The sequence below is a fragment of the Ascaphus truei genome, chromosome 4, assembly GCF_040206685.1.
Source record: "Ascaphus truei isolate aAscTru1 chromosome 4, aAscTru1.hap1, whole genome shotgun sequence".
NCBI lineage: Eukaryota > Metazoa > Chordata > Amphibia > Anura > Ascaphidae > Ascaphus > Ascaphus truei.
This window is the reverse complement of record NC_134486.1, coordinates 57257010-57401188: the sequence shown is the minus strand read 5'-3', so window position 1 is coordinate 57401188 and position 144179 is coordinate 57257010. Positions and strand designations below refer to the sequence as shown.

The window sequence follows — 144179 nt, the reverse complement described above, 5'->3', positions numbered from 1 at the left end:
TGCAGGAGAGAGCTGGTGAGGAGACAGGACTGAAAGTGCTGAAGAGATTACTGCTGTAAGGTCTGTGGTGCAAACTACACGTGTGATGAACTGTCTGTCTCCTGCATACTAAAGAGAAGCTATTTTGTTCTGTCTGCTAAAAAGAAGCTATTTTGTTTTGTCTGCTGAAGAAGAAGCTATTTTCTTTTGTTTGCTGATGAGAAGCTATTTGTTGTGCTGTATGTTTTAAGGCTCAAATAAATAAGCCTTATCCAAAGAACCCGCGTGTGTGGTTGCATGTACCCTGCAACAAGCTCCCAAATACTGTAGAACCTTCAGTGAGAGACAGTATAGTCTGGGAAGTGGAGATCACAGAGTCCAAGGCAGCGTGTAAAGTTCTAGAGACAATAGGGAGAGAAACCCCATACTTAAAGTCATTCTGGGGAACTTCAGGGACCACAGAACGGTCCGTGAAAAGAAACTGCCCTCCCGCACCAGGGATTTGGAGCGTGGCAAGAGTTACTTCAGATATGGCACCAGAGTCCGGGGAAGGTATACAGGTCCTTGCAGAGATTTGAACAACCGCATGAGGCGGACTACGTACTGCAACGAACTCCAAGGGCATCATACTTGTCATAGGAGTGGGAGTAGGAATAGGCTCTGGAGCATTAATATCTGGAACTTGACAATCAGGCAGTGCAGGGGCAATGGAGGGAGGGGAGCTTGTGTCTGGAGCTGGAGGCTCAGAATCTGTAACAGGGACACCTGGCACTGCAGGGACATTGGTAGGGGGAGAACTAGTGTCTGGAGCTGGTGCCTGGGAATCAGTGACAGGAACTGGGGGAGTTAGAGAGTCAATAAGTGGTAAATTGGAACCGGGGAAACTCCTAATAGCAGAAACCTTAGAAGAAAAAGAGTTTTATCCAAAACTGCAAGGGCCCTAACAACAGGGGTACTTGTCATGACAAAATCAGAAATAGGTATGTTTACTAGTGCGAAAATTCTGATAACGGAACTGCTAACTAGTGATGTGGGTGTCTGGGTTTCACTAATGAGAAAATCAGATACAGTGATAAGTGACTTAGAATCAATCACGGAAGTTCTAGGTTTGCAGGATATGTGTGAGAAGGTACCCTTTAACACAGGGGTTTTAATCTTAGCCCTGAATAACCCAACAGTTACTGGAGCACATTTAGATGCAGTGCTAAAGGACTGAGGTTTAGCAAGGGAAGGAAGACAAAATAGCTCAGATTTAAACACCTGAATTTGTAATGTAGGCAGGGTGGTCTCTGACTGTACTAAAGGGGTGACAACAGATATGCTGATCTCTGGAGGGGTTGCTTGGGAAGGAGTGTCTGGGAAATCAGAAAAGACTACAGATTCCATGGCAAGGGGAATATGCGCTGAAGCAGGGATCTCAGCACTCTGAGTGACAGACTGGGTCAGCGAAATACCTGGGAGTGGGGATTCTGTGAACAGGCTTAGAGAAAAACCCGGTTCTGAATATCTTTAACAGGAACCAGTATTTTAGCAGAAGTGTCCGGGGACACAGCAGCGGAAATTTGAGCTGAAGCAGGGGGATTATAGCAAAGAATATCCAAGCACTCCGCAACCTTAAAGGAGTCATTCAGTGCAACCTCTGCTGTCAGACTTGGGGATTCATTCTCTGATGCTAGAAAGGATGCATTAGCCTGGGAGCAGCAAGGATTAACAAGGCTTAATGCTAATTGTACTTGAGAGTCAAAAAGAGGGATATTTGCCTCTGAAATTGAGGACACAAGGAGTTCCTCCTCTGGAGCCAAGGACACTGCCTTAGCCGGCGAACAACAGGGAATCACCAAAGGAGACTCATAGGGCTGACCCGCAGGGGTTAATACAGGAATGAGCGCGGGAACAGAGCTTAGGGATTCTAACTTAGAAAGTGGAAGTAGAAGGGGTTCCTTCTCTGATGTGGGGAGCACGCTGAGCTGCCTAGCAGGGGTTAAAGCAGAAAAAACCTCAAGGACAGGAGTTATGGATTCTGAGTTAGAAAGTGAGGGTAGAAGGGGTTCATTCTCAGACACTAGGGCCGTAGCTTTGGAAATACAAGTATACTCCACGGGACCCTCATTGACCTTACTGGCAGGGGTTAACGCAAACATATCCTTGGGGTCTAAGCAATGGGAGGTGCAATCAGGGCTAGAAATTGTGGCAGCTTCTACCTTAGGGGGCAGTGATAGTGGGGTGGTTTGCACATTTTTAGGAGAGGGAGGTACCCCCACAGGTTTAGCAACAGGGCTGACAGAAAAGGGTTTGTGAATAGTCCATGCGTAAGCAGCAAGGAGAGGTTCACGCTCACTTATGTTCCTGTCAAATTCCAGGAATAATTTAAGGGTGGTGTCTATGGCCAGAGCCGGTACCCCAAAATTCACAGTATGCAGACCCGGAGAAGACATAAGAAGGAGTAGTTGAGAATACTGGGCTTGTAACATCTTCTTTACCTCTCACCATTCCTGAGACTTAGTAAGTATTTCTTTACGAGTCAGTCTTTCTGCAGGGATTAACCCTTCATACATACAAGCAAGATTAGGCGGAGGCAGTTTTTCAAACAGATACTGTTCTTCAAACAGGGACTGGTCCACAGCCTGGGACATAGGTTCAGTTACATATTTACCAACCCTCGCCATTGCGAGGTCCGGTTTTATGGTGCCGAGCATACTGTCACGGTTGTGCTTGCCACAAACCGGGGCCGGACCGCGTGGCTGAGGCTGCGTTATGAAATCACCGACCTTAGACCACGCAAACTGGTCCGGAGTGCGAAGTTCATAGTAAAACAGGCCGGGTTCAGGACTGGAGAGAACAGCGTAGTTGTTGGACGAGTAAACACACAAATAATCACTAGGTTTTTATATAGCCCCCTAATACTGCACTCAAGGTCGGTGACAAATTAGGTACAATGTCACACCGTAAGAGGCCACAAAATAACCTAATCCCACAGTAGGGTAACCGCCAAAGGTCGCATACAAGAAAAATAATAAATGCTTTAATCATATATATTAAAAACGACGAAACACAATAAAAATGCACATCAGTGCATGGATAAAATCCCCAAATGTGAGGAGTCACGGAGCAAAATCAGTGTGGTTCTGAAAAACACACAGCTGAAAGTCTAACAAGAAGCTGTGCGCAGCCGCAATGTCCCATGCAGTATTGAGGCTATAAACCAAAAAAGGCAAGGTGAATGAATAGGGGGACAATGTAGGATAGTTGTGAAAATGCCCACACTATGTTCACATATAGCCTAACATGCAGTTTCCTGCGTCTAGTATAGCAGCCGCTGGTGCCGTCGCAAAACGTCTAGAGCTGAAACAGATGCGTACGGGTGTAAACCTGCTTAGCAGTCTCCTGTGTTTAGTGTAGCCCCGTAAGTAATCTGGAGCCCACCGCAGAGTATATGCACATAACCCGATAACAAAATCCTGCATCCGAATGTAACAACAGCTGGAGCCCCATAAAATGCTCTGGAGCTAGCCTAATGCGTAGAGTATACAACCTGATCCGCAATCTCCTTCGTCTAAGGATAGCGGTAGTGTAAGCCCCCGTAAAGAGTCTGGGGCTTGCCGTGTCTCCTTCCACAAGCCGCGTGTACGTCAGCGTAATGACGTCACGCGTTCCCCGACGTACGTTTCACGCGTCAACCGCGCGCTTTCTCAAGGGGGAGGAGTGTTAGAACATCGTGTGGTCAGACCTTATAAACCTCCCTGGAGGGGAGGGGCGGATGACGTATGTCAGTAAATCATAAAGAGGACATACTAGGGAACAAATAACCCTAACAGAAACATAAATGAATCAACCGGGGGGGGGGGGAGAGAAACAAAAGATGGTATGTCAAGGGACAGCACTATGCAGGCAGGCATGAGCCAAACCACCAAAAGATAACACACTACAGTATATACTAAAGTGGTATTGGCAAATAATGATAGAAGTGTAAGGCAAAGGACAGAAAATGACACACATCAGATGGCAGTATGGCCTCAGAATATAGATGGTGTAGGAGTGTGCTATGCTGACGAAGCCGCCTAAAAAGTCAAAACGGCTCTTACTAAGCTGATATTAATAAATCCTATATACCTGGATCCCTCTAGCCCAAATCAAAGGAATGAGGAGAAAAGGAACCCCTCATTCAGGCCTGCTGGTGCCAGTGTGTTTAAACGGTATATCCATCGACATTCGCATTGGTGCAGTTTTTTATCCCAGTCACCCTTGCGTGGGCCCCAGGGTACATGAGCTATGCCAATGAAACTGAGGTTGGAGGAATCGCCATGATGTGTGTCATTTATGTGTCTTGCTACTGGAGTGTCAAGTTTATTTCTGACCGACCCAAGGTGTTCTAAAATACGCACCTTAAAGGCTCTATGTGTTTCGCCAACATACTGTTTGCCACAGGCGCATTGGATCAAATAGATCACCCCTGTGGTGAGACAGTTAATAAAGTCCCTGATGGTAAATGTATGTTGTAAAGTAGAGTCGGCGAAAGTTTTTGTAACCTTAACCGAGGGGCAGGCCTTGCAACGACCACATGTATACGTGCTGTTTGGTTTGTTGCCCAGCCAAGTTCGAATAGGTTTGTTCTGGAAGTGACTTTTAACCAGATAGTCGCGTAAATTACGCGCTCTGCGGCTAACCATATTGGGCGTGGATTGCGATGTGTTTGCCAGATCCTTATCCTGTAGCAAAATATGCCAGTGTTTGGTCAGGATCTGGCGAATGGACTGCCATTGGTTGCAATAGGTGCCAATAAAGCGTATGGTCTGGGTCTTGTCATCATTGGTTCCTAAATTATCAATCAAAAGACCTGGTCTAGGTGTATGTAATGATCTGTTGTAGGCCTTTTTCACAGTGGTTTTGGAATATCCTCTATCAAGAAAGCGTTGCGTTAGATCTTTAGCCTGTATCTTAAATTCAGGCAAAGTAGTGCAGTTCCTCTTGAGGCGTAGGAACTGCCCTGTAGGGATGTTGTTAATAAGTTGTCTTGGGTGGTGGCTGTCTGCTGCAAGGAGACTATTAGTTGCCGTGGGTTTACGGTATATTGTAGTCTGTAATTTGCCATTCTGCTGTTTTGAGATTGTGATGTCGAGAAAGTTGATACTCGTGTGTTGTACTTCGAAGGTAAGTCTCAAATTGTGTGCATTATCGTTGAGCTTATTAATAAATTCAACCAAAAGTTCTTTTGTGCCATTCCATAGCAGGAGCACATCATCGATGTACCATGACCAAAGATCGATGTGGTCAGTGTATGAGGAATAATCCTCCATGAACACCACGGTTTCTTCCAACCAGCCCAGATAGAGATTGGCATAGGTGGAAGCACACGTGGTACCCATGGCGGTACCCTGCACCTGATGATATATCTTTTGATTGAAAAGGAAGAAATTTTTGGTCAACACAAAATTGAGTAAGTCAAGAACGAAATCGTTATGGACCCTTGAGTTGGTGTCCCTAGCTCGTAAGAAATGTTTGACAGCTTGTAACCCGAAGGAGTGCGGTATACTTGTGTACAAGCTCTCAACATCAATCCCCACTAAAAGAGTGTTAGTGTCCACAGTGATATCCTCTAATCTTAGCAGGGCTGCTTTGGTATCTTTAAGATATGAGGGAAGGGTTTCGACAAAAGGGCGTAAAAATGTATCCAAATAGATGCTGGCGTTGGAGGTGAGATTACCCACGCTAGACACTATTGGCCTTCCTGGTGGAGGGTAGATGCCCTTGTGTACCTTAGGAAGGTGGTAAAAAGTGGACAGGGGGGGATGTTTGATGAAAATAAATTCAATTTCAGTTTTTGTAATCACCTTGTTGTCTAGACCTGAATGCAAGATTGGCAAAAGTTCAGTCAGAAAAATGTCCGTGGGGTCTTGTGGTAAGATCTTATAACAGTGTTGGTCGGACAGTAAGAATAGAACAATGGTGCTCAAAGTGCTGTATGTGTGCTTCTGAAGGGAGGGAGACACTGGGTATTAAGGTATTGTGCATTGGTATACTCAGTCCATAATGATGGGGGTGGGGGCACCAGGAAGCCCTGAAGATTAGGGAAGTTGTCCTAGGACACCCTCCTTCACCTCATTGGGATAGCCCCTTAAGAGTACTCACAGTCTGTTCACCTCCAGAGTCTCCCTTCCAATGCGTGCTGCTATGTAAACGAATTCCAGAGATGTAGGTGTGTAGCGCACAGCATCCAGCAGAGAACAGGTCTGGCAAAAACTTTCTTTATTGGCAAGGCATTAAGAAGAGGGGCGCAACCCTTCAACGCGTTTCGTGCAAAGCACTTGACAAAGTGCTTTGCACGAAACGCGTTGAAGGGTTGAGCCCCTCTTCTTAATGCCTTGCCAATAAAGAAAGTTTTTGCCAGACCTGTTCTCTGCTGGATGCTGTGCGCTACACACCTACATCTTTGGTCGGACAGTAACCTAATACATTCTTTGACATAAGTAGATGTATCTAGAATAACTACATTACCACCTTTATCAGATGGTTTAATTGTGATTTTATCGTTATTCTCTAGATCCTTAAGTGCTTTGTATTCTTCAAAATTCAAGTTAAAATTTTTGGAATTATTTGTCATCTTAAGGAAATCGTTGGTCACTAACTGGGTAAAGACATCTACATTTGTGCAACTCTGTAAAGGTGGCGTAAATCGTGATTTATTTCTCAACTTTGTAAAAGGTCCCTCACCAGGGTTCTTAGTACTTTCTTCCTCTAAATTGTGTAACATCTCTAAGAAAGCAAAATCTTTTGTATCAAAATTCTCAGACGGTGTGTTAATACTAAACAATCTTTGTCTACGTTTGAAGAAAACGTATATAGTGAGATCAAATATATGAAAAATAAAAACAAACACAAAACATAGCGTAATACTGTAACAGAAAAACTAACTATAATTATCAAACAGTACACAATACAATGAACTATCAAGATTTACAATACTAATGGAAGCTGACAGGTGAATAGCACAAATGAGTGACATTTATTAAAACACAAATTTAAAATTATATATAAAATATCCATTAGTGAAATGTCCCATAGAGACCACAGCTGCTGTAGGTGGAATACCCACTTACCAGATGGAAAGTGGTAATGCGCAGTGGATATATTGGAGAGTATCCCCTCTCATCTGTAATGCTGTAGACCTCCTGGGTAGTTGCTAGACCCCCAGGTGTAGCTGAGAAAACATCCAAGTTGATGATTCACGACCATGCAGTGATGCACGAGGGCCAGCTTCAGAACGCTTCCTGTTAAGGGAACGAGAGTGTGATCAAGCCTCTCGCTTCCACACGGCCAGTAATAATTAGAATAGATACAGTACTAATTATTTTTGGAACATGACAATAAACTTTTGAATTATAAAGATTGTATCTGTGCACCATTTTATGGATAGCTGATGTTCGTGCCCCTTTACACCAGTCATAAATACTTTAAATAATGTTTTCCTACATTGTGTGAAGGACTACACAATTTGTTATCGTCTAAATTTCATGTATTCATGAAACTTCAACAGGAGTAATTGTATGAAGCATTCAAAGAGAGGTACCTGTAGGCAGGGAGCTCTCCATGTCAGTCCAGGGTCTGTGACATGTGGCATGTTCCAGGGACTGGTATTCAGTGTTCCTTGGGACAGAGAGTCTCTCTTCCCCTGTGATCTCTGTAGTAGCAGAGACTATTCCTGTGCTAGAGATTCTACAGGTACCTCTCTTTGGACTGGGATCCAAAGATCATCACTATTAGTGAATCAGGATAAGAGTCGATTTAGTGAGAAGGTTAACCATTGGTCGTCATACTGCACCTAAATTCAACATTTACATTACCTCATTTTATAAGGTGCACAAGGAGAGTTGGTTTTACAAGCAAGTCTCGTTGCCAACATGCATTGAGTACTCCCCCTGATGTGATCAGCAGGAAGAGGCGGTTTCTTCCAAGACCCACCCTTAGTGACGTAATTCCGGTCCAGGAGTGAGGGACAGCGTTCAGAGCAGTTCCTGGAGATCTTGCATGAACCAGGCGCCATTGGAGTTACCATCATACCTCCTAATCACTGCGCGTTTAATACGAACATTTTGTGAGTAGGATTCCGGTTTTTCCAAACCGGATTAGTCATCTGCCAGTGTTCTTTATTGTTATTTAAAATTATATGTTTATTAAATTAACTCTTTGTATTTTCTCTCAGCCTTGCTTGTGTTTGTCTATTGTTTGTCTTGTTTTGTCTGTCCTGTATTGTCTTGTTACCATTATACAACTAGCAGTTTTGCACTATGATGTTTTCTTCTGCTTTTTTCACATATGCCACATAACATCTTGCTGTGGAATCTGGAAGTACAAGATTGAACATACTTGTTCTTGCATTTCCATCCAATTGGACTTTAAACAGACCCATTCTGGACTTTTTAGGCGCCGGTTTGTATTGGTTGTTTTTTGTAGTTCACTGACTGTGTCTTGGGTCAGTTATTCTCGGCAGCCTTGCCTTATTAATTTTAAGGTTTTAGTGTGAATTGTTGCAAATTTGTATATCTTGTTTACTCGTTTCGTTTATTATTTTAGCTTGTAGCGCTAAATACACCATTTTTTCCTTCTACACATTGCAGGGGGGAAAAATAATTTAGAGAAGAACAAATGTGTTAAACACTTACATACCGTTTTCACGTGAACTTCTGTTAATTCAGTCGAAAATGTGCATTCCAATTCAGAGAGCAGGAACCTATGATTAGATACACACAATAAAATGTGACAGACATCACGATATGAGTATAGATTATCTTCTATGTAAATGAAAATCTTACATGTTAAATAATTTTCGATTACAGTCCGGCGGGTCTCCACCCCACTGGCTGTATGCTCCCTAACCTCTGCAGAAGGCACGGGAGGATCCTAAACAAGATCCTCCCGAATGTTACCTTGAAGATTGTGACATAGAGCAATGTTGTGCAGAATGCAACAAGAAATTACTATGTCAGCAACCTTATATGGCGAATACTGTAGGGCCCCACCAGATCTGTCAAGACATCTGAATCGACTTTTCAACAGTCTAAATGTCCTCTCAATCACAGAGCGGGTGGAGACGTGGGCCGCATTATAACGTTCTTCTGCAGGGGTTTGAGTATTACCCAGTGGGGTCAGAAGCTAGGGCCGGCTTCCATATCCTGAGTCGCCTATAAGACAGTTAAAACACAAATGTTGATATAATACGTAATAAATATTCAAAACATTGCCTATTGACTTGTCCTAGTACCTGAAACTGATTTAAAAATGTTCCACACATGACATGAAATACAATATTCATAATTTTATAGCTTTGACATAGTGTCACAAGGACATCTCTTGAACATTCTAAACATGACACCTCTGATGGCTATTGTATGAATACTGCAATATGTAAGCAATTACTGTTTTGGTCACTAATTCCCTATTCTTGTGTGATTAGTAATTTATGAACATTTTAAGCTGCCTAACATGGATTATATTTTTTGTATTTAAAAAAAAACTCATAAAATGATTTTTTGTTACATTATATATTATCAAAACAGAATTAAACATTAACCTGTACATGAACTTTAGATATAAGTGCAGTTTGTATTGCATTGACTGACCCTATAGCCAACAGTCCTTGTATTCCCCCACTTCAAATGCATAGAATACTAAAGCATTCTGCAGGATATGGGAATCGTGGCAGGCACCTGGGAATAGGGCTACCACACTCAGAATTTTCATGTTTGCGTCACATACAACTTACACATTCAGCGAGTGGTAATGTTTCCTGTTACGGAAACTCCTCTCAATTGCACGTAGGGGGGGTAAACGCAAGATGTATGCAATCTATAGCACCCATCACATTGGGTAGCCCTGCTACATTATAAAATGCAGTCTTCAGTGCCTGCCACTCTGTCTGCTCACTAGGAAAATGTATATAATACCTAGCGCGTCTAGTCAGTGCACATAGAAACTGGCAAAGGACCCGCGAGAATGTTGTCTGCGAGACCCCGCCTACTATGCCCACAGTTGTCTGAAAAGACGCAGAAGCAAGAAAATGTAATGAGCTCAGCAATTTAACATGGCCAGGCACTGTGTGACTCCTGTCTGTTGTTGCCTCTAAATCTTCTCTTAACTCTCCAAAGAGTTCCAAGATAGCCGCTGAGCTCAAGCGATAGCGGCTGATCACCTCGGCCTCACTTAACCCTTCTAGGGAGCATCTTGTTCTGAAGTTACGTGGCTCAATGTATGTCTTACTTGTAATTGCCTCTCCCTCCTCTCCCTCCATTGCAAAAGAATCTCTCTCCTCCTCCTCAATACGAACTCCATCACCGCATAATTGCCTATGACCTCCATTTCACCTTCCAAGGTAAGAGTTTCCATGTATCCTTTAAATAGGCAGACAAATCAACTACATTAGTGTTAACGAGACCACATGTGTTGTATAGTATCTATAACGTGTATTGTATTAATCCAAGCAGTCATTATAGTTTGAATGAGATATTTTGCACACATAATATAAAATGATGTAATCAGAAAATAAACACCATTCATTAATACACAGTGAAATTGATGATGTGAACCAATATTACTAATTGTTGTTAATAATCACCCAATCATGACATTTGGATGCAACATGTTCAGTCATGAAGGTGTTAAATCACAAGAAGACATTTTTATTTCTAGAGAGGTGTGGCAGAAGCCTTGATTATTGTCAGGTTGTTTTATGATCACAGGAGTATTGCCCTTTATATTAACCCCATCCTAATGCTTGCGGTTAGACTTGAAGTTATGAAGATGGATGTCATGCAATTGTACTATATGTGATTCAATAACGGGTTCTCCATCGATTAAATTAATGTGAATGATCTCCATGTACCCCAGGGGACACAGAAATATTCATGACAACACACTGTGACCTCCAGACATCCATAAGGGCCACCCGAGGACCCCCAGAAACCCATGGGCACCCCCCGTTGTGTGTATTGTTTTAATTGTGGGTAGCAGGGTGGGTGAAGGGAGTATTGTCCCCAAGTATGGGTGTTTAGGCCTCCCATGTGGGTAGTGGGGGAGGGTGGGTTTACCCCTTAAGTACAATAGCAGTTACTAACCGCTAAAGTGATTAAGGGATTAGGGGACACTAGATTGTATTTTTTTATTCTTCTGTATTGTTTGTAGCACCTGAGAGCATGGACGGGACGAGGATGAGGACGGCCTTCATCGTAGCAGCCTGGCAGGGGTGAGTGCAAGATTTATTTACTTTATTTATGCTGATTATTGTTGTATTTAAAATTGTCAAATGCACTATTATCTATATCTGGATAATAGTAATTTTGCCCATTATTGTACTGTATGTCTTAGGGGGGGGGGGTGTATTTATTTTAAGTATTTTTTTAAGGGTGGGGAACACTATTGGTACCACAGGCAAGTGGCGACCCCCGGACTCCCGTGGGGATCACCTGGGGACCCCTGCGAGGATCACCCTGGGACACCCGCCGGTCTGTTGTATGGATGGTGTGCCTGAAAAAAGGTAAACAAAGAAATTTTTCTAAGTCCAGCTTCTTTTGCGTCTGCCTTTAGCTGACGCATTTTTCCGGTGCGTTTTTAAAGCACGATTCATTTAGCGCTGTTTAGAGAATTCCGCAGACTGGAAGAAATCAGCGAGTTTGCCTTTTTTTTCCTGATCGAGCGGGTTTTGCACGCAGGCCAGAAAAAATGCCTTTTAAGGCCGATAAAGCGCTGTTATCACTGCTTAGTGAATCTCGCAGCAGCCTATATCGGCTTTAAAAGCCACTTTGCACTCTTAAAACGATTTATCAGAGCTTACTGCATAGCCCCCTGTATATTGATCTGGTTACTTTAAAGCCAGGGTATAATTGAAGAGAGTAATTTGGTGGGGATGAAGGGGGGTAGGAAGGAAGGAGTTGGGGTAATAGGGTTTCCAAAGATGTTTGGGGATGGTTGGAGGTATTTGTGATTTTGGCAAGTGTGATTGGGGAGAGATATCCCCAGTATTGATCACATTTATTTAAGTATGTGGATACAATTTAGTCAGAATGAAAGGCAGTGGGAGGTGTGGTTTTGTGGGAGTATGACAAGGGTTTTCGGCCGAAGTTAGCAATACATAGGCATATGACATAGGATAAGGACCTGGATTTATGGATGTCTTTATTAGTGGCGCAAAGAGGTATGCCCTTTCAGGGGGGTTTGCTGTGAGCCAGCACTCGGGCAGCTGGCGGGTGTCCCGAAGGGTGTATGTTGGGTATTTAATGAGGGACGATATGATTGGGAGGAGGGGTATAAATTTAGGCACCAATGTTGGGTGTGTGGTGGAGGACATACGGCAGCAAGGTGTTTTAGGAAGGATAGAGGAATGGGTTGAAGAGGTTACAGTAGACAGAAAAGGGAAGACGCTGGTGGTTGGTAAAATGGAAAAGGGAAGACGCTGGTGGTTTTAGGTAAAATGGAAGAATGGCTAGACCATTACACTAATAAGGGGACAGAAGTTTTCTTGGGGAAAGGTTTGAAAGAGGGTTTTTTGATTCCCTTTTTAGGAGAAGGAAAGCCGGGAATGTTGGATGAATTTATTATCGGTTTATCAGCACTTAGAAGTGGCTAGGCAGAAATTAGGGAAGGAGGTATGTATATATCTATGTAAAACAAAGAACAATTGCGCTCCTACCATTTGGACTCAAATCTATTAGTGACATTTTTATATTTAGAACCTATGTCTGTGTAACAAAGGAGTCATCTGGTTGCATTTTTGATCAAAACATAATGATTCAAGCCAGCCAACCTCGTCAAGATAAACTTTGTTTAGCAGGTACCTACATTGAACATATGAAACTTCTCATTGTCCTATGGACTAAGCGTTGTGAAGTGTGTGAATGTGCCCTGAAGGGGTTAAATAAAGAATATGCTTATTTGTGATTTGGTGCAGTTAAAATCTGGCCAAAGCCAGTAACAAAGTTCCCTTATTATTATTTTTTTTTTATAACTTGTATTTTATTGTGAACAAATGCATGGTATACAGAGTGAACATTATATGCATGCACAATATAAAATAGCACATGTAATGTGGGCTTTGGATCACATATATGAGAATCGCACAACTTTTCGAGCCCTACTCGGTCGTGCGAGTGCAGGTGAACAAATAATAAATAATAATAATGAAAAAAAAAAAAAGGGAGGGAAGGGTTGGGGGGGGTAGAAGGGAAAGGGGAGGAGGTAAAGGTGGTTGGTAGGGAAGGATATAACAAGGCTAGTTTTTCTTGAAGCATAGATGGCCCATGAGTTGTAAGGCTATAACTAGGGCTTTATTCAGCTTTAAGTAGTTGATCCCATTGTGTGTGTGGGGGTAGTTATTTTACTCTCCTGTAGGAGAACGCATTTCTTACTATTAAAGCCAAATTGTGTCACGCTCTACCCCAGGTATGTCTGTCTGTGCTAACCAAGGGGTCCAGACTTTTAGAAAGTTATCGCCAGTATCATTAACTAAACTTGTTAATTTTTCCATCTGGCAGATAAACCAAATACGATTCCGAATCTTTGGGATAATTGGAATATCGGGGCGTTTCCATAGTGCTGCAATCTCACACCGTGTGGCTATTGCAAAATGAGCAATTAATTTGTTATGTGACTTTGATAGATCCTTTAAAGGTCTGTTTAATAGAAACAGCCAAGGGTCAGAGGGAATAGAGAGGTCAAAAATCTTCTGAATCCAATTTCTAATTTTTTCCCAGATTTGGGTTATCAACGGGCAAGACCACAGCATATGTAACAGATCAGCTGTTCCTCCACATTGTTTGGGGCACAATGGGGAGGACCCTGGTATGTATTTCGATAATTTTAGTGGGGTGAGGTACCATCTCATAAGAACTTTATATGCGTTCTCCTTCAGTGTGGTGCATATGGAACTTTTGGCAGTGGCTAGAAATATGGAGTCCCAATCCTCATCATCTAGGGATTCCCCTAAATCTATCTCCCATTGGTTCTGGAATGAAGGTGTTTGCTGTTTAGATCTAGCAGATTCGACTACCTCTCCATAGATCGTAGATATAAGTCCCTTAGTGTCGGTTTCTGCCCGGCAGAGCTTTTCGAATTTCGTCAGGGGAGGGTACGGGGCAAATTTGTTATAGAATGCTCTAATCTGGAGGTATTTATAGAATTCTGAGTGGGGTAAATCTTTTTCTAATCTGATATGGTCGAATGTTTTAATTTTCAGATTATATCCTTCCATATCCTTGATTCTATTGTATCCTTTTAGTTTCCAGATTGAACTATTTGTACCAATTAGGCCAGGTGCAAAACATGGGTTATTCCAAATGGGGGACATCAGAGAACGTCCTGATGTGAGTGAGTTTTTTATGTTTGTTGCTTCCCAAACCGATATGGAGTTGGTCAATGAGGTGAGCGGTAGGGCAGCGGTTTTCCTCGCTTTTTTAGGTAGCCAAATCAGGTTGCTAAGCTCTAATGGAGAGCAAGCAGAACTTTCCAATTCCACCCATCTTTTCAATTTAGGGTCTGAATGCCATTGTATAATTTGACTTAATTGAGCCGCTTTGTAATATGATAACAGGCAGGGTACCGCTAAGCCACCTGCTAAGGTAGGTCTTTTCATATTTAGTTTATTAACTCTCGGTTTTTTTCCTCCCCAGATAAAGTTAGATATTGCAGACTGAAGTGAGAGTATATCCTTCAGTTTGAGTGGCACAGGCAATGTCTGGAAGAGGTATAGGATACGGGGAAGTAGATTCATTTTAACGCTATGTATCCTACCTATCCAAGAAATCTTCTTGGAAGACCATCTGATAAGGTCTTGTTTTAATGTCCAAATCAGGTTGGGATAGTTTGCATTATAGATGCTTTTTGCATCTTTGGTGATGTGGATCCCTAAGTATTTTATAGATTTCATTTGCCAATTAAATTTAAAATTTAGTTTCAGTAGTTTCTCCGTATGTCTAGGGAGATTGATATTCAAAGCTTCGGATTTGGATTGGTTTATTTTGAACCCAGAGACCTTAGAAAATTTGTCTAGTAGGTCAAATAGGTTAGGTAGTGAAGTGAGGGGTTTTGAAATGATTAGTAGGATATCGTCTGCGTACAGGGCCGCTTTATGTGATTGGGAATAAGCGTTTAACCCTGAGATGTCTGAATTATCTCTAATGCGTGCCGCCAGGGGTTCTATACATAGGGCGAACAGGAGGGGAGATAATGGGCATCCCTGTCTTGTGCCACTTTGAATTTGGAATGGGAGTGAGGGGAAGCCCTGATGTATAACCCTGGCGGTTGGGCCCGAGTACAGCGACATAATCGCTCCACTCAACCGATCCCCAAAGCCAAATGCTGCTAGCGTCTCTTGAAGATATGGCCAGTCTATCCTATCAAAAGCTTTTTCTGCGTCCAGACTTAATAACATGGTTTGAGCATTATTTTTGTTTGCCAATTCTAGCAGATCAATAAATCGTCGAGTGTTATCCGCTGCCTGCCTCCCTTTGATGAAGCCGACCTGATCTGGATGTATTAGTCTGGGTAGGATTAGACTTAATCTGTTGGCCAACAATTTAGCATATATCTTTATATCGGTATTGATTAAGGAAATTGGCCTGTAGCTTTTACAGTTCAGCGGATCCTTGCCAGGTTTATATATTAATGATATAGACGCCCGCAGCATATCTCCGGGGATAGGTGCTCCTGCTAATATAGCATTGAACATGTGGAGCAGCCGAGGGGCAAGTAAGATAGAGAACTTCTTATAATATAGCCCCGAGAAACCATCTGGTCCTGGCGCTTTTGATGGTTTAAGTTCTTTAATGGCTTGTGACACCTCTTCTAATGTGAAGTCGGCGCCCAGAGCCTTTCTGTCCTGCTCTGTCAATCTCTCCAGTTTTGAGCTAGCTAAGAAATCTCTTAAAGCTTTGCTCGTATTGTTATTATGTGCCACTTTCCTTCCGTCATATAAGGAACCATAAAATGAACCGAATTCTTCTACTATCTTTTTGGGATTGGCTGTTTGTATGCCCGATTTTAAGCGTATAGCTTGGATGTTAAACTTAGATTGCCTATCTTTTAGCGCTCGAGCTAGCATCGTATCCGGCCTGTTAGCTTTTTCGTAAAACTTCCTCTTGGACCAACTTAGGGAATTATCTGCCCTGGAAGTCAATAACATATTCAATTCTATATTTGTATCTTTTAGATCCCTTGTTGTTTGTGGATCAGGGTTGGTTTTGTGGTTTGAGAGAAGAGAATGTAGTTTGGTTTGGAGTGTTTTGATTTTGGAATCTCTTTCTCGTTTTCTCTTAGCTGTGATATTGATTAATATGCCCCTTAAGGTTGCTTTATGAGCCTCCCAGAGAATCATATGGGATTCCACAGAGCCTGTGTTTATCTCAAAAAATTGAGCTATTTCTTGATCTATAACATCACAAATTTCAGGTATCTTAAGAATAGATTCGTTAAGTTTCCAGTTTGCACCTGGTCGATTGGCCCGGATATTGTTGCACCTTAGCTCTATTGGTGCATGGTCGGACCATGAAATATCATGGATCTCTGAATGAGTGACCATAGGAACCAGATGGCACGAGATAAAGAGGTAATCAATTCTACTATATGAGGTATGCGGGTGGGAATAAAAAGTATAATCTCTGGTAGATGGGTGGAGTTCTCTCCATATATCCACTAACTGGGTATCTTTTAGGCCTTTGTGAAGGGCGAATTGCGTCTTTTTATTGTCAGAGACTCCTCCTCCTGATCTATCTAATGCCGAATGCATTGTAATATTACAATCTCCTGCTACTATGATGCATCCTTTAGCTACTGAGTTTAGTATTTTGAAAAACTTTTCAAAGAAAATTGCATCTTGTATGCAGGGGGCGTATAGTGAAGCCAATGTGATAGGCTGTTCATGGATCGTTCCAATTACAATAATAAAGCGGCCTTCAGCGTCTTTTTTAATTGTCTGGGCGATAAATGGGACACTGTTACTGAATAGGATGGCTACTCCTCTTTTTTTGGCTGAGGCTGAGGCGGTGAAATATTGGGAGAAGCTCTTATCTAAGAATTTAGGTGGATTTTTGTTACTGAAGTGTGTCTCTTGTAGGAGCAACACATCCGCCTGTTTTCTCTTATAGTCCGTAAAAGCTCATTTTCTTTTGATTGGACTATTAAAGCCTTTTACATTGTGAGATATTAGTGTTAGCGCCATGTGTTGTAGTAAAAGAGGTAACTAGTGTAACAACTCATATACTCACTTTTAGCTATATCATCGGTGAATCTGTCTGTTGTGTTTGTAGTTCTCATGCCATATAGACCTGTCTGCAGGGCTCCAAATGTCCTTAGGAGGGGAGGGAAGGGGAAGGAGAGGGGATAGGGAGACAGAACAGGGGAAGAGACAGGAGGGATATCACAGGGAAGGGAAAAAAAAGTAAAAAGTAAACAGAAAACAAGAGCATACCTCGGGAGCCCCCGAAGATAGCCCCTGCGCCCAGAGGATAGGTCTTTTGGCTCCACCAAATGGGTGGGCCAAACTCCTGTATTGGAGACAGACCTCTCTGGGTCTTGTGGTCGGTCCACAACAATTGGGGACCGAAAAAAGGAACACATGCGCGTCGCCGGGGATACTCCCTCCGGCACAATTTCCATATATTTATTATCTTGTTAATTGCGACAGATAAAACTGGGTGTTATAAATGTCAAATAGAAATAGAAACCTTAAAATAAACAGGAACCATAGAACAGAGAATCGTTACAGCTGTAACTTTAGCTGTATGTAATAACAACTTTTGTGATGAATAATAGACTGACCTAAATAACTTCTAAGAACTGCCTGACAAGTGGGACAGGGAAGACATATGATATGATATGACAAACAAGACATATGATCTACAAGACAAATAAGCTATATGAGACAGATATATAGGGCATATAATATAGGTATGGTGCTAACGTTTCTGTGATTTAAATAAACGTGTCTAAATCCCTTACTATGTACAGAGAATTAAATATATTAGCTGTGAAATTGATCATCTAAAGTTTATATGAGACATAACAAAATTACTTATCTCTTGAGTAATGTTTGGGGTGTAATAACTATATAGATATTACGCCAAAAACTGAAAGCCTCTAAATCCTAATAGTATATCAGCTTAACCAACTGTCTTTTAACTAAACCTTCCCTAACGTAGGTATATTGATGGTAGGGATAGAACTGCTACTCATACTGGTAAAGGAAAATAGGAGATAATAGTACACAGTATATATAGCCCCCATATACATATACATATATGCTGTCTTCATCATGTAGTACAAAGTACGGCGCATATTAGTACAACGCATAGTATATGTAGTCCCTATGGTACATAATATATAGTATATACTGTGTAAGATACATAGAACATAGTGCATAGCTTACAGTATATGACAGTATATATAAAGCGCTTAATACGCGATGTAATATATATTTCAGTATATCCCATGTATATATCAACCATATATCAACCATATATATATATATCAATGTAACATATGCATGCAGCATGCAACAATGCAACATATATGTAATAATATAATATCACACATACCACATACACACATCACACAACACACCTACATATATATACAACATAACATGCAATATGTTTATACTATTATTATTATTATTATCCTTACATTATTATATATGTATAATGCAACAACGCAATAGTGCAACAATGCAATATATACATATAATGCAATACAAATATGCAACACATGCATCATGCAACACATACATGCAATACATACATGCAATACATGCAACACTTACACATATACACACAACATAACATGTAATATGTTTATATTATTATTATTATTATTATTATCATTATTACATCACTGCATATGTACAATGCAATACCGCAATACACATATGCAATAAAACTAAACATATGAACTTACATGTATACAGATGCCTACAGAAGCTTTTAGGAACATATATACAACAGTACCTACATATATAGTATACAGCACCTTGGCCATAGTGTACAATGTATGTATGTTTTTATTAACTGTGTGCTGGTTTATGAGACTTTATTTATTTATTTTACCCAAGGTGTAAGGTGAATGGGAACGAGTCAAGTATGGGACTAAAGGGATAATATGGGACACTGGATGGAACTAATTAAATGTTGTTCATTAAGTCTATTGTAAGTCTCCGGAGGTGCTGCATCTCAGAGTGTGCAGCCTCCTGTGATGTGTCCCGTCTGTGCCAGAAATACCCGCACTTCAGGAAGTAAACCAGATCTCGCGAGAGGGAGGTGCCCGGCGATGACGTCAGATCACTCGCGCGGGAAAAAGCCATTCTGTTTCCCGCTCGGCTTGGAGAAGGATCGTGAGAAGATGGCTGCCGTTCTGAAGTTGTCGACAGAGCTGCTCCGCGATCCCGTCCCTCTCCCTTGGTCTTGGTAGGTCGTCCTCGTGTCAGATGGAGTGTGAGATGTGTGTTTGAGTCTTAGAAGGTTTAAGGGAGGTTTCATATGGAACACAGCTGCCTGGGACGGACTCAGTCAGTGTCTGGAGTCGCAGGTGCCTCTGCGCCATTCTTGGAACGGGTTGAGCCAGCTTTGTTCCTGGTGGGAGCGGGGCCATTCGGGTTAGTTGGCGGGGGGTGAGACGGATTTTGGTGAGATCTTGGAACGCCGATTTTTGCTAGGAAGCTCTCCTCGTCTTCTGGACTCCTCAGAGTATGTGCCACGCCATTTTTAATAGAAAGTAAAGCGCAGGGGAATAACCACCTGTATTTAATGTTATTGTCTCTGAGTATTTTTGTGACGTGAGCCAGAGCCTTTCTTTTAGTAAGGGTAGCAGGGGCAAGGTCCTGGTAGACCTGGAGTTTGACTCCTTCGAACTCCAGAGACCTTGCTTCTCTGGCAATCCTGCACACCTCTTCTTTGGTGCGATAGTGATGAAAACGGGCCACAATATCTCTGGGGGGATCGCTTTGTTGAGGCTTCCTTCGTAAAGCCCTGTGGCACCTGTCTAAACGTATTTCATATTCTGGTTTGTCAGGGAAGAGATTTTCTAGCCAGTTATTCGTGAAGTCTTCTGGGTCCAGGACGCTTTCAGGGACCCCCCGCAGTCTAATATTACACCGTCTGTCACGGTTTTCTGCATCTTCTGCTTTATCTTCAAGCAGTTTAATCCGATCATTTAGTATGGAAACTTGATCTTGTGTTTGCGATATGGCCGCTGATGTTTCTTCCGTGGTTGTTTCTAGGGTGGCCGTTCGCTCACCCAATGCGTCTACATCCTTCCTGATGGCCCAGAGTTCTGTTTTAAAGAATGTTTGCATTTTGGAGCAAAACTCTTTTAAATCTTTGCGTCGGACCATCTCTTCGTCTCTGTCCTCCTCAGCAGTTGGATCGATTTCGGGATCCATGTTATTAGCCCGCGCGGGAGATTCCGGCTTGTCCGGTGGGGTCACCCCCTTTCTCTTGAAATATGTGGAGACCGGCTGGCTCCTGGTCCGCGCTGCTTTGCTGGATGCCATCTGTGGGTGTTAATGTTTATTATGCTGTGTGCTGAGCCTTGATATATTCGTTTCTGCCGCTTTTATTTAAATTATAAGTGCCGGTGGGAGCGGAGCTCAAGAGTTAGTACTCCATTCTCCTCCACGTCGCGCATGCGTCCAAAGTTCCCTTATTATAAAGGTAAACTCGTGTGAAATATTACTACTTACACAGGTCTCTTCTTTCTGTCAGCCATAAACTCTCACCTACTCTTCAGTGGAGGGCGAAGTGTAGACTGACAATGAGGTGTATAATTCCTTTATTCTAATTGGAGAATTGGTAAGGAGCCCTATCTACAAGGGAGGAGACATACACCTCCAAGGAACTGCTTAGTAAAACAGAAACCAGGTAAACCAAAACCTCTACCTAACCCTATGACAGAATGTTTCACACATGGATATTGAATGTTTAATCATTTGTGGATAAATAAATGTTGAAAAAGTATCACGTTTGTGTGTCCTTCATTTGTCGCGGTTATCTCTATCTATTATTTGGACTTAGATTAAGATCTAAAAACATTTTAGGTTTGAAATATGTGAAATATTTTAAAATCCTAAAGGGTTCACAAACTTATTCTCACCACTGAGCTACAGTAAATTGCTTTTTTTCTAATCACTAGGAGCACCCCCAGTTCAGTAGCGAATATTTATGTTCCCCTCCTTTATTGACAACAATGATGCTGGTGGCAGACATTTTTCTTTCTCAGAGAACTGGGACTTTGCTGCTGAATTTGTCCTTAAACCGAGGGCTGCCGGCCGGTGATAAGAAGTCAGTAGTTCTGTTACCGGACAGGGTATTTCCACTTTAATGCGAGAGATCAATGACATAGTGAAGAGAATAACCGTGCTTTGGTGCATTTCACATTAAATTAGTCCATATGTATAAACCTACGTATTGAGAATAGTTATTTGATGTGATGAATCTCTGTTTAGAGAGCATATTATTAAAGGAAATGGCAGATGATATTCATGTGATGTAAAGGTAAATTATCAGTTTTAGAACATGTGATATCTCTGCCCTGGACACAGAGTTAACAAAATCAGTGCATGAACATTTCAGAGTTCTTGACTCAATAAAAGCAGCTTACCAGTTAATACGAATAATTTGTATTTATATGGAAATGTTTAAGATCTTTAGCCTTGAAGCATAACACACTGCAAGATTTATTCACAAACTGGACACCTCTATTTTATTCACATGCAGAATAATAGAGTTTTCGGGGGTCAGTGCTACTGGCAGTGCAGCTGATTCAAGGAACTTGGGCCTGCAACCCTAAAGAATCTACCAGCATGCACAAGGGCTTGAGAGGGCAAGAAGCTGTAAATAAAATGCAAAATGCCAGAATGCTCAATTTTCTAATCTGTTAGGGTATCATGGGGGGTAGCAATGTTCCTTCCCTGTGTTCCTCCCCTTACCAGACACGCAGCCGGGTGGCAGTGATCTAGCAATCACCGCCATGGTCTGCAATTTTGCACACCACAGTGCTATGCGGGGAAGGAGCAGGAGCCGCAATGACAGAAGCATTCCTGTTGCATGAGGCTTTCCACTTTCAGGGCTAAAGACGTTCTCCCACTCTGTGTTTGTGAGGCACCACTATTCCTTCACACACTCAGACCAGTGTCTACTGTCTGCAGTAGCCACGCAACTCCCCTGTTTGCTGCCTGGCAACAAGTGAGTAGATATCTACTGTATATAGATTTACACACACAATACATATGTGTTATATACACATATTAATCATACACAGATTGCCCCGGGGGTATCTCCATCAGTTGGTTTCAATGTTCCTGATGGAATGGAGAAAGCATCCATTACAATCAACAGAATTTTATGATACTTATGATTTAATATTCTTTACATTAGATATATTTTTTTAAGTGAATAGGTTGAACTGCCACTTTAATAACAAGCAGCAACCATCTCGTAGAGCACAGCTTCTTCCTAGTTTCATCCATGAAAACTCCCCTACATCATTGCGAGGTATCCTCTCTGAGTTAAACAAAAAGTGAATCCCTGTGCTTCTCCCTTTGGGATAGCAGTCAATGGGGAATATATATATATGTATGGTGTAAATACCTATGAGAAAAAAGGAGACTTTTGGTATACATCCTTTGATCAAATAATGCCAAAAAATAGGGGAGCCCCTGCTGCCACAGTGTTAGTAATGGTGAGCGGTGCTATTGGGTAATGATTAGTAGGATATGGGTAGAAAAGGAACCCAAGTGTAGCACTCAAGCTCACCCTCTGGTGATTAATGTAATAGTTAAAACGTAATCTTTATTAATCAGCAACCAAGATAAAATATAGGGTATTAAAACTGAAGGTATACATTGGATCCAAATACTGATAGCCGTGTTGGCTCAGGATCCTAAATAGTAGTGTGTAAATAGGATAATACTAATACCACACTAGACAACAGTCGTTGTTGAGGTTCTGTAAGTGAATGGAATCGTACAGGGAATTCCCGTGAGTAAGATTGCATCAACTGTAAATCACTAAAGCAAATAACTAAATAAACCAAGATGTAACAATAGAGATGGTTGAATTTACAGTGGCCGGTAGATACTTATGTGTCCATTTTATAATATATTGGGTGTACCATAATACAACCAGCAAGTCGAATATGATCAGATCTCAGCTGAATCCTCCCTATGTGACTGTAAGTAGTGGTGCATATGAATCTGCACCCTTACTGTGGCTGACTTGACCTCAAGTGACCTCAAGAAAGTCTGCAGCGATGATCTGAGTAAGTATATATATTCACAAGATCAGCTATGCTAAGTGAGGCTGCTAAGATAAGTAATATGGACCGGTAGTGATGTATGAGGTCCTTATGAATACAGACCCCTTTAGTGCAAAGCAAGTGTATGGCTAGCTGTGCAGCCAGAGCCAGTACTATTTGACCTCAAGTTACCTTGGGGTTAAACTTATATAAGAGAGTGTGCTATGTTTACCCTGTGGGGCTTGAGGTTTACACTTGTGGGTTCTGAGGTATCAACACTAAAACATCAGAGGTTCGTCAAATAAAAGAATACGTCACAAATGAGGCAGCTGTTACTGATCCCATATAATGTACTGATAAGTAGCCCGCAGACACTGCTGTTTGAGAAAACTCTAGTACTGCGGTGTGTGTGTGTATATATATATATATATATATATATATATATATATATATATATATATATATATATATATATATATATATATACAGTGTTCAACAAACTTATACATTTGCTCGCCCCGGGCGAGTGGATTTAACCCCCGGGCGAGTAAATATTGGCCAAAGCAGCATACGTTTGGTACTAGGTGGCGAGTAGATTTTTTTGTGTGGCGAGTAGATTTTTTGGTGATTTGTCAACCACTATATATATATATATATATATATATATATATATATATATATATATATATATATATATATATATATATATATATATATATATATACACACACAGTGATATTCAGCACAACGGGATAGTCTGGTACAATGTATATAAAACTTATCGTAGATACATAAATCTTAGTGAGAATAATATCCCTGTTACTGGAAGGGAGGTTTAATGTGTCCGTCGGGGCACTTAAAAAACCTATGTATGTTGCACGAACAGAGAGCCGCACCAGCTCGCAGTGCGAGATAGTCAGGTGCGGTGGCGATCAGACTCTGCACGTGCACGTCTGAAGACAGAGCCGACGCGCGCGTTTCGCGAGAGACGCTTTCTCAAGGCGAATAGGTAAGTAATCGGAAGTGTACCCTGCAGGCTGGCAGGTATATATAGGTCCTCCAGGGAGATGACATCATGTGTTAACCCTTGCTGTGCCAATGCATGTGAGGAGTTCTGTGCTTTTATGCACAGTTATTTAGCCCTTTGTATATGTACATGCCTGCACAGAGAAGGTGATAAGTATCTGGCTAAGACTTAAGTAGGGCAAGTTTGTGCTGAATGTCTAGTATAGCATTAGAGTCAGATTTAACAAAGGAGAATGAATTGATTAATTCCCTTTGATCCTCAAGGGAAGTGTAAATAATGTTGCAAAATAATAATGATGGTTACATTGTGTAAGTATGAATTCAATGATGAATTCTCATTGAAATAGGGTCCAGAGATGCCCTTAAATAGATCACTTCCAAACTGGAATAAAAGTATATTGTCAAAGAGTATGGTAAATCCCTGCTTCAAAAATGGCAGAAGGTATGGGGAAGAAAGATAAAGAATTGAGGATGATGATAACACATCCCACTTATTGAGAGGAGATTGCTCTTCTTGAAGTAGAGGGGGTTATATAAATGGGGTAAACACGTACCCCTCATTCAGACCCCTCGGAGCTAGCATTCCGAGTGTATAGATCCACTTGGATTCTTTTTGAAGGAGGACTTTGTCCCAGTCCCCCTTCCTTTGTCCTCTGATAAAATGGTAAATTCCACAAAATTTAACAGCTTCAATATCCCCTTCATGACACAGATTGACGTGTCTGGACAGAGGTTTATCAGCTTTATTTATTATTGTGCCGATGTGTTCCAGCACTCTCTGTTTAAGGCACCGTCTGGTTTTCCCAACATAGATTTTTCCACAGGTACAAATGCCTTGGTAAATAACACCTGTACTTAGGCAGTTTATGAAGCTACGAATCTGGTATATCTTGGTGTTATTCCAGTTGGTAAACTGTTTCGTAGTCTTCATATGTTGACATGCTTTACATCTCTGGCAGGTGTATGATCCTGTGGGTTTGGGTGGAAGTCAGGTCCTTGGTGTCTTTTCAGTGAAATGACTATGAACCCGTAGGTCACGTAGATTCTGGGCTCGTCTACTGGTCATGGATGGGTATTCCTTGGTAACCCCTGTTAGTAGTTCATCTGCCCTTAAGGTATGCCAGTGCTTTTGGAGAATGGCTCGTGCCTGGGGCCATTCTCTATTGAACGTGCCTATAAAGCGTATCACTTTGTCTTGATGGTTGGATGGTTTATCCATTATAAGTGATCTACGAGTAGTGTATTTTGCCCTTTTGTAGGCCTTCTTAATGCTCTTTTTACTGTACCCTCTGTTCAGAAATCATTGGGTCATGTTCTGGGATTGTACTTCGAATTCATGGTCAGTATTACAGTTGCGCCGTATCCGCAGGAATTGACCAGTCGGTATACCATTCACCTGTGCTCTTGGGTGATGGCTGCTGGCTTCCAGGAGGTTGTTTGTAGCCGTGGCTTTTCTGTATACAGTGGTGTTGAGAATACCATCAGTGCCCCTTGAAATGCGTAAATCTAGGAAACATATAACATTTCTGTCATGTTCCAGGGTTAGATGGAGGTTATACGCATTGGTATTCAGTATTCCAATGAATTCTTTTAGAGCCCTCTCCGGGCCTCGCCACAGCACGAGCACATCATCGATGTAGCGGACCCAGAGGTCAATGTGCTCTGTGTATTCCTCCATCTCTTCAGTGAAGACTACCTGGGATTCCCACCATCCCAGGTAGAGATTCGCATATGTAGGGGCACATTTGGTTCCCATTGCGGTGCCCCTAAGCTGATGGAATAGCTTATTATTGAAGAGGAAATAGTTCCTTGTTAGCACAAATTTGAGCAAATCCGTAATAAAAATGTTATGTGTCACATGCCATCCGCCTCGTGTGTTCAGGAAGTGGGAGATTGCTCTTAAACCATATTCATGGTCTATGCTTGTGTATAGTCCCTCCACGTCCAGACTCACAAGGATAGTATCTTCACTGATGTAGAGATCCTCTAACCTTTTGAGGACGTCCTTTGTATCTTTGAGAAAAGGAGGGTAGGGTCTGAGTACCTTGTCAATGTAAGAGCTTGCCCATTCAGTAAGGTTCCCTATCCCCGACACAATAGGTCTACCTGGGAGGGGGGGGGGGGGGGAATCTTGTTCTTATGTAGCTTTGGCAAGCTGTAAAATGTGGCAATCTTAGGGGTTTTTACCCAGATGTAATCGTATTCATTTTTGTTGATAACCTTCTCTAAGAGTCCTCTCTGAAGGATGATGTTAGGTTTGTTATTATAAGCCATGGTTGGATCCCCTTCCAGTATTTCATAGCAGATGGGGTCCGCCAATAATCTCAGATTTTCTTTTTTGTAATCACAGCTGCGTAGAATGACTAGGTTTCCCCCTTTGTCTGAGGGTTTGATAATTATGTCTTCATTTGTTTCCAGTTCTTTGAGAGCTTTCCTTTCAAGAGTTGATAGATTGTCTGGTATTCGGCCAAGAGTTAAGTGTTCCAGGTCTCTTGTGATCAAATAATGCCAAGCCTGCTAACCACGTCAAGGTAAGTCTCATTATAGCAGGTCCCTACACTAACCTGTCTGCAGACATGTGAGTATCTGTACTGGTATATACCAGTTTTTAACTGCACTAGGTTAAATAAGCATATGCTTTGATATTTTAACCCCTTCTGGGCTTATTTCACATAACACTAGTATGCATTTAGTGTAGGGACCTGCTATAATGAGACTTACCCGATCGTTGTTGCAATGAACTTATTGGAGTTTATTGAATAGACCCAAATGTGTTCAGCACAAATAACAAGAAGAAAAGGAAATATACCGGAGAACTCATTCTTAAAGCAACCCAGAGGAATAATTTAAATCCTGCAGAATCCACCGAGTATATTGCTAAACACTGTCTATAAATATGGTAGATATCTGAACTCTGTGAAGTATATGGGAGTCTGCCGACTAGGAAATACAAAAGGAACTGTACTTTACATGAGATATTGAATTAAGCATTTGGGGGGGGTTGGTGGGAATCTAGATCTCAGGTTCCAGAGTGTCTCTAGTTTTGTCACGTTCACACATTGTAAAAAATTTACTTTTTCACTAGCGTTAAATACTTTTTGTTCAATAAACAATACTTTTCACCTTGGTTATGTTTTGCCTTGGAGAAGAAATCTGCTCCCCTTTGCAGTCCCTTGCAAACTTCACAGAATTGTATATGTGCTGTATATGCAGAGGTTGAAGTGTATTAGGGGACACAGACCTATAGATCGTACCACCTACTTTTTCATTTATAAATCCAGAGTTGTTTTTTTTCGTGTGTGTTTTATTTGGCTCTACAGTATTTTAAAATGGACAAAAAATCAGGAGTGATACAGTGTGTGCTCATTTGCATGTCATTACCCAGAATCCCTGGCTGCAAGGGAAGCACTGTATGCTACTGTAGGACAGAGGTGTGCAAACTGGAGGGCGTGGGATTTGTTTTGGGGGTCACAACGGTTGCAGAGGCCCTGCGCTCTTACCCAAGGCATTTCAATTAAATGCCGGGGGACGGCGTGAGGCCTATGTACCTCACTTACCGGGATTCAGCTGATTTGGTGTGACGAGTCTCCATGACAACACCACGGGGTAATTTGACGCCCGTCGCCATGGCAACGTGGCGTCAAATGACGTCACAGGGTCACGTGACATCACATGACCCTGCGGCGTCATTTGACACCAGAAACAAAGGTAAGGGGGGCGCAAGAACTGGGGGAGCAGACAGGGGGGCACAGCTCCAAAAGTTTGCGCACCCCTATGCTAGGAGATAAGGTTGCAGACCTGTCTGAGACATGGGAATGTGCTCACAGGTAGTGTTTCTATTTGCTGTGCACTGTACAGTCAAGGTTTTTTTTCTCCACTTTTTTACCCACCATACTGTAACTTGTTTTGTGTCTGAATATAAATTAAAAGTATCTTTCCCTTTATATTTTAGAGCATAAATATTGAATGAGCTAAAATGAGGACCCCAGAGTTTTGCTCTTCTGGCACAATACTGCTACTGCTTGACGGTATTGGTATAGATAGAATAAGTTGTTTTAATGTATTGATAAATCTAAAATGAAAGAATTTTAAATACTTTTAGAAATATATTCTTGTGGACATGAACTTATACTGTAGGAGAATTTAAATAGATAAGGAGCACTCACGCTAAATCAGTACGGTATACTGCCGGGGGTACATGTTAGTGCTGAAGAGTCTCAGGTAACTCAAATGCAGGTTACAAAAACAACACTCTCATGATCTTCAATAAATTAGGGGGCTTATGCAGAGAGGATCGTGATGTACTGGGAAAACGGCAATAAAATAGCCAAAGAATTGGCATAAATTATGGCCGTATGCTGAAAGCGCCTTTACCTTGTTTTAGCAGATGTAAGTCAAATTTCCAAGTTTTTCTGGCGACCTGGAACACGCCATATTATAGGGCAGAATGGCGCGTTCCAGCGCTTCGGTCCTTCTGGAATCGCACGCTATAATAGTATGGCGAGTTCCAGGTTCTCGCCACCTGTTTGGCGACTTTTACTCTGCTGAAAACTTTTCAGCCGGTTTTTAAAAAACGCGCCATTTTCTCCCGAGTTAAAGGTTTTCTGGCGAGTTTTTTGGCCAGAAGATGGCGCAATTCCCTTTTAGATCCTCTCTGCATAAGCCCCTAGGTGTTTATTTTCAAGTGATCAGTTTTTCGATCCTGAATTGTGGACCTCTCTCTTGATTCTGATTCAATTCAGGACCGAAAACGTCAATCACTTGAAAATAGCACCCAATTTACTGAAGGCCACAAGAGTGTTTTTTTTGTAATCTGCATATACTGTATGAGAGTTTAACATATCAAAGTGGACATAGGAGTTTTATATAAAATACTCTTGGGGGGAATCAATAAAATAAGTTAATTGATGCACTACATTTTTTGTTAGATCTTCAGTTTACTTAGATATATTCTGATAATGAAATAGTATTTATATGTTTTTAGCATTTGCTAATGTATTTTGATTTCTTCTTTACTTCTCAAAACGATGAGGTGCATAATGCAGGTATATTGTCTATATAAGACAATTACTGAAGCCAGGCCTTTATTGTAGTGGACAGGAATCTGTGAAAATTAAAAGCTTTTGCACGTACCCGTGTTTTCACAAGACCTACTGACAGGGCCACCGACGGGGAGGGAAGTAAAGGGTGACAGGGGAGTGTATGAGGTGGGTGAGGGAGGAGGTGTGTGAAAATGGGGGGGGGGGGGGTTCTTGCAAAGCCGCCGACATGTAGGTGGGGGCCCCGGTGGAAACGTTCGTCCTGTGCCCTGCGTAAGCTGTCTGCGGTCCTGCCTACTGAGTTGGTAAAACGTTACTTCACTCCTTCGCTTGTAACAATGCATTACAAGAAAGGGGTTACATTACATCCAGAAATGCCTTCTTACTAAGTTGGAAAAGTAGTACTTTGCCAGTCATTCAGAAAACAGTTATTGCCAGAAATCAGTTGATAGCTACTGGTAGATATGCATCACTGTCCCCTCCCAAGTGAATAACCAGACAACACCTCCATTGAATGTCCTATGCATTTTATCAAATGTTAATGAATCTCTCTGACTGAATTGTTACAATATCTCCCCATTTCTAACCTTGTATGACTATATTTCCAAATGGAAGTATGTTGTTTCTGTATCTTTCAGCAGGGAAGTGATCATCTGCTACCTCATTCTACGCATTCAGCCTGTGTTGAAGTAGGCATGCAGCATTTAATAACATTCAGGGTGGCTTGAACTTGGAAATGTTCTGTTTTCTGCTGCATGCATGTGTAACACCCCTACCCCCCCCCCCTCCCGACCCAAGGGATAGGGTGTACAGTGAAAATGAGGTAGTTGAACAGTCTTTGTGCATTGACAGGGTTTATACCTGCTCAAAAAGGGTATTAGCTCAGCGGTTGCCTGTGCATCTCAGGGTTCACATGGTGGATTCATGCCGACTTGTAGTAAGGAGTTAATAACAGGAGAGGTTGTCAGGAACTTTATAACTTGGACTTTAGTAATACAAAAATAACAGATCAACAGAACAGGTTTTTCATCAGTCTTGGAACTCTGGATGTCAGTGTTCTATATACCACGGCAGGTGATGCTCACTCTCCTTAGAGCTCTTGCGTACCCAGGACCAACCAGGGGGTTTAACCCCGGCCCTCCTGGCATAGACCCCTGAAGTAAACTATATAGGGAACCACCCCTTCAAAAGCATAGACTTCCACATTTCCTCATTCATAAGGGCCTCCCTAATTCTGGGAACTTGCCCTAACTGGAAAAAACAATTAAAGGGTTGTGTTTCCTTCCTTACCCCACAAGTCAGCATGGCCTGGACACCTCCCTGATAATATCTGGAGTTGGGGTCTATTAGTTGAGGAATCCCTGGCATCTAGGGACTCATAGAAGTCTTGGGGTACCCTGATGGTATGCAGGTCCCTGGAGGTTTTCCCTGACAAGGAAGGGATCCTCTCTAGGTCTGAGAAATAAATGATGGGTGTCCACTTGTTATATCTAGAGTATGGCCAACAGCCTGCCCCCAATAGCTGGGCAGAATAGATGTTGCCACTTGGTAACTCCACTGAGCATGTGACCGTCTAGCAACTTCTAGAGATCACAAGGCCAAACATGTGCCTGGAAGGGAAACATAATAGAATTATTATAGTAGTAACTACTACTGCCTCACATGCCTAGCCTTGTGAGAGTGTTAACCCTGGCACACACAGCCTGCAGTTACCAGGGCTGACATGCAGGGCAAGGGGAAATGTTAGCAGGGTGCTACAAGTTATCCGCAGTCTAATTGGAGAATGAGTAAAAGACATGATGAATGAAAGAGCATACTGCTGGTCAGGATTTCCTGCAAGCACAGCATGGCTAACTCATTTATCCACTGTACTTGTTCTTGCCATTGATGTGAATCTATCAGCTGCATCACAGCCTCGGGCGTAGGTGACAAGGTGCCTGACACATTGCACTTTTGACAGGCACAATAACGTCAGCACAGATTGGCTATGGGCGAGTGGAGCAGTATAAATAGAGATAACCTTTACCGATGTCACCAGTAACTTGAAATCTGAAGCTGCACAGCCCATCTGTGTTTCTCTACCAATTTTCATTATTCATTATTCACCCAGAGCTATGGAGAACCAGTCAACCATGGAAGACATGAATGGAAGCTACGTCAATGGAGAAACCAATGGTACATATTTAAGCAGCTACAACAGTGTTACAACTGACATGAAGAAGGCTTTAAAGCAGCAAAAGCTAAACCAATACAAGAAGGACTTACGTGAACAGGAGAAGCTGCCAGTTTTGGAGATGGCATACACCACTATCCTCAGAGAGCTAGGAGAGAATCCAGACAGAGAAGGGCTGCTCAAGACCCCAAGCAGAGCTGCAAAAGCCATGCAGTTCTTCACCAAAGGAAATCAAGAAACCATCTATGGTGAGTCTTTGCAGCAGTTTATTTCAGATGTGAATGTTTGCTGACCATGCACATGTGGTTTAAATATCTATTGGGGTAACTTTGTTGAAGACATCCCTTATCTAACATACCGGCACTAGAATCACTCGATTGCACATTTAAATCAACCTAGTGTTTCTTTATGATGCACTTGAACTGCACATGCACATGTAGGATGCAACAAGTGAACAGCAAGTGACATGAATTTCAGATAAATGGCCTGTAGTTTGTAGATTTTAATAGTTACCTGTTTTTAAGTGTGAGCTCTGAATTAATATATAAGGCCCCTGGAGTGGGCAGAGGATTAAACAGGGCCCTGGGATGGCAGCGTAAAACCCCAAAACAGTTTTGGTAAAATGTTAGCGTCATCATTTTGGAAATGTAACCATCTTCCAATTTTCATGGAAAATACTAGAAAGAGCTTTCTTTCAATGTGTACAGAAACAGTTATATAAAAAAAAACACAGCAACATAACACATCTACTACATTTCTAACAGTTCTTTTATCATTTAATAACAGCATTTTTGTTTTAGAAAATTGCATTGACCAATATTTTATTTGCCCCCAAATAAAATAGCTTTACATTAATATTTCCCCAAACAGAAAACTATCGAATCCACTAAAATATTTCATCCTTTTGTATTCATACCCAGATCATGGTTGATGGCACTGAATGGTGCAGCTGAGAGAAGCTTGCAAACCAGACTCTGTCACTTTGTGGTTAGCAAAAAAAAGAGGATGCCAAGCTTACCAACAAATATACTGCAGCTGGAAAGGCAGGATCCAAATACTTTAGGCAGAATAGAAACATTATTCGCTGCAGTAAAACAGACAGAAAAACGTATCCTCTCCTTAGTTGGGCAATTTTTTTTTTCAATTTAAATGTGTGTTAAGATATTTCTTATACTGTACAGTATTTCACAAAATTCTCTTCTTTTTCACCATTTCTTTTAAGCTACAGTATACCTTAGTGCAACAGTGCGCAAACTGGGGGGCACTAGATTTTCTGGGGGGATGGAGGGGGCACGGCAGCTATAGAGGTCCCGCGCTCTTCCCTCAGGCATTTAAATAAAATACCGGGGGACCGCGCGAGGCCTTTATAATACACTTCCCTTCCAGCAACGCGTCGTCCTGGTAACACGGCGTCAAATGACGGCGCGGGGTCATGTTACCATGGCGACGTGATGTCAAATGACCCCGCACGTTATATGATGCCGGTGTCGAGCGGGGGTGTTGGGAGGGGGTGGGGGACGAGGGGCCGAGAAGAGCAGGCAGGGGTGCGCACAGGGAAAAATTTGCGCACCCCTGCCTTAGTGCAAGGTCCAGAAGAAATGTAGTACATCACTTAGAAAGAAAGTCTATGAGGTTTTGAATGCTCAGTACACTAAATGTAATGTATGAAGAACTGTAATGTTGGTCACCTAAAATGTACCACAACCAACAATACATCTAGTGCAGGGGTAGCCAACTCCACTCTTCAATAGCTGCCAACAGGTCAGGTTTTCAGGATATCCCCGCTTCAGCATAGGTGGCTCAATCAGTGGACTGCTCCACTTGTGCTGAAGCAGGGATATCCTGAAAACCTGATCTGGTAGCCCTTGATGACTGGAGTTTGCCACCACTGATAGTATATTGTATCTAAACATTCTACAAAATCATTTTCAACCCAGTTTGTTATACTTGATTTTCATTTATTGCCAGGCATGAAGACTCCGGTAGATATTAGGGTCATTTAACCTTTTCACTGCCAGAGGGGGCTTTTAAGCATTGATCGTTATAGCTATACAGAACCATATTTTATTATATGTGGGACAACATAGCTTTCAGATCTTCTGAGATCATTACACTGTAAAAAGCATTTCTGAATTCCATATTTTGTCTATCAGATTAATTTTGTGAACACAAATACTAGGTTATAACCAATAAAATACCAGTAACTAGAGATGTGTGAATGTTTCACTGACAGTCACGAACAAGGTCAAATTTACCCCTTTTTCCCCCCCACTAACAATTTGACATAAATTGTAAACATTTCCCCCCCCCCAAAAAAAAATATTCCTCAAGCATTAATTGTCATTTGCAGGTCGCATGACCCTTTATAGATGCTGGCTTTTTGTAAAATTGTGAGCAATGTGGCCATTCGCAAAACTTTGTGAAAATGCAAAAATTACGAGAAATTCATCAAAAGTTTTAGGAGGCACAATGCAGAGTATATGAGTACTTCAGCATTAGGTGATACCTCTTTTAATTGGACTAACAATTGATATTATAAGACAAGCTTTCGAGAGTTCTCTCTCTTCCTCAGGTCAGCAATTCTGATTTACACAGATGTCAAAAAACAAAACAAGATAATTTAAGAAGGGAGATGTGGATAATTAATTGCAAAGGCACACTGGAATACATTCACACAACTCTAGCAATAACTATGAAATAATGTTTGTAATTGCAGTACAATTTTGGATTTTCTAATGATTTACACTATTGCCTTGTGCACCATTTACAATACATGTCACACACACAAATATACAATAGTATTTAAGTAGCCCTAATGTATAAGAAATCATATTTACTTAAACTTTCTGCTGCACAGGTGTGTATAGTACATTATACATTTACATTAACTGCATCCATATGTCTCCCACCATGCCAAGATGCACACTCTTTAACTTCATGAATTTCCCTTCACTCAGTGCATATTTACCCTGTGTTCTTGTTATGCAGAAGTATTAGTATGGTCAGAGCTGCCAGCCTGAGCCCATGGTCAGCAAAAGGGTACATCTGTCACTGAGTGCGGGGTTAATGCTTGTTGCTCTGTGTTTTGGTGTCTTCCCAATATATATTTGGCATTGAAAGAGGCCACCAAGGAAGTGTTACTTCATTGTGATGAATAAACTGTGCCTTTCTTTTAGATATACTCAACAATGCAATATTTGATGAAAACCACGATGAAATCGTGATTGTAAAGGATATTGACATGTTTTCCCTATGTGAACATCACCTGGTACCCTTTTTTGGCAAGGTATGTGGAAACATTAAAAAAAAAAAAAAAAAAAAAAAAAGAGAGAGAGAGAGAGAGAGAGAACACAATGTAATTGGTGCTCAGCTAAAGAGAAAATACAGTACAGGGCATTATAATACACAATAAGTGCAACAAACAAAATCAGACAATAGGAAAGGAAATATCTGCCCTGAGAACTTAGATTGTAAGTGGTATGTTGTGGGACTTACAGAGAGCGCAGTTGTGGGAATATGTGCAGTAGACGGCAATGCTTGGCCATAATGGTTGGTAGGAGCGACTGTGGGTGTGAGACAGTAGCCATGAGTTCAGGCTATTGGAATACTTAATTTAAGAGGTGAGTGTGAAAGTTTGACGTAAAGATGGGCAGAGAAGGTTCTTGGATTATACAGAGTGTGAGGGTGTTCCACAGGTAAGGGTCAGTGAGGGGAAAAAGGTTTAAGGCGAAAGAGCAGTAGAGGTGAAAGAGGTGGAAAGGAGACAATAATGAATAGAGCGCAGGAGATGAGCAGGGGACATAAAGATATTTAGGGAGAAGCAGATGAGTGGAGAGCCTTGAGGGTAAGGAGGAGAATTTGTAGGTGATCCTAAATTAGATGGGAAGCCAGGAGAGTAATTTAAGGAGATGAGCAGAGAGTATTTTGGGATAAATATAAATTATTCGAGCAGCAGAATTTTGTATAGATTGCATAAAAGAAAGTTGTGAGGCAGGGAGGCCTGTTAGCAGTAAATTCCAATAATCTAGACAGGAGAGGATAAGGGCATGGATTACAATTTTAGCAGTAGATTGACAGAGTAAAGGGTGGATCTTGGCAATAATATAGAGGAAGAAGCAACAATTTTAGCCATGCCGTGAATGTGAATGGAGAAGGAAAGGGAGGAGTCAAATGTCACTCCTAGGCAATGTGCTTTGGTGACAGGATGGATGGTAGTACCGTTTACCGTGTTGAAAAAAGGGGATAGGGTTAGGTGGAAATATGAGTCCAGTTTTAGACATATGGCGGCAGAGCACCATCCACGGGGATATAGCCAGGAGGCAATCAGAGACCTGGGACTGGATTGCTGGTGTGAGGGTAGGGGTGGATAGATGTATCTGCGTATCATCTGCATAGAAATGATACCCAAGGCCAAAATAGTTGATGAGGTCACAAAGTGATAGTGTGTAGAGAGAGAGAGAAAATGAGAGGCCCCAGAACAGAGCCCTGGGGTCAGACCAACAGACAGATCAACAGGAGACAAAAATATGTTAGCAACAGGGACCGAACATGTGCAATGCCAGAGGTATGATAAGCATCAGGATAGAGCTTTGTTGTGGATACCAAGACAGTTTATAATATAAAGAGAGTGATCAGGAGTATCGAAGGCAGCAGAAACCGAGTAGGAAAAGTAGGGAAAATGACCATGGGATTTTGCTTCATATTGATCATTCGCTACTTTAATGAGAACAGTTTCTGTTAAGTGAGCTGAATGAAAGCTAGATTGTAAAGGTTCCAGGAGGGCATGGGAATTAAGAAAGTTGATCATACGGGAGAACACGAGATGTTCTTACAGTTTGGAAGCAAGACAGGAGGCATACAGAGTGCTAGCTAGTAAAATACATACGGTCTAGTGTTTTTGTGAATAGGTGTAACCACTGCATGCTTAAAGGAGATGGGGTAGGTGCCAGGGGATAGGGAGGAATTTAAGATATGGATGAGTGGGGACTAAGACAGGAGTAATAGTTCTGGTAAGGTGGGAAGAAATGGGATCAAGAGAGCATGTGGTAGAGGGAGAAGAGAAAATCGGCTTAGAAATGTTCAACTCTGTAACAGGAGAAAAGGAGTTGAATGGAAGAAGGGTTAGGTAGAAGCAGAGAGGATGGGGATGGGACAGAAGGAATTTCATTGTGGATAGCAGCCACCTTGTCTTTAAAGTGGTCGGAAAAGGCTTATGGAGAAGTGAAGGAAGCATGGGAAGTGGCAGGAGAAGGTTGGAGAGGGAGTGAAAAACAGAGAAAAGATGGCGTGGATATATAGATAGATATACATATACTGTACATATGTAATTAGTAACTGTGTGTATATGTCTATCATTGTTTCTTTATACTTACAGGTACACATTGGCTATTTACCAAACAAGAAAGTTGTTGGATTGAGCAAGCTGGCCAGGTGAGAAAAGTTGACTTGTATTGAACACAACGCCACAGTGGGAACATTCTTGTATTGTACAGTGTAAGATGGGCGAGGAGGGAGTAAAATATGATTATATTTCACCTTTAACTTTTGGAATTCAACCATAATAGAATCCACTCCCTTAATACTATAAACTTGCTCTGGATTTCTGCTTCATATTATCAATCATTATTTGTATATTCTCTGGGCAGAAGTATATTTGATTTAATTTGAAGCCTATCATTGAACCTATTACTTGACAACCTTTAAGCCTACTAGATAAAGACGCAAAGGACCCTTTTCCTTAAGTTTATAACCCATAAATCATTTTGAAAAGTCAATATGTAATAGCATTGTTTTTGAATGGACATATGTTAATATTAAGACAGTTTATTTTGTGGCTTTTGAATGGAAAAAAAATCAACAATCAACAGATTAACAGGAAGGCCATGATGTACTAAACGTGCTACGCTCTAGTGCAACTAACAGTATGCTAACACCTTCCTCCATTTAGATAATGTGAACCATAAGGTTTGAAACTCAAATAACAGGTATCAAAACTGGATATGGGCTTTAACTGCCATTGACTAGAATGGCAGTCAATGCCAATCAAGCCCCGATACCAGTTATTGGAGATTTGTAACCCCCCCGCATAGTTTCCTAGATAAAACCATATAAATATCACAATTATCATATTATTATAGGTAGATGGATAGATAAATAGAGACCTTGATATATTTTGTTAGCAAGATATCTCACTGTAACATTTCTTTCAGAATTGTTGAAATCTTCAGTCGAAGGTTACAAGGTATGTATGGCCAATTAAATATACAATGTTGTGAATAGTCTACATGATAAATATACGGTCAAATGCACAATTCTGTAGTATATATATACTACAATATATATATAAAACACAAATGTTCAGGGCACTCAAATGGGTAAAGGTAGGACAAATAACTTATCTTGTTAATCAGGGTGCTTGCAGTGCAGCCAGGATCACCATCCAGCGACAAAAATAGATAGAACAGAAATCCAAGAAATCCGCAGAACTCGCTCGTGGTTGTCAAAAATAGAAAAGTTTTAATACATCAAAGCCATGTTTCTTGTATTTACCCCTGATGCTTGTTTGATGTGTACACACACACACACACACACACACACACACACACACACACACACACACACACACACACACACACACACACACACACACACACACACACACACACACACACACACACGTATATATATAGCTATATATTGTTGCCATAGACTCATGTTTGTAGAATGTCCGATATGAGGCTAGTTCTATATACCAGATCACTCTATGTCTTCTCCATACTCAAGTAAGCTCTAAATTACCATTTCAGGGGTTATGTGGAAACTGGGTCCAAAACGCTCAAAAAGTCTACAAAGCTGTTTCGGGAATAGAAAAAAAATATTTTTAAGAAATTATTTACACAGATTCCCAACAAGCTCTGAGAAACCCCAACCATTACCACATAATATATATATATATATATATATGCATATAAGTGTAAAAAAGAGTGCTAGTGGGCGTGGCTAAATGTATACAACAAAAAACAAAAATGCCCAAAGCTACTTCCAATGTGACAAAAATACACAGTGCAATACCTATATATAGGGTCATTTAGTTTAACCCTTTGACCAAAGCAACTTAAGCCTGCTGCCACTTACCAAGCATGACCGTAGCAGGTCCTAACACTCACCTGGGTAGTGCCCCCCCCCCCCCAAGGTTTAAGCTTGCCCCACCCCACTTTCCAAGTTGGCAGGTCAGTTTCATTTTGCCAGGTTACGACAGATCCAATGTGATAATTCTACCTGTAATTATACAGGTAAATAAGAATTTTTAACCCAGGTGAGTGTTAGGTCCTGCTACAGTCATGCCTTTTAAGTGGCAGCAGGCTTAAGACGCTTTGGCCAAAGGGTTAAACTAAATTACCCTTTTTACAAGAGATATATAGGTATTTGACTGTGTATTTTTGTCACATTGGAAGTAGCTTTGGGCATCTTTGTTTTTTGTTGTAAGAAATTATTTAGAAATATTTGTTTATATTTTTTTTGTCCAAAGAAAGTCACAAACAACAAAAAGAAACCGTAACCTACCTTTATAAATGTTTATATTTTGTTGAGTTCTGCAGTTTTCTTCTGAAGTCAGAGAAATACGAATGCAGTTTATTTTGGGGGATGAGGGGGGAGTCCCATCATTGTGACTTTATAAATACTGCATGCTCAGAGTCACAGGTGCATTCTTTCCAGTTAGGTACCAGCTGTGAGTCCATAATAAAAGCTGGATATAACATAGATTGTACAATATTTCTTGCTCTGCAGTTGGAGTTAGGTCAAGAAACTTTTAACAAAAAGTACAAAACAAAATCGTAAAATGTATCCAATGAGCCTTTGGCCCATATTTACTGGTTTCCATAAGACACTTGCATTAGATATCTTTAGAATAGCACTGCTTAGTGAATAGGGCCTTTATTTTTGGTAAATTTGGTAAATATAATAGAATTTGATAACAATATCATTGTTTATTCCTAACGGATACCAAAATAATAAACCATGATGTTATAAGTTAAAATAATGAAAATATGTGTGTGTCAAGGGCGTAGCTATAGCACGGGGCCCGTGCTCTTGGGGAGCCCGCCCAGGGTTGCTGACGGGGGGGAGCCGAGAAATTTGGCCCAGCAGTCTAGACATCCAGAGAAGTTAGGGCCCACTTCCTCCTACAGTCCCCTTAGGCAGGATCGGGAGCTGCAAGGGGGGAGGAGGGGGGTTTGCAGAGAGAGCAGGCAGCAGAGGCTGGGGGCGGAACTGAGGCAGAGAACTGCAGAGCTCTACCCGCTCCTGCTCTCTGTGACATCAGGGGGAGGAGTTATGTGCTGCTGTGGGAAGCTATGCTGTGTGTTTGTGCCAGTTTGCTGTGTGTTTGTTTCAGTCTGTCAGTGTGCTTCAATATGCTATGTTTGTGTGTAAATTTGTCATTTACAGTTAGCACACTGAGAGCTATTTGTGCCTCTGTGTCTGTCAGTAAAATAGTTTGTGTCATTCTTCACACAATTTTCTATAGTTAACTGTATTATAAGAAGAAGTTACTGTACCCCAGTGTTTCTCAACCACTTGTGTGGGTGGTGAAGATTATTATAGTGTGCGTGTAGGTGGTTATTCTAATTTGTGTATGGAGGTGGGGGGTACGGTATTGTAGAGGGGGAATTGTATGTGTGTGGCCAGGGGTTGGAGGGTAGGATTGAGGGAGCTGGATTGAGTGTGGAGTGGGTGTGTGGTTACTGAGTGATAGCCGGTTTTGCGAAGTGTGAGAGGATAAAAGGGGGTAGGGAGGGGGAGAGAAATATATGAGGAGAGAGGGATGAATAGAGCAGAGTGAGGAGGTGTAAAAGTAGGGGGGGGCTCGCAGGGCCGCCAACACATGGGGGGGAGGGGGCGGAAGGCCGAAGGGAACTCCTGAATCTACAAAATATGTTCACTCATAATGGCGCCCTGAATTTTTTTTACCCGGGTATGTCTAGCTACCCCACTGATGTGTGCATAAAAATTTACAATATTTTTCATATGCAGTGTAAAAAAAAAAAAACAGACACACCAAATGGTACAATAAATGTCTTTACTAACACAACGTTTCAAGGCTCCATTGGGAAGCCGAAATGTTGAGCTAGTAGACACATTTATTGTACCATTTGGAGTGCCTGCTTGATTTTCCCTTCTACATAGTACAGTTTAGTACGTTAGCAGTAGCACCCGCTCCAATCTTTAGGATCATTGCGACTCCATAATTTATATATATATATATATATATATATATATATATATATATATATATATATATATATATATATAAAACCCCATGAAAATTGTCCATTTAAAAACAACAACATTGTAATGAGTAATCCAAATGTTCATTTGCAGTTCAAGAACGGCTCACTAAACAGATTGCATTAGGAATTGCCGAGGCTCTGCAACCAATGGGAGTAGCTGTTGTCATAGAAGCTTCGTAAGTAACCTATTATAGTGCTTTAAGTTGGCGATAACATTTTGCATCATTAAAACATATTAAAGCACAATATTTTTATGGAATTATATACACAATGAACTTTTAATTCTGCCCCATTTGCATTCTAGCGATTTGTGATTATACGAAATTCACAGTAGTTATTATCGTAATTTCCTCCATTATCGTTAAACACCTGCATGCAGATAGCCAGCTTTGCTAGCATAGTTGGTAATGAAATAATAATAAATCATTACACTATCCTCTAGCAGCAAAGTGATTTAAGCCCTTTGATACCAGACAGGCTATCAATACATTGGAAATGAATAACATGAAGGCCCTAAAGGCACCAAAGGGGTTAACGTGAAACATAACCTCCCAACACTAAACACAACATATTAAAAATAATATTTTGCAATATTAAATCCTTAGATGACCTTGCCCAGCTTGCCTGTGGGGGGCTATCAATGTATAATATAATAATAAAAAAATGACATATATATTTTATCACAATCCAAGTTGCCTAGTGTAATCCATTATGTATAAAGTGGCCATTATACACCAAATTAACATAGGCCTAATGCCAGCCTGGGGTAGGTAATAAAAATCTGTGGTATGTTTTGGCCAACATGGCAGGGTGTCAGAGTTTAGTGGATAAAATGTGAATAAGTAATTGTGCGATCATTAGCATGCTCATCACCATGTGCTGTGTTAAAAATCTCACCCACATATTGCTGCAGTATAAAGCCTTTTCTCAGTTTTACCACTGGCAAGATGCCTTTAGTGAACAGGTTGATACACTGAAAAAATGCCAATAACCCGTTATTGACCATTAATTAAAATACCAACCTTTAGTGAATCTTTCCCAAAGAGAAATAGTAATGGTCGTATCTAAAGGTGATCAAAAAACAAGTTCTCCAATGTGTCAGCTTCTCGTGTTTAACAAGTATCGTACAAAAATACTTCAAATACTTATACTCTAAGTGCCTATTTTTTGTTATAAAATGTGTCAATCCTCCCGATTTAACTTGTCCCAGTGAGTAGAAAAAGTTAAACAAAAATAATGCACAGTGTCATCATTTAACATAACGAAACTGCTCCTGTACCTGCAATAATGCAATTCTGTTGAGTTTACCCTCCATGGCTTGGCTATTCTGATATTTAACTTACATGAGCAAAGCAAGAATTTAGTGCCATCTTTTAAGGACCTATTCTTATGACAGGTTTTGTGTGAGCTCTTTAAGAAATAGTGTCAGAGCCTGTGATTTGTGTTATCATATAACACTAGTAGTAACAAAGGAGGGAGAAGGAGTAGGTGGTATGATACCTTTTATTGGACAAACAAGTAGGGTCCTTCATCGGGTAACGAGGTTCGAAAGCTGGTAACATATCAACTACTGGCTGGTCCAATAAACGGTATCATACCACCTACTCCCCTCATCTTATACATGGAAGAAAAGGACCAACACGGCTACCCACCCTTCTTTGCTTGCCATATAACACTAGGTAGCAGTGCATGATATCTTACAGTAAAACAGGTGTAAGGATGTGTGTTCATTTGGTGTTTGACTCTGTTCAGTGAGAGGCCTGTGTAGTGTCTGCAACAGTGTTGCAGTGTGTCAGAGCAGAGTGAGACAGGCAGTGGCTGATGTAATAGCTGTGTGTCTGTGCAGATTAAGGCAGAGAGGCTCCATGGAGAAAATACAACTCCCATGAGCTCCTGGGCAGTCACCTGATGTAAAGAACCAATCAGAAGGCTAGGAGAACGGGAGCAGGAAAGGGAAGCGTGGGGGAGAGACCACGCTAGTCAGAGGAGATCTGGACAGAGCTGAAGGAGGTAGTGTGAGTGCAGGGGGTCAGTGACCCGCTTGCATAGGCCAGCTATCCCCTCAGGCCCATAGGAGCATCTCCTGAGTCACAGTAGGCTGCTGTACTGCAGGGACGCCCTGTAGTGGAAGTGATTTTCACCCTACTATACATTAGTTAGGGACAAAGCACAGAGTTGCGGCCGGTTGCAGTCATCTGGGACCAGACGGCTGGACACCGCGACGTCTGGAGGTCAAGGGCCGGAGGCATCGGATCCTTTGTGAAGAGGTACCAGTCACCGCCGTGACCGGAAGGTATATTGTAACAAGTGCACCAACATCGGTCATCAGGCGCTGATCCCGCCTTAGGCTAAACTCTTTAGGGACACTAGCGAGTGGCTAGAGGACTGAGCCTATACCACATAATACAATACAAGGACAATACTCTATAAGAGCGTGGCTGAGCCACTATTGTACAGGACAATATTCCCTAGAGGTATGGCCGAGCCACTATAGTATAAGGACCGTAGCAGTTATAACGGTGTTAGGTATTGCTGCCAAGACTAGCATTATAGTATAAGAATATGTTATGTGTGATGTCATATAGAGTATAAGGTATGATTGCATAGTAAAACTTGGTTGCACGCACTGTGGTGGTATGTTTCTTGCCCAGGGGAATCTTGCATAACGGGGATCCTGGGCAAGTGGAGGTGCTGCGCTAGAATAGTTATCCCAGGCTCCCAGCTAGCGGAGGCTCAGATCTCCTGGAGCCGCAGGTTGTGTACAGTGACCAGTAGTCCCTTTGGGAGGCGTCAGAAAAAGGGCTACATTTGGAGGCGCTGCTGAGAGCTTAGACCTTGGGTGCCCCATATATTTTTCTCAATTGTGCAACAAGTTTTTTTTCATCATGTTTGTGCCCTCGCAGCCCGAGGTGCGCAAGTGGGCCCAGCGGCATGAAATTCCCCTGACACGTGCTTTTGGCCTGGGACATGTTCCCGCCATCCTCTCCCTAGGCACCGTGACTGACCATGTCAGGAAACTCCCGCTCATGGACACTGCCCGAGTGCAAAATCACTATTACGACCGGGAACAGATTTGGCGCAAAATACTATATGTCACTGAACAGGACATATGCCCCAAAGCCCTGCCCTTAGTACTATTGCTACCCGAGGCTCCCGGCATACACTGTCCAATAGTGCAAGTGGATTCCACCGAGCTACTGGCTGCGTCCACACCCCACAGGGGATATCCCGGCTCGTTAGGCGCCGTCACTAGCAGCTCTGAACGCACCCCTGAGAACAGTTTGAACCCTCGATGGCCTGCAGCAATGGGCCTAGGCACTTCGTTCACCCCCTCCGCCATGAGGCCCGCATTAAGTAGAATCAGTATGTCAAGACTAGACGCCTACTCTCCAGCAGGGGGTAGCCTGCTGGATAATGCCTCTATCCCTGTGCTTGCAGAAGCCATCCACCACTCCACACAGGCCCACCAATACCGGAAGTTAAAGGCATTTTCAGGTGACAAACCCACGCCCCTGGGAGAAGTTGGATTTGAAGAGTGGCTGGATCACACGGAACAGGTACTTCCTGAATGGTCCTGCACCGATGCCATCCGGAGGCAGCGTATCATTGAATGTCTGCGACCCCCAGCGTCCCACATGGTGCACTACTATCGGGACGACCACCCGGATGCTGATGCGGCGGGCCTCATTTACTGCCTTACCAAGACCTATGGGGTCCCTGTGGATGCCTATGCCCTGATGGCCAAGTTACATGCTCTGGTTCAGAAAGAGGGAGAAATGGTGTCCGACTTCCTTAGACGTCTGCATCTGGATCTGTGGACTATGGTGAGAAAGGGGGTGGTGCCGAAGGTGGATGCCGACGGACTGCGCACCACCCAGCTACTGAGGGGGCTCCTGCCACTGCATCCGGTGTCCGTACGTGTCAGCGGCTGCCTCGTACCCGGACAAGCCTTGGCGTTTAATGACCTAACGGACCGGGTCCAAGCACATGAGACTGTGCTGCTGGGGCGTGACTTAACCCCAGGGAAGAAGGCGTCGAGTGGGAACAAGGACACCAAAAGGTCGGAAGCTAAAGCCGAGACGTCCGAGAGTGGGGACCCCGACAAGGAGGACTCGGAGGCGCCGACAGCTGCCCGGGAGCGCTCTGTGTCGGGACGAAACTCGCCACCCATGCGAGATGCTGCCTACCTCAGTCAACTCCGGTGTTATGCTTGTGGAAAGATGGGGCATCTTCGGGCACGCTGCCCCTCCCTACGGAAAACGGCATCTCGACCGGCCAAGTCCATGCTGTGTACTCCACAGGACGGCGGAGCCGTGGCCCAGCCTTCGACGAGTAATCGGATCGGACCAGCCGCCATCGTCCGGGTAGTGATTGAAGGCATCTATGCTTCTGCGTTGATGGATACGGGGTCTCAGGTGACCATAGTGTATCTGCCCTTCTAGGATCAACACTTACACCGGCTGCCGCTGTTATCTGCTGACTCTTTACGGTTGAGAGGGTTGAGTCAGGAAGATTACCCCATCGATGGAGTGGTGAAGGTACATCTGGACATTCCCCAGCTGAACACCGGTAAGCACCACCCCATGGAAGTGGAAGCCTTAGTGTTTCCAGACCCACAAGACCACCCCAGTGCCCCGATAATCATGGGAACCAACACCGACATTGTGCAATCGGTGATCCGCATGTACTTACAAGAAGCGGGCGAAGCCCCGTTGCTGGCTCTCGCTACGTGTCCGGCTCTACAAGAGGCTTGCGGTAAAATCGCGACTGAAGAGGAGCATGGAATGCTGTACAGTCAAGATTGGGGCGTGACCCAGATCCCTCCCGGGGAAGGGAGAATGATGATCGCGGCCTGCCACTATCCGGATAGACGTCCGGAGGATCAGCTATTCTCATTGGAGAGCAGGACACGGGATGATCAGCGGCTTGGCTACGAAATATTAGCTTCAGTGAAGAAATGGCCAGGGAAAATTCCGAATAGAACCTGGGTATATGTGCAGAACATCTCCCCGTACCCCATGTGCATTGATCGTCGGCAGCCTCTGGGTAGAATCTATCCCGTGATACCCGAAAAGAAGGCCGTAGAGGAACTCCCCTGCAGTAACTCCCCTGTTGGCATTTGACTTCGGCGATTCGCCGCTAATGGAGGACTGGAGAAAAAGACTGCAGACCAAGCTAGAAGAACGACGAGAGGTGTTCTCCACGAGTGATATGGATGTGGGGTGCGGTCGCAGCGCCCGCCACACCATTCGGATGAACGACACCGCCCCGTTCCGGGAGCGTTCCCGCCGCATAGCTCCCCGAGACGTGGAAGAGGTACGGAGATTACTAGCCGAAATGGAGAAAGCTGGAATCGTTCAAGGATCACGCAGTCCGTACCCATCGTGGTGGTCCGCAAGAAGAATGGGACGGTACGTCTATGCGTAGACTATAGGACACTGAACAATCGTACGGTACCTGATCAGTATACCCTCCCACGCATTGAGGACCTTCTGAACGCCTTGACGGGAAGTAAATGGTTCAGTGTACTAGATTTGAAGTAGGGATACTATCAAGTGCCCATGGATCTGGAAGACCAGGAGAGAACAGCCTTCATCTGTCTGCTAGGGTTCTACCAGTTCACCCGCATGCCACAAGGGATCTGCGGGGCCCCTGCCACCTTTCAGAGGTTAATGGAACAGACCCTGGGAGACATGAACCCGCAAGAATACTTAGTGTACTTGGATGACATTATAGTGTTCGGGAAAACGTTGGAGGAGCACGAGGAGCGGCTAATGAAGGTGTTGGATCGACTTCAGAAGGAGGGACTCAAACTGTCCCTGGATAAATGTAAATTTTGCCGCACGTCCGTGACTTACGTAGGCCACATTGTATCAGCTGAAGGGATATCCACAGACCCAGGGAAGATAGAGGCCGTAGTGAATTGGCCCAGGCCCAGTAATGTCCAAGAACTCCGATCCTTCCTGGGGTTCTGTGGCTACTACCGGCGTTTCGTGGAGGGTTACTCAAGCAAAGCTAAGTTCCTGAATAACCTTTTAAAGATCTATCCTGAGGATACGGGCAGGAAAAACATCATGGCGCAAACGCCCTTTGGAGAGAAATTGACCCCTGCTTGTGAGCAAGCATTCTTGAAACTGAAAGCCAGTCTAACGCAGGCCCCAGTACTGGCCTATGCTGATCCTGACCGCGAATAGGTGCTACACGTGGATGCCAGTTTTAGTGGACTGGGAGCAGTGTTGCACCAGAAACATGACACAGGGCTCCGCCCCGTGGCGTATGCGAGTCGAAGCTTGACCCCAAGTGAACAGAACTATCCTGTCCACAAGCTGGAGTTCCTAGCCCTCAAATGGGCAGTAGTGGACAAGTTACACAATTACTTGTATGGGGTACAGTTTGAAGTCCGGACAGACAGTAATCCAATGACATACATTAACACGTCCGCCAAATTAGATGCGACAGGTCATCGGTGGTTGGCGGCGCTGGCCAACTACCGTTTCAACCTCAAGTATAAACCAGGGCCCACCAAAGTAGGGGCCGATGCTTTGTCACGAAGACCGGGGCTCCAGCCTGTCCTGGATGAGGAGGTGTGGGAAGAAATTCCGGGGCCTGGTATACATGCTCTATGCTCCATAGCCGCAGAAGTCGACGATCAGGTCGCATTCTCGGAGCTAAGAGTAGCCGACTCATTAGGGTGTCAATCCCGTGCTGTCCCTCGGGCCTACCGAGGCTTGGAGGGAATGAACCTTACAGAAGACAAAATTATCTCCTGAAACGAGCTAATGCAGCATCAAATTCAAGACCCAGTGGTAGAATTAGCTCGCCAAACCCTGCAGCAAGGAAACCCCTCTATTCTTAAGCAAGCCCCCAGAGAATTGGTGAAACTCTTGTTGAACGAGTTTGGGAAATTCGAACTGGACAATTGCCTCCTGTATCGGGTCATACCCTACCATAATCATCCCGACCGGCGACAGCTATTCCTGCCCAAGATTCTGCGGAATATGGTCCTCAGGGCCATCTGGGTGTCGACAAAACATTCGGGTTACTTCAGGACCGATTCTACTGGCCGAAGATGAGAGAATCCGTGGAATTGCATTGCCGACAGTGTACCCGCTGCATACAGAGGAAGACTCTCCCCACTCGGGCTGCCCCCATGGCTCATTTGAAAAGCTACGGCCCCATGGATTTGGTGTGCATGGACTGCTTATGCATCGAGCCAGACTCCCGGGGCATCGGTAATGTACTAGTGATTACGGACCACTACACAAGATACGCCCAAGCATTCCCCACCAAAGATCAACGAGCGGTGACTGTGGCTAGAGTATTATGGGAAAAATACTTCATTCATTATGGATTACCGAACCGGCTACATTCGGATCAAGGCCGAGATTTCGAGACCACTCACATTAGAGAACTGCAGAAGTTGCTAAATATAGCTAAGTCACGAACGACCCCGTACCACCCAGAAGGAGATGCTATGCCTGAACGGTTCAACCGCACGCTACTTGCCATGCTGGGAACACTAACAGGCTCTCAGAAGACGGAGTGGAGCAAGCATGTGGAGACACTGGTGCATGCATATAACTGTACTCGCCACGAGTCTACCGGGTATACTCCATACTTCTTGATGTTTGGAAAGGAAGCTAGACTGCCCGTGGATGTGCGACTGCGGATATCTACCGATGGGGTATCCAACAGGACGCATTTCCGATGTACAAAGACTACAAGACAGTCTACAGCAGGCCTATAAATTGGCGGAAAAGACGGCAGCGCAGTTAAATGCAAGCAACAAAAGACGCTATGACCACAAGGTGAGGCATAAAGAGATTCGCCCGGGGGATGCTGTTCTTCTTCGTAATTTAGGCATTCCTGGGAAGCACAAATTGGCTGATCGGTGGAGAAATGGGGTGTATGAGGTAGAATCACAGATGCCTGGCCTCCCGGTGTACCGCATCAAGGATTCAGAATTGTATTCTGTCTTAGTCACACAACTCCTAGTTTGCAGATCATAGAAGTGCTGACATTTTCTTAAACCTATCAATGCATTTAAATGAATACTTCAATAACCTGGTTATGACACGGATTAGACCAATTACCTTACATGTGATTTAAAAAAAAATTAAATATTCTGTGTGGCTTTCACGGCCTCACATAGTCCATCCACACCTTATTGACAACTTTTTCGCATGTGAACATCTGCTGTCTTGAAGAAAGTGCTGCCACATTTTTTGCATGGGTGCAATCCCACGCAAGTCGAGAAAAAAATTAAACAATTTAATCTGCGTATTTGGCTTCCTTTGAATTACTCAATGGCCGAAACGGCGATACTTGCCATTCAAGTCCATGACAGATATCGCCGATTCGAACGTACAGTAGTAGCGCAGATCACATTAGTTGACTCCAGGACAGTGGCTTTTTTTTTAATATAAAGTGTGACATTAAATCGCACAGAAAGCCCTTTTGGATTTAATATGGATTTCAGTGCTGTATAGAATAAGCAATAAGGGACAAATCACTGCAGAAGTAAAACTTTTATTTTTGTGTATTTTGAAAAAATTATATTTTCCATGAATCATCTGATATTTATTACTTTTTTTTCTATTCAGGTTCATCCGTTTGGCTAATGGTGACATTTAAAAATAAAGCAAGCAATTTATTTGATCACTAATAAAATTTAGATAGATGATTGTAAAAATGAGTTAACCATGGAAACAATAACATTTAACAACATATTTCAAACATGCTTCTGGCATTAGTTTTCTTTGTTCCCAAGAGTCACTGCTCTGTTCTTATTGCAACAATAAGGAACACCTTTGGTTTCAGATCTAATGCATCATCATCCTTCCATTGCTTTTCATACAACAGGAAAATGCAGCAAACACCAACATTATCTTGTCTTGCATTAGCTTCAGGAGTCAATAATCTCATTACTAAAGCAAATTACATTGACTACACACTTTATATAATGAATGGCGCTTTTTTGTTTTTTAATTCATATATGTTTTACTATCTAAGCAACCAAACAAACATTATATCTTTTTTCACAGGCACATGTGCATGGTTATGAGGGGAGTGCAGAAGATGAACAGTCGAACTGTTACCAGTACAATGCATGGCATTTTCAGAGATGATCCTAAAACCAGGGAAGAATTTCTCTCACTGATCAAGAGCTAGAAGAGTACTTTGGGGTAAATAAAAAAAAACCATGCATAAAAAAAATTAAAATTCAATGTTATATTGTACTGCACTCCGTGAATCTGTAAATAATACAAATTTGCAAACAATGGTGCTGAAAATTGTTAAAAATTTAATTTTTTCCCTTGTTTTACTATGTACGGCAAAAACTATTTCCAATATGAAGTGAAAATGTAATAAAAAAATGAGCCATACAATAAATGTATACAGTAATTGTCTTTAATGCATGTAAATGGAAAGATTATGCAAAATAAACAATTTTTAAGCAAATAAAAATACAATTTTTGAGCACCTTCACATGCCTCAGACAGGTCCACAAACCTGTCTTTCACAATTATCTCTGAGCATACAATGCTTCCACTGCAGCCAGGGATTCTGGGTAATGACATGCAAATGACCAATACCCTATTTCCTCGATTCTAAGACGCACCCTTGATTTAATAAAAAAAATTGGGGGGGGAAAAACCCACTATATTAAATGTGCAGATTTATTTATTTTTTAACAATAGCATACATTTATCTACACTAGAGAGAGGCAGACACAGAATGAGGTGTGAGACAGTCTCGGATGAGCGGAGAGAGGATGGATGGGGAGGAAAGGAGAGAATGGAGGGAAGAGGGGTGAGGGAAGGGGGGGGAGGGAGAGAATGAAGGGAAGGGGGGGAGGGAGAGAATGGAGGGAAGGGGGGAGTGAATGGAGGGACACAGACACAAACCTCCCTCTGCACCTCCTGCAGTTCACAGAGACTTGACAGGGGGGAGGTCCAAAAACACAGACAGACACACACTTCTACCGCCCCTCCGGACAGCCGATAGTCGCGCACAGGGAGGAATGGGAGATGCAGTCAGCGGCACTTCTGCAGCTGCACCGCCCAGCTGACGGTCGCCCAGGGAGAGGGGGGGTAGTCAGCCGGCACTTCTATTGCCGCACCGCCCAGCTGATAGTCGCGGCAGGGGGGGGGGCGCAATGGGAGGGGCAGCCCAGCTGCACCACCGGGCAGCTGACAGTCATGCTGGGTGGTGCGGCTTAAACATCGATTCTAAGACACATCCCAATTTCTCACATGTGTAAAAGGGGGGGTGGGGGGGGGGGGAAGTACGTGTTAGAATCGGGGAAATACGGTATTCTTCTTAGGAATCTGTGTCCATTCAATTAGTATTACATTATCAGCAACAAATAAAACAAACACTTTAAGAAGAACCATCTTCAGTTATATTGTTTAGCAAAGATCCCCCATGAGCATTTAAAACAGTTTGGTCAACCCTATTCGGATGTCATGTAATGTCATATTAAACTATTTGGAAGATGAAACCAAGACGCAATTGTAGCGGGTTTTTATAATTTTAGTCATTGGTGTTGGCACCAATCAATTACATTACCAATCTACCTTCTCCCTGGGCGAAGCGAGGGATGTGAGCGACCCGAGCTCTTTGTCGGTGGAGAAAAGGATACTCGATGGGTTAGTGCCTGCAAGGGATTTCTCCCCAATGTATACAATTGATGTGTTCTGATCAATTTACCTGAGGGGTACCGTGACAGCAGGGTTGAGTCCTGAATATGGCAGATAGGGGTTTTGGCCTGAACATCAAATGAGCGATGAGACCTGCACTGGTACCTCAGTGGGACAACCTGTAACCTTAATACATATATACAGTATATGCACAAGGGCCAGTCCCTTAGAAATGCAGCAGAGGTGACAAAATGCTAGTAACAGTATAAAATAGACAATGAAACATATTGATGAGACAATACTAGCCAGTGATGATCTGCAGCTCGAACCACAAGAGGATCCTTCCAAGACCCTTATAGAGTGCAAGGGTAGAGAGCGGGGAGCGCAGATCATGTAAGAAAAATAGATATAGCAAGAAAATCCGTCAGATAAATACAGCAATCATGTGCATCCAGTCTACATACAATGTAATAACAATAATTGAGATGCTGCAAGGTGGGGGATATATGGGCTGTGAAATATGAAGGATTACTTACAGGACCATGTGTAAGCAGAGGCCAGAAATAGTATCTTTGTGAAAGTGTCTCTCTTTACTCACTGGGTCTGGCGGCCCCAGGTAAGATGCATAGTCCTCCACGTGTTGACACCAAATAGAGATGGATAGGATGACATAGACGGGCAGATGTAAAATATAAGTAGTGTTAATTGAATAAAAAAAGCGCAACAATGCACTTACATATGTGGCTTGACTACCACAGTCTCGGCAGCAGCCTCAACCGCTGTGGCACAGTGTGATCCCTGCTTCCGTGTCCGGAACGGAAGGCTGGGTCCCAGCTGATCAGAGGAGCTACGGCGGTCGTCAAGGGTCAAAAAGATACAAGTCTATGCTGGAAATACGCGTTTCGCATCAGCTGATGCTTTGACAGGTTCAGTAACAGACGTGCACTGGACTCTGATGTATAAATACCCTCGGGTGAATAGGCAAATGTGCAACAAAAAAAGGAAAGTGGCTGGATAAAAGTTTTTTTTTTTTTTACAAAATGGGAAACGTTTATTAAGTTATTACCAATAAAGAAACAAGACAACATTAAAGAAACCTGGTAAAATAAAAAAATATATATCTAGTGGTAGAACAATATAATTTTATAAGGAGTTACATCCGCAGACAAATAAAGATCCAGAGAACATACGGTATGGGTCTTTTTGGTCATATATTCAGATTACTGATGGTGTAGTGGTATTTTTAACATGCGTTATACTATCAGTGACTGTGCAACTTGAACAATCTTTGTTAAACCTGTCCGTTTATTGTGAAAATGATTAATATAGTCTTGCACATTAATAGAATATTTGGTATTAGTTTAAATTGTGAATTTCAGCTTCCAGAGTACCAATATATTTTAATATAGCGAATGTGATTTAGCTAGCATAAAATAGCTCTAACATGTTTAGTAAAATGGAAAAAAAAAAAAGTTACACAAAGACTTATTGATCAGGATGAATTGAACACTGATCTTGAACAATCATAGGAAAATGTGCCTAAATACAAAACTTCTACAGAAGAAAAAATAAATAAAAAATACTAAAATGCTTACCAACAAAACAATGATTATATAATCAAATCTGAAACAATATTTTTTTTTTAAATCGCAATATAAATGGTATTTGAGACGAATTGGTAAACTGTAAATTATAATTTTGAACAAGTCAAGTGACTGACGTTTGGCTCTAATCCTGCGCTGGGGGGGGGGGGAATATATATATATATATATAAATATATATTTATATATAAAATCAATGGTCTATTATAGGAAAAGTCAAAGCTAAATTGAAGGCCTATAACAGTTGAAATACCTATTGAATGATTGCTTTCCAGTAAATATTATACAGTCCATCGCAAGTTTTTGCTTTCCGCATACATATTCCAAATGGTTTTAAAGGTAGCCTAGTACACATGGTTTACAATGAAGCTTTATACAACCAGCAGCTCATGTATTTTTACTAAACAGATGTTTGCTTGTAATTCTTGGTGTCTAAAACCTTCTTTCCGCACATTGAACAGATGCCTAGAAGACAAAATGAAAGAATAAAATGGAGAAAAAATAAATAAATGATGAAATCATTCCATGGCCAGAGCTCCCAAGCTTTAATAAATTATTAATGTATAAATAGTTAGTAAGAATACCTTCTTAAGCTGCACATATGTAAATTAGTTAGACTGCCTTAATGTAGTAACTAATTTGCCCCCATCTCATTTCTATCTAATATATAAAAAGTAGGATATAACCAATAGTCTATTCGAGGTCAGATGAGTGCCAGAGAAGGAGAATGGGGGACAGTGAAGATGTAAGCAAAGAATTAAAAGGAGCAAGATATTCTGCATGTGTGTTCCATTAGCATGTGATGCATATGCATTCTCAGAAATGGTTTGGGTAGCAGCAGAAGAGAAACTATTCTCCAATACAATAAATATAGGCTTTAACCTGTCTAACCAAAATGCACAGCTACCATGCAGATATGACACAAGATATGTAATACTACAACTTATTGTTTACGTATAGATATTATTTCCTATTTCACAGAAGGGTATATAAACATTATTGTAACGGAGCAGACATTACATTTCTGGCACCACTCACAGAGATTACAGAGGAATTGTATATAAAACATTGTTTACCCTTTTTATAAGCACATCCCTGGCAGTAGTGAGAGCCAGCTTGGTGAACTGAACTTTTACAGATGCGGCATATTGCAAACCTATGTTTTCCATATGGATCAAACCTGAGAGATAAAAAAAAAAAAAAAAAAGAGAAAACAGATGTGTGAGAAAGTAAACTCCCAGAGAAAACTTCACCAACCTGTATGCAAGGTCCGTTGCATCATATTTCTCTTGAGGAAAAATATAGAACTTGGCTACCATCTAATAGATTGTTACACTAAAATTCCTTTATTTATTTTTGTACTTCTTTAATTTATACAGATGTACCCTCATTTACTTTCGTCAGGGGCGCCGAGGTGCCGCATGAGCGTTTTGTTGTCCGCAGCCGAGCCACACCGAGTTCCACGCACCTTGTCTGTGGTCAGCCGGAATTATTTGTGTAGTTATTTATGTTCAGTGCACTGCATATCTTCGCCTATGATACTCTGAATACTACAGTATAGTGCAGTAGTAATCCTCAGGTGTCTTAATACAAGATAAAAATGTACACGTCTTTGTCTAATGACCGTATACATCTCTACTGTTGCAGTTTCACACTTTATTGAAAAAAAACAGGGGTGCGCAAACTTTTTATTGACCCGGCGTTGCCATGGCGACGCGTCTCCAGAAGCCACCGGAAACCAGTTAAGGGACCTACAGAGGACTCGTATGCGCTCCCTGGCAGTAAGCGCTGCGTCCTCCATCAAAAAAAAAAATCTCGCGTGCCCCCACCCCCCCCCCCAGTCTGTGCACCTCTGTCAGATTCTAATGGTACACTATAGAAGTAGTTTCTTCCTTGTCGCCATCAAGGTTTGTACCACCTTGTGTGACAGCCCTCTGGATCTGAGCAGTTCCAGCTCAACCTCCATGCTGTCAAGTCCAGGTACCTGGATTGGGGTGCTGTACCGTACCCTGGAATAGCAGGCCTCAAAACACTGGCAGTTGCCATGGTTCATCCACTAAGTTGCCCTCCTACCGTCTCTGTACGTTCTTCCTACATACCAATTAGATTGTAAGCTCCTCGTAGCAGGGACTCCTCTTTCTACTCTACAGAAAAAAAAAATACTAACCTCTACCTCAGATAGGTAGGACAGAAGAAAAAAACCAAAAAGCCTACCTGGGGAGGAAAGTAGGGGCTATTTATAGGTCCTCCTACAGGTAAATTTCTGTCCTATCTCAGCTGGAGGGTGGTACTTAACCCACTAGTGACCACTGCCATGGGGACAACAGGAAATAGAGATTGAATAATGGACCTTCCTGAACCGATCACTCCAATCTGCTCCTACCCAGTACCTGCCCCAATACCATTACCAGAACGGACCAACCAAATCGGAAAACGAGATGAACCTACATTCCAACTTCATGATCGACTCGAACATCTACGTACAGCACACCCCTTGCATCAACGATCGGTTGCTGCCAGCCAATTTTCAGCCCGTGTATAATCAGGGTAAATATAAGTTTACATACAGTAGAACCGTCATTCCCAAATGACCCGCATATGTGTTCCATAGAACACATACGTGTACATTAAAAGACGTGCCTGCGTATACTGTAGCCAGTCTACTTTAAGCTTTAATGATTTTTTTGTTTATTAATAGGTACAGTAAATCTCATTTTACAGAATGAAACGGTCAAACCGACAGCTAGAAGATGTCGCTTCAAGTTTAAAAACACTTAACATTTTCAACTTTTTCCTACTAACTTCTGTAACATGCACGTTATATTCAACTAGTTATTTTAATGGGAGTGGGCGCATAGAGACATATACATTATTACACTTTTATACTAGGTGAGTTTTATTGAAACCGTTTTTATCAACTCATAATAGTGTTTTCAACTTTAAAAATATATATTTTAATCGGAGTGGGTACTGAGACAGTGTATACATTATTATATTACAGTATGGGAGCATCACTGAAATAAAAACATTGTAACCACAAAACATTGTAAATGCAAAGTGACTAATTTATTCTGTAATATTTACATGTATTAAGTGTTCACATTAGTGATGTGGGTTTTGGCCACTCTATCGACTGGATGGATGCATAGACAATGCAGTCCCACCTACTCCTCACTTCGATTCTAGCAAAACAAATCCTCCCCCACAAGTGGTCAAGGTCCCTTCACATTTTTCAGCCTTTCCCTCATGGGAAGAGAAACCTAAACCCACACCCCACAGCCCTCCTCCTCTGAAATTACAATTCCAAACAAAGACACGCTCATCCTATGTGTTCCATAGACACACATGCTCATAGACAAAATAAACAGACACCCCCTGTAGCAGATATTCAATGACACACACATGCATTTCAACCAGGTTCCATAGAAACACACATGCGCGTACATTTTTATCGTTAGTGCGCGTAAATATATCACATATCGTCAGTGCATATCATACGTCATCACGGCAAGAAGCTTGTGCAAAGTCCTGAGCTCTGAGTTTTGGTCCGTGGACCCGGTGCACCAGGAGACACACGCACGCACATCATTATTAGGCATAGGTTTGCCCTTTCTCTGCCTAAACATTAGAAAACAAGAGAGCTCATGCAAAAGAAAAATGATAAAGATCAAGGAAGGGAAAAAAGCAGCATGTGTTAGAATTTAAAGCAAAGAAGACTTGCAAACCAATATTTTGAAAGAAAGATCGCTGTGCAGCTGCTTCCCACCTTGCCTTCTTTGAAGTTAATGCTTTGTTTTCATTCAGTTTCCGGCCCCCGCTTTCTATGAAATCAAAGGAGAAAAATAAATGATCACTTATTGGGAAGCAAAAAACACAGTTAGTAAGTAAAACACAAAACGAAAACTGCACTGGAACCACAATGAATAGAAGAAGAAAATAATTATCTTCCCCCACTCTAAACCGTACAAGAGAGAACACAAGTCTTAATATTTACAAACGTTTGTCACTGGTCAAGTTCAGGAAGCATTATCCTTCGATTACAGTACAGAGACTTTGCCATCATCATATGTGCTGAGAATGCAATCAATTTTGGCCACAAGGAGGAGTACACAATGCACAGGAAAATGGTTTAGTCTGAATCACAGCTATACAGACCAAAAAGATGGTGATTTCCCACAACCATGGTTGCCTTTTATGACAGACAGTCCAAACGATATCATTTGTAAGTAACCAAACACTCCTCTACACATTTTGAAGTTACAGTGACACGTGAGGCTCTAGCACTAGTCATAGTACAACACTGGAAGGAGAGATGTTGTCAGCGCTCAGCTCTCTGAAGTCATGCCCCACAATGCCTTGCAAAGTGCTGTGCAAGGCATTGTGGGATGCAACCTTGGAAATGAGAGTGCTGACTGACAGCGCTGCATCTAACGGAGGTCCCTTTTCTCCCACTATGGAAGTCTCATGCATATAAATACTGTATACATAGTTACATACAGTAGTAGATGAGGTTGAAAAAATACATGCCCATCAAGTTCAACCAATGTTAAATGTAGACAACACACTCATCCTATATTTGTACTTACAGTATATTGATCCAGAGTAAGGCAAACACAAAACTCCAGTGAAACATTATCCAGTGATAAGGGGAAACATACATTCCTTCCTGGCTCTAGTAATGGCAATCAGATTTCTCCCTGGATCAACATCCTTCCCATGTTCACTTACTGCTTATGATATCCTGTATCCCTTCCTTTCTAAAAAGGAGGTCTTACCTCTTCTTAAAGATATCTAATGCATCTGCCATCAGTCTCCTTGGGTAATGAATTCCACGTTTTAACTGCCCTTACTGTAAAGAACCCTTTTTTTGTTGCTAGTGAAATCCCCTTTCATCAAATCTTAAGGGATGACCCTGTGTACCGCCCTTGGGACGAATAGTTCTCTTGAAAGTTCCTTGTATTGAACATGAATATTTTGTATATAGTTAGCATATCCCATCTGACATCTATTTTGTAACATAAACACCTTTAAAAGTAACTAGCCTCTCTTCATAAGTTCGACCTTCCATCCCCGTTATTAATTTGGTGGCTTTTCTCTATACCAGGAGTAAACGCAGCCTCTGACCGAGTCGCGGTTTCAAAACTAAAATGCTGGTAGGTCACAAAATCTGCTTGGATATCATAAGATCTTTTAGCAAACAAGTGCGATCCCAGTAACAATATTTACGAGCTCCAAAATGGGAAACTATACCAAAACCAAATCAGAGAATTGTAACAAAACACAGCAACAAATGTTTAAGAGATATTTTTGGAAATGATCTGGTCTCATATCACCGAGTTTCAAAAACTAAAATGTAGTTTCTCGCATAAGTCAAATACAACTGGTGCCGCGTTTGGCTCTCTGACCTGTAATATACTTTACTTTCCCTATTAACATGTAAAAAGACTTTGCCAACGTCTTCCGGCTACAAAACTGAGGTAAAATCTGTGCAGAAAACTGCACCGTATTTATCAAAGGAATCCAGTTACAAAAAAAAAAATGTCCTATGATAAAACTGGTGCAATTATTTTGAACGGATTTAGCCCAGTTGTGTGAGACTTTAGTAAGTAGCCCCTAAGAGAATGCTTGATGCATGTTGTACACAGAGTTTAAGCCCAGAACATTTCTTCTACTTTGATTGTTTTGTCTAATCTGCATTGGGCAGAAGCGGAGGAGATGATAAACTAAATGATGCACACGCATGTTTAAGCAAATTGATACGAGATTTAAAGCAGCAGTCTGAACAACTCACATCTTTTTCTTTTTTTAAATGTATTACTTTAAGAGATCTCTTTTCACCCTTTCCAACATTGTTTCTATCTTAAAAAAAACACCTCGCTGTTTAAGAGAGAGCGTTAATATACATATGGTCAAAAAGAAGCTCTCCTCCGAGCTCAGTGCAGAACCAGGGACTTCCTGAGACAATCCCCACTATTTTCAGCGATAGATACCGGCGAAGTTACAGGGTTACATTTAAATCTGCCCCAGGGAAAACCAAATGGCTTCCAAATCTTGGGCCAATAGGAAGCTGCAACATCAGCGGTTATGGTTTCCTATTGGATGGCGATTTAAATCCCCTTTAAAAACCAGGATGTACCAATACTATTAACTTCACCAGTATGTATCTCTGGAACTGAGGGGTCCCTGAAGCTGAAAATAGTGCGGGTTCCAAACCTGCAAAAAATATAAAATAAATGGAGGTTAGTTAGGGTGGATTGCCCTTTTAACATAGGAATTAAAACACATACGCTTCTGGGAGGAATGCCACTTTAATTAGCTTAATTTAACGGTTTTGTAGCAACAACTTGACCAATTCTTAAGCAGTGTAGGTATCATTTGTGTTTAGTGAAAATTTGTTTCAAAGTTCCTACTGTCTTCTCCAAATGTAAGCATGTTCTGTGTTTCCTCCTCTGGTATAGGTAAATACACTAATGCTACATGTGCTATTGTGGGACACAATTCCCTGTATAGGCAAGTGTCCTATGTTACCCCACAAAAGTTATTATAGACTCGAGTGTCACGACTGGGCAAGTATGTAATGAAAATACGTAAACCAAATAAAAAATGTAGAAATATACAGGGGAAAAAAAGCCCATTAATTCTAAAATAAATGAGATAATGGGAAAATAAGATACATTATAGGGATATGGCACAAAAAGATTGAGATATTGTCTGCATTCCTCCCCACCCCCCAAAAAAAAAATCAGTACCCGTGTTTCCATGTAAACATTTTGAGAATTATAGCTACATACATTGATAATCTATACTTGCCCCCTTAATAGGTCAATGGCACCTGGAAACTTCTTTAGATATAATTGTTGTCTTTTCCATAAATACTGTATGTAAATACAACTTTTGATACAAATGTGTGTACAACCATTTCTTTCCAAACACACTATATTTGGTTCACAAATACTATTTACCTGTAGTATTTCTTGCACCAGATTTCCAGGTGTCGGGAGTGATAACCGTGCCCAGCTTCTTCTCACCTGAAATTAAACACAACACATACTGTGAAAACAGAATATTTTTTGGAGGTCTGTATTTCAGTTAAAGCAGCAATACAACTTCCCCCCCATAATTTTTTATATATGCAAATTATGTGACAATGTATAATTTTACATTCTTACCTAAGGTGGTAAATCGTTCGGCGTTTCTGTTATAAATCTGTAAAAATCCTGTTTGTGTGCCTAACTAAATGACTGCTTTTCAGTGTTTCCTTCAGTCAGTGTAACTCAGCAGCTACAATGTATCCTGATATTACTAAGGTAACATTGACAATTGTTACAGATTACAACTCAAACTGCTGGGAATACTGGCAACAAATTATCAAATAGGAAAGTGGTGCAAAGATCTTGCTCTGCTTGGGCGGTGGGCTAAAACCTGCTATAGAAATCAAATAATGCTTTCAAGAAGTAGTCCAAGCTGCTGTTTTTAAATTTGATTTTGTTTTGCTCTTTAATATGTGCATCAATACAATCCACACAATGATAAGTAATGAACTAAGTTGCCGAACGTTCTCCTGTGATCGATCAGCGAAGATTCGGCTCTGGGGTTCACTAAATGGGTATAAGTGCAACAGAAGAGGACCAAAGATGCAAAGTTCTGTGAGGAAGATCATGTGACCAGAAAGTCACTAGATACAATTGGTGCACTGCTAGAGAGATGGCAGGGCTCAAAAAGGGGTGTGCCGTAGCCTGTTTCAGAAGAGGAAGGGTGTGTGACTTTGTAAATGGTTGCTATACAGACAAAAAAGGCTTGTTACATTATAACGAAGGGAAGAAAATTATACTGAATACAAAATTATAAATTGCTGCACACTATTATAATCAGCAAAAAGGGGATACAACTACCGGTGCTCCCTGGATTGATACAGAGAATCCTGAACCAGGAGCACTGGTAGTTGTATCCCCTTTTTTCTGATTATAATAGTGTGCAACAATTTATAATTTTCTATTGTTACATTATAATAATACATTAAAAATGTAATTCAGCATTGTTTAAAAAAAATGCTACAAGTACTTTCTCATAGTACAGAACTGAATTAAAAGAAAAAAAAAACACATGTAGGATATTGCTTGGACAGCAGCTTTAAGTGCTTCTTGGTGGTTTTGAGTAACAGCCATCAAATCCAATTCAGTTAAATATACAGACTAGGCAACTAAATATATAGAATGTACAAAGCTATTTTGTCACTGTACCCATCGCCGTTTTGTTTGCAGCACCAAAAAATAAAAGTAAATATGCGCTAGGTTTGGTGTGGTATAATAAGTTTGAACATGTGGATCAAACACAAAAGTTAGTAAAAGGTTCACAAACTTTTCCTCTCATGCACTTGTTCAAAGTGTGTGTGCGCGCATGTGTACACACACACACACACACACACACACACACACACACACACACAGCTTTATCAAAACCTCTAACTTAAAAATCCAGCTGAGAACTATAATAAAGTGATTGATTAAGTGATCTTACATAGCAAATATACATCAATATTATTTTGACACAAAATGTAAAGTGCAATAGTAGAGATACCAATACAAGTCCAATATATTAACCGAAAAATGGTTCTACCAAACGTGAATAGTTTGTAGAAAATCTGGGAGTCTAGGGTTGCTTCTTAAAAAGATGATCCACATCCAAATAGAAAAACAAAAAACAGGACAGACAGACATACAGGACAGAGAGCACAGCAGGACTTTAAAAAAAAAAAAAAAAAATGAAAATAGTTTATAGGGTCCTGCGGTGAGTCAAAACGTTGATTGTTTTATAATAAGAGATTTCCCCTTTTCTTACGTCTTGGTGTGCCTGCTCTCTATCTATTCCTATATTCCAATACTTTGCGGTTTGCACCCAGGCAGGATGTCATTTTTAGTGGAGTTGCACTATGTGTACGTACATACACGTTTAGATTTCCCATATGCTCTGTATGTGGTGCTACATGGCAAACCCTGATAAATGACAAATCTGAAGGTGCCAAAAAAAGCATTCAGAAGTAAAAAAAAAAAACAAAAAACAGTCCTAACAAAATATGAACTGTTGATTAAGAACGTAGGCGTTTCAAATATAACCTGATGTAGTTCAAATATATACACCACAGATATTAAATACTCAACACAGATTTGGAATACTGGATCTAGAAAATATGACGCCAGAAGAGCACTGAATGCTCTCAGAGTAACAGAGGATACCTCCTTTATGTAGAGCAGCTTAACAATTGTAGTGATCAATGTCAGACAGTAGCTGCAAAGACAAATAAGATCAGATATTGTCATGCATAAAACAGGGTATTGGTAAGACCACACCTTGAATGTTTAATACAGTGCACGCCTATATTAAAAATAAATAAATAAAAGACATGGAACTGAAAAAAAATTAAGAGAAGAGCCACCAAATTAATAATGAATGGGACGGAAGGCGTGACTTAGGTTGCATCCATACTCCATGCGACGGCGCAAACAAAAGGCCATACCTCTATGAGGCAGGTCATAGAACGCGCGACCCATGAAGCGCAAACTCGCGTGCGATTCTTGGGCAGACGAAAAAAAATTGATTTTGTTGCGTGACGGCCGGGTCACGTGAGCAGTTCAGCTAATGAGGGCGAACCACTCACGTGATGTCATAGGTACACCTCCAACACGCCTCCCCATCGCGTATCTCCCTCCCCAAGGCCACCGATTGCCTCTGGGGCAGGACACGCGCACCTACTGTATCCGCTGCCTTTAGGAGCAAAGACTATGCTAATTAGGATTGTTTACATTAGTGAGGAGGGGGTAGTTTGTAGGAACAAACAGCACAGTGCATCATTTTTTTCTTCAGTCAGTTGACATTAGTGGTGGTCACAGCACTCAACTACTACCCCCGCCCCCGTGGCCCTGTGTGTGATTGTGTCTATGACACCAAAGACTCAACAATCCCCTCACACAAACACCATCACCACATTTCTCTCAGCCTATAAAGCATTAGCTAAACCTCAGTCTCCCATCTCTCAATGTAACTATTTCCCAATATCCTACTTACACTATGACAACTGTCACCCATTCCCAATGAGGAAGATACATGTCCCTATGCTACACTAACTCAACTAGGATTCATTGTCACCAAAGGGTGCCTGCGAAACTTGAAGGGTGCCCACAACAAACAAATCCTGAGGCGATTAACAAAAATGGGGGGGGGGGGGGGGAAATGATGTTACAATCACTGCCATTATAACACAATAGTGAGTAGTATTGTATTGTTTCATTTCCATTGCAACTTTTACACACAGAATGCAAAGCCTCACACCCGGCATCACAGAAACTGATGGGAAGCCTGACACCCTGCATCCCAGAAAGCAAGAGTGGGGCTAAAGGTCAACAAATGCTGGTGTAAACAGGAAGCAACTGCACTTCCTCAACCACAATAGCATTTCACACTCGTCGTTGCCACACTCCACCTTCCTTGTAGACTGTACGCATCTTGAGGCAGAGATCATGTTTCTATTTATTTATAAAATGTTTTCCAGGAAGTAATACATTGAGAGTTACATCTCGTTTTCAAGTATGTCCTGGGCACAGAGTCAATAAGGATAGATGTATTGAAATAGCGCCTTATAGACACTATAACAGAACTCTGAAACAATAAGTGCAGCACTTAATAATCATTGGATTCCTGACACACAATATCACAATGTGAGAGTAGGTGTAAACCCAGCACACACAGTAATAATAACCAGCAGTGTAACTGTGCTCCCTGGCACCAAAGGGTTTGTAACGTGTACAATATCCACTGACCCTCAGTGTGTGCAGCTGTGAAATAGCTGCGAGCGGCGAGCGGCGGCGGCGGTCTATCATAGCGCTAAATTTGTATACGTACATGTGTCGCACACCATGTCCCCGTCACTTGTAATCCCCCTCAGTGTGCAGGGCAGGAGACTGGACAACAAGACGACCTTCCTTCTGACTTCACTTCCGGAGCCGCTCGCAGCCAATTGCAACATCCAACCAATCCCCCTCGCACCTCCTACCTCTCTGCCACTCACCAGTCTGTTCCTTAGAGGCCGCAGTGCGGTTGGTTGGTCGGTCTGTCACTTAGTGGAAGCAAGTCTCGGGAGGAGGAGCGTCACGCTGCCGTCACCGGCGCTGCTGTCCTGGTTACTGTCTCTGGTGAGTGACCGGGTTCCAGAACGCGAACGTTGGCACAGGTTCTATGGAACGTTCTCGCCTCCTCCTCCTCTCTGTGATGCGAACGCTCGAGGGGTTAAACGCCGCCTTGGAAAGGGAACGGGTTGATGAGGCTTTTATTGCAAAGACTCGTGATGGGCGGCGAGGGGGTTAAGCGACGTCCCACGCAGTGCTCTGCTTCCGCCTCGGGAGTGAGTGCATGTCCCAGGGACAGGTGCATGGGATAAGCAAGGGCAGGGGTCACAGCTGTCTGATACTGGGATCCGCCGATCTCACACACAGGTTACCTATCCCCAGGTCTCCAAATGCAGATGGTGATCAATAATCCAAAATATCACGCACGGCTGTGTTTCATCTCATTAACAGAATTTCTCATCAGCAGCTCACCCGAGCAATCCGGAAAAGTAATGTTGATGTGCTAAATATCCCTTAGCATACATTCAGCTGCAAATAATAAATATCCCTTAGCATACATTCAGCTGCAAATAATCCTGTTGTAGGTTGATGCATCGTCTTCCTCAGATATGATTTTTATTAATGGGCACAATGTTGACACTGTATTATATTCACATTATACCTAATAATATATTATTACATTTCAGAAATCATTATTTTGCCTTGTGAGTGTTTATGTATTCTGGTATTGACATTGGTAGCACATTTTGAGTGAAGCCTCATGTCACAGACCACCCATAGAACTTAAAAGCATTACAACTGTATAACTACATATATCACGTTGTGCTATAATGGGCCACATATTGGTTATTCCTTTTAAAGCTAAGGCCCCGCTCCCAGAGTCAGCGCGCGCCCACACTGCAGACAGGCGGGGCGCTGACATACACAGACCCGATATGCGGTCTGTAGGGAGCGGGAGGTGGGCGGGAGTGGGACGGGGGGCGTGGATTGAGCGGATCCACCCGCTATTCTCCCCCTCCCTCCCTCTACGGCTCGGGCTGCTGATTGAAGGTAAGTAAAGCAACACACACACACGCGCAGGCACTCATACACACACACAGACAGAGGCAGGCACTCACGCACTCAGGCACACACATACACACACACAGACAGGCACTCACGCTGCTTTCACTCCACACTCCTCCCCGCTCCCCGAAGCCTCTCCTCCTCCCGAAGCCTCCCCTCCCCATTGGCTCACAGCCACACCACGTGACACGTCAACGCTAGGGATCACCATTCTCTTGTATTCCGTAGCGGCTGACGCGCTACAGCGTGTAGTAAGCTGTGCAACACGTACAGAAAACCCGCACTGCTATTGTTAACCTGTGAGGTGCTGACTGGATGGAGACGTGATAATATCGATTGGAGAAAAAGAACCCAGTCTTGTAGCACTCGTACACAACAATTGTATAGTGATAAATTTAAAATTTATAAATTCTCCTCCACATTCTCCATACTCTAGGTATTCGGAACAAAGCTCTATCCTGGATCTCATCCTACCTCTCCCATCGTACTTTTAGTGTCTCTTCTGCTAACACCTCCTCCTCCTCTATTGATCTCTCTGTGGGGGTACCCCAGGGCTCTGTCCTGGGACCTCTTCTCTTTTCTCTGTACACACTCTCTCTAGGTGACCTAATAACATCTTTTGGGTTTAATTATCACCTCTATGCCGACGACACACAAATATACTTTTCAACACCTGACCTTACACCTGCTGTACAAACCAAAGTTTCTGAATGTCTCTCTGCTATATCATCCTTAATGGCCCTCCGACGCCTTAAACTCAACATGGCTAAAACAGAGCTCCTCATACTTCCTCCCAAACCTGGCCCTACTACCTCCTTCCACATTACTGTTGGAACTACAATCATTCACCCAGTAGCCCAAGCACGCTGCCTAGGGGTCACACTCGACTCATCTCTCACATTAGCCCCCCCTCACATTCAAAACATTTCTAAAACTTGTCGCTTTTTCCTCCGCAATATAACTAAGATACGCCGTCCTTTCCTCTGTTGTTCGACTGCTAAAACTCTGACTCAGGCCCTCATTCTCTCCCGTCTTGATTACTGTAACCTCCTGCTGTCTGGCCTTCCTGCCTCTCACCTGTCTCCCCTACAATCTATCCTAAATGCTGCTGCCAGAATCACTCTACTCTTTCCTAGATCTGTCTCAGCATCTCCCCTCCTGAAATCCCTCTCCTGGCTTCCGATCAAATCCCGCATCTCACACTCCATTCTTCTCCTCACTTTTAAAGCTTTACATTCTTCTGCCCCTCCTTACATCTCATCCCTAATTTCTCGCTATGCACCATCCAGACTCTTGCGTTCTTCTCAAGGATGTCTTCTTTCTACCCCCTTTGTATCTAAAGCCCTCTCCCGCCTTAAACCTTTTTCACTGACTGCCCCACACCTCTGGAATGCCCTTCCCCTCAGTACCCGACTAGCACCCTCTCTATCCACCTTTAAGACCCACCTTAAGACACACTTGCTTAAAGAAGCATATGAATAGCACTGTGGATATTCTGAACACAGGATACATAAAGCTTGGCCCCCTGCAGACGCACTTACCAGAACTCCCTCCTACTGTCTCTGTACGTTCTACCTACCTACCAATTAGACTGTAAGCTCCTCGGGGCAGGGACTCCTCTTCCGAAATGTTACTTTTATGTCTAAAGCACTTATTCCCATGATCTGTTATTTATATTATCTGTTATTTATTTGATTACCACATGTATTACTACTGTGAAGCGCTATGTACACTAATGGCGCTATATAAATAAAGACATACAATACAATACAAAATACTTTATTAATAACTCTGAATAAAAAATAGGGTGTTAAAACGTAATTAAATACTGTGTAGAACAGCACGTGACTGTATCCTTTGGTAACCCACCCTGGTATAGGTGGGTAGATATAGTGTGATCCCTGATAGGTACTAGAGATCAAATGCTATAAATTATAGCGACCTAAAATGTAGGAAAGGAGCCAAAGAAAGCCCACCGAAAGGACTGTCTCTATTGGAGTGCGTCTAGGCGTAGATTGCGCTCTAGAGGGATACACTCATGATAATGTGGCATATACTACGCTAGGTAAGACCTATAAGTATCTCACCCCCCCAGATAGAGATTGCTCTGTTTTGTGTACAAATTCACCTTCATAGTATGAGCTACATCTCTATAAGGGATATGTATTGCCTATTTTCTAAGGTGCAGGCTATTAGGCAAGCAGTGATTACTGTTGTAAGGTATAGCTAAACTAGAGCAACTATAGGAAATCACCAAAACACCTAGGAGGTGATTAGAGGCCAGATAGGTACTCCTACAATGTTGTGGTAGGTTGTTGGTGATGTCTGCTGCTCTGCTGTTGTTGGTTCAGTGCCCCTTACTGTTATAGCACAGTGTAAACTTAGCTGCCACACACAAGCACTATGCGCTTATGGTTAATTCCCCTAAGCACACCAGGGTCTTATCATGCGCAGGAGGTGGAAGCTGATGTCAGAGCAACCTCCACAGTGATGCGTGGGTAAGTGTGTGGCTTGCGCTAACTGTAAGGGTTAATGTGTGGACATAAACAGCTTGAGAAGCTACTCAGCAGGTCATGGATCGCTGCATTTGCCAACAAACGAGTGTGCTGGAGTAGGGTATACAGGAGGTTAATATTGCAATGGGGTCAAAGCCCATTCCCCCATCCCCCCTCTCTACAGGTTGGAGCAATAGCGTGCACAGAGTAATGACATGGGGAGCCGGTCTAGCTGATCATCGCAGTGTCCCCTACATCAGCACTGATCCTGGTTATATCAGTGCCGATGTGCTCGAGGACCTGCCTGTCTGTTAGGTGAGTAAATTCAGAGACTTCTGGGAACATTTGTCTTTAGCCCCTTCATATAAAAGTAACAACCCTAGTACATACCCCACATGTGATTTATATATGAAATACTCCTATGCATACAGTAATGCATCTCATACAACCTGTATTTTCACAATTCACATTAGAGCAGCCGTCCATACCTACATTCAAGAATATATCAAATTATTAAAATCAAGGATTAATAAAATGATGAAAAAATGACCATCTAAAGTTTCAGCTAGACCGGCTCCGAGCGCAGCGGGACCGAGGCCTAAAGCTGCAGTTCAAGCTGTCGTTTAAAAAAAAAAAATAATTTAATATGTGCATCAATAAAATCCACACAATGACAAGTCATTAGCTAAGCTGCTGATCGATCTGTTCTCCTGTAATCGATTGCTGAAATTTGGCAGGGGGTTCACTAAATGCATCTTGGGTAATCTTCTGCTGCACTGACAGCCAAAGTTCTGTGAGGAAGATCATGTGACCAGGCAGGCAACTAGATTCAATTGGTTCACTGCTAGAGGGCAGGGCTCAAAAAGGTGATGCTGTTTCAGAAAGGGAAGGGGATGTGACCTTGTATATGGTTGCTATAGGAACAAAAATGCTTGTTGCATTAGAATACATGAAAAATGTGTTTACATTTTTTTTTTTTTTAAGGCTGCAAGTATTTTCTCATAGTACAGAACTGATTTATTTAAAAAAAAACAAAAAAAAAAAACCCGTATGATATTGCTTGAACTGCAGCTTAGTTAATGAGGCTCTATGGAAACTGTAGGTCACTAATGCTAGGCGTGAGTTAATATACGATACATAAAGTAAGTCGGGGCAGATCCCATGGGCTTTCATTCCCTGCAGATCTTCTTGTAGTTTGCTTTGCAACACACTAGGACAGGGGTGCGCAAACTTTTTGCCTTGCGCCCCCTGTCTGCTCTCTCCCACTGCTCGCGCCCCCCTTACCTCGTCTGAAGCGTCCAATGTGATCCAGCGACGTCATTTGACGCCACATTGCCATGGTGACGCGTCGCCAAAGCAGACTGAGTCACGGTAAGGGAAGTTGAAAAGGCTTTGCGCTGTCCCCTGGCATTTAATTTAAATGCCTTAGGGAAGACCGCAGGGCCCCTGCAACTGCCGCGCCCCCCCCCCCCCAAAAAAAGTATTGCGCCCCCCCAGTTTGTGCACCCCAGCACCAGGGGATACAAATGAGATCTTTGTGAGATTTTCCATGAGAATTTTTTAACGTGCTGGAAGAAATACGAATTTACTGTTGGAATAATTGGAAGCTAGGTACGTATTTTCTGGGATTAGACATAAAACATTGCCTGCTATTTAACCAGAAACAACATTTTATATTTGATTTCTAAAGTAATCAATTAATATTAAATGGTCAACATTGTTTTTTTTTTTTTTTCCGTTCTCTTAAAGGAGTGACCATCAGCAATGATTTGTGCTGGAAATATGTAAGGAGACCATCAAACTTATAAGTGGAGCTGCTGTTATTCCAGTGTCAAAGAAACGCATCTCTCACTAGGTCACATTTACTAAACAGCGGTAAGTCATATCACACCTTAATGCCCATTCAAGTGAACGAGCCTCGCACTTCAGTAAGGTTTGGTACATTTTGGACTATGTCTTTTGTTGTAAAGATGCACTCTCGCGTAACCAGTCTTGTGCACGTTTTTACTTTCTCTCTTTGAATCCTGAGGACGTACCCGATTGTGAAATCAACAAATCATTTTTCTAGTTTGGAGAAGTGTTAGGCCCGGGCCATAGAGGTGTGGGGAGAGCGGAGGCGCTAACGCTGAGGCTCGCCTGCTTCAGTCAGCGCGACTTGCACGGACTTGCAGGCGAGCCAGCGTGCGCGAAGGGAGCCGGGGGGAGGTGGTTGGAGGCGGGGTAGTGACGTCGCTGGGCCAATCGCCCGCGACGCACTGACGTCAATGTCACGGCGCCGACGTCACGGCGCGTTGACGCTGCTGTCCAGTGATTGGAGGTTTTCAGCCGACAGCGCGCTGAAAAACAGCTTGGCGCTCGGCTGAAACCTCCAACTCCTCAGCACGCCTGCGGACGCTCACGTGAGCCCCCTCTCAAGGCATCCTCATTGAGGATGCAGGGGCTCAGCGCGGAGCGTCCGCACGCCTCAGCACGGCTGGTCCATCTATGGACGCAGCCTTAGAATGAAACCAATTTCAACGGCCTAGTAAAGGTGGCCGACACAATGTCGTTGTTGTGTGTGTGTGTTTTGTTTTTTTTGTAACGTAACCATTATAACTGCAGAATGTTTTTTGCAGCATCCTTCCCTGAGCTTTAAACTTCAAACCAACATTTAATAAAAGCAGCGTGTGGTGAATATACTGTGTGCTTTTATATTTTTATTATTGAACATTTTACAAATTAGACATTTGGGGCAAAAAGCTTAAAAAAAAAACTTGTCTTAAATTAGATCACAATATAAAAAAGAAAGGTACAGTGTATGTGTTATACTGTAGCTGGGGGCTTTCTATTTATTTCCCCTATATGTTGTGGTCTCTTTTAAAGAAGACGGTCTACAAAATGTATATTTAAAAAACATTACGGATGTATTTGACAGTTTTAGCCATACGTACACAATGTGCCACTGTTGCCATAATCGCTCTCCCCACTGTCTTAGAGAAGAGGTAAAACTTGTGTTAAGACCTTTTTATACTTTAACTTCTAATGCTATTCCAGCAGCTTTGCAGTGTTATTTTCTTTTTTGTTATTTGATCCATATTTTAAATTAGGTTAATACTTAGAAGTTTATCATTTATATTAAAGCTAACAGAAACAGTGTGCCATTTATAGCAGTAATCCAATATATTAAGACTTATCCTGCCTTTTTGGTGGGTTGAAGGTTGCCTGATTCAGGGGCCCACCAAGTGTAGGACTGTTGTGCTCATACACCAGGAGAAACCCAGTTACAGAGAAATGTTATTTAAGAGAAGAGTGTGTTACATTTGCTCTAGATTAGAAGATGGCCATAGTTTAAGTCGTTGGTCTATGTAGTGATTGAGTTGTTGACGTTTTTCAGTTGTTCATTTTAATTTCCTGCAACACAGGAGTTGGAAAATCGTTTGAAATGCGCATGACCAGATCCATATATTTTATTATTATTATTATTATGTATTTTTTTTCTTTTTTTTTTAACTTTAGGATTATCCAAAAAGAGACACCATGGACGAAACAGAGTTGAGGAGAATGGCAACTGGCCACGTCCTTTGTGTGCTATCTGTATTATTTTCCCTATGTGTTCCGCCTCTCATCCTAGATAATTTTTCCCTCCTGGGAACACATTTGACCTGGTTGTTGATCTGCTCGGGGTGCGTTGCTGCTGTCAATGTTCTATTATTTCTAATGTTGAAGCCTAACGCTTCATACAAGAGAAGTTCATTTGCAAACAAGGTAAGTCTGTTTTATTTGTAAGCAAATTAATCGGTTTCATAGTTGTAAGCCGCTCACAGACACAGAAATAAAATGCTTAGTTTATTTAGTTCTATTAAGTTATTTATTTAGATCTTTTCCAGCTGTTTCATTTTTGAAGTTTGCTTATTTTCCCCTTAAAAGAAGACTTTAAAAAAAAAAAAAAATACTTGTCACCGTTTTTTTGTTCTCTCTTCAACCTGTGTCCTAATTATAATGCAGTTATAATGCAATTATAATGTACTGTTGCTCATAAGAATGAAAACTACAGGTTAGCAGCCAGTCTGATTATATGCACATAGAATATCTTACTATAAAAGAACATTTCTGTGCATCTCCCAACCCACTGCTTAGACTACTGGATTTCAAGGGAAAGGATTTACTTACAGTTTCTCGTTTCAGGAAATGATTTCATTTATTTAGTTTGACAAAAAAAAATATAATGTGCACATTGACTGGCTGCAAAAAGCAGCTCCAGATTTATCGAACAAAAAAATCCAAATGAAATATTTCTTTGGTAACATGTAATGCGATTTGTTTTTCAGCTGGGACACTTTGCTACAGATTCCCATGCTCTGTAATTGTAGGAAGGCTTTCACAGAAGTTAATATGTTGATATTTGTTTTATTTTGTGTTCTAGGTAAGCAAGCTCTCAAAATCGTCTATATACTTCTTATTTTCCTGCTTGCTGTTTCACGGGATTATAGTTTTGTACGGCGCACCTCTTGTAGAGTAAGTATTGAAATATGTTTTTAAAGCAATGCAGCACTACACTAGTGTATGCTCTCAAGACATTACACTTTATTTGTGAAGTGGCTTGAAAATGTTCTTCCAGATTGTGGGTTTATTAAGCCTTTGAAGAGCATTGCATGTTCCAACACAAATGGAACTAGAGGCAGAGACTGGTAAAAGGGACTTTGTCCCAGATTTAGTGAAAGTCGCTGGCCTCCTACGTTATTTTAGTGCTTTTGAAGATGTAGCATTCGTTACATATGTTACAAAGAGGTTAGTCTTAAACAATACATTAAACAAAAATAAATTTTGCCTAGATCGGAGGATACCTTTATAAATATACAGTAGGTGCAATCCTCCCAATTTCTGTTTAGGAAGATCATACAAAATGTGTACATGCTCGTGCAAACATCCAATACAGCGTTATTTTACCTTTTGTTTCTAATTTCTTTGCAGAAATATCATTATTGGCATATTTTATAGATGCATAAAAACAGTGGCTTTCACTGAAAGAAAACAGTAGCCAGGTTTAGGGCAGCGGCGAGAGATTGCTATTAAGCATGTTTAAATTGGGTTATGCATTTCCCTATAGTTGCAGATCTATTTTTATATTTAAGTATGTAAAGAAGAGTGGGGAGCTGTGCTGGTCCTTCCGTCTTTGTAGTAACAAAGGAGGGAGAGGGAGTAGGTGTTATGATTTCTTTTATTGGACCAACAAGCAGTTGATATGTTACAAGCTTCCGAACCGCTCGGGGTCCTTCCCTACTGAGAGGTTCGGAAGCTTGTAACATATCAACTGCTTGTTGGTCCAATAAAAGATATAATACCTTATCCCTCTCCCTCCTTTGTTACTACATTTAAGTAGAGAATTGTACATTTGTGTGACCGTTGTAAGGCGCCCACATAACAACTTGAGCGGATGTTACTAAAGGAGGTTTTTATTTTAGCGAGATATTAAACACATTAATTATTGCAATAATGTTGAATATATTCCCTTTTCAGATCGGTACCAGAGACTTTTTTGTTAAGTGTCCTTTTATCATCTTTTACCACTTTACGCGGTTTGTGTATCCTGGGACCAAACTTTCATGCGTGGATCCGTGTATTCAGTAAAGACGGGTACGTTTCAATTGGACAAACTTTTTCTATTCTTAAATTCTTAATTTTTTTTTAATGGCAACAGGTTGCATATAGGAGCTCAAACAATATTAAAGGAACACCAACTGCTAAGCGCTACATCATGATTATACATACTGAAATAGCGGCCTCGCTTCTGAGTGGGTCTAATGAACAATACAATATTGAATGGGTCTTACACTTTTCTGAATCGGTTGTTTGATTGTTGTTGGATGCGTGACGCAATGGCATACACGTGGGGGAACCCGGATTATCGGAGGGTATTACAGAGTCTGATGTTGGACTGTTCTGTACTCCTTGATAAAGCATCTCTCGGTGCGAAAAGCAAGGGAGGGTTGTAATATATATATATCTCTATCGAATAAATATATATATATTTTTTCTACTGTTGACCCTGGCTCCCTTGACTATATGCTGCTCCGACTCGATATTGGAACTTTAAATTGTTTTTACCTCTACTGCTGCATTCCCGCATAATAAGTAGGAAATACTAAAATATTTCATGTTACAACAGTTAATAGTTTATTTTTATTAACTATGTTGCAGTCCTGAGATCTCTATGCTTGTGTGGAAGTATTAGGAATGCTGCTTGTGTGATTAAATGAATAAAGTGTGTGTGTGTGTGTGTGTGTGTGTGTGTGTGTGTGTGTGTACAGTTGTGTGAAAAAGAAAGTACACCCTCTTTGAATTCTATGGTTTTACATATCAGGACATAACAATCATTTGTTCCTTAGCAGGTCTTAAAATTAGGTAAATACAACCTCAGATGAACAACAACAACACATGACATATTACACTGTGTCATGATTTATTTAACAAAAATAAAGCCAAAATGGAGAAGCCGTGTGTGAAAAACTAAGTATACCTTATGATTCAATAGCTTGTAGAACCACCTTTTAGCAGCAATAACTTGAAGTAATCGTTTTCTGTATGACTTTATCAGTCTCTCACATCGTTGTGGAGGAATTTTGGCCCACTCTTCTTTACAACGTTGCTTCAGTTCATTGAGGTTTGTGGGCATTTGTTTATGCACAGCTCTCTTAAGGTCCCGCCATAGCATTTCAATCAGGTTGAGGTCTGGACTTTGACTGGGCCATTGCAACACCTTGATTCTTTTCTTTTTCAGCCATTCTGTTGTAGATTTACAGGTGTGCTTTGGGATTATTGTCCTGTTGCATGACCCAATTTCGGCCAAGCTTTAGCTGTCGGACAGATGGCCTCACATTTGACTCTAGAATACTTTGATATACAGAGGAGTTCATGGTCGACTCAATGACTGCAAGGTTCCCAGATGCTGTGGCTGCAAAACATGCCCAAATCATCACCCATCCACCACCGTGCTTGACAGTTGGTTTGAGGTGTTGTGCTGATATGCTGTGTTTGGTTGTCGCCAAACGTGGCACTGTGCATTATGGCCAAACATCTCCACTTTGGTCTCGTCTGTCCAAAGGGCATTGTTCCAGAAGTCTTGTGGTTTGTTCAGATGCAACTTTGCAAACCTAAGCCGTGCAACCCTTCCAAACAAACCATACTTGTTCATTCTTTTTCTAATTGTACTATCATGAACTTTAACATGCTAACTGAGGCCTGTAGAGTCTGAGATGTAACTGTTTTTTTTGCAATTTCTCTGAGCATTGCACGATCTGACCTTGGGGTGAATTTGCTGGGACGTCCACTCCTGGGATGATTGGCAACTTGAATGTTTTCCACTTTTGAATAATCTTTCTCACGGTAGAATGATGGACTTTAAATTGTTTGGAAATGGCCTTATAACCCTTCCCAGATTGATGGGCAGCAACAATTGCTTCTCTAAGATCATTGCTGATGTCTTTCCTCCTTGGCATTGTGTTAACACACACCTAAATGCTCCAGACCATCAAACTGCTAAAACTTTGGTTTATAGAGGTGATCACACTTGGTGATGATCAATTAATCAAGGGCATTTGATTAGCAGCACCTGTCTGCTACTTGGCATCTTAATTCCTATGGAAGCAGTAAGGGTGTACTTAGTTTTTCACACATAGCTTCTCCATTTTGGCTTTATTTTTGTTAAATCATGACACGATGTAATATATCATGTGGTGTTGTTGTTCTTCTGAGGTTGTACTTACTTAATTTTTAGCAGGAGGAGCGCTCTATAGCAGCAGACAGGAAGTCCGGGTCAGGTTGCTAGATGGCGCACCTCCCCTGCAGTCTTGCTCTGACTCTCACTCAAGTGATTCTACTACCGGCTAATACTTTAAGCCATTTGCCGCATACCATCTTCCACCGCCGCATATCATCTCCCCCTGCTACCTGTTGAGCACCGGTTCGGCGAACGTCAGGAATCCTTGGAACAGGTTTGCACAAACCGGTGGCAACCGGCTGAATCGTGTGTGTGTGTGTGTATCAGTACCGTGTTAGCCGAGCTTCAATAATCAAAAAATAAATAGATGATACCGTTCTGTGGCTAACGAAATGCTTTTATTTGTGCGAGCTTTCGAGATACACTGAACATCGCCGGAAGAAGAGATCAGTGTATCTCGAAAGCTCGCACAAATAAAAGCATTTCGTTAGCCACAGAACGGTATCATCTATTTCTTTATTGATTATTTATATATATATATATATATATATATATATATATATATATATATATATATATATATATATATATATATATATATATAATCAGAGCGATGTCCTCTCTTGGTCACATTATTAATGGAACTGTTAATTGATTCTGTGATTTTCCATTTTGCCTTGTTTTCTTCAAATCTTCTATACATTGTTTTTTTTTTTTTAATTCTAAAAGACCTTCTGCATTTTGTGACGTCTTCCATCGTTTCTCTTTTTCATTGGAGTGTTGATGTAAAATATTTGTGAGGATTAATAAGCCACCGCTGCAGATTTCCTCAGCGCAGATTTCGCATGCTGTCTGCAGTTGGAGTTTGCTGCGGCAATCTTCTGTTACTAGTATGGAGTTTTCAGGGCTCAATATGTAAAACGCTACTCATTTTACTTTTAAACACGCCGTATACAGTGTGCGGAGGCAAATATTACGGAGATATTAATAATCGTTTCACTTGTAGTGGTTTGAGTTTGTTAGTCCTCTGGCTGCCATGGGCTCGCAGTGTATTTTGTTGGAATGCTTTTGTAGGTCCACCTAACAATAAATGGTTAAAGGACCCTACAACAGAAAAGTAGATGACTATTTTTTTTGTTAACCCCACCCTCCCAAAAATACTGAAGCTTGTAGTATGAAATACACATGAAAGTCATACTTCTACTTGTGCATAATATTGTATTAATGTATCTTCACGTTTGACTTTACAGGGCAATGTCTATCTGGGATCACAGTCTGCAAATCACCACTATATGCAGCGTGCTGGGAGTCTGGCTGGGTGCTTTTCCTATACCTTTAGACTGGGATAGACCATGGCAGGTTAGTTTTTCATATATTTGCCTTTTGTAGAACGCAAAGGTAAGAGAATCTTGCACATACACGTTTGTTTGCAACTATTGTGTACATTTTAGGGCCGCTTAACAGAGGAGACCTGCAATACACGATAAATCATGCAAGAGGAATTGCACAATGTCACCCGCATGTCTGCCTGCAGTTATATGCACACTGCTATAAATAAGGTGTTTGGCAATTGATCTTGAATTTAGTTCAGATAATAATTCTGTGTATAACACCACTTTTTACCTTGTGTGCGTGTGTGTGTGTGTGTGTGTGTGTGTGTGTGTGTGTGTGTGTGTGTGCATGTGTGTGTGTTTCTTTTCATTTCATGGAATAGAACTTTAATATATTGTTAAGGATTTCTCCCCATAATCCTTAGAGGGTTTAGGGGGTAACTATATGCACCGAAGCAGCTGTATAGGCCAAAAATTCCCTTTGCAGTTTATGGAGATTTGTGGCTGAAAATAGCCCAATAAGTGTGTGAATATAGAATAAGGTCCTATGGGGCACACGTATCAAGTGCCAGCATTGACGCCCATTCAAGTCAATGGAGTAAATGCGGGGACGGGTTTAATGACCCGTCCTGGCTCTTTGTTACATGTTTATTTATTTATTTATAAAATATTTTACCAGGAAGTAATACATTGAGAGTTACCTCTCGTTTTCAAGTATGTCCTGGGCACAGAGTAAAACAAAATAATACATGGTTACAAATACAGTTACATAAATGAACAAGGTATACATTATATACAAGACATTGCATGCACAGTTAAAGAAAATATATATTATGAGCGTATGAATCAGTTACAGACCAGATTAAAGTGTGAGACAGCCTTAGATTTGAAAGAACTTAAGCTGGTGGTGGATATGAGAGTCTCTGGTAGGTTGTTCCAGTTTTGGGGTGCACGGAAGGAGAAGGAGGAACGTCCGGATACTTTTGTTGAGTCTTGGGACCATGAATAGTCTTTTGGAGTCTGATCTCAGGTGATAGGTACTGCATGTGGTAGGGGTGAGGAGCTTGTTCAGGTAGCTTGCCCAGAAAGTATTTGAGGGTGAGACAGGAAAGGTGAACTTTGCGCCTAGACTCTAGTGATGACCAATCTAGTTCTTTGAGCATTTCGCAGTGATGTGTGTTGTAGTTGCATTGGAGAACAAAACGACAAATTGAATTGTAGAGGGTGTCAAGTTTGCTAAGGTGGGTTTGAGGAGCCGAGCCATATACTATGTCTCCATAGTCAATAATTGGCATTAGCATCTGCTGTGCAATACGCTTTCTGACCAGGAGACTTAGGGAGGATTTGTTCCTGTAAAGTACCCCTAGTTTGGCATAGGTCTTGGTTGTCAGGGTATCAATGTGCATCCCGAATGTTAAGTGGGAGTCAAACCATAAGCCCAGGTATTTAAAACTAGTGACAGGTGTTAGGGTGGTTTTAGCGTTGGTTCTAATCAGGAGCTCAGTCACTGGAAGCTTTACAAATGTAATCTTGGTCCCAAATACCATTGTTACAGTCTTGTCAGTGTTTAAAAACAGTTTGTTTTGGGAAATCCAGTTTTCGAGTCTCAAAAAGTCAGACTGAAGTATGTGTTGAAGGTCAGAGAGGCTATGGCTGTGTGCATACAGGATTGTGTCATCTGCATACATGTGTATTGAGGCTTCCTTACAAGCTGTGGGAAGATCATTAATGAACACTGAGAAGAGTAGGGGCCCCAGAACAGAGCCTTGCGGGACACCACAGGTGATATCCAGGGAGTTGGAGTTAGAGCCTGAGATGGACACATGTTGGGATCTTCCTGATAGGTAGGACTGAAACCAGTTTAAAGCATGTTTCCCTATTCCAGAGCTCTGGAGTTTGTTAAGCAGGATAACATGATCAACTGTGTCAAAAGCCTTTGCAAAATCTAGTAATACTGCACCAGTGAGTTGTCCCCGTTCCATTCCACACGGGATTTCATTGCAAACTTTTAGCAGGGTAGTTACGGTGGATTGTTTGGGACGAAACCCAGACTGGAATTGGCTAGGGAAATTTGTCTTGGTGTAGAAATCGCTTAATTGGGAGTGGACACATTTTTCCATAACTTTGGATAGAATTGGGAGAAGTGAGATTGGCCTGTAGTTTGAGACAGTGTTTTTGTACCCACTTTTGAAGATTGGGACAACTCTGGCAGTTTTCCAGGTCTTAGGGATATGGCCTGCAGACAGGATAGAGTTGACTATGGACGCAATTGGTTTGGCAATGGCTGGGGCACCAAGTCGTAGGAACCTAGATTGTAGTAAGTCGGGTGCACATTGGCTGCTTAGTTTTAGTTTGAGGAGCGCTTGTGTAGTCTCCTCTTCAGATACTGGGCTAAATTGAAAATTGTGGGCAGTGTTGGGAGGGGGTGGGACTATAGGGGTACTCCCAGGATGAGATTCAGGTTTGGGGTTTGTGCTGCGTTTCGCTAATAAGTTAGTGGCACACCCCACAAAGTAATCATTGAATGCATTTGCAATGTCAGTGGGGTTTGTCAGAGTAATATCCCCCTTAGTGATATTACTTGGTTGTTGATGGTTAGGAGCCTGGAATATATTGTTGATAACCTTCCAGAAGTTAGCTGGGTTTGATGTATTTTGGTGGAGATTGTCAGAGTAATATTGTGCTTTTGCATGCCTTGTTTGCCTTGTGCACATGTTCCGCATGCATCTGTAGTGATTGAGATCCTTGGTAGTGCCAGTTACTTTGTAGCTTTTCCACAAGGCATCCCTGAACTGGTAGAGTGCTATAAGGTCAGGTGTAACCCATGGAAGGTGGGCCCCCCGTACCCTTATTTTGCGTAGTGGAGCATGGGTATCGCAGAGTTTTAAGAACTCGGATTGGAAATAGTCGAGCGCAGAATCAGGGTCGGGAATTAAATCGATTCTGTGCCATGGGCAGTTGGTAAGGTCATCCAGAAACTGTTGTGGGTTAAAGTTTTTAAATGTTCTAGTGAGGAGAACTTTAGGGCTTGAATGGGGCGGTTTAATTTTCCTTACACAGTATACTATTGCATGGTCACTGAAAATAGCGGGAAGGATGCCAGAGGATTGGATTCTGCTGGGGTTTGAGGAGAGAATCCAGTCTAGCAAGGAATGGTTATGCGACTTCAGGTTTATCCGTGTGGGTTGGGAAATGAGTTGCGATAGGTTAAGTGACTTGAGTTGTATCTGGATTTTATGGTTTTTAGGGTCAAGCCAGTTGAAGTTGAAATCCCCAAGAACTAGCAGCTCACTCTTCTCATTCAGAGAGGAAATGGAGCCAAGAAATTGGGTGATATCAGTCAAGGATTGTAGTGGGGCTTTAGGGGGGCGGTAGATGCCAGCAAGCAAGATGGGCTTAGAAAATGGGAGGCAGATTTTGCCCACTAGAGTTTCAAAAGAGGGTGGACTTGGTGGGCAATGTAACAGTGTAAATTGTAAGGTGTCTGCAATATAAAATAACACCCCTCCTCCTCTCTTTGACCTATCTCTCCGAAAAATGGAGTATCCCTGAATGGCGATATTTGCATCAGGGGTTTGAGGATAGCCATGTTTCTGTAAGAACGATGGCTTTGGGTTTATGCATAAGGCACCATGCCCTTAGTTCATCCAGTTTGGGCAGCAGGCTCCGGATGTTTATATGGGCGACAGATAGCCCTTTTTGGAATTTAAAGGTGGAATTCTCAGGGGCATGGGACAGAGCTGAAATGGGAGGACCTGGGTTAGTTTCAACATCACCTGCTAGAGAGAGTAATAGTATGAGTAGAAATTTGGTTAGTTGTTTGCAAGTTGTAGATTTGTGGTGTTTGCCATTTGAGTGAGCAGTGGTTGGAGTGCTGGTTTTTAGAGTTCTCCACCAACATTCAGTAGATAGTGCAAGGCTTTTGAGTAGTCCAGGGTGTATGGTGATGTTGGGTGTGGGCCAGGATGGAGGAGTTTGTAGTGGATAGAGGGAGTAACATCTCCATGAGGCCAGGAGAAAGAAAAAAGTTAGAAGACATAGCAGGTTCATGATGCCAGAGGTAGGCAGTGCTGCAAGGAGCTGTTGTGAGCAGAGGGAGTGTGTGCAGACTAAACAGCAGGGGTGGGCCTGTACCTTTTCAAGTGTTTTGCTGCATTGCAATGCTAGGGTCAATTCAGGGTTTCAGTGTTTTGTGCAGTCATTTTTGGGAGAGGCTGCAGTGAAAGAAGTTGTAAAGGGGTGGGGGGTTAAACTATGCAGGCTAACAAGCATGAGATCATAGTGTGATCTGAATAGCTTACCGTTTGTTGTCTTGAGTAAAAGAGTTTGCAGAAGATCCAGTCCCCAGTCACCTCTAGTCAAACTGTAGTCTAACTGTATCACTTAAAACCTCACTTTGAATGCCTCACTGCCTAATGCAGTTCCTGCCCAATGCAGCTGAGGTGTTAGTATTATACACAAAAAAAATTCACATGACCCTCCCCCTCCCCAATCAGTCAGCTTGTTCCATTTGGTCAATTAACAGCACAGAGTTAAGAGGAAAAAAAAATAAAAAAATTTACATTCTAACATACTAACTTATTTATCAATTCAACAAGGCCAGATTCAGTCTTATACACAGGGTTTCAACATCAGGAACATACCTGTGAAGAGAATGCAATTAGATCCATGTCATATCAGCTGAGGTTATTGGTTATTGGTCTTGCAGTATCGGTGGTGATCAAAGTGTTTGATCAAAAAAGAAACTCTTCTAGGTTGCAATCTCTTGTCATGTGTGTAGTGTCATGTTTCATGGACTTAATTGGTCCAACAGTTAGATACTGTATGTCTGAGTAGTGCCCAAATTCACAGGGGAAATCAAAAATAATAACATTTTATTAAATCTACATAGATATTAAAAACACATATACATTATTAAAAATCCCTATTGCGTGGAATGGTGATACTGTTTTTGTCATAAGCCCAAAGGTATATTACCGTATGTAAAACAAAACAAATATCTTGACTTTCTGAATCACAGCTTTCAATACGGTCTCTTGACCAAAACCAATGGGTATCGCAGGTGTGTACACATGTATCAATCACAGCATGATCACTCAGAGGTGAAGCATAATCTATATATGTACTGCAGGGTTAATGCAAGGAGTGTATATAGGTAAAGTGTGGGACAGATGGTACATCAAATCAGGAAAGTAACCGTACAGATATATATTCTAGTTGATGTCATATTATACAGCTAGTGCATATATATCAGAGAAAAGGTTGTATATATATATCTCTCCTATACTCCGTTTGTACAATGAGCCCTCAGGTTCTCCCAACAAAAGCAGGGCTGTGTATTATTATTCAGTGGATTGAAACAGTATCATGCAGTTGAATACACGCTGTTGGAGGGTACTCCGTGGTCATGAGGTAAGGTAATATAATTCACTATAGTGATCCTCAATACCCATAGATATAGCTCCTGTACGGTGCCAGAGAGTATTTGCTCTAATGTGGTTAGTATATTTTAACCCGTGTTGGCCTCGTCATACGAGGGAGCTGGCTATCGTGTGTGCTGTGTGTGCTGTGTAGGTTGATACAAGCCTGCTGCTGATGCCGGTTACAGAAAGTCGCCACCCACTGACGTCAGGGACGTGAGGCGTCACAGTCGTGACGTCAGTGGGTGGCGACTTTCTGTAACCGGCATCAGCAGCAGGCTTGTATCAACCTACACAGCACACACGATAGCCAGCTCCCTCGTATGACGAGGCCAACACGGGTTAAAATATACTAACCACATTAGAGCAAATACTCTCTGGCACCGTACAGGAGCTATATCTATGGGTATTGAGGATCACTATAGTGAATTATATTACCTTACCTCATGACCACGGAGTACCCTCCAACAGCGTGTATTCAACTGCATGATACCGTTTCAATCCACTGAATAATAATACACAGCCCTGCTTTTGTTGGGAGAACCTGAGGGCTCATTGTACAAACGGAGTATAGGAGAGATATATATATATACAACCTTTTCTCTGATATATATGCACTAGCTGTATAATATGACATCAACTAGAATATATATCTGTACGGTAACTTTCCTGATTTGATGTACCATCTGTCCCACACTTTACCTATATACACTCCTTGCATTAACCCTGCAGTACATATATAGATTATGCTTCACCTCTGAGTGATCATGCTGTGATTGATACATGTGTACACACCTGCGATACCCATTGGTTTTGGTCAAGAGACCGTATTGAAAGCTGTGATTCAGAAAGTCAAGATATTTGTTTTGTTTTACATACGGTAATATACCTTTGGGCTTATGACAAAAACAGTATCACCATTCCACACAATAGGGATTTTTAATAATGTATATGTGTTTTTAATATCTATGTAGATTTAATAAAATGTTATTATTTTTGATTTCCCCTGTGAATCTGGGCACTACTCAGACATACAGTATCTAACTGTTGGACCAATTAAGTCCATGAAACATGACACTACACACATGACAAGAGATTGCTACCTAGAAGAGTTTCTTTTTTGATCAAACACTTTGATCACCACCGATACTATTATACTTACTACCCTTACAGCACCTGTCATTTACAATTACATTGCTCAAATTATTCAAGGTGATAGCGGTCTATTTCACTTATTTATTGGTCTTGCATGAAGAAAGTGAGTATATTAACTATATATATATATATATATATATATATATATATATATATATATATATATATATATATATATATAACTGTAGTCTAACTGTATCACTTAAAAACCTCACTTTAAATGTGTGAGTGGCTGATTAAAGCAGCTCCGTATTTGTCGGCCTTTTAGCTTTCATTTTCCACTCGTGTTCAGTAAAAAATTTCCTGCCGTGTGTGTCACATATAAAAACAATTGAACTGATTGTCTACGCTGGTAGCTTTCCATCCCCTCACACCCAGCACACCAGAAAAGTGATCGTTTTATGCTAAGAGGGTCATATATACGGTAGATTGAATGCCAATCATTGCACTCGGCACCAAGACCAACATGAACCTTATAAGTATGTTAATTATGATTGGCTGGAATATACTATAAATACATTACAAAAAGGCACGAGGCTTTGCATTGAAACATTTTGTTGCGGTTTTCTTTTTTGCAATGGATGTTGTGGCTTCCCAGGTTAGCAGGTAAAGGGCACATATTTAGCGACATGTCCTGTGCCTGGTGTGGTGCAGTTCTGTACAAGGACTTGCATTTCCAACATTGCCCCAGACTTACAGCAGTTTTGAGAGAGTATTTTACCTTTTGGTTAAGCTTTCATAAAGTTGCACAATTTATGTAAATAAAGACCATAACATACAGAAACCGCAGCTCTACAGTTCTAATCTTGTAAATAAAACTAGGGTCGGGATTAGAGCAATGGTCAGGATTTTTCTATGCCTGGGTTTAGAATAGATATTTATTTTTGTTGCCTTTAAATATGGGGACTCTTTTCTGTTTCACAGCTATGCAAATTTCATGCCTATTCCCAAACCCAATTCTCATATTTTTATGGCAAATAAAAACAAACAGAACATGTTTTAAAGTTCCCACAACTATAATCGTGTTGCTGCTCGCTATGGCTCTTACCTCTCTGCTTTTTGCATATCTTTATGCTCTCTGTAAACGGTGGTACTTTTTATATCAAGTAATGTTTAATAGTGTATGTCAAGGGCATTGAAAATGATTTATTTTTCATTTGACAATTTCTGCACTGCAAAAAAAATTAGAGTAACCAAAAATCGTACAATGGTGTCACGTGGCAAAGCGGGTTTCATTTGCCTTTTCAATATGTTGTCAAGTTGGACTGAATCTTTAAGGGCTGTGCTGCTTCACTAAAATAAATATGACCTATCTTCTGCAAACCTCCTAACGCTCACATCCTCGTACTAAAAATACCCACTACCAGCTTTACAGTGCAAAGCCACTAACCAAACCCACACTGAGACTCAAAAGACACACAGCTGTCTGTAAGCAGGGTTACTGGCTATGCTGAAAAGCTGTGTAATACTTATAGGGTCCCATGTTAAAATGGATAAGAAGCAAAAGGTGACACGCTGTGCTCATTTGCATGTCATTACCCAGAATCCCTGGCTGCAATGGTAGCAATTGTATGGCAAGAGATGAAGGGGAAAGGCAGGGTTGTGAATGTGCTGACAAGTGGTATTTGTATTTGCTGAACATTGAGATTAGAAGATTGGGGTTTGTGTTTGGCCGCGTATTGGTAGTTTTAGTTGGGTCTTTCTCTCAAAAGTGAGATACAAAAAGATGTAATAGCATGAAATCAGCGTTTTTGAGTCATTGCTTTCATGTGTACTGATGAGTTGAGTGAAATACCTCACCTTCCCTCCCACCCACCCCCACCTGTCAATCAGTTTAGGCCCAAATACTTCATGTCATCTTCAAATAACAAACGGCAAATAAGCAATTGAATAGATTTTGCAGACACATCACTTTTACATTAGTCCATTGTGGCGTTGTGATAGATGCAGAGTGCTACATGTTTGTTTACATGCCCAAAGTGAAGGAATAGGAGCCAGCGTTCCTATGCAATGCTCACAGGGAACAGCCATGCAGTACAAACAATGAATTGCTTCCAAATCATACAGCACAATGTAGTTATATCCTTGCCACTAGTAACTCTTAAAGCCACTCTTTGTGGACTCCCACTAACCTCTATATAAGGTATATTTTGTATGGGTGTCACAGGCCATGGGTAAAGTGCAAATAGGAAAAAGGAAACTCACAAGTCTCTTGAGATCCAGGTGCTGTAGGGCGTGCTCCTACCGGGTTGGTATACAATGCAGAAGTTTCTTGGGTGGCGGTGCAGCTGCCTTTGAAAAATCGTGGGACCAAAATTGCAAGTATACTGGGTACAAAACGTTTATTAGCACATAAAAAACAGCAACAGACAAACTCTGACGCGTTTCAGCCGCCAAGGGCCTTTGACAAAGTACCCAGTATACTTGCAATTTTGGTCCCACGATTTTTCAAAGGCAGCTGCACCACCACCCAAGAAACTTCTGCATTGTTTACATGCCCAGACTGAACTCCCTCTGTTCCTCAACCTAAGCTTTCCCAAGTTTCCTTTTAAAGGAGCCATTCTTTCTGGGAACCCCTTTTTATTTTTACAGGAAGCAGGGGGTCTCTGGTTCTCAAAACTTACCGGAGAAGGTGCCACCGGTTCCTTTTTATGGAGGCTTAAATCGCCTGCATCATGGGGGCCAATAGGAACTCGCAATGGATGACATTACGGCTTCCTATTGGCCCGGGTGACACAGAACAGATTTGAACACCCCCATTTTGCTTCCATACTGGTAAGTATCTCGTGAAGCAGGGGTCTCAGGAGCTGAAATTAACGCATTTGGCACCTGAAACCCCTGCTTCCTATACATGTGAAAAACAAAAACTGGGGGAGGTGGAGGGGGAGGATCAAAACCAATTGACATGAGAGAACTGCCCCCTATAACTCTAAAAACAATATTGATAAATGTAGGTGAACAGTAGTCATAAACTATCCAGAAAATACTGATTTTTTTTTTAAATATTAACCACATATGTATGGTCTGACAAATAAGCATTATTCCCAATCGCGACTGTTATAAGGAAAGATATGCAGCAAACCAAGTCAAACATTTATATTAAAATATAGAATACAGGCATTTTAAGACATACAGATTTTCTAACCAGAACAAAAATGTGCTCATTTTGGCAAAAGATACATCATTTGAAAGATTTGAATCCAATATAAATTGCAACACTTTCGTACAATGTGAACTTTGAGGACAATAAATATTGGTGCTTGATACATTAGGTTTACTAAATTATGTGTTCTTAAAAAGTAAGGCCATGTCTTCTCATATAATAGACATTGATTATAAGGAAAACTTATATAATATATTGTACTGTAGATCTAATTTTGAACTTTGCTGTGGCAGTAGCTCAAGAAAGCAAATGGTGTATGTTTTAAATACTTTAGCCTCTGTGCTGGCGGATGGCATCTCTGGCAGTGCGGGGATTAGGCCTGGTCCATGCTGGTGGCGCTCTCATGCAGCAGGGCCGAGTCCTGTAGCTAGGCACGATGGGGGGGCGTGGCCGTGACATCACAGAGCTGGTTCGCCCTCATTGGGCAAACCGCTCACGTGACCCAGCCATCACACGGTAAATAAAAGATCATTTGTCTCCTCAAGCTGCTCTCCATGGAACGTGTGTGCGTGTACTATAGATGATCACATTGACATAATGTGCAGTGCTCACGTGCGCACGCTCTCACCCTGGATGCGGCCTTAGGCTGCGTCCATAGAGGGGGGAGCAGTGCTGAACAGCGCTGACGCTGAGGCTCGCCTGCTGAACCTGTGCGATTTCATGCACATGCAGGCGAGCCAGCGGGCGCGATTGGGGGGAGGCGGTTCAGTGACGTCGGTGGGCCCATCGCCCGCGACGCACTGACGTCAACGTCACGGCGCCGTGATGTTGACGCTGCTTCGCGCTGATTGGATGTTTTCAGCCGACAGTGCGCTGAAAAACAGCTCGGCTGTCGGCTGAAAATCCAACTCCTCAGCACGCCTGCGCACGCTCGCGTGAGCCCCCTCTAAAGACATCCTCATTGAGGATGCAGGAGCTCAGCGCGGAGCGTTCGCACGGCTCAGCGCTGCTTGTCCTTCTATGGACGCAGCCTTAGAGCACTGTAGCTCACACTTGGAGCTGCATGCATCTGAATGGCTGACACTACGTGGTAAAACCATGCTGTGTATGGAGTACCCCTACCAGAGATCAAGCTAGGTTGCGAACTCTCTTGTGCTTCAAATATGTGCCACATTAACCGAGTAAGAGGCAGTCAGCCAGCTCTCTGGAAGCAGTCGCCGATCCATATTTAGTTTGGGGGAAATTTGGCATTAAAAGGCTTTTTGAGAACTGATGCATTTGCAATATAAAGCATAAGCGGTGTTGAAATGTAATTGACCTTCAGAGAGGAGTGCACAATATTCTAAAGGCATATGTCTTCACAATCAGAATATGCCGGTGACTATTTACTACCGCAAAACACGGCAACATATCTATCAAATAACTGAAATCCTTTTGAAAGCGACTGGAGTTTCTCCTTTGCTAAATCCAGTGCAAATCTGTAGTACTGGTTTTTGCCCCCAATGTTTCAGATGGGAGACTTTAGTAAATATCCCCCACAAGAAGTCTCATCCTGTTGAGAGGTTTGGTTAAGCTGTTGGCTTTTAAAGGGACAGTCCCACAGTCAAAGTTGCATTTACTTTTCCCTTCTATTTCACGTGCCTCGTTGTGCAATAATTAAACCATTCTGTTTTGGGCAAAAAAATAATCAATGAATGCATCCTAACTTGTACTTAACAAAAGCATATATTCGGCAATCTTTCTTGTTGAGTGTTGGCCTTTCTGACTTGTGTTGGTTGACTTTGCAAACTTATGCTAATTCTAAAACAAGCCTTTAAATGCTAAATAATGTATTTAGTGATGTTCAGTTGAATGCAGTTCCCTTATATACTGCTACGTGGGATTGCCTCTTTAACACACACACACATCGTTGTGTCCAAGAGAAACTCTCTTTGCCTCATTTTAGCTGCAATTTGGACTTTCTCCCGCCCCCTCCCTATCTATTTTAGAGGCTGTCCTGCAGACCAGAGGACCTACTATCTGCTGCCAGAATGTCATCCCAGAGGTGGCTGCACTAATGCCTCCAAAGTATAGTTGCAATCATCTTCAGAATTTACCAACCCCAGAGATTGTGAGGCCCTAAGTGTGGTACTTTTTGTGAAGCGCCTGCATATTTCTTCTTAGAAACCTTGTAACGAGACACTTTCTGCTGTTTTTAGATGTGTTGATGGCGCCTTAAGGTATTTTTGATGTTGAAATGTTTACAGCATAGCATATGGCAAGAAAAACACAACCGGTTTATTAGGCATGGTCCATGAACTATCCTCGAAGCATTAGAGGTAGTAGTCACTCCCAAGAAAGGTCGAGGCACATTGGTGTGATAGTGTTGTGGGAAGGCTTGCATTGAGGTTTTGCTGCGTGTGGAGGGGACCCACGCTTCCACAAAACGAAACATCTACAATACAAGACGTTTGAAACGTTTCCTTCAGTAATCGTGTGCATAGGCAGCTGTGCAAAGCCTCCACTATGCAAAAGAATGCCACTAAAGTCTGTGTTGCAACACTGGTAGAAAAGACCAATGTAAAGCTTCATGTGATGCTGCTTTGCAGCAAGAAACCTTTACTACCTTGCCCCTTCAATGTGTAACTTTTTATATACTGTACAGTAAAGGAGCAATATTTCAAAATGCAGTGCCCTTTAGTTAGTTATACAATAGAAAATAAGTTTCCACCTCCTCTTCTATTTAGGAGGGCTCAGAAGAACTGGTGACCAAATTAACATACAGCTACCTAAGATATTAAAAAATGTATTTATACAGGATGCCACATGAGACAAGGTATAAGAAAAAATAATAAAATATGCAGCATTATTACAGCAAATCCCATTCATTCCTTAATGGTGCTATTCCACAAATGTATTTAATAATGGATTCTTTTTCATCCCTGTCAGATACTTCACGTTAACCTCCAGAACATTCTAATTTGGGACTATTATTATTGCCTAAATATCAAGCAGTCTGGCTTTTATGGGCCCTGATCACTACATCGAAGCATTATTTTCTATTATTGGATGTATTTTGTTGTGTTGCTTAGATGAAGTATGCCTAAAGATGAAGACACTTTTTTTTGACGTACCTTAAATTATGATGCATTTTTTCTTTGCTCACTGATTTTTAAAACTGTGTATCAATGTGAGCAAAAAAAAAAATGCTAAGTCGCTCCCACTCTAACATCACCAGACTTCAAAGAGCCTTATCTGAGTGACTCCTGATGTAGTTCCTTTCCAAAATCTATTTAGTCTACATGGAAAGCAGCTCTGTTCTGCCTGGTGATATGATGCAGGTGAGAAACAGCAGAGGTTACCATGTGAACACTACTGCAGGTTTTTGGCCTTTTTTATTTACAAATAAAGAGAGAATGGCAAGATATATATTTTACTAATACAGGTAGTCCTCGCTATCCAACGTTTCACTTTACAACGAATGGCATATCCAACGCTTTACAATGTAACCCTAAGGGCCGTTTTTCGACGCCTGAATGCATTATCCAACGCTCACCGCCACTGATTTAACATGGGACTCGCTGTACAACGGTTTCACTATCCAATGCTACTTCCAGGACAGATTCCGTTGGATAACCGAGGACTGCCTGTATACTGTAATAGGACATTATATTGTGCTCACTTTCAAGTTGGGTCAGTTTTGGGGGGGGGGAGGGGGCGGTGGGGAACTGCACCTATAAGGAGATCTAGTATCCTATCCACACACGGCAGAATTAAAAAGAATAACAAGTGTTCAAACCCTATGACCCTATTGCGCACACGTGCATGTAAAAGCCCCCTCTTCTCCACCATTTCTCTCCCACCACCCTTTCTTTGGCACTGGTGAACCCTCCTTCTATACAAACCCCATTGTATTAAATCATTTCACTACTTGCGCTATGCCCTAGAATTTCTCATTGTAAGAGAACAATGTAAGCGTATTTCACAGCCGCTAACCACTTCCAATTCTGTGTGCTTCTAGTTTTATTTTCATCTAGTGTCACTGATAATGATATTGCCAGCACTCCACTCCACTCCTGTTCTTCTGAAACGCATTAGAATTGCCGTTAATACTTGTACTAACAAAGTCCGTTTACACATATTTAACCTGTGACTTCTTCTTGTGTTTGTTTTTTTTAGGTATGGCCAATATCCTGCTCCCTAGGTGCTACGTTTGGGTATGTGGCTGGTCTTTTAATTGCACCTGTGTGGATATATTGGAACAGGAAACAACTCTCATACAAAAGCAGATAGCAAGTTCAGGTGCTATTTCTCTGTGCAGATTCCATAAAGAATAAAGGATTTCATGTGCCCTCTGCAAATGACTATTAAAATCCCGTTGCAGTGATGATATCAAGTCCAGATGGTTTGCTGAAAGCTTGTCCATGTGCTGTTACTTTAATGGCACAGTTGTAGCTTGTATAAATGATAACCCTGAGAAACTGTACCTTCGCTTCAAAAGAAGATTTGTATCTGATGTCCTCTTCATTGAAATGTTTTCACTTTAGAAATCATTGTGTTTGAAAAGCAGGTTAATAAAACTCATATGCAGCTGTAGTACAAGTTTCATGTGCATCAGACTGAGTACCGTGTATTATCACCAGTAGACCTGGCCATATGTGTCCGTGTTTCACGTGATAAGACAGCAGTTAATACATCTAGATCCTATTCTTTTCTTCATGGTGTTTTTCTTTGGAGTGAGAATAGCTATAATTGACTCGTCAAAAACTGCCTTCAGTCCTTTTTGTGTCAAAGCTGAACACTCGATGTAGCAGCATGCCCCTATCTGTAAGGGGAGAAAATACAGTTGGACATGTTACACAAATTATTTTGTTTTAGCAAAACAGGAAAAATACGTTTGTGCAATTGGCATGTAGAAAAGGTTTTCACTTTGGTTTCTTGAACATATATTGTACCTGCTAAATAACCCTTTTAACATACACCGGATAAGGGGGGGGGGGTGCGCCTAGTGTTACTGACTAATAATGTCTTTTTTTTATCCCATGCCTCATACAGTACTTTCTCTGTAATCTGTTTTGCTAATATTTTATTTTCAACGTTTTAATGCAATCTGGTTTCTTATCAAGCCCAACTCCCAGCGGCATGCATGCTGTACATACTATTGGCTTCAGCTTATTACTGTACCCTCTTTCATCTAGATGGTTCTGTGAAATTCATGTATATTAGTTCTTTTTATTTTTACATATGGCCTATTTCATAGTCTACTACTGTACATAGCAAACTCTAATGCGAATATGCAGGCCAACTGTAGGAGAAAGATGCTTTTAAGTTAATTATAAAATGTATTGGGATGGATGGATATCTGCAGGTTGAAGTTACTGCACAAAACACAAACTTAACTGAAAAGCCGAGCAGAACATTTTTTATAAAATAGTGTCAGAATTGCCTGGACCCCCTGAGGGCTGAAATTGTTGAGTTTTTGATTTGCACAATGTTCAAGACATTCTTAAAAGCATATGATTTAATATTTCTATTATCCTCAAATCCTGGAGATTACAATACGATGTATGGTTTAATGTGGTTTTTTTTTTCTTCTCACATCTCAGGAAATGTCAATCCAAATGCTAGCAAAATGCATTAAAAAAAATGAGTATGATCAAGTGAATAAGAACTTGAATAAGTCCTTCATTTGAGATCACCCACAATTACTGTATATACTGCACATCATTATGTTTGCAACAATTAAAGCTACCTGAATATGAGAGTATTGTTTGTAAAGAAGTGCTACAGTTGTATAAAACACTGAAAACGAGGCGAGGGGGGAGGGGTAGATAAAGGCCCCACAGGCTGCCTGTTGACCAACAATGACTTATTAAACGGTTACAAGTAAAATGTTAATGTTCAATCTACCGCCTCTGAACACTGCCACCTAGCCACAGTATATTTTCATTTAAGCAGTCTCTCACCTTTTTTTTTTTTTGAGCAGTGGGACACCTGAAGGACTTTTAATCTCGGAGAACTACTGCTCATCAGAGGTCACTCACCCATTCTTGCTCATATGCAGCATACTGACCCACTTATTACACACTCCACGTTCACCCCTTTTCTCACACTTCATACTCTCCCTTTTCCTCAACACACTTTTTACATTCACCCCCCACTTCTTACACAGCACACTCACCCCCTTTCTCAAACACACACACACACACACACACACAATTGTTATACTCCACCCCCTCTCCCACATACAGATCACTCATCCTCCGCCCCCCCCCAATATACATACTAACCACATCACATTCACACCCCTTCTCTTACCCTACCTAAAGCTGGCAGAATGTCTCCCTCCCTCCCCCCAGAAACACTGCCTTAAAAGGACACAGTATCTCTGGTAACCCCTTCACCCCTATCCAGTTTGAATTGCATTGAGCTGTGAAATGATTAAATGCTTGCCGGACAGTGTTTAGCAACATGTTGCTGGGAGCAAAGCGCTTAAACAAGAAGTGATAAAGAAGCTATTACATGTCTTACTGCTTTCGCATTATAGCAACTCTAATATATGTTTCTTAAACAAATAACACTGATTTACTGCACTGCTTCTGCCCTCCCCAGAAAGAAAACACTGTTCAAAGCAACCAGTATTGGAGGTTAAACAATGCTATACAACGGATGGTGAAATGACAAGACCGTAATAAAAAGCAATTGTGAGGATTTTATGTGAAAGAAGTGTCTCAGAATGGGGCAGGAGCTAGTCTCAATTACGGAGATGATTGCAGAACAGAATGACCATGTTATAACTGGAAAGCTAAATTACCTGGAAAGGCTGGTGAGGGAAGCATTGTCCTTGAAATGGGACCTGCTCTGTGGCAAGCTAATTCATCATCCTGTTCAGCAAGCATCAAAAGTAAAATGTGAGCTCACAGTCGCTGTCAATTTTAATGAGTGCTGAATGTGTGTTTGTTTTTACAGTTAGGTAGAAATGAGAGTAAAGAAATAAAGTTGCAAGAAAAACTAATTCCGGAATAGTGAAACACGAGCAGGAAAAATCGAAACAGCCTCATTTTACAGGTGGAGGCTCTACAAAAAAAAACATAGCAAAGTACCCAGTGAATTGTTTGCTCTTTAAAAACCATTGTCTTAGTCTTGGTAACAGCAGGAACCGTTTTATCATCTCCAGCTTCAATGTATGAAGAAAAGTTAAAGGTCACAGTATGCAAAAAGGTTATCAAAAATATATTTTTTATTTATGTTGAGAAAATGAGACTATTTTTAAAAAGCGGTACATACAATCAAAATGTATAATTTTGGCTAACATTATAGATTACTTGAGTTTAATATTGGTGCTACTGATTAGCAGCTGCTTATAAAGTTGTCACTTGGTGGAAGACTAAAGACAAAGACCCATGTTTTCTAAGCAGTGCTATGATAATCTCCCAGCCCCAGAAGACACCTGCCTGCTCATTTACTTGAATAATATCATTTACACAATACTGTTTGGTAAATACTGGCCACAGGATTGTAGCAATTACCACCCACCCTCTGCTTTATAGATGAATGCATATGCCATTTAAAGGTAACATAGTGAAGTGCACTTGCTCCAATTCACAGAAACCACTAGGTTGTTATAGTAAAAGGACATGTCGTTTTATTAATCCCTGAAGTCATTTTTATCAGGTTTCAGGAAATGTTCTTCTGGTAAAATCTCACTGTTCTTCCACTGTATAAAACGGGGAAAAGAAGTGGTGCGATTATCCACTATCCACCGCCTCATTTTTTTTATTTTTATAACCAGAAAAACTGAACAATAAGACACTGAGGCAAGATAAATATTTTCTGTACCCAAACAGAATGACTTTTTCAGAAGTGCAGGAGCTGCCAAAATGTTCTTACCACAACCTCTGCAGCTGGGTGTGAAGTGGCTGAAGAATGGAAGTTTCCCTCCTCCCAATAGCACTCTAAAGCCTATCTCTGAAACGGCAATCTTGTCTGTCTTCAGGGAGTACAACATATGGCTCTGGGTTCCAATGCTCATCCAATTCTTGGCAGCAAAAAAAGGGATGTCGCCTACACCGGCAGCACAGAAACCTAACACCATTTGCTGTTAAGAGCGGAGTCGGATCAAAATGTAGTGTTTTCTTACAACAAATTAGTGTTTCATAAAGCTAAGCAAAATTTATACATAATGTGGGTCATCTAGGTGAAGATGTGAGTTTGCAAACCTATTCTAGACTATGCAGTGCTGAGAGAGCCCAGTCAATGCAGCCGCATAACCAGATGTGATGTTCACGCCAGCTTTCTTACATGTGAAAGCATTTGGGTTTCAACAATTTATGACATAAAATAGGTTAATGTTTGAAAACGAGAAGAAAAAATAAGTGCAGATTAAAATGTGACATTTTTTGGTGGTTAACCACAGTGGTACTGCAGTGGTTCAATCTTGTCTCTTTAATAACAAACTACTACAGAGAGGTTAGAGTATAAATATATAATAGTATAGTATAATAGCTTCACTGCTAGACATGCTTTTTGGTATTATATGTTTAGTGTTGCCACATTTACGTTTTTATAGTAGGTGACGCCCAAATCCAGTAGGAAATTATAATAAAAAAAACCCCATACATTTCTTAGATGTTTTAGTGACAAAAACGCTCACCGTATCCCCCATCTTGTTCTCTCCCCCATCCATATATTAATTTCTTTCCTCATCCCCCATCCTCTCCCTCCATTTCTTCCCCCCTTCATTTCTTCATCCCTCCATTCATTTCTTCCCCCCTCCTCCCTCTGCCCACCTCCATCGCTCAACCCCCATCCTCCCTCCATCTCTCAGCCCTTCTCCATCTTCTCCATCCCCCATCTTGCTAAAAGTGTCCAGTTGCAATGCACAGCTCTTACAGGAGTGGAACCCGTCCTGGCGGCAGACACCGGAAATTGTAATTGACTTCTGGATCGGGCCGCTGGGGCGGGCTCCACCCCCTGCCCTCCTCTTCCTTCGCCAATTGTCTACAGCAGCTGCCATCCCCACCGCCATATTTCTCCCGTCACTGCCGGCCGCACCTACGTGCACCCCTCAATTGTCCCGTTGACCCTGAAATATGGGACAATTATGCGTCCCGACAGACCTTTCAGGGACCATAAGTCAATGCATTGAAAAAAGGGACAATCCCAGATATATACGGGACGTCTGGCAACCCTAGATCTGTTTCAAAGAGGAGAGTGAAAAGTACCAATCATGGTTCCCAGGGGGGTGTCTGACTAGAAAAGCATCTACAAAAATGAAAATGTGTACAGGTTTAATGGTAAAAAATAAAATAAGTCACATCATAAAATCGCCAAATCCTGCAGGATAATACTCTTCATAAGCAACACATTGAACAAAAACATTAGACTTCTAGGGTCTAACATTCCATTTTCAAATTACCCACACACACACCATAATGAATGTTTAATTTATTTACCTCTTTAGCCAACTTCTGCCCTTGCTCAACAGTAATAGGTTTTTCTTTCACATCATTTAGTTTTGCCAAAGTTTTGGGATCATCTCTTAAGTCGATCTGCAAACCATAAGAATAGTCTAACTTTAGACTTAAAATCAAAGAGTGTTAGTCACAAAGCGGTGGTCAACATTTCAAACTCTTAAACAGGCAATCCAAGCCGTATTTCTTCTTAATTTTTTAAATACAGGATTGAAGCAGGGGCTCTCCGGAGTTGGATCATTTCAGCTTCTGGACCTCTTGCTTCCAGGGATACTTACCTCTGTAGGGGGTGCTGGTTGCCACTCTGGGGCTCACTATATGTCTGCTTTTCAGAGCTCCTGTGCTCTGCGGGACAATAGAAAGCCGTGATGTCATCAGGTAATCAGGACCTATTGGCCCATGTAACGAGGAAGCTAAAAACTAGAAAACTGCAGGAGATACCGGCACCCTCTTTGGGGGTAAGTATCTCTGCAAACATGGGGGGGGGGGCAGGGAGCTGAAATTAATGGGGTTCAGCTCTGGAGAACCCCCTGCTCCAAACCTGTATTTAAAAAATTAAGACAATAAACTGGCTTGGATTGTTCCTTTAAACCAATTATTTCTAATGAGCTTACTCACGTGGCCGTACTAGCTGCGGTTTGAGCTATAAACCCGTTCACTGCAGCGGGATTTCCATGCATTGTAAAGCGTGCACAACTTTATCCCCAAAATGATTTACCCATTATAAGGCCATAGCGGTTTGTGGCTGTCAATAATGGCTAATAGCTATTGCTATTCAGTATACAACCCGCTTAATATATATATATATATATATATTTTTTTTTTTATTTTTTTTAATAAAACACAAAATTAAGATTTGTAAATAATATTGTAAGATCTTCCACTGTTTAAAATGACATAAGTATTAATTACAATTATTATTTACTACTATGTACGAATCTTAACATAATTGTGCATATTAAAGCTGCAGACTAAGCAAATGTGTTTTTTTTTATTTTTTAAATAAATCGTTCTGTGCTATAAGAAAATACTTGTAGCATTTTTTTAAAATAACTCAATGACATGTTTAAAGTATTATAATGTAACAAGCATTTTTGTTTGTATAGCAACCATTTACAAAGTCACATCCCCTTCCTCTTCTGAAACCGGCTCTGGCACTTCCCTTTTTGAGCCCTGCCCTCTTTCTAGCAGTGCACCAATTGTATCTTGTGACTGCCTGGTCACATGATCTTCCCCACTGGATTTTGCATCTTTGGTCCTCTTCTGCTGCACTGACAGGGATTTAGTGAACCCCCGAGCTGAATCTTTGCCGATGGATCACAGGAGAACGGAACGATAGTCAACTTAGCTAATTACTTATCAGTGTGTGGTTTGTACTGATGCACATATTAAAGGGAAACAAATACAAAAATACAAAATGCCAGCTTGGACTGCTGCTTTAATATAGGTACAGTGAAAACCTAAATATTGCTGCAGAGCGCTTACATTGTAATGTTGGAAACTTAAGGGAGGTAATGTGACCTTTGCCCAAGATTTCAAGAATCTAGGGCAGGAGTGGCCAACTCCAGTCCTCAAGGGTCACCAACAGGTCAGGTTTTAAGGATATCCCTGCTTCAGCACAGGTGGCTCAATCAACGACTGAAAGAAATTTCATTTCCATTTCCAAAGAAACCAAAAGAGACGTTTGCTTTAAAGAAGCAGTTATCCTGCTATTTTCAGCTCCAGGCACCCCTCAGTACCTGAGGTAAATACTGTGATGGGAGGGGGTAACCAGGCTCTATAATAAAGGTCAAGCCTGTTTTGGTTACCCCTGCTCGGTGTATTAGGCTGGGGCCATAGAGGGGGTAGCAGGGCTGAGGCACGCTGACGCTCAGCGGGCGCGATCGGAGGCGGGGGGAGACTGAGGGAGGCAGGGCAGTGACGCCACTGGGCCAATCGCCCGCGACGCACCGACAACGTCACGGTGCCGACGTTACGGCGCCGTGACGTTGACGCTGCTCCGCGCTGATTGGATGTTTTCAGCCGGCAGCGCACTGAAAAACAGCTTGGCGCTCGGCTGATAAATCCAGCGCCTCCGCACGCCTGCGGACGCTCGCGTGAGCCCCCTCTCAAGGCATCCTCATTGATGATGCAGGGGCTCAGCGCGGAGCATCTGCACGGCTCAGCGCGGCCTGTCCTTCTATGGACTCGGCCTTAGGGTCCCAGAGAGTTAGCTCTTGGACCCAGTAACATTGTATGATCACATTGTACTTTGTGTAATAAAACCATTTGTTTTGTGTTTTTTCCCTTTCCGGGCATGCCAGCAAGCAGGGATTGCTAGTGTATGAATTTTAAGGGGGGTTTTGCAGAGGAACCGTTGACAGAATGTGCCTATGAGGTTGGGTCCAGAGTTACCGGGTCCCCAATAAATGTACCCGGGAATCATGCCAGATTCTCAGATACATGTAGGCACATTGTCCCAGCAATACTTCCCCTTGAAAACATAAGCGCGACTCACCACTAGGGTAAGCTGCTTCAGCACAGCCTAGAAAGGAGAAGGAGGCACAGGGATAAATATGGATTCCCTTAGCTGAGGGAATCCCTAGGTTAAGGGGGTACCCCAGCTAGTGCCAAGGTGATGGCGGATGCCACTTGTTCTGCCAGACCTGGTGGAGCCTGCCCAGCGGGTAGCATTGGGATGGCTAGGGGTGGGTGGGAGGGGGGGGGGGGAAGTATGTGGCAGGCTTGTGCATGCCCCTTAGCTGTTTCGAATTTCCCGCTGACCCGGCTTTTCTAGCCGTCACGGCTCCGATTGGCTGCTTGGGAAAGTTCCCACGCGCTGATTGGCTGTCCGGTCTGCTTTTATTTTGTGAATGAAGCAGAGAATACTATAAGAAGCCATGAGCCAATCAGATGGGGTGTTCCCCTTGAGTCTGCGCTGAAAGAGCGCAGGCGGGCTTTTCAAAGATGCTTTGTTTGTAATAGCACAGCAACCGGCTTTGATTCCAAGCCTGAAAAGCCTGCCCGCCAGAGGCTAAGTCAAGCATTTTGTGCCCAAGTTTTCAGAATCGAACATAGCAGTCACGGCTTGGATTTTATGCCGATTTGAGTTCCAGGAGATTTGGACTTACTCGCGGTCACGAGGGACCAAGTTCTCAGAAGAGAACGTAGCGGTAGCGTATGGAATTTTATGACGATTTGGGTTTCCAGGAGATTCCGGGCTATGTCCCGGTCAGGGTAAAACTCTCCCAAAGAGTTCCCTGCACCTGGGAAAGTCTAGTTTTCAACCCCAGCCCCAAAGTTCGTGGGCCTTTTCGTCTGTATTTTGCTGCTTTAATTAGAATGACAGAGCACTTTATGCAGCACCTTACATAGCCACATGATCCCATCACCTGAAAACACTTACACCCACATTTGTCGGGTCCAAAAGGTCTAAGGCTTTGGTAGATATATGAACTTGCAAAGCTTACCTGTGTTCCTACTAGTAAAAAAGGTACATTTGGTGCATATTCCTTTAGTTCGGGTACCCATTCCTCCCTTACATTCTGAAACGAGGCAGGATTCACCACTGAGAAACAGATCAGGAAAACATCGGTCATGGGATAAGACAACGGTCTCAAACGATCATAATCTTCCTAGAAGAAGAAAGCATGATTAACACTCAGCTGGACTACTTCAAACAGAGCTTGTAATAGCTTGATACCACTCCATGAGATTATCATGTAATCAAACAATCATAAACTGACATCAATTGTGAACTAGATTGTATAAAACATTTTTTTTGTTTTTTAAAGTCAGACTTTAAAGCAGCAATCCGCTCGGCTCACCATAAACAAAAATGAATGCCTCCTTTCTTTTCACCTTGGACACAGTCCTTTTACTGCTGTTTTTAGCAATCCGGCCCTTTTCAAATTCGGTGCTTCAATACAGGAAATCCCAATTGCTGATAATTTGCCTCCCAGGGCTGTTAAAATAGCCTGGGCTAATCACATTCATTAAGACAGTGGTTGCAATGGTGACAGCGGATGCCAGTAAATACACAGCTCTCTAATTATATATTGAAAACTATGAAAAAGAAGATTACAGAATGCTGGTTTACTTTGTATAGAAATAGAGTCCAACATGGACCGAGGCCGCTGTGTTAAAGGGGCCAGTTCAAACTACACTCCATTTTTTTTTTTTAAATATATCTAATAAACAAATATAAGTAGAAAAAAAAATGAGCTGAGCCTTTGTATAGTTAATGATGTCCAGGTAAATATTGCTTTCTCCGTTCTGTAAAACCCTGACAGAGACGCCCCCTGGGGAGCCACTCTCACTGCAACGTCCTGTCCGCTATCAATCAGAAGGGCTGTGGGGTCCCTTTAAGGCGTCTCTGATGGGGTTCCAGCGTTTCTGATGAAACAGAAGAAGAAGCAGGTGAATCACCAAATAATACAGAAGTCAGGTAATTGTTCACTATTAATTTGTTTATATTCTTTCATTAGATTAATTGTAGGGGATGAACTGACCCCTTGAACAACTACGGTTTTAAGCCTAAAGCTGGACCCCTAGTTTTCAGCCTAAATTGTGAGATTAAATGTAAAATATGCTCTTGTATAGATTTATCTTTAATGTAAGATAGGCTCTTGTATAGATATTATTATATGTATATGTGTATATATATATTCATGAAGACCTGATAGACAATATGGGTTGCCAGGTGTCAAGTATTGAACCGAACTGTCATGTATTTGGACACTCTATCCAGTAAAAATGCGAGGTAACACTGGACAATACTGGACAATACTGGTAATATGTGTCCAGTATTACCTCTCTGGACATAATGACCTGACAGGCTTGGGGGGGCCTGGTGTTTCCCCCGTGTAGGGCTGTTGCTAGGGGGATAGGTAATGCAGCTAATGAGGAGGAGGTGTCAGGAGTCTGGGGGTGTGGCAAAGGAGAGGAGGAAACAGAATGGAGAGTGGTGTGTGTGTGTCTCCAGCGCATTACACATTTCACCATTGTGTCCAGTATTTTCAGAGAAGACACCTGGCAACTCTACAGACAATCAGCGCAACGCTCACACCGCTCTGGCGTTTTATGCCTTCTCAATGTTTCAGAGAAAACCAAAGTTTTGCAAAATCTTAAAGAGCTCATAAGTAGTTATTCAATACACTGCTAGCACCAATCAGGGCACTATTGCATGGAAACTCCCATTGGTTTAACCCCTTGATTGCCATTGGAGCTGGGGGGCGGGGGGAGAGGGACAGAGTGCCACATCCCTTCCGGCCACTCTGATCAATCTGTCCCTGATGACGGAAGGGGAGAAGTTCATTGGAGCGAAGGATGCGATCTCCCCTAGCAAAATTAGTGGGAATTTTGGATACAACTATTATGTCATGGGACCCCTGTAGTTCCAGACCTCATGACGAAGTAGCTACTTCCTGGGGCATCCAAAAGGTTAATGAATAGCCCCAATGGTGTGAATTGCAGAATTTAACTGTGGAGACAATGTGTGATACACTATGATTTGCACGAATCAGGTAAGGTATTGGCCTGTGAATGTTTGGGAGATAACACCCAGGTCGTACAATCTGTGCACTGTAGACATATTCATCAGCGGCCAATAGACTAGTGACCAGAGAGCTCCGTTACTAGAAGTCATCCGGAATGTTAATAATGTGTTTGTGGAACTTCAAATGAACACTGAACTCAAACACACCATTATTACAGAACCTAAAGTGAAAATAAAATCCAGAGCTTGTACACTTTAAGTAAAAGGGACTCCATCCATAAGTAAATAGAGGAAATGCTTTGATTGGGGTAATCAAAGGATCAGTCAGCAATTGGTGAATCCCAATAGTTTTGTTAACCCAGCCTGGTGGTTCTACATGCTTCTGCATTGATTTTAGATGATCTTTTAGAAAGACTAGGTTTTGCTTGGTTTATATCAACTCTGGACTTGACTGACCCCTCTGGATAGTCGATAGCCAAAACCCTCTACCCCTTTCGGTCTATAGCAATTTAAAACTGTGCCTTTTGGTCTCCACAGTGTTTCAGTCTCATTCGAGAGGTTAATAGGAGAGGATTGGAGACTTCACCAGAACCTGTGCTACAGCAGATTTGGACAAAAATACAGAGCAATGCATTACAAGAGAAGTTCCATTGAGTTCAAAAATACTTGTAATAAATGACTTTCTTTTTTGACATGTAAGTTGAGTGGGGACTCGGAAAAGCAGTCCACATCTCAGACCACATCTTTTCTCTGCCAATGGCTGTTTTGTCCTGCTGTCTTGGTGATGCCATTATAAATATGCATCCCAACTTCTTGTCATAGGATGAAAGCTAGTAGGCAAATTAGGCTGCGTCCATAGACACTTCGCCCGTGCGGAGGTGTGCGGAGGCTGAGGGAAAGCGGGTGCTTTCCCTGGCCATGGTACGCGTGCCGTCCGTGGGTGTGTCTAGGGGCGTGCCAGTGACGTCACGGAGCTGGTTCACCCTCATTGGGCAAACTGCTCACGTGACCGGCCCGTCGCGCCAAGAAATCAGTTTTAACTGATTTCTTGCGCAATGCACGCCCGCTTCCGTGCGCAGGCGCCCGCACGCTGTATAGACGCAATCTCTGCCTTTAGGCAGTCTGATCGCTCAGCGGTCGTCCATACCATGGACGCAGCCTAAAGAGTTAGGCCTGCCTCGCACACAGTAACAGCTCACAAAAGGGAGCAGCTGGAGGAAGTGAAATACAGTAACTCCAAATTTCATGTTTAAACAAATATTAAAAACCTTTTAAAATTATTATAGCCCATTTAAAAAAAAAATTGCCTTAATTATCAATATTTAACCCCTTGCATTTGCTTCTCTGTGACTGACACTTTAGGAAATGTATAGGGGGTAAGTAACACACACTGCGTTGGTACCCTGAGTAGCTACAGTAGGTACAGTGATGTGATGACTACATCTTTTTATGACCAACAAACAGCTTATTCATGTCCTTCACTTCCTCACATTGCAGATTATTCCTTGGCATGCTGACAATTATCAAGCCTCAGTGATCAAACATGGCTGAAGAAAGTATACACCAAGCACAAAATATGGACTTTAATCTATGTCTTTAGCCATCCATAACTGTGAAGAAAAGCCATTTGATTTTACCCACAGATAAATGAACAATAACAAATGGACTGGACACTTACAGATGCAGCGACCATTATTTTAACAAATCACGCGGTGTATACCTCGGAAAACCCATGTGATGGCGCAGGATTACTTCCAACCGTACCGCCTTAAGACGCGAGTGCAGGCGAGTGCATAAAATGGCATTTTAAGTGTTCTGGTTTTTAAACACCTGAAATTGACACAGTAGCACAGTACAGGCATACCCCGGTTTAAGGACACTCACTTTAAGTACACTCGCGAGTAAGTACATCTCGCTCAATAGGCAAACGGCAGCTCACGCATGCGCCTTTCAGCACGTCCTGAACAGCAATACCAGCTCCCTACCTGTACCGAAGCTGTGCCCAAGTGGGGAGACTATAGAGCCTGTTACAAATGCGTTATTTACATCAGTTATGCACGTATATGACGATTGCAGTACAGTACATGCATCGATAAGTGGGAAAAAGTTAGTGCTTCACTTTAAGTACATTTTCGCTTTACATACATGCTCCGGTCCCATTGCGTACGTTAATGCGGGGTATGCCTGTACTGTATACATTACAATTCATTCATTTCATTGCATTTAATTGCACACAATCCATTAAATTCAAACAAAGCAACCGCGATAAACACGTTTGCCTCGGGCGATTGGCGGCGTTAATGCAGCATGGAGTACAGCAGCGCACACGAAAACGGCGCCGTGATTTGTTAAAATAATGGCTGCTGCATCTGTAAGTGTGGCTAGTAAGCTAATGTTATCAGTTATGTTAATTTAATCTAAAGTATCCTCAGAAATATTTATCAATAGTTTACGGGGAGGGAGTTCAATTTAGTTTAGCACCCATTGATTTAACTTGAATATGCAAAGTGTATTCAAATAAGAATATTTCCCAGGTATCTCAGGTGTGTTCTCTGCATGTGTTGTATAAAGGAGTGTTTTGGGGGTATAAAAGTCAATAGCTACTCTACTAAATAGTTCTCTATCTCTCATTCATGAGAAATGTTTAGTCCTCCAAAGTTCGACAAATGTTTTGCCAGTAATCGACTTTGAAAAAAAAAATGTGTATTAAATCTAAACTTTAATAAGTACTGTATATGTTTGGGCTCTTTACTACAACATATTTGTGTGTGCTAAGTGCATATTTTATTTTGTAAAAAAGGACCAAAGACTCTGCATATTAGTATTGATTAATTCTTTGGTGATTGCAGCGAAGTAAAGATGTGACAGATTGAGGGGAGGCTTTATTCATTTGAGGGACCTTGCGCAAGTGAAGAATGGATCAGCTAGATAGCTGTGTGTACTAAACCTTGTCACATATACAAGTCACGTGCTCACAGGTGTGCCGTTCATAATAAATGGTCATTACCCAGAATCCCTGGTTGCAGTGGTAGCACTGTTTACTGTAAGTGATAATCAGGAAAGACAAGGTTACAGACCTGTGTGAGACATGCAAATACACCACGAGTGATATTTTTAGTTACTGTATACTGGACGGTGGAGGGTTTTTGTCACTTGTTTTACCCAGCATTATTTTTTTATTGTCTAGTAATACTCATGTACCAGCTTCACGTTGCATAGCCACCAACCAACATCTGAGACCCAAAAGGTCAAAACAGTGAGTAGGTTTACTGGCTATACATTTCTTTAACCCAGGCTGTGTCGAAAAGCTGTGTAATACCGCATATATAATCTTATAGGGTCCCATGATAAAATGGATATAAAGTAAAGTGAAACACTGTGCTCATTTGCATGTCATTACCCAGAATCCCTGGCTGCAATGGAAGCACTGTTTGCTAATCGACAAAAGGGAAAAGCAGGGTTGCAAACCATAAGTGGTATTTTTATTTACTGCTGAAGTTATTGAAATACAAAAATAAAACATTGACATAAAGTAAGGACCAGCTTGCCTTATACCCTACCTGCTCTTTGGCTGTAATTGCTATGTCCATTTGTGTTTCTTGTGCCTAGTTGAGTGATTTTCAACCAGGATTTCTGCAGGCACTCAAGGGTTCCTCAGGTACCTGCAGCAGCAGCAGCAGCAGCAGCAGCAGCGGTGGCCCGGCAGCTCCCCGCCAGTGGTGACTGCCTGGCGGCTCCCCAGCAGCAGCCCGGCATTCACTGCAATCACCTCCCTCCTCCTTGTCTTTTAGCACCCACAAAAAAACTGTTACCTTTAGTTCTAATGCTAATCTCATTGCTCCAGTCTATGTCCAGATAATTAAAATCACCCATAATGCAAACATCACCTAATTTTGCTGCCTTTTCCATTTCTAAAACTAGTTTGGCTTCCTCTCCATCTCACAGTTATTTAGTGGTTTATAGCATATTCCTACAAACATGTTCTTGGTACTTTTACCTGCACTGCTACTTTATATTCACAACGTCTCTACATTTTCATCAATCCCTTCATACACACTGTCCCTTATAATACATTTTAAATTCGGTTTAACATATAAACTCTTCTATTTGCTAGATCCCTCTGAAAAGGGGAACAACCCTCAAAATTAACTGCACAGTCATGAGTTTCATCCCAACATGTTTCAGTAATGCCCATGATATCATATTGCTCCCTTCTAGCTATTAATTCAAGCTCCCTTATTTTATCTGCTAGGCGTTTTTGCATTAGCAAGCATGCACTTAAGGTTGTTACCAGTCTGTGCTATTGTTATTTTATCTGGTCCTGCCTGTCTCCTCCCATTGATTTTAGTCTATAGAAGTTTACTAGTGTAGCCATGGCTGGTCCAGGGCTATATTTTCTGCCTCCTGTCATGTAAGTCCTAGTAGCTACAGGCAGTGTCAGGCTATCCTGTGGGTTTCCCCCCCCCCCCCCCCTCATGCTGCCTCTCTGAGTGACCGGGGTGGAGCTGAAACTGGGTCTGTGTACAGCCAATCATGGTGCAGATCTTGTGCCCTCCCCCTCTGTGCCTTAGGGAGGAAGTGTTCCAAATTATGTTCAGTTGAGGTCTCCCCCCTCCTGGGGTTGAGACATGCCTTCAGTGCCTCCTGGAGTTGAGTGAAGTGAAAGATCTGCGCAGAGCATAAGGCCTCAAGGCCAGCACCACCCAGAGGCCTAGGACTCACCCTAAAGATGATGCATACGCTGTAATATCATATACTTCAGTGGCTGCCTCAATAAAGAATCATTTTTATATACCCCTGCCTATGTAACAGTCTATTGGGTGGGGGTATGCGAGAAGTCTGTCATGGTGGGGACTGTCTCCAGGAACGCTGGAGCCTGCTGTGACTGGAGGCGCTGACACCACAAGAAGAACTTGAAGAATCACCAAAAGCCTGTCCTGTTTCCCTTACCATCACGGGAACCTCATCTCTTCTGGACCCTCACAGGTAACAAGCACCAATACACCTGTAGCAATAGCAAGATCTCCCAGAGGGGGGGGGGGTGGAGTGGGGGGGGGGGGGGGGAAGCAGCGCTACAAATGGAGGCACTGCTGAGATGCAGAACAGGGCAGGATTTTAGGACATTGCAGCAGTAAAGCACAGAAGAGGTCAGGGCTAGGCTCCTAATGCTTCACCAGGGACCCTGGGCACCCATTTCGAGTTAAGGAAGGGGGAACCTCTCTCTGAGGCTACACCAGGGAGGGGGTTGTCTAGACCCTTACCAAAGTAAAAGATTATGTTGAGGCGTACCCTGAGGGAATTGCTCCAGGTAGTGTGGATACCCTTTATAAGAAGAAAAAGAGACAGTTGGGGCGCACCCTGTGGGAAATTGTCCAGGGACCGTGTACCCTCCTAGCTGCATAAAAGAAAAAAATACTAGGGATAGGGCCCTTTCAATTCATGCTGGGGACCCTGGGTACCTTAAAGAAAATGTGCTTGCTAGGGCGTACCCTGTGAAGAATTGTCCAGGGAGCTTCATTTATTGAAAATTCAGTGTAAGGAACGGGCCCTTTCAGTTGTTGCTGGGGACTCTATTGTAAGGAATCGGGGAACGCATCCTCCGTGGCACGCTCCCTCCTGACCTTCCCCTGCACAGCTTCTTGCTGCAAAGATTCTCAGGGCACGTCCCCCGCGGCGTGCATCCTCTTTGCCCCCTGCTGTGCAACCTCCCACGCACCTTACAGAGCACGCGCGCCCACGGAGGACTTTCAGGAATTCCACAGAGCTTGGCTCCGTCCCATCCGCCTGTGACACGCGGAATGCCATTTTGGTTGTAGTTGACAGATTCTCAAAACAATCTCACTTTATTCCTCTCAAAGGCTTACCCAACTCTGCTAACTTAGCGGACATCTTTGTCAAAGAAATCTTCCGTATTCACGGTGTACCACTGACCATTGTATCCGACCGTGGATCTCAATTCGTCTCTAAGTTTTGGCGGACATTCGCCCAAACATTGGACATTTCTCTTCATTTTTCTTCAGGGTATCATCCCCAGACCAATGGACAGACCGAAAGGACTAATCAGACTTTGGAACAGTATCTACGGTGCTTTATTTCCAACACTGAAGATGACTGGGTGGATCTTCTCCCATGGGCAGAGATTGTCCACAATTCCTTAAGGAACGAATCTACACAAGAATCTCCATTCTTTATTAATTATGGATTTCACCCATCACGGCTTCCCATTTCTTCTTCACCTTCCAGGGTCCCAGCAGCGGACAACAGAATTAATTCTTTACAAACATCTTGGAGGAGGATTCAAAAGTCTCTTATGGAAGCAACTCGCAGACAAAAGGCCCAAGCGGATCGCCATCGTCGCCCCGTGCCTAACTTCAAACCAGGAGACAGGGTGTGGCTTTTGTCCAAGAACATTAGGCTCAAGACTCCTACTTCCAAACTGGCCCCAAGGTTCCTGGGTCCCTTCGCTGTTTTGAAACGTATCAATCCGGTCGCATACCGTCCCCAGCTCCCCGCGTCCATGAAGATACCTTCTGTGTTCCATATTTCCTTGCTAAAGCCTGTTTTCCAAAGATCTCAATTTCCGATGGCATCTTCCAAACCACCGCCTGTAATCGTACATGGGCAAGAAGAATATGAAATTCAGTCTATTATTGATTGAAGACACTCTAGAGGGGTTCTCCAATATTTGGTTCACTGGAGCGGCTTTGGACCTTGTAGATGGACGTTCACAGAGGTACACAATTTGGAGACTTTATAAGGTGAAATTATAATAGGCTTTATTGTGCCTTTTCCTTTTCATCAGGAAATTATCCAAACACAGGGGGGGAACAAAGCTTCTATTCACTTGGGAGTATCTCTAGTGAAAATACCATGCAATTAATTCCCAACTCCCTAAGTCAAGCATGTCTCGCAGCCCCAAAACATATAGCATGAAATAAGCAGATATAAGCAGTCTCTTAATAATGAAAGTCTTATCTGTTAGCTGCTGTAGAGTAAGCTTCTCTGCTCTCCTAGAACCGCACCCGTGCGTGCACAGAAAATATCAGCATCCAGGTTTAGAAGTCTTATTTGGTGTCTTGCAATCAACTATGCTGGGCAGAGCTAAAGACCAGTCAGCTCCAGAGATATTTGTTCTCTTGGTCAGTCTCTCCTGGGAGACTCAAAAACACTGCTCTGTCTCCAAAGTTCAGCTCTCAATCAGAGCTAAGGAGTCACTTCCTGTCTCACAAGACAGGCTTTTGTAAGCCATCTAAATCAGGCAGGTGGTGTTTATTAATTGACTACCAGCAGTTAACCACCACACTGCTAGATTAAAGGCATATTACTTGAACAGGGATTACTCCCCTGTTACGTACCTCCCCTGTTTGTGGGAAGCTCGGGCTTGCCACGGCCACAGCCCATCCTTCCACTCTCATTCTAGATATCTCAGTGACTTGAATGAGAGTGGATGGAGGAAGAGAACCCTCAGTCCTGCTGGGATTGGAGCCCTTTCTCCAGTTTATTCGTGTCTCCTCCTGAAGGTGTTTAAGATCAGCACCCCTCAGTCGCTCGAGGAGGACTTTCTCCAAGTATAGTCTTTTTTCTACGTGCGCGGTCATGAGATTTCCCTCACGTCGGGTGCTCGTCTTATTGTAGGCATACTGTATGGCAGCAGTTGCAGAGCGTTTAAAAACAGCCCCTTTTAGGTTAAGTTGCAATTCCACACCCACTTCCAGAGAATGTCCCATCTTTTCAGCTTCATCAGCTAAGGATTCTTCTGGTTTTAATTCAGCACGTGTACCTTCTTTTGTTGCCTGCTGGGTGGCTGAAGGTTTTGCTAGTGCTTGTTTAGGTGGTTCAAATTTTGCAACCTTGTCTTTTAGATGAGCGGTATTCCCAGCTCTCACTGTACCCTTGTCTTCATGGGTTTTTGAGGCTGTGGGATACTGACGCTTAGTCAGGGTCAATACTTGTCCTTGTAGGACTGTAATCTCATTCGCGAGAGATCCCTGTTTTTTGAGTGCATCTTGCAAGTCTCTTCTCAGGGAATTTATCTGAATGCTTTGCTTTCCCTGAGTCTGTATCAGAGTCTCCTTCATATTCTGGAGCTCTGTAATTTTTGTCGTCAAGGTTGCCGCTGCGTCTGTTTTCTCCTTGGTGTACTGACTCAAGGGAATGGAACAGTCTCTCTGTCTCTCCAGCTCTTGCTCCAGTTTCTGAGCCGTCTCACACTCCCTCTCATACAGAGTCACCTGGTACCATGCTCTGGTGACATGCAGCGTGGCCTTTAGCTCCTCATACTGCTCTGTGGGGACATACTGGGTATTCAGACGTTCCTGCAGCGCTTGTACCTCTTTAGCAGCCAGAAGCTTTTCTTCCTGCAATGTTTGCTGCTTCTCCTCAGCATACTGGAGGTGTGTACGCAGACCTTGCAATTGGTTCTGCAGTCGGTGCTCTGCGTCCCTTGAAATGTCCAGCTCCTCAGTGAGACTGTGTAGTTCCTTTCTGGAAACTTCTAGGTCTGTGCGGCAGCTGTTGGTCTCATGATGTGAGGCATCCAGTGCTCTGCGGAGTGTCTGAACCTCTTTCTGAGATACGTCCACCTCTATCCGGACACTGTTGACCTCCTGTTGTGAGGCATTCAGCTCTATGTGAAGAGTGTGAACCTCTTGCTGGAAGACTGTCATCTGCGTCAGTGCCTCCTCGTACTTCCGCTTTAGCGTAGCCACCATTTTATCAGATTGGCTCTGCTTTTCATCCATGGCGGAAATAGTAGCATTTGCAGTATCTAGCTCAGTCTTGAGATCGTCCAATTCTGTCCTGGCTAAAGAGTAAATTGTGAGCACATCTTTTTGTAGCTTCACGTTATTTTTCTGTAGCTCTGTGTAACCATTTTCCTTTTGTTTCAATTGGTCACGGAGCATATCACAGTCATGCCTGGCATTTTTCAGGGCATCTTCAGGGTTGGTCAAGGGATCGTCACTCACTGGTTCCGGCTCCACTTCCCTGGGATGGTTGGTTGAGGGTTCCTCACTGTTGGCACCAGACAGACACTTCTTTGGGGTACACGACTTCTGCCTTGGGCCCTCTGGATATTCGGTTAACCGCGGGATGAATTCTCCATTTTCTCTAGGCTGCAGGGCAACTCGGTCCCCTTTTCCTCCACAGGATCTGCGGACGTGTCTGTTCCTTCCACGGTAAGTGAAGAACCGCTTTCTTTTTCTTTTTCCGCCTTTTTGATTTGGATGACACCGTCCCTTCAGGAATATTGGGGTCTCCATCTTCATTTGAAATTTTAGCAGCGTCACTGGATCCACCCGGCTTTTCTTGCAACTGTATTAGCTGACGGAAATATTCGGTGATCCACTGCTCCCGCTCTGTCTCCTGCTGATCATATTCGTCATCAAAGGGAGCGGTCTTTTCTGTTCGTGCCGAGTTCAGGCACCCCCCCACCATTCTTGGGGTGTTTTGTGGGTGTGACTCGGTTCGGGTTCCCCGTAAGAGATGTCTTCCTCTTTATTAGACTGGAAGGGCCACTCTTCCGTGGGGTAGGGTTCATTACAGGAACGCTGCATCTTGCCCTCCATTTTTAGGCTATCAGGTGTAATTTTCTTTCTGACCTCAGGAGGCGCTATTGCAGCTGTTGCCACTGTATTTGCTAGAACCCCCAATTGTGGTAGTCCTACAGGTGGGCATATTTTGCGTGTAGAGGTCGTAGCTCTCACAGGCATCTCTGTAGAATTTTTCTTTCTTGGATAAGTTTTACAATATCAGCAGTACTGTGCATGCATTTTCTCTCATCAGGTATACAAGATGTGCAGTTGCTAGGTAAAAAAAACGTCTATTTGTTTTACACCATTTACTTGCTAGGTATAAACTCGCATTAGATATGCTTAATGTGTAGTTGCTAGGAAAAAACTTCTGTTTGCTTTACACCATTTACTTGCTAGGTGCAATCTCTCTGCTTCAGCAACAGAATTTGGTTTTCTGCCTGAGTTCAGTAATTTTCAGTCTCATCTTTGGGTATTATGGCATTCACACTTCACACTTTGGGTGTCTGTTTTTGCTCCCAAGATATATATAGGCAGATTTTTTTACTTGCAGAAAAAAAACCATTCTTTGCAGTGGACTATTTCTTTCATTCCCGGCAGGGTGACTCAACATTCAGCAATTGGTTTTGAAAAACCTTTTACACAGTTCAGAAATCCCTTTTTCCCCTATAGGGCAATATTACACTCAGCATTTGTTTGCTAAAAATTCCCCTGCTTCAGCACAGTCTTGTACCAATTTTCACAGTTTTCTGCATATACTCCATTCACACTGGTAGCATCATTGCGGTGTGGCAACCTTTATTTGCAAAATCAGTACCACTCGTGGGTCACCATTTGTATTCACTGCTTCAGCGAAACTTTTGAAAACAACAAACACCTATCCCTTTTAAGGGCTGGCTCACTTCTTGAACCCTCACTATGGCTGGAAGGCAAAACCCCTATTTCAATGACCATATTACACTTTGTGATAGGCAAAAAAAGGATTAGCTGTTTCAGCAGTCTCTCTCCTCTTGGGATTGGGGCAAAGAGTCCATCTGTGGTTTTGTAAGTTTCAATGCAGTGTAAGTTTCAGTGGTGTGTCCCTTTAACTCTGATCTCTGCTGCATGAGGTTTTTTTTCTTTTTTTTCTAAGTTGCTCAGACTGTTTGTAGGCAAAAAGCATAACAAAAAAATTTCACATAAAAATCTCCGGTCCTTTTTAACTACAAAGACACCTCTCATCTCACTTCGGACACCATATGTAGACGGACGTTCACAGAGGTACACAATTTGGAGACTTTATAAGGTGAAATTATAATAGGCTTTATTGTGCCTTTTCCTTTTCATCAGGAAATCATCCAAACACAGGGGGGGAACAAAGCTTCTATTCACTTGGGAGTATCTCTAGTGAAAATACCATGCAATTAATTCCCAACTCCCTAAGTCAAGCATGTCTCGCAGCCCCAAAACATATAGCATGAAATAAGCAGATATAAGCAGTCTCTTAATAATGAAAGTCTTATCTGTTAGCTGCTGTAGAGTAAGCTTCTCTGCTCTCCTGGAACCGCACCCGTGCGTGCACAGAAAATATCAGCATCCAGGTTTAGAAGTCTTATTTGGTGTCTTGCAATCAGCTATGCTGGGCAGAGCTCAAGACCGGTCAGCTCCAGAGATATGTGTTCTCTTGGTCAGTCTCTCCTGGGAGACTGCTCTGTCTCCAAAGTTCAGCTCTCAGTCAGAGCTAAGGAGTCACTTCCTGTCTCACAAGACAGGCTTTTGTAAGCAATCTAAATCAGGCAGGTGGTGTTTATTAATTGACTACCAGCAGTTAACCACCACACTGCTAGATTAAAGGCACATTACTTGAACAGGGATTACTCCCCTGTTACAGACCTGAAGAAAGGTCCTGGATCACCTGCCACCAAGTTCATGCCCCCAGTCTTGTAAAACGGTTTCACGTGAAGTACCCCCTCAAGCCATATTGGAATCGTCCTGAGGCCGTTCCTCGAGGGGGGGTACTGTAAGGAATTGGGGAACGCATCCTCCGTGGCGTGCTCCCTCCTTACCTTCCACTGCACAGCCTCTTGCTGCAAACATTCTCAGGGCACGTCCCCCGCGGCGTGCATCCTCTTTGCCCCCTGCTGTGCAACCTCCCGCGCACCTTACAGAATGGGCGCGCTCAGGGAGGACTTTCAGGAAATCCATGGAGCTTGGCTCCGCCTGTGACGCATGGTCGCACACGTGACGCGTGTGCACCGCTCCCCAGCTGCGCGTCAACACTGATCCTCCTCAACTGTCTCCTGCACCGTTCACAGCCTATCCCTGCCTCCTTGTTCACACACCTCTGCACCTCCCCTCTGTCCCATTGGTTCCCTTCTGCTATATATGCTCAGCTAGTGCATTCATACTTTGGCTGAGCATAGTCATAGGTAACTTTGTGTTCCCACTTCCCTGTGCCTGCCTTGTCTTTATTACTGCCTTCACTTTGTTATTGCTTGCCTCCCTGTGTACCGACCTGGCTAGTCTTTGGACCATTCTCTGGATTACTAATCCCGGCTTGCCTCTGTCCTTCTGCTCTTCTCCATCCCTGACCACGGCTAACAGACTCTCTACTACTCTCCTGGCTCCAACCCTAGACCACGGCATTCTGGACTCTGACTAGCCACCTGGCAGCTACCTATGATCTTGGCAAGTACTACGACTAACCCACTCTCTCCAATCCAGACCCGGCTATCTTGACTATCCACCCTCCAGGCGTGCCTCCGCTGCTGTGGGTGCGCAGTTTAATACCCACCTCAGTACTGGGGTTCCGCCTTGTCCGTGGTGAACACAAGCGTTACATCTGTGTCCCTTCTTTTTCTATGGACTGTGCTATGTGCTTAAAATAGAGTCCACCGCATGGTCTGTGTTCTCAAAATGGCGCTCCTGCCAGAAAAACGGGACCGCATGGGCTTGCAAAGCCAGGTGCAAGCTTTCTGTAAAAGTTAGTGCAAGCTATTCGGTGCCAAACCAAGTCCCACCCATCGCTGTGACTGGCTCAGCCGGAGCCCAGTCACTTCTTGATCCGCCCTACCCTATATTTCCCCTAGGGGAGGGGGTAACACCTAAGAGCCAATCAGAGGTGGTTTCCCACTCTGGGAGCAGTCAAACACACCCTGCCTTACTTCAGTTCCACGGAGCTGAGCCAGAGGAAGGAGCTACCTTGTACTCTCTTGCAATACATCACTGCCTCAGAAGAAAATGTCTGAATAGGAGCTAACCAATTATTACCTACCAGGAGGCTATCTGGTAGTCACCATACACGGCCAACACTACCTGCGCTGTGTCTGCCCAAATTGTAGGCTTCCCGGAGGCGACGCCTGCTCCACCGCGTGGTGCCAGCACTGTGGGGCCCTGTTCATGTGGCCTGCCAGCCCTGTGCCAAATCCGGCCGTTTTCCAGCCAATAGATCGGGCCTCCACACCAGCCGGTGTGGCCCCTGCGGTCTTTCCTACTGCGGTACCTACGCCAGTCTACGACCAAGGCCGCATGCTTCTTGATGCAGCCCCTGAAGAATTCTACCCTGATGCTGCTGAACTCATGGGCCCTAACCCTGATGCCGCTTGGAGGTCCATGTGTTAAGGTGCCATGCCAGTGGCACCTATTCCAGCCTATGTCCTGGCTCTACTGCCGTTAGATGTGGCCTGTATCAACCTATAAACCGCGGAACCATCTGTGGGCCCGTGTGCCATGCTACATGCAACCCAAGGCCCCATTGTTCCATGCCCGAGACGGTCCTTACGTCCCAGTTCCTGACGGTCCCAGGACCGTAACTGGTGTCGGCGGATCGGGCGGGTGAGTTGACTGCCCCAGGGGTGTTGCGTGCGCTTCCCCTGGTGGCGTGGGAGCGGGCAAGCTCCGTTCCAATTGCCACCAGGGAATGCGGGGTGCGCGATATAGATTGATGTCACATCTGGATTAAATTAGGAACTGGCAACCCTTGCTTTGTGATTTTCACGTAAGTGAATACATCTGTGCCTTCTAGCAGAAATTCTAATCCAACGTTCCCTCCAAGTGACAGAATCCAGAGCAGCCCAAAATAAATGCTGGGCAGGAATCCAATGTTTAACCATGGAAGGGCAACTGGAGCTTCTGCTGAAAGTGCACTGTTTAAACACATGTAGCACATGAAATTGGACTGATATTCCGACATCTGAACTAAGCCTATTTCAGTACAAACTATTAACCTAACACAAACATGTGCCTTGTGCCATAACACTTTATTGAACAATACTCTTCTTTTTGTGTTCTTGTCTCATGTTCTACCTTTTCCTTGCAGTTTAATTTCTATAGTCCACAGATGTGTGGCCCATAATCTATGCAGCCCTAACCACAATAGTCAACATCATGTCTCCTGATAGTCCCATGGTTTCAAATGGTAATAACTCATAGGATTAAAAATAGAATGTATCCAATTTCCATACAGACAAAAACCTGCTGCTTGTTCTCAGTAGCAACCCAGTGTAAACAACAGCAACCTGCTGCCAGTGCTGTATATGTTTGTATCCTTATATAGTAGGGTGACCATTTTTTCCCAGCGGATTGCACCTGCGCAAACAACCCACACCGATTGTGCATGCGTGGCTGGCAAGAGCGATCGCACATGCACCTTATCGGCTCTTGCTAGCCGCCCATGTGCAATCGGCTCTTGATGGCCACGCATTCACATTCAGCACGAAAAACCGGGATATTTTGGCACTTTTGAAAAAGTCATCTGGACACCAGGACACAATGCCAAAAACCGGGATGTCTGGTCACCCTATTATATAGGATACCCACGGCGACCGCATCAAATTCAACACTTTCACTGATACTCTCTATCCATATAGAATTAAAAGAGTGTACAGAATGCTGATAATGTATGAACTTTTAGCTATTTTTTCAAGTATAGTTTGACGTTACCATTTCTCCATTTTTTTTTAAACAAAGTTTTGCTTACTTTTTATTTAAGTAATAATCCCAAATAACAAGGTAGTGTCTGGCCATTAATGTCAAGAAGACAAGGGCTACCGATGATAGTAATAATAAGAATAGTATGTTGTAACTATACAGTGCATTTTCAATGCTTCATTTATTTTTTATTTTTTAATCACAAAGGCTGATGTGTGTCAGTGCTGAATAAATCTCTAAGATGAACAAAAGGACTAGTGTTCTTTGCTTGGATAAGTATTTGTTGAATTGTGGGTTCTCAGTAGAAAGTCTGTGCCTGATACGGACCCTTCAAGCACTGGATGGGGTTAATATAACAAATATAGGATATGTTTGTATGGGTTTGGGAGACCACCCCAAATTTGGAAAATAGGATTGCCCTTTTAGAACTTCATAAAGAATTAAGCAGTAGTCAGACAGGCATATTTGTCCAACCATATCAAAAGGGAAAATATGGCTTAGCGAAAATGTATTTTCCTTCAGTACATCACAGTGGTATTACTAAGTAACCGACTTCACCTACTGTGCTACGGTAGGACAAGAAGAAACGAAATTGTAAAATCTCCGGGGCAGGGATTTTTCCTATTGTCTGACTTTACAGTACAGGGAATTATAATCCAACGAGTGCAGCACTGTCTTGGTAAAGTGCTGAGTTCACTATATAAATAAAGATATGCATACAGTCACCTGGAGGTAAAAAAAGTGATACCCTTCCTCCTTACTTAGCAGTGCTATTATTAACAATAATATTCAGAAAACAATGGATTGATAAATAATTTCATCATGGAATGACACATCTCGCCACTGCCACCCCGCCACTGCTATTTATCTGCCACCGGCATCTCGCTGACGCCATATAGCCACCGCTAAGGTAAGTGCATTCGTGTTTACTAGTATATAGGGTTAACTTTAGGGGGTTTTACGGTAAGGGGTCCGATTAGGGGTTTTAGGGTAAGGGGTTGTCTGCTCTTTTATGAGACCCCCTCTCCTCCAGATGACGTTACGCCTCTATCCCAGGTAGCTACGAAACCTTGTCAGATCAAAATTCACCAAACTGGTTTAACAACTTCAGGTATAGGACAGGTCCGAAGCCGCCCGTAGCTGTTGATACCAGAAACTATATTGATTATGCTTCTCCTTTTGCTTGGTACCTGGGTACGGGTATTACTATATTTGATCGTCTGAATTCATGAACTGCTTCCAATTAATGCCAGCCTCTTGATTTGAGAAGCTGGAATAGGTTTCACAATTAATCTTTTTGAAGGAATCTTTGAAAATTCATTGGAATAACCCCTCTCAATCAGTTGACCAACCCATTCATCTGAAGTTATTTAATGCCATTAGGAGACAATTGCATCTGCCTACATGTTTGAGGTCTGTTCTGAGGAATCTTCTGGCATCAGAAGCTTGCAGGTCTCTGGAAAGATGGCACACCCATGGATCTGCCTCTGGAAGGCCTGGCTGTTTATCTGGATATGAAGGAAGCACAGTAGAATAGCCTGTGGGGTTTTTGCAGAACTTCTGTTCCTTTTGTGGGAGCCAAAAAAGATCTGTATATCTTCTATCCAGTGGCAAAAAGTCGAGTTTTTTCATCTGAGGTTATCCAGATGCTGTTTTAGTTCTGCCCCGAACAACAAATTCCTTTCAAACGGCATAGAACAAAGCTTATTCTTAGAGGCAGCACCTGTAATCTAGGCTTTAATTACAATGCTCGTCAGGCAGATGTTGATAGGGCTGTGAAGTGCATGGATTCCATGGAAGCATCACAGAGGTAATCTATGCATAGGCGAATCAATGGGAACAATTTGAGGATTTGGTCCCTAGGGACATTAGAACTCAATCTTTTAACTTTAGCTAACCAGGCTCTCATGAATCTGGTTTCACATGCCACAGTGGTGTTTGCTTTGAATAGTGCTCTGCCCGTCATAAATATTCTCCTTAAGGCACATTCAACTTTCTTCTTCATCAGATCTCTGAAGCTTGATTCATCATCAAACAGAATAGCTAATCTAGACAGTCTAGCAATTGCTAGATCCATTTTATGTGGATTATCCCAGGTCTTTGTATCCTCTGGAACGAAAGGTACATAGTAATGAATTGTCTGGATAATCATGGGTTTTTGACTGCAGAGTTGATTGGGAAGACTCTAGACATTCTATGGGATCCCATAAACTTACAGTCTTGCTTTCTTTCTTGCTCTTTAATATTATCAGTCTCCCTTATTGACATTACTGCCTTCATTATCTTTTTGTTATCTTCCTCGGCAAAACGTGATTAGACTTCCCTTATCTGTTACACTATCCTAATATGATTCATGTGAAGAAACAGATTAGCATCATTGATATGCTCTTGGTTCATAAGATAAACCTGGATCCTGAGCTTGTGCTAAAGAAGCTTGTGTGTTAGCCACTTTAAAACTGTCAAACCTTAGTTGCATCGCTGACTGAAACCATCCTTAAAAAAACTCTTACTTTTCATGGAATTTTCCTCCATCGCAATTTGTTTCATGCAGGAGTTGCACAGTTTCAACTTTGACTTGTCTGGTAAGAGCTGCTCAAAGCTAGTTTAGTTAATGTTTAGTTTTTGATGTAGACTATTGGATTCCTAATAGGGTTCAGGTCCTGCACACTGTAAAGCAGAGCTTTGTGACATACATAATAACCACAATATGACAGTCATCCCATCAAAGATCTTAGATAAAAAGTCCCTTCCAGAACCAGCCACAAAAAGGGAAGAAGAATGCAGACGTCTGAGTCTCCAAACTGCTGCCTTGGCTGTCTCTGTCTCCTCTCACTGCTTGCCTGCCATATTCTGTTTCCAGTAGCTTTTGACGAGACTCCATTGACCATGTGGCCGGTGGCGCCTTTGATTGAAGTCAGACGCCACTGTGTCATAAAAGGGAACTCCTGGCTGCTAGATGTCAGGCTGTGGCTGTGTCACACGTAGTTCGGAGCTTCCCCCACTTCTATCCATCAGCGTGAAGCAGACACCTGCACCTGCGTCTTCTGCTAGTGTTTGCAGGGGAATTCTATGGATGCTGGCCAACTACTACCAGCCCCCAGCATCTGGGTAAGCAGCATGCTGCTCTGCCTGTGAGAAATTGGCCTCGTGATTTATAAGCTGACCCCACATACTCCACTTGGAGGCTGGGATAGGGCAGGCCCATGGCCCCCTTCCCCAGGTAACCGGTTACCTGCCAGCTGGAAACTCCCCCAAAAATACTGGATGCTGCCTAGCTTTAGGTAGGACTGGACAAAAACACTGACAAGTTTCTTCCTGTCCTACTACCCAATGGTGGTGACTGATGGACCGTGAGGAAATATACTTAGCAAATGAAAAAAAAGCTATTGGGAGAGATAATGTCATACATGCAAAGTTATAAAGTTAAGCAGAGTGTCATGATCATATTATAAGATATTCAGTATTTCAATCAACCTTGCACTTCAGAGTTTAATATTCATTACAAATAGTCTTTAAAATAAATGTATTATTTTATGGCAGGACGAATCACTGTTTATGCCTAGTTTTATGTACTTATCTAGGATTAAAGCTATATGGTTTTGTATTTGGGCGGGATTAAAATATGGCTGTCATGACACTAGAATGAACAGAAACCTTTTAAATTTACATTTTACTGTGAGTGATCTGTGAAATATGAGTGTGGGGGAGGGGGTGTGATGGTGAGGGGATACACAGGCCATTAATAAGGGTATTTGGCCCGGCTGGGTGCCCCATAGCCATATTAGGGAATTGTGATTGTCAGCTCTTCAACCCAATCATGGCATGTAACTGCATTGGTAATAAAGATGTATGTGTATTTTTACTGTTCCAGGAGTGCCAACAAGCGGAGAGGTGCAGGGCGTGAGTTTCAAGGGTGATTTTATGGTAAAATGTTGTCAGGGTGTGTTTGGATAGAAGGGTCCAGTGTTACGGGTTACCCCGAAACATGTATTCAGGAATACCCCCAGATTCCTGAGGACATGAGGAATACAGACCACTGGATATAATCCTCCCTAGAAAGCAGTTTGCAGCTCACCGTCAAATCTCCCTGCTTTAGCACAGACCAGAACAGTAAGACTGGACAGGGAATTGGGGACGTTGAGGACGTTAATCATCTCCCAAGGATGCTGCACTACCTGTGAGTCCTAGAGAATTATCTACCATTCATCACACTATATTATTTCATTAATGTGTCTGTACACTTTATTGTGTATACCTTACTACAGTGCCATGTGGGATACTACCAGTTGATTGGTTTCATAGGAGATTACCTCATCTATTGATGCCTTAAGGTTACTCCAGCTAAAGGATTCTAATTATCTATATTGAATATACTTGCTCACGCTGAGCATTGCACAATTTGTTTATCAATTGGACAGGGAATTGAATTACATTCAAAGGTCCCCGGAAAAGGCCCAAAAAACCTCCAGTCTTTCAGGTGGCGAGAGTTATATGTTTTTAAGTTAAAGTGTATCTATGGCAAGGTTTCTCTGCATAAGTGGAAAAGAAAATGGTTTTAAAAGTCCCCAAGGTTTATATTTTTATTAAAGTAATGTTCAGAGGAAGTCATTCAGTAGGGGTAAGAATCCATTTGCATGGGAGACACAGTGGCTACTCCGCCCTCTAAGCTTCAAAGGCAATCCAAGATATGGAGGTGTTAACCATTTGTTAGCAAGGGGGGGGGGGGAGGAAGAGAATTTCAATAAGCCCTCCTGACCAGTTTCAAAGGCAATCCAAGATATGGAAGTGTTAACCATTTGTTAGCAAGGGGGGGGGGGAAGGAAGAGAATTTCAATAAGCCATCCTGGCAAATGGCTGCTCTGCCAAGACTGAGCGGCGCCAGGTAGAGGGGACGGGCCTCATATGCTAAGCGGCCAAGGTGCAAAGTTGGCACATGCCCAGAGCAGACTGAGAAGCCCCTCTGCCAGGTTTGCAAAGTATTGGAAACTCCGTGATAGGGGGAAGGAATTATTCCCACGGAGTAGATTGGCTGCACGGGTTAAGTATAGGACTGTTTAGTGCATAAGAAACCCTGCAGCCCATCGGGAAAGAGTTCCATCATTTAACAAGATTCATCCTGCAGTGAAAGATTCATCCTGTAACCAGACTTAACATTGTAACTAGTAAGTGTATTTTTCCTGTAATTGTAAATCAAGCTGTGTATGTTCATTGTGTAAATAAATCGCAATTTATTTTATCTCTTGCTTTGTTCAATCAAAGGATCCGGGTATTTTGGTATTAAAAGTTCTGGTCTATCGTGACAGGGGGGAGGGAAGGGATGGCCACGGTGACAGCCCAAACGTGTGTAAATACTAAATGTGAAATTATCCTGGGCTGAGAGCAATTCGAAAGAATAACAAATAGATATTTGTAACAGTTGTAATGAAACACATCAAAGGATGCCAAACACTTAATGATTAGATGCAAAGGACAGATATTTGTTTCTCATGCAAAACTATATGTAATGTGGTCATATTTAATATTCAGGCATGCATATTAAGTACAATAATGCAACAGTGAAGCTGGCATTTGTCTAAGTATTTTAGAAACAAAGTTTCTAAAATTAAGTCTTTTATATATTGATGCAAACTTTAGAAGTCAAAAGAATTTTTTTTTCTTCTCTTAAATTGTAAAAGTGTCATTAGAGATGAATGAAAGTGAGGGGGTTGAGACCACACCCATATGGTGGTTATGCTTTGTTTCAATTAAGGGAATTTATAATGTAAACCCTGCAACTGAGTTATGAAATTAGATTCAACTAAGGGAGTGTCTATGCTGGAACACATTAAATCTCAATTTCCACTCAAGACCATTTGGAAAAAGACATGATCAATCTTGTACGATAACATAAGTTAGATTCTGTTTTATTTGATCCTTTTATTTTAAGAAACTATTTGCATTTTTATACTGTATTTTCTTGTAATCTTTTTCTGTTACCTAAGCACTTTACTTTTTGTAAATTAAAGCTAAGCTTTAATAAGTAATGACTTTGGCTCTGATTGAACTTTTTGTAGACAGTAATTTACATTTTTGGTCACATTTTGCTATAACAGATTTGTGTGTGTTAAGTGCATAGTTTTCATAGTAAACAGGAACCATAAGACTGCAAATTACATATTTGATATTTCTTTGGTGGTGGAAGCAGATTAAAAATATTGTGACAGATTGAGGGTAGATACTATTCATTCAAAGGACCTATGTGCAGGTAAAGGTGAGTCAGCTAGATAGCTGTGTGTATTAACCCTTGTCATATATGCATGTCACATATTCACTGGTGTGTCGTATGTGACACAGAGAGTTTTAGCAGAAACTCAGCCATCTCATTTAAAATATACATGTTAATATAAACCTTTAACAAACCATTTGTAACTTTTGATGACACATTGGTTTTGACATCATACAATAGCACTTCAGAAATTGTATTCTTTATTTACTACACTGAGAATTGTAAAAAGTTATCACTGCCCCTTCATTGAACTACCTCTCGCTCATTGTATTATCACATTGGATGTTCCTATGAACCAAGCTGTAAGACAACATGTTAATGCGTTTCTGGCAGACGTTTATTAAATACTAATTTACATACAAAGGCAGAAATATGTACAAAATGTTAATGCAAAGGTAAAAATCGTACTGTACTTTTTATGTACGACCAGTCTGCTGTACACATGGGATTAGAAAAAGGGCATTTTCACAACAAACTTACTTCCTGTCAGGAATTGTTAAAAACATTGTTAATCTATTACATATTGATAAAAGCAGAAACAGCTTTTTCCACCTTAACAAAACTGAAATAAGACTTTGTGTATTTTATATACAGTATTTACTGAAAATGTGTGTATTTACACCGTGTACATATTAACTATAAAGTTACAAATATGACGTTTAATAATGTTCCTACCCTGTATTTTCTGTAGAATTCTGAACTACGGTATGAGCTCAAGCTCCAAAGATCATATTGTAGGTAAAATAATTAACTTCTGATCGTCCAGCAAGCAACAACACATTTCAAAGCAACATACTGCAGGCACCTTCCAATCTGAAGGGGTTAACGCCGTTTTTTTTTGTTTTTTTAAATAAATCTTAGCGTAACTATTTTTGAGAGGCTACCAATCAACATGTAAACCCCCAATAACTGCTAACTCCAAAGAGATTTTTTGGAGATGTTTCCCTCTCCTTGTCTACGTCACTAAAGAGAAGGGTTTAGCTACAGTAAACATATCGTGAAAAGCAAAGATATTCCTAGCGATACCACTCGGTGGTTCTCAGCCAGGAATACATTTATTTCTACGGTGTTCTACTGACAATGCTCTTTCTATCCTATTTTTTAGCCCTCTATGATACGTCTTTCAAAAGCCAATGTGCTAAAAGATGCAGGCCTTCTTATTCAGTACAATAATTTATTGAATGCACTTATACTTCAATATAGAATTTGTAGTACAGTATATACAATTACCCCCCTAATTGTCTTTATTTTTCATTTTCCTCTCTGATGCTATATTTCTTGGTGAAATCCTCTGACAATCGTATCTAGATGAATACAGGAAAACAGATTTTGGAGTATGCAAGATGGCTTCTGGGTATTTCCTGCCACTGAGCAGGGAAAGGTGACATTGTGAGTCACAGTTACTGATTGGATCACTGGCAGATTCATGTCTGAGGCCATTTTTACACTCCCAAAAATTCAGAGGTAAATAGTTCCTCAACCAGATTAGTGATAGGAAAGCAACCAAACTGCTTTCCTACCACCAGGTTCAAAAAAGTCACAAGAAAAATAACTTATTGGGTAGTGGGTATTGCAGCTTTAAACATGTCATTCTAAGACCAATTCACAAAAAAAACAACCTTTAAATATACTGAATTTCCCAACATGTTTCTAAACATTTCAAAACTCCTTGCATACTCTCGACATGTTCAATTGTATTAATTACTATGTTCTCTTAAACGTTATACAATATTATACATCCTGCTTCAATGTGTTTTCGGTGATCTGCGGAAACATGATGTCTGTACTCTATCCTCATCATTTTCCACCCTTTGGCTGGTTTTGATACCAATGTGCACATTACTTTAGCCTACATTTTACTTTCACGTTGTTTTTTGCTAATCCTCGTCTTTTTAAACATTTATAGATTCCTAGTAGCACATCCTAACTGCTTCTACAGAACGTCTCTTGCAGCAAGAGACAGGGCTACGTTTTATTTCATCCTAGTAATAAATCGATTACCACTTCACTGCAACAGCGGCTGTTACACAATACATTACAAGTCGTTCAAGCGGATAAATGGTTACCTGTTGTTCAGGAGTCTGTGAACTAGTTTGTAGTGTGATGGATGCGGTTATGAAACATGTTATTTATTGTACAGCTACACATTGTACTCACTTGTCCTGCAGTGTCATAAAGTCCAAGGAGGTACTGTCTGCCAGCAACTGTAACACTTACTGTAAGAAGAAAACACATCCCGCTAAGCTATACATACACGTAAGCAATACATTAAAGCTGCTTAGTCAGTAGATTCCTAGTATCTAGCTGCAGTTCTCCCTAATGAAAGTAATTGAAGGCAGAACATACTGTAAAACGGTTCATGCTGTGGTGACCTATGCATTGATTTTCCTTATTACAGAAAAGTTATTTTGTGCTTAATTTCAACCTGTCTAATGTTTAAATAACATTGCCTAGGGCAACCTCTGTGTCAATGTCGGTGGCCATTTTTACTTCCCCGAAAGGGCACGTTTTCAGCAACAGATGTCTCCAGGTTGCAGCTACAAATTTAAAAAAAAGGATGACATTGCAATAAACAGACACAACAGGACTTCACAATAGTAAAAATAAATGAATCCCTTATTATTGATGCTACATTATGTACACAGAATTGCTGCCCTGTGTTTTCCGTCCAAGCAGTTCATCAAGACATGGGAGATTTGTACATGGAAAATGCTCTTGTCCTCTTCTTGATGTTTGCAGCTTTACACATTATAAAATGAGATGCCTTGATATCAGCAAATTGTGTTTGTATGATGCGTCCTAGGAATTTCAGTTCCAAAAATATTCCTCAATTTATTCTGCGAGTATAACATGTAAGTAACATGGAACAAGCTCAACAAAATGGCAAATCGTTGCCTTTGTATTGCTTTGTTAGATTTAAATATAAAAGGAGATTTATAAAGTGGAACTTTAGAGATAAATAGTCTAGTGCAGGGGTGCTCAACTCGTCCTCAAGGGCCACCAACAGGTCAGGCTTTAAGGATATCCCTGCTTCTTGTTGGTGGCCCTTAAACACTGGAGTTGGCCACCGCTGGTCTAGTCAATGTGAGAAATGTAACCAACAAAAGAGAGACTTGAGTTGTGCACGTTTAGTTACTGTAGATGGATATGAGGTTAGTTTTCATATGTAGTAGGGTAGGTGGCCCTACGCCATGTCAGTCCATCTGTTGTACCAGCCAAACAAGAGGTATATAGTCAAAAAAAACATAACCTATAGGATGCACTGAGTGGTCTCTCTCCCCTCTGCTCAAATACTAAATTAAAGTGAAAACGAAGAATCCCAATGGATAGTTGGGATAAGGTGGAATAGCAAGACACAAGCTTGCAATCCTAGGTGAGGTGCTGCGATTCATTCATTTTCCTGCCCTGTCATAGTCCAACCATTAATTTATTTTTTAGCACTTTTCAAACAGTGATTAAATTAGCGGCATTGCTACATTTACAGCACCAGCTCACTCATTGCTAATGAAACATGCAATATACAAAGCTCAATGGCTCAGATACATCAAGCAGTGGGAAGGAAAACTGGAGCTGTTATCTCCAAAAAATCAGGACATTTTTGGTCAGCTTGAATGCATTTTGACCAAAAAAAGTCCTAATAATTGGAGATAACAACTCCAGTTTTCCTTTCCACTGCTTGATGTATCAGGGCCATTTAATATGAGCTGACATAACCACTCCACAAAGATGGGGGACCCTCAAAGAGAGTGATAAAAGGCCCCCTACTGTGAGCACGACCACTGCTTAATGTTACAGATGGTATATAATATAGCTGTGGGCTTTGATTAGTAGCAGCTTGGTGAATGCCAATTCAATAGCATGATACATGTGCCTTTGATATACTGTTGCTCAGATATATGGCTACTATATCCAGCTAAGAAGGTTAATTAACACCTAAATGCTATTCAGTGCTTCCTGTGCACTGTTAACTAGGTGCAATTTCTGAAGCACATATCACTATTGATCGTCCACATACTGTAGGAAGGTTTAGATATTTACATCTACTGTACTCTGTCTGTTTTGTATTCCTTTTCTGTTTGTTACAGGTTTGATTTATTTTAACGAAGAGTTTATTAAAGTTTATTTTTAGACACTGCCATACTAATTTAGCACAATCCTCCCACTACTATCCCATCGTAGCTCGCATTCTTGAAAACGAGAGGTAACTCTCAATGTATTACTTCCTGGTAAAACATTTTATACATAAATAAATAAATTCACCTACATAAGCTGCTACTAATCAAGGAAGACAGGTTTATTATTATGTACCACTGTAACATAAAGCAGTGGTTTTGCACACAGTAGGGGCCTTTAATTCCTCTCTTTAAGGGGTTCTCCTGTCTCTATGTTTACATCCCCCTTAGTGCACCCACTAGGTTCCGTATACTGTACTTTCATGGCTGAGGGAGGGACATTGCTGTTTCTCATCACCACACCACATGATATTCAGAAAAAGCACCACCTGGCTTCAGGTTATATTTTTAATGAGAACGACTGTGTAAGGGAAATTATTTAAATGACAGATGGGGTGATTCACAAAAGCATGTTAACTGCAATTCAAGTCAGTGTCAGGCAATGCATGATTGTCCTTCTGTGAATCTCTCCCTTAGTATTAAGCAGTACGTTCTGAAAAACATAAAATGCATCCCTACATACCGTAACCCAGGGAAGTTATCACAAAGAGGCTAAATATGTGGTGAGATCTCAGTGTGAACAAAAACATAAAGAAATTCGGAGTCAGACAGAATTTTATGAACCAGCAGCATGTGGTAAACAAAAAAAGGGTGGGAGGGAGGCAGGATGGGTAAAGAGAACCATGCCCACTCCCTGCGCATGGCTGGCCCCACCCGTGTGGGCTTCTCGCTTACTCTCCCTCCTTCCACTAGCCTAAGGCTAAGGCCCTACTGCCTCAGACCACGCGCCCGCACTGCAGACAGGCGGCCCGTGTAGAGGCACTTGAGGCTTTCTGCGGTCTGTAGGGAGCGAGAGCGGTGGCCGGGGGGGGGGGCGTGGTTTGAGCTGAGTGCTACTCCCCCCCCTCCACAGCTCCCGTCCAATACACCCCCCTCCACAGCTCCTGTCCGATACACCCCAATCCACAGCTCCCGTCCGATACACCCCCCTCCACAGCTCCCATCCGATACACCCCCCTCCACAGCTCCCGTCCGATACACCCCCCACAGCTCCCGTCTGATACACCCCCCCCCACAGTTCCCGTCCGATACACCCCCCCCACAGCTCCCGTCCGATACACCCCCCCACAGTTCCCGTCCGATACACCCCCCCCACAGCTCCCATCCGATACACACCCTCCCCCCCCCAGCGGATGGCTGCAGCGGGGGTCGGTCTCCCGGGCTGCAGGAGGGTGCTACTGCCGGCTGAAAGGTAAGTAGCTCCACCCCTACACATGCCCTCACAGCTGATCCCTCCGTCGACACACACACACACCTCTCTTACTTCTTGGAGGCTGACAGCTCCAGCTCCCGCCCCCGCCGCTGAAAGGCTCACCAGCGCACCACGTGACGCGTCACCGCTCGGGATCGCAATTCTCATGCATCCCCTGGCGGCTGATGCCTCACAGCGCGTAGTGAACCGTGCAGCGAGGGGGGACTGGGACCGGGTCGGGAGAAAACCCCTGCAGGTGAGTAACGCGCACGCTGCCGGACGCAGCGGGACCAAAGCCTAAGGCTGCGTTTATAGTGCCGACGACGTTAGGCTACGGTCGCTGGAAAAATGAAATTGAGATGACTTCCAGCGATCGCGACCAATCCGTCGCATCGCACTTACTATAAGCGAACGCGACGGCAGCAATGCATGTGTTTTGATGCAACGTCGCGTCGCTGGCACTATAATAAGCACAGCCTAAGCAGGACAGTGCTGGCGGAACTGTCAATCACCGCCACCACCGGTCACAGCGCAAACTATCTTGTTTTGTGCTCATGCTAGTAAAGCAAGATAGAGTTGTGCTGTTGCCAGTCATAATGGTTAGCCAGCACTGTGCCACAGCATAAGTGCCAGGATTACTTTTTAGGCACTAGGTTTAGATTTTATATGTCTATACATATATAGCATGTCTATACATATATAGCATTGCAATGCAGCAAAAAATTTGACAAGGAACAGGCTGTTTAGTCTGCACACACTCAAAACAGCTCCATGCAGCACTGCCTACCTCTGGCATCATGAACCTGCTATGTATCTTAACTTTTTTCTTTCTCCTGGCCTCATGGAGATGTTACTCCCTCTATCCACTACAAACTCCTCCATCCTGGCCCACACCCAACATCACCATACACCCTGGACTACTCAAAAGCCTTTCACTATCTACGGAATGTTGGTGGAGAACTCTAAAAACCAGCACACCAACCACTGCTCACTCTAATGGCAAACACCACAAATTTACAACTTGCAAACAACTACCCAAATTTCTGCTCATACTATTACTCTCTTTAGCAGGTGATATTGAACCAAACCCAGGTCCTCCCATTTCAAATCTGTCCCATGCCCCTGAGAATTCCACCTTTAAATTTCAAAAGGGCTATCTGTCGCCCATATAAATATCCGGAGCCTGCTGCCCAAACTGGACGAACTAAGGGCATGGTGCCTTATGCATAAACCCAAAGCCATAGTTTTTACAGAAACATGGCTAACCCCTAAAACCCCTGATGCAAATATCGCCATTCAGGGATACTCCATTTTTAGGAGAGATAGGTCAAAGAGAGGAGGAGGGGTGTTATTTTATATTGCAGACACATTACAATTTACACTGTTAAATTGTCCCCCAAACCCATCCTCTTTTGAAATTCTAGTTGGCAAAATCTGCCTCCCCTTTTCTAAGCCCATCTTGCTCGCTGGCATCTACCACCCCCCTAAAGCCCCTCTACAATCCCTGGCTGATATCACCCAGTTTCTTGGCTCCATTTCCTCTCTGAACGAGCAGAGTGAGCTGCTAGTTCTTGGGGATTTCAACTTCAATTGGCTTGACCCTAAAAACCATAAAATCCAGATACAACTCAAGTCACTTAACGTATCACAACTAATTTCCCAACCCACACGGACAAACCTGAAATCGCATAACCATTCCTTGCTGGACTGGATTCTCTCCTCAAACCCCAGCAGAATCCAATCCTCTGGCATCCTTCCTGACATTTTCAGTGACCATGCAATAGTGTACTGTGTAAGGAAAATTAAAACGCCCCATTCAAGCCCTAAAGTTCTCCTCACTAGAACATTTAAAAACTTTAACCCACAACAGTTTCTGGATGACCTTACCAACTGCCCATGGCACAGAATCGATTTAATTCCCGACCCTGATTCTGCGCTCGACTATTTCCAATCCGAGTTCTTAAAACTCTGCGATACCCATGCTCCACTACGCAAAATAAGGGTACGGGGGGCCCATCTTCCATGGGTTACACCTGACCTTACTGCACTCTACCAGGGATACCTTGTGGAAAAGCTACAAAGTAAATGGCACTACCAAGGAACTCAATCACTACAGATGCATGCGGAACATGTGCACAAGGCAAACAAGGCATGCAAAAGCACAATATTACTCTGACAATCTCCACCAAAATACATCAAACCCAGCTAACTTCTGGAAGGTTATCAACAATATATTCCAGGCTCCTAACCATCAACAACCAAGTAATATCACTAAGGGGGATATTACTCTGACAAACCCCACTGACATTGCAAATGCATTCAATGATTACTTTGTGGGGTGTGCCACTAACTTATTAGCGAAACGCAGCCCAAACCACAAACCTGAATCTCATCCTGGGAGTGCCCACATAGCCCCACCCCCTCCCAACACTGCCCACAATTTTCAATTTGGCCCAGTATCTGAAGAGGAGATTACACAAGCGCTCCTCAAACTAAAACTAAGCAGCCAATGCGGACCTGACTTACTGCAATCTAGGTTCCTACGACTTGGTGCCCCAGCCATTGCCAAACCAATTGCTTCCATAGTCAACTCTATCCTGTCTGCAGGCCATATCCCTATGATCAGAAAAACTGCCAGAGTTGTCCCAATCTTCAAAAGTGGGGACAAAAACACTGTCTCAAACTACAGACCAATCTCACCTCTCCCAATTCTATCCAAAGTCATGGAAAAATGTGTCCACTCCCAATTAAGCGATTACTATACCAAGACAAATTTCCCTAGCCAATTCCAATCTGGCTTTCGTCCCAAACACTCCACCGTAACTACCCTGCTAAAAGTTTGCAATGAAATCCATTGTGGAATGGAACGGGGACAACTCACTGGTGCAGTATTCCTAGATTTTGCAAAGGCTTTTGATACAGTTGATCATGCTTAACAAACTCCAGAGCTCTGGAATAGGGAAGCATGCTTTAAACTGGTTTCAGTCCTACCTATCAGGAAGATCCCAACATGTGTCCATCTCAGGCTCTAATTCCAACCCCCTGGATATCACCTGTGGTGTCCCGCAAGGCTCTGTTCTGGGGCCCCTACTCTTCTCAGTGTTCATTAATGCTCTTCCCACAGCTTGTAAGGAAGCCTCAATACACATGTATGCAGATGACACAATGCTATATGCACACAGCCATAGCCTCTCTGACCTTCAACAAATACTTCAGTCTGACTTTTTGAGACTCGAAAACTGGATTTCCCAAAACAAACTGTTTTTAAACACTGACAAGACTCTAACAATGGTATTTGGGACCAAGACTAAATTTTTAAAGCTTCCAGCGACTGAGCTCCAGATTAGAACCAACGCTAACACCACCCTAACCCCTATCACTAGTTTTAAATACCTGGGCTTATGGTTTGACTCCCACTTAACATTCGGGATGCACATTGATACCCTGACAACCAAGACCTATGCTAAACTAGGGGTACTTTACAGGAACAAATCCTCCCTAAGTCTCCTGGTCAGAAAGCGTATCGCACAGCAGATGCTAATGCCAATTATTGACTATGGAGACATAGTATATGGCACGGCACCTCAAACCCACCTTAGCAAACTTGACACCTACAATTCAATTTGTAATTTTGTTCTCCAATGCAACTACAACACACATCACTGCGATATGCTCAAAGAACTAGATTGGTCATCACTAGAGTCTAGGCGCAAAGTTCACCTTTCCTGTCTTGCCTTTAAATTCTTTATGGGCAAGCTACCAAGCTATCTGAACAAGCTCCTCACCCCTACCACATGCAGCACTTATCACCTGAGATCAGACTCCAAAAGACTGTTCATGGTCCCAAGGCTCAACAAAGTATCCGGACGTTCCTCTTTCTCTTACCGTGCACCACAAAACTGGAACAACCTACCAGAGACTCTCACATCCACCACCAGTTCAAGTTCTTTCAAATCTAAGGCTGTCTCACATTTTAATCTGGTCTGTAACTCTTTCATTCGCCCATAATATATATTTTCTTTAACTGTGCATGCAATGTCTTGTATATAATGTATACCCTGTTCATTTATGTAACTGTATTTGTAAACCATGTATTATTTGTCTTAACTCTATGCCCAGGACATACTTGAAAACGAGAGGTAACTCTCTTGTATTACTTCCTGGTAAAATATTTTATAAATAAATAAATAATATGCTCATTCTTGACCTCTGTGCCCAGGACATACTTGAAAACGAGAGGTAACTCTCAATGTATTACTTCCTGATAAAACATTTTATAAATAGATTATATGAAGGTGTTTTTTGTGTGAAAACATGTTGGTCTCCACCAGGATCTTTCGGTGAGGACCAAAACAATGACACACAATAACATTCCTTCACATAAACTTGGGTTGGGTGTGTATATTGTTTTTCCCTTAGTTTTCCAAGTTTGTTCTCATCCTACACTTCCCAATGAAATCCTCCATTAAGTGTCTAATTTGAAGAAATATTCACGTTAAAAAGAAACAATGTTACAGCACTATAAAGCTGCTCTGCAACTCTGCCCACATCACAGGTACTTTCAAATTGCTGATATAGTCTTCTCTTAAGGCAGTCCCAGTGTGTCAAAAAGTTTTGTTTTTTTTAAAGAATTTATAATCTAAGTGAAACTGGCTTCCAGACGGAGGATTCAAATCACCTTTTAAGTCAGGGGTAGCCAACTCCAGTCCTCAAGAGCCACCAACAGGTCAGGTTTTCAGGATATCCCTGCTTCAGCACAAGGTTTGCAGTCAAAAACTGAGTCACTGATTAAGTCACCTGTGCTGACACAGGGATAGCCTGAAAACCTGACCTGTTGATTGTTCTTGAGGACCGGAGTCGTCCACCCCTGTTTAAGTGATTTTTTAATATCTTCTGTAAATTGAATACGTTTTGCATTTTTCCGGGTCCACTGAATTCAAGCAGATTAGCTTGTTCGTCTGACCAATGACAGTATATTGCTTAAGTTCAGGCCTTGATGGCTAGCTCACACCAGGTTTTTATGTTTATCTAATCAACAAATAACTAAGACTGGGTTCAAAGGTTAAGTTTCATTAAGTTGCCCTGAAAACCTGACATTTTTTGCTAGTCGGTGAGGACTGAACTTGAGCATCACTGGCAAATATATTACTTTGCAAACAAAGAAACAAGCTGTACCAATAATGTATCTGTAACCATGAGGAGAGGCAAACAGGGCTATCACCAGAAGGCACTAAAGATTTAAAGAAGCCCCCAAAGCACTTGTTTACTGTAAGGATGCTAAAAGTTTAAATAATTATTTTAAAAACACTTATACGTGTTGAATATTTTTTTTATTAGAAAAAGGTGTAAATCAGATAAATGTAACCAACTAAACACCACTGTCTTCTTGGAGGCACTGTCCCTTTATGTAGGTATAGTGTAAACCCCATAACATACAGTAAGAAGTGTATGTACAGAATATTGCATGATTTGTTATTACTATCATGCTTTTTTCAGTAAGGACTTGGGACGCAATATATATATATATATATATATATATATTTTTTTTTTTAATTATTTTTTCATATACTGTACATATTCACATTGTGTAGTGGGACTGAATTTGAATGATCATATCTCCTCTCCCCCTCAACCCTGAGGACTTGTGTCCTAAGAGACTCTCTGCTACAAAACAAAGCAGAAAATGTCTGCACTCTCATTACCATTTTGCAGTTCTATGTCACTTACTGTTGACAACAGCACAATTCCCCCCCCCCCCCCTAGAAGCCTATATAACAAACTCATATAATGTTAGTATTTTGTCCCCTGTGTGTAAGTGTTAAAAATAATGTTTGCCTAATCTTTACACTGCACTGGGCTCTGAGGAGAGCTCCATTTTATCCTACAGGAAACTTATTAATTCCTACGATTATAGCTCCTGAACGGAGCATCGGATGTTAAAAATTAAATCAACGTTGGAAAGAGACCTCTTCAAGTAAAAAAAAGAAACAAAAATGCAAAAGAATAGTAATCAACACAGACTGCTGTTTTAGCATATTCCTACTTTTTTTCAACATCCTTTTTTGTCCAAAGTCCAATTGAAAGTTTCCTCCATGAGCTTAATTACTAGCTGTAATAACAGCATGAAGAGATGGGTAAAGGAGGCTGCTAGGTCATGGCTCTCACGTCAATCAATAGCTCTAACTCATTGGCATTGTAGTTGAAAGTGGCCGAGTGGGTAGAAATAGTAGGTTTTCTGTCATGGTTGGGGCTTTGCTACTCTGCCCGGGCAATCATAGGTTTAACAAGAGGAGACTTCAATGACACCAGGTCACTGATATAGCTTGATTTTAGATTTATTTTACTAGTTAAAAAAATTTAAAAAAATTAAAACCCATTAAATTTCTTAAAGAATTCTAAAAATGATTTGAATCTTCCTTACTGAAGAATATATTATAGGGAAAAATCAGGAATGTCTCAATCTGCCAGATGATCCGTAACAGTCAGGTTGTTTTATAGCGGGTGCTTATGGCTCACATCACATCTTGGATCAGTAAACAAGTGGCAGTGACATATGTTATAGGGTAAATGTCGATGAATTGCACCTTTCATGCCTAAGTGGCCCGTCTGGAAGTGAAGGAAGTAAAAAAAAATTTTGTTTTAAAAACGAGTTAAATATATTGTATTATTTTTTTTTTTACTTTGTATATTTCCTTGGTAACCAAATACTTTGCAGAGTTCTAATCTGTATCTAATCACTTCTGGGATCTGACTGTTTCTGAACTCTAGAATCTAATTAGCTCCTTTTTTTAAATCTTGTGTTTGTGTAATTTCTCCAACAGATAAAGAACGGTACAATGGCAAGCATGAGTTTTACAGGTCATGGGGAAAATATATATATATATATATATATATATATATATATATATATATATATATATATATACTGTATACACATATACATATACACGCACACATGTACATATATCTACAAGAGAGAAGCGCAAACTGCCATGGTGAAGTATGCATACATTTTTTTACTCAAAGTATAAAGAAACGATGTGCCCTTACATAGGGAAAAGCATTACAAGCATATAGAACTATTATACTAATGAAATAATAATTATAACTATACCTAGAGTATAAAAATGAAGGAAAGGAGGAGCACACAGGAGACTTGATTTGAGTTTTGAAAAACTTCAATAAGGTGTTCAATATTTCTGATTGCTCTTATACCTAGAGTATAATTTTTTATTTGTAATAATTTTGTCCCTTCTATCAATTAATACAGCGGTGTACAAACTGGGGGGCACAAGATTTTTTTAGAAGGGCGTGGGCGGTTGCAAAGGTCCTGTGCTCTTCCCCAAGACATTTAAATTAAATGCCCGGGGATCGCGCGAGGCCTCTGAAACCTCTACTTACCAAGATTCAGCCAGCTTCAGGACGCATGACCATGGCAACGCCGCGGGGTCATGTGACGTCAAGGTTGCCATGGTAACGTCACATCAAATGATGTCGCGGGTCACATGACATAACCTTGTAGCGTCATTTGACGTCGCACGAGGTAAGGCGGGGGGGGCGCGCAACAACGCAAAAAGTTTGTGCACACCTGAATTAATACATTCAATAAATGTAATATTATTCATTTAGATACACCATAGGGTAATTGTATGTCACATAAATTTAATTTCAACACATTATTTAATGTAATATTAAATATAGAATACACTCTCTATGCTTAACGTTCATGATTAAGGTATATTATTAACTTTATATCTATTATATTATAGTTATTTTATTAGCATATTATAGTTTTTAGTTTAAGATTTTTGTCACTTTTTATAGTATAGGTCTTAGTTTAGACTTCGCTATATCACACCCTTTACATGATACTGTATGTTTAAACACTATGATACTTGTTTTTAGTATTTCATATATTTCAAGATCTGCATATATAAAATACATTTTTTCTGTGAACCAATTTCAATTAACCAATGAAGACAAGTTCTGCCATATATAATGCAGGTATGAACACAGCACCACTACTCCCTGACGAAGTGGATATCACCACGAAACGCGTAGGAGTGGTACTGTCTTGTTCTTCGAGAGATCCGATCTGTGCCAGACACCATCTTTCCAGTTCTCCCAACCAAGGACGATTCTGGGTTACGCCATCATTTTCGCTTGCGTGGATCAGCTGCAGGGGCTGAGCCTACACGGAGAAGATCCTGATGGCAACATCATCTCCGGAAGACGTGGACAGTAAAGACGTATGCTCCACACTAGTTCTATATGCTTTTAATGCGTTTCCCTATGTAAGGGCACATCTGTTTTTTTTACTTGGAATAAAACTTTTTATACGTACTTTACCATTGTAGTTTGGGTTTCACCTTTTCTTGGAGCTGCATCTTCTATTAAGGTTTTTTTGTTTTCTTTTTCACTATATTTTTAGTTTGTTGGACCCTTTTTTGTGTGTTTTTGTTTCCTGTCCTGATTTATTTCCCTCCCCTCCGGGCTGTTTGTCTCCCCCCGTCCCTTTTTTCCCTTTCCCCTAGTTTAGTGTTATTGTTGGGGGAGAGAGAGAGAGTGAGGAGTGCCCACCTGGAGAAACTCACAGCTCTTACTCAAAACTTTAATAGTATAGAAGAAAGACAAAAAATAGCGATCCTCCTGGGAGAAGATGAAACCACAGCAGGACTGGCTGCACACTATATCAGCACCTGCCACAGGCTGAGAGATGCCCACTAACCCCCACACCACTGTGTGTAACTGTTACCCATGTACCGTGCAATCATTATACCATAGCCCCTATAATTCATGTACTGTGTAATCATTATACCCTACCCCCTATTATTCATGTACTGTGTAATCATTATACCCTACCCCCTATTATTCATGTACTGTGTAATCATTGTACCCCACCCCCTATTATTCACACTTTGGCAATACTGAAATGTTCTTTCATCATGAGAAGAGAGAGGAGGGAGAGAGAGAGGAGGGAGGAGAGAGAGGGGGAGAGAGAGAGAAGGAGGGGAGAGAGAAAGAGAAGAAGGGGAGAGAGAAAGAGAAGGAGGGGAGAGAGAAAGAGAAGGAGGGGAGAGAGAAAGAGAAGGAGGGGAGAGAGAAAGAGAAGGAGGGGAGAGAGAAAGAGAAGGAGGGGAGAGAGAAAGAGAAGGAGGGGAGAGAGAGAGGAGGGAGGAGAGAGAGGGGGGAGAGAGAGAGGAGGGGGAAAGGGGGAGATGGGGAAGGAGAGAGAGGGGGATAGGAGGGGGAGAGAGAGGAGGGGGTAGGAGGGGGAGTGAAAGGGGGGGGGAGAAGAGGGGTATAGAGACGAGGGAGTGGAGAGAGAGGTGGAGAGAGAGAGATAAGGAGCGAGGTGAGGAGATTGAGAGCGAGATAGGTGAGGAGAGAGAGATGAGATAGAGAGGTGGAGAGAGAGGGAGAGAGATGAGAGAGAAATTAGGGAGTGAGAGAATGGTGAGGGGATAGAGAGATAAGGGTGAGAAAGAGAAGGATGAGGGGATAGAGAAAGAGAAGGGTGAGGCGAAATAGAGAAAAAGAAGGGTGAGTGGAGAGAGAAAGAGAAGGGTGAGGGGAGAGGGAGCGATAAGGGTGAGTGGACAGAGAGCGATAAGGGTGAGTGGACAGAAAGAGAAGGGTGAGTGGAGAGCGAGAAAGAGAAGGGTGAGTGGAGAGAGAAAGAGAAGGGTGAGGGGAGAGAGAGCGATAAGGGTGAGTGGACAGAGAGCGATAAGGGTGAGTGGACAGAAAGAGAAGGGTGAGTGGAGAGCGAGAAAGAGAAGGGTGAGGGGAGAGCGAGAAAGAGAAGGGTGAGGGGAGAGAGAAAGAGAAGGGTGAGGGGAGAGAGAAAGAGAGGGGTGAGGGGAGAGAGAAAGAGAGGGGTGAGGGGAGAGAAGGGTGAGGGGAGAGAGAAAGAGAAGAGTGAGTGGAGAAAGAGAAGGGTGAGGGGAGAGAAAGAAGCGGGTGAGGGGAGAGAGAAAGAAACGGGTGAGGGGAGAGAGGGCGAGGGGAGAGAGAGCAAGAGAAGGGTGGGGGAGAGAAGGGTGAGGTGGAGAGAGAGAAGGGTGAGGGGAGAGAGAAGGGTGAGGGGGATAGAGAGAGAGAGGTGAGGGGAGAGAAAAGGCTGAGGGGAGATAGAGAGAAGGGTGAGGGGAGAGAGAAGGGTGAGAGGAGAGAAAAGGGTGAGAGGAGAGAGAGAGAAGGGTGAGGGGAGAGAGAGAGAAGGGTGAGGGGAGAGAGAGAGAAGGGTGAGGGAAGAGAAAGAGAAGGGTGAGGGAAGAGAAAGAGAAGGGTGAGGGAAGAGAGAAAGAGAAGGGTGAGCGGAGAAAGAGAAAAGGGTGATGAGAGAGAAGGGTGAGGGGAGATAGAGAGAAGGGTGAGGGGAGATAGAGAGAAGGGTTAGGAGAGAAAGAGAGAAGGGTAAGGAGAGAAAGAGAGAAGGGTGAGGAGAGAAAGAGAGAAGGGTGAGGAGAGAAAGAGAGAAGGGTGAGGGGAGAGAAAGAGAGAAGGGTGAGGGTGTGGGAGAAGTGGGAGGGAAGAGAGAAGGGTGAGGGGGAGAGAAAAGGGCGAGGGGCACCATAGGCTTTTCCATGCATTATTCCTCATACTTTTTTAGGGAACACATTTGAGGATGGCCCATTGTTCACGTGGCATTGGCAGGGAGCTCAGCACCAGCTGCAGATTGCTAACAGACAAGCTCAGGCAGCTCATGGTAATCAGGAGTCAGGTGGCACCCATATGAAATAAATGCTGACTTACCGGCATAGTGATCAAACACCGTGGGCACATATTCCTCCGGGAAAGCGTCGTTGGCATAGCTCATCAGCAGGCACGTCTTCCCCACCGCCCCATCCCCGACCACCACACATTTTAACATGCTCGCCCCAGTCCCATTCGCCATGACTCCCAGCGGGTCATCTCCTTACCGCCCAGTCACTACCCCCCTCCCCTGCACCGCACACCGCAGGGAGAGTCCGGTCAAATGACAGCAGAGAATAACATTTCCCCGAAACGTTTCCCAAAGTGTCTGCAGGGGTTTGCTCCTCCAGCCTGACAGATGACACAATGTATCATGAGACTGGAAACAGGAACTTTCGGAGGCACATCCACACACCACTTGGTTCCAGCCTCGGTGGATTCTCCAGGGGGTGGATGTTCTTTGCTACAAATACAACTGATTTTCTCCTTAATATTAAAAAAAGAAAGAAAAGTGTGTAGTTTCCCCCTCCCCCAACTTCTGAGTGCACAGCACTTTCCAGGTTTTGCAGTCTCAGCCTAGCTTGGCTTAGGGGGTGGGGACAAGAGAGGCTGCTAATGTGCCGCTTAAGGGACCGTCTGCAAAGTGCTTCTTGCTACAGTTGAAGAACAGCATCCTGCTGCTTGCTAGTACAGATCCTAAATGCATGCTGTATGTAAGTATGTATGTGTCTTTCTTTATATAGCGCCATTAATGTACATAGCACAATACACATGCCAATCATATAGATATCAAATAATATAAATAACACATAAACAGGAGAAGAGCTTCAGACATAAAAGTAACATTTAGGAAAAGGGGTCCCTGCTCCGAAGAGCTTACAATCTAACTGGTTGGTAGGAAGGACGTACAGAGAGAGTAGGAGAGCGTTCTGGTAAGTGCGTCTGCAGGGGCCAAGGTTAATGTATGCGGTGTAAAACTATCACTCATAGAGCTACTCCTATGCTTCCTTAAACTGGTGTGTTTTGTGTTTGGTCTTAAAGGTTGATAGAGAAGGTGTTAGACGGGTATTGAGAGGAAGGGCATTCCAGAGGTGTGGGGCAGTCAGTGAGAAGGGTTTAAGGCAGGAGAGGGCTTTAGATACAAAAGGGGTAGAGAGAAGACTTCCTCGATGTCGGGATGTTGTATAACGAGAAATTAGGGCTGAGATGTAAGGAGAGGCAGAAGAGTGTAAAGCTTTAAAAGGGAGGAGGAGAATTGAGTGTGTGATACGGCAGCAGTGCGCAAACTGGGGGGCATGCCCCCCAGGGGGGGCGGAAGATGGCTGCTGACGCGTCACCAAGGCAACGCGGCATCAAATTACGCCGCAGGGTCATGTGACAACAGTTGCCATGTCAACGCGGCATCAAATTACGCCGCTGGGTCATTTGACGCAGGGAACGGAGGTAAGGGGGGTGCGAGCACCGGGGGCAGGAGGCAGGGGGGGGGGGGGCAGCTGCAAAAGTTTGCGCACCCCTGTGATACGGATTTGATAAGAAGCCAAGAGAGGGATTTCAGCAGGGGAGGCGCTGAGACAGATTTAGGAAAGAGTAAAGTGATTCTGACAGCAGCATTTAGGATAGATTGTGGAGGAGACAGGTGAGAGGCAGGAAGGCCGGACAGCAGGAGGTTACAGTAGTCGAGACGGGATAGAATGAGCCTGAGTCAGAGTTTTTGCAGTCGAGCAACAGAGGAAAGGGCATATCTTTGTAATACTGTGGAGGAAAACACAACAGGGTTTAGCTACCTTTTGAATGTGAAAGGAGAATGTGAGAGAGGAGTTGAGTGTGACCTCTAGGCAGCGTGCTTGTGCTACTGGGTGAATGATAGCACTTCCAACAGTAATGTTGAAGGAGGAAGTAAGTAGTATGGGTATAACTGTTGCATGTTTGAAGGAAGAGGGAAAGGTGCCAGGGTAGAGGGAGGAGTTACAGTAGGAGCAAGGAGGAGGATTATAGTAGGAGCAAGAGGTTTTAGGAGATGGGAGGGAATGTGGTCAAGAGGACAGGTGGTAGAGGGAGAAGAGATCAGCAATGACACATCCTCCTCTGTGACAGCGTGAAAAGAGTCAAGAAAGGCAGAGTTAGGAAGAGGTGTAGGATGGGAGGGAGATACAGAAGGGATGTCCTGACGTATTGAATACCCCCTTTTCCTTGAAATAGTCGGAAGTCCTGAGGTGAGATGGAGGAAGATGAAAAGGCAGCAGAGGGTGGTCTGCATAGGGAGTCAAAGACAGAGTTGGCGTGGATTAGACTTGTGTGTGTTGATTAGTGAAGAAAGTAGGTTCCAGATAAGAAAAGATAGAAAAGTAGTACAGTATGTTCCAGATGTCAGAGTGGAAGGTAGTTTAACATCTAATCTAGGGAGTCACTTGTTAAAGTGCCCTGGCTTCAAATCTGGTGCAAAAACACTACACTAGAATTATCAATCAGTAAAGTCTAATTAGTTTCAATGGGAATGTTTTTCTTTAACCTTTAGAGTGTCGTGGGTCTGGCTGAATACCCTAGCACTTTCGGGTCATGTGGTGGCGGTGCTCCATTTATGTTTTAATCAGACTGACCGCTCTAACGGAGCAGCCAGACCAGAAAACAAGCAAGTAGCTATGACATACCTGGGATGTCATTAAAGCACTGTACTGTATTAATAAATCTGGTGCAGTTTTTATTGGGCCGTTTTTTCAGCCAGGAGACTTTGATGCATAACACCGTTACAGACACAAGCTCACTTCAAATGGTAAATTAGACGCCTCTTTTGTGTACAATACACAAATCTTACTTATTGGGTCCTTAGATCTTTAGACGTATCATATAATCTATAAAGAATGACTGCTTCATCTCATGTCACCCTGACCTGTTATAAATCAGACTGGACAACCCTATGCACATTGATTTTTTGTATTCGGGTCATGGTGTCAGTGTAAGAAATGCAACCAAATCAATTAATTATAAGCCAAATAAATGAATTTTACTCAAAAGAAATACAACGGCAAAACAAAAGTCAGCTTTTCTGTCAGGATATATATTTAATAACCCACTGCTGAATAATAAATACATAGAGGTGCTAATTATTTATATGATCAATAAATGATGTCTCCTTATAAATGGAAGTTCAAGCCCATATTATACAATTTGATAACTATATATAGAGCTCCACTGAGATGCAAGTGATCAGTGCTTAGTGGATCTAGCAATCTAACCAAATTATTCATACCACCAAAAGATCTCGCACACACTTGTGATGCCAAAACACAGTCTGTGTTGCCAAAATTAGCTTCATTATGCTATTTCTCCTGGAAATGAGAATCAATATTGCCTCCAGGTGCAGCCTCACTCTGACAGCCAATAAAAAGCTGCAATGTAAGCAGGAGATCACAGCAGCCATCTTTTATAATGGGTCCTCAGAGCATTACGAAGTTGGGTTCAGCTTGAGGGGTTCCTTTGGTTCACATACTGTTAAAAAAAATGTCACTGTTATTGTTGCTCTAGTCCATAACTTCACATCCACTTTTATTGAAAGTTTTTAAACAATTAATGGGTATTCACCAAGATTTTGTTAAAATTCTGCAGCAGAGTAGAGTTCCACATCTAATAAATAAAATTGGGCATTAAAATCAATATGACATCAGAATATATACGTTTGCAGTTATATTTAATCAGTAGAAACGCAGAGTGAAAAAAAACTGGTCACTTTTGACTAAGGCTGCAGCCACACTAGCGCTGACCGCGCGTTGCTTGCCGATTTTAGTTTTGGCAATTTAAATTGTCGTGTCCCCACTCACATGGGCACACACACTCACCCTTTCTTGGCGCTTAGATAAACAAAAAATAGAGACTTTGAAGCACGCTCAGCTTGCCTGTAACAACCCCCCTCCCCCACTCCACGCGCACTTGCGAAATAGCCAGGACACCCGGCACTCATACTTGGAGAGCTGGTGACGTCACCGCTCTCAAGCATGAGCGCGGTCAGTGCCAGCGGGGCCGCAGCCTAAGATTATCAATTAATTTACCTTTGAATGGACTAATATGAGATTTCTTTGTAGAGCTAAGGGTACATAGGATTTATGGATCTTAAACTTATTCTTCAGGTGTAACCAAGTGTTAGAGTTAGAGTATAAATTGATCACTTAGATGTAAAATGGAAATTGGTAGTAACTGGTCATTTTACTTGAAAATCTTAATCTTTGGGAGGAAATCTGGGTCATTTGCCTGCTGGTTGTAGCAGTTACCAGTTAAGCAGTATGCTTGGTTGCTAAAATAAGACGCAATTCACATGGGATCAGGTTAGAATAACTTGTGAGTGTTTTTGACCTTGTATATTAATTTAGCTTCATCTACACTGAAAAAAAAGTTGTCTAGTATTATCTGGAAAATCAGGCTTGCCACTTTACTGGTTTTTGATAGATAAGATTTTTTAAGATGATCCCTTAGCTGGAAGAGAACTAGCACACCAAAGAAGGAAAGGCTGTGCTTAGCAGGTTTGAATGTCATCAAATGCACTGTTATATCTTAGTAATTGTATCACAGTTGACAGATGCTGCAGCAGTCATGTGATCAATGTATTACCTCATAGTTTTTTCTTTCTTGTATACACTAGCTCTCCTGCTATCTCCCTCCCGTGCATATGGATGAAAATAGCAAGAACAGCATTCTTATGGCATACTGTAGTACAAGAAGATCATCAAGGGATACAAGGAGTGGTTGGAGGGAGATGTGATACAAGGAGTGGTTGGAGGAAGATGTGATACAAGGAGTGGTTGGAGGGAGATGGGATACAAGGAGTGGTTGGAGGGAGATGGGATACAAGGAGTGGTTGGAGGGAGATGGGATACAAGGAGTGGTTGGAGGGAGATGGGATACAAGGAGTGGTTGGGGGGAGATGGGATACAAGGAGTGGTTGGAGGGAGATGGGATACAAGGAGTGGTTGGAGGGAGATGTGATACAAGGAGTGGTTGGAGGGAGATGGGATACAAGGAGTGGTTGGAGGGAGATGGGATACAAGGAGTGGTTGGAGGGAGATGTGATACAAGGAGTGGTTGGAGGGAGATGTGATACAAGGAGTGGTTGGAGGGAGATGTGATACAAGGAGTGGTTGGAGGGAAATGTGATACAAGGAGTGGTTGGAGGGAGATGTGATACAAGGAGTGGTTGGAGGGAGATGTGATACAAGGAGTGGTTGGAGGGAAATGTGATACAAGGAGTGGTTGGAGGGAAATGTGATACAAGGAGTGGTTGGAGGGAAATGTGATACAAGGAGTGTCACTGCTTTGTTATGAAGAAGTCCAGACTTCAGTTATTCTCTCAAGCAATGTGGGTTAGTTTAAAACATATTTTCTTCCTCCTTTTTGTTCTTGCAGCATCCATTTGACATACTGTAAGACTTTTTTTTTCCTTTACATTGAAAGATACTTATAAATGTGTAATATTACTGTCATTGTCTTCCACATCCCTAGTATTAATGGGAGCATTGTAACAATAAATTAAGTTGGTAGGTTTATAATATAACAGTTTTGCAAACTTTATCTGGCCTTTTCTTTTCCGTGGGAGACCACAAGGCAATTCTTTTATCCCTAAAAGATCCCAGCTCTTCAAGTCATTAAAACAGCCATGGGCAAAATCATTAGCAGCTACCCAATGAAAAGGATGACTGTCACACTGATGCTGCGATGCATGCCCCTTATTTACTGTACTACTCTTAAAAAGTGCTGAAGATTGGGGTAAGTTTTGACTAAACTGGTGGCTCCTGATAGTAAAATCAAGTTTGCTGTGCTGGTGGAGACCTCCAAGGTCTGGGGTTGAGGTTTCTCTTTAGACTTTGATATTTTAACCTCCCCCCCAATATCTTCTTAAGGAGGATATGTCAGTGTATGATATTTATTTAATTTGTTAGGAAGAGGACATTTAATCTTTACTAAGGTGGGCATCCTTCAGCAAGACAATCCGTAAAAGTGTCAACATTGGATGCTCATAGGGGTAGATTCTCAGAAGTCCGTT

General features: G+C 42.4%; 4 protein-coding genes across 6 annotated transcripts; 2 read left to right on the top strand and 2 right to left on the bottom strand.

Annotated features, from left to right (window-relative positions):
* The first annotated feature begins 31269 nt into the window (after positions 1-31269).
* LOC142492791 (GTP cyclohydrolase 1-like) lies at positions 31270-50417 on the top strand. The gene is made up of 6 exons (XM_075595806.1): positions 31270-31727; positions 34656-34765; positions 36854-36909; positions 37689-37720; positions 40861-40945; positions 49814-50417. Exons 1-6 carry the CDS (start codon positions 31421-31423, stop codon positions 49938-49940), a joined length of 717 nt encoding a protein of 238 aa, XP_075451921.1. The 5' UTR covers positions 31270-31420; the 3' UTR covers positions 49941-50417.
* On the bottom strand, positions 50165-64062 carry CRIPT (CXXC repeat containing interactor of PDZ3 domain). The gene is made up of 5 exons (XM_075595812.1): positions 63910-64062; positions 59976-60041; positions 56780-56834; positions 54090-54193; positions 50165-53478 (listed from the first exon to the last, which is right to left on the bottom strand). The coding sequence occupies exons 1-5, from the start codon at positions 64031-64033 to the stop codon at positions 53414-53416; spliced, it is 414 nt and encodes a 137-aa protein (XP_075451927.1). The 5' UTR covers positions 64034-64062; the 3' UTR covers positions 50165-53413.
* On the top strand, positions 64055-90973 carry PIGF (phosphatidylinositol glycan anchor biosynthesis class F). 3 transcript variants are annotated; one of them, XM_075595808.1, is made up of 7 exons: positions 64055-64199; positions 69443-69568; positions 71189-71437; positions 72096-72187; positions 73190-73306; positions 76640-76748; positions 90557-90973. In XM_075595808.1, exons 3-7 carry the CDS (start codon positions 71210-71212, stop codon positions 90668-90670), a joined length of 660 nt encoding a protein of 219 aa, XP_075451923.1. In that variant the 5' UTR covers positions 64055-64199; positions 69443-69568; positions 71189-71209; the 3' UTR covers positions 90671-90973. The 3 variants fall into 3 exon arrangements, with proteins under 3 accessions (XP_075451923.1, XP_075451925.1, XP_075451924.1); XM_075595810.1 differs by lacking the exon at positions 64055-64199 and adding an exon at positions 64417-64713; XM_075595809.1 differs by lacking the exon at positions 64055-64199 and adding an exon at positions 69148-69304.
* Positions 86280-138746, bottom strand: RHOQ (ras homolog family member Q). Its single transcript, XM_075595811.1, has 5 exons — positions 138212-138746; positions 124187-124245; positions 99300-99464; positions 95833-95928; positions 86280-91202 (listed from the first exon to the last, which is right to left on the bottom strand). Exons 1-5 carry the CDS (start codon positions 138351-138353, stop codon positions 91047-91049), a joined length of 618 nt encoding a protein of 205 aa, XP_075451926.1. The 5' UTR covers positions 138354-138746; the 3' UTR covers positions 86280-91046.
* Between the last annotated feature and the right edge of the window lie 5433 nt (positions 138747-144179).

Excerpts from the sequence above, each read along its gene's own strand:
- PIGF (XM_075595808.1), top strand. The coding sequence starts at position 71,210 with ATGGACGAAACAGAGTTGAGGAGAATGGCAACTGGCCACGTCCTTTGT. Across the intron at positions 73,307-76,639 it reads CGTGTATTCAGTAAAGACGG|GGCAATGTCTATCTGGGATC; the intron begins GTACGTTTCAAT and ends TTGACTTTACAG. Across the intron at positions 76,749-90,556 it reads ACTGGGATAGACCATGGCAG|GTATGGCCAATATCCTGCTC; the intron begins GTTAGTTTTTCA and ends TGTTTTTTTTAG.
- CRIPT (XM_075595812.1), bottom strand. The coding sequence starts at position 64,033 with ATGTTGCAATTGGCTGCGAGCGGCTCCGGAAGTGAAGTCAGAAGGAAG. Across the intron at positions 54,194-56,779 it reads TTAACTTCAAAGAAGGCAAG|GTTTGATCCATATGGAAAAC; the intron begins GTGGGAAGCAGC and ends TTTATCTCTCAG. Across the intron at positions 53,479-54,089 it reads GGGATGTGCTTATAAAAAGG|GCATCTGTTCAATGTGCGGA; the intron begins GTAAACAATGTT and ends TTTGTCTTCTAG.
- RHOQ (XM_075595811.1), bottom strand. The coding sequence starts at position 138,353 with ATGGCGAATGGGACTGGGGCGAGCATGTTAAAATGTGTGGTGGTCGGG. Across the intron at positions 124,246-138,211 it reads GGTGTTTGATCACTATGCCG|TAAGTGTTACAGTTGCTGGC; the intron begins GTAAGTCAGCAT and ends TTCTTCTTACAG. Across the intron at positions 95,929-99,299 it reads TTTTACTAGTAGGAACACAG|ATCGACTTAAGAGATGATCC; the intron begins GTAAGCTTTGCA and ends TATGGTTTGCAG.
- LOC142492791 (XM_075595806.1), top strand. The coding sequence starts at position 31,421 with ATGGAGAACCAGTCAACCATGGAAGACATGAATGGAAGCTACGTCAAT. Across the intron at positions 31,728-34,655 it reads AAATCAAGAAACCATCTATG|ATATACTCAACAATGCAATA; the intron begins GTGAGTCTTTGC and ends CCTTTCTTTTAG. Across the intron at positions 36,910-37,688 it reads GGATTGAGCAAGCTGGCCAG|AATTGTTGAAATCTTCAGTC; the intron begins GTGAGAAAAGTT and ends CATTTCTTTCAG.